The sequence below is a fragment of the Trichomycterus rosablanca genome, chromosome 15 (genome assembly GCF_030014385.1).
Source record: "Trichomycterus rosablanca isolate fTriRos1 chromosome 15, fTriRos1.hap1, whole genome shotgun sequence".
Lineage (NCBI taxonomy): Eukaryota > Metazoa > Chordata > Actinopteri > Siluriformes > Trichomycteridae > Trichomycterus > Trichomycterus rosablanca.
Window position 1 is genome coordinate 14,304,794 of NC_086002.1, and position 144,179 is coordinate 14,448,972.

General features: G+C 40.3%; 5 protein-coding genes across 5 annotated transcripts; 1 reads left to right on the top strand and 4 right to left on the bottom strand.

The window, feature by feature from the left end:
• Positions 1 to 1,698: 1,698 nt before the first annotated feature.
• On the top strand, positions 1,699 to 40,712 carry LOC134329582 (FERM domain-containing protein 7). The gene is made up of 12 exons (XM_063010864.1): positions 1,699 to 1,827; positions 24,553 to 24,657; positions 26,051 to 26,093; positions 27,798 to 27,876; positions 29,413 to 29,510; positions 29,759 to 29,873; positions 33,452 to 33,599; positions 33,736 to 33,831; positions 38,376 to 38,539; positions 39,377 to 39,445; positions 39,535 to 39,610; positions 39,687 to 40,712. The coding sequence occupies exons 1-12, from the start codon at positions 1,699 to 1,701 to the stop codon at positions 40,710 to 40,712; spliced, it is 2,148 nt and encodes a 715-aa protein (XP_062866934.1).
• Positions 40,713 to 45,482: 4,770 nt separating this feature from the next.
• pip4p1b (phosphatidylinositol-4,5-bisphosphate 4-phosphatase 1b) lies at positions 45,483 to 62,527 on the bottom strand. Its single transcript, XM_063009829.1, has 7 exons — positions 62,377 to 62,527; positions 57,751 to 57,944; positions 56,057 to 56,163; positions 55,077 to 55,182; positions 51,195 to 51,247; positions 49,589 to 49,679; positions 45,483 to 47,213 (listed from the first exon to the last, which is right to left on the bottom strand). The coding sequence occupies exons 1-7, from the start codon at positions 62,480 to 62,482 to the stop codon at positions 47,073 to 47,075; spliced, it is 798 nt and encodes a 265-aa protein (XP_062865899.1). The 5' UTR covers positions 62,483 to 62,527; the 3' UTR covers positions 45,483 to 47,072.
• Positions 62,528 to 64,636: 2,109 nt separating this feature from the next.
• zgc:77880 (zf-DHHC domain-containing protein) lies at positions 64,637 to 81,754 on the bottom strand. Its single transcript, XM_063010670.1, has 10 exons — positions 81,630 to 81,754; positions 79,635 to 79,723; positions 78,843 to 78,916; positions 77,196 to 77,308; positions 76,993 to 77,054; positions 75,040 to 75,160; positions 69,942 to 70,014; positions 69,702 to 69,846; positions 68,084 to 68,215; positions 64,637 to 67,483 (listed from the first exon to the last, which is right to left on the bottom strand). The coding sequence occupies exons 1-9, from the start codon at positions 81,752 to 81,754 to the stop codon at positions 68,127 to 68,129; spliced, it is 891 nt and encodes a 296-aa protein (XP_062866740.1). The 3' UTR covers positions 64,637 to 67,483; positions 68,084 to 68,126.
• A 1,700-nt stretch (positions 81,755 to 83,454) lies between these two features.
• eif3f (eukaryotic translation initiation factor 3, subunit F) lies at positions 83,455 to 92,845 on the bottom strand. The gene is made up of 8 exons (XM_063010627.1): positions 92,715 to 92,845; positions 92,452 to 92,522; positions 86,161 to 86,240; positions 85,694 to 85,831; positions 85,505 to 85,596; positions 83,889 to 84,025; positions 83,647 to 83,760; positions 83,455 to 83,563 (listed from the first exon to the last, which is right to left on the bottom strand). Exons 1-8 carry the CDS (start codon positions 92,824 to 92,826, stop codon positions 83,486 to 83,488), a joined length of 822 nt encoding a protein of 273 aa, XP_062866697.1. The 5' UTR covers positions 92,827 to 92,845; the 3' UTR covers positions 83,455 to 83,485.
• Positions 92,846 to 105,144: 12,299 nt separating this feature from the next.
• On the bottom strand, positions 105,145 to 111,947 carry npy2rl (neuropeptide Y receptor Y2, like). The gene is made up of 3 exons (XM_063010542.1): positions 111,319 to 111,947; positions 110,297 to 110,453; positions 105,145 to 105,974 (listed from the first exon to the last, which is right to left on the bottom strand). The coding sequence occupies exons 1-3, from the start codon at positions 111,945 to 111,947 to the stop codon at positions 105,648 to 105,650; spliced, it is 1,113 nt and encodes a 370-aa protein (XP_062866612.1). The 3' UTR covers positions 105,145 to 105,647.
• Between the last annotated feature and the right edge of the window lie 32,232 nt (positions 111,948 to 144,179).

The following is a 144,179-nucleotide window of genomic DNA, read 5'->3' on the forward strand; positions in this document are numbered from 1 at the left end:
CAAGTTGCCACTGTTGGGCCCCTGAGCAAGGCCCTTAACCCTCAATTGCTCAAAATTGTGTTCAGTCATAATTGTAAGCCACTTTGGATAAAAGCGTCTGCTAAATGCCGAAAATGTAAATGTAAATGTGCTATGGTCAGAATACACCTAAATAGGGTTTTTCTGAAAGCCACCTCATCATAACTGTGAATCAGTTTCCAGTTCAACCCAAAACACCGCCAGTTTGCCACTGTTGTATTTGGTCGCAATTATAAGTTGCTTTAATAAATACAGTGTCTACTAAATACCATAAATGTAGTGAATCTGTGATGTTGACTGCCATCCCAGTGTCCTGACCTAAACCCAACAAAAAAACCTAAGTGTGGCCACAGAAAGCTGAAGTCTGTGGAGAGATGCTGTAAAGAGAATTAATCTCTGATCCATTGGTATGAGGGTCATTCTATAATTTGGGGTACATTTCACATCACCAAAAAAGTACAAAAACAATGTTCTCTCTCAATAGAACAATCAGTGATTCAAGTTAATATATTCCTTTAGTGTAACATCTACTATTTGCAAAGCTTAAACATTAATTTTTTATTTTTTATTTTAAAGGGACAGTAGATGTAGACTACTAGGTAACTTAGTTGACAGATAACATAGTTGACAATTTCCCTATTTTGACCCATAACTTCAGTGGTAGACCTTGCCTGGCTGACCACATGTCATTTCTTGAACAGAATAATGTCTAATTTGAACATACATTTGAATTAAAATTATAAAAAAATTGTAACCATGACAATGTATGTAACATAGTTTACAGTCAGTTAATATACTCATTGACAATGTTCTATTATAGATAAAATATTTTAAAAAATAAGAGGACATTCACCACAGTTTGTTCAATATACCCTCCACAGAGAAAAATTATATCATGTAATGCTGGTCACATAGTTTTAGAACAAACTATTTTTGAGTTGCTGAGTGGAGTTCTGTTAGTAACATAGTTGACAGAACTTTTGCGGACATTAATAAATAAAGATATTTAAATTATTTAAAATTTAAAAAATATTATTTTTCTTTAGTATTTAAACTTTTGAAATAAATAAAAAAAATAGATGTTGTTGCCCTTAATGATTTTATTCATTATTTTGAAACCAAGGCATCCTCAACTTAAAAACGGACACAGCAAAAACTGTTCATTTAGGAACATCATGACAAATTTCAAGCTAAAGGAAGCATAGGATGCACATAATAATTATATTTATTTTAACTATTTTCTTTAAAAATGTCATATTTTACCTATTAATGGAAAACATGTTGTAATATTACAAAAACATTATCATTGGACATGGAATGTACCCCAAATTATAGAATGACTCATGTGTTCTCCAGGTTTGTTGAGCATTACAGGAGAAGACTCTGAGCTGTCATCAGTGCAAGTACGAAAGTGAGAAGTGCTAACAAAACGCACAGATCTTTAAACTGAACTATTGCGATTTCAGAAGTAAAACGTGCAGTCAGATTGCGCAGCTGACAGTGTGACGTAATAACCAGTGGATTCGTCTTATCCAAGTGGATGCGACCGGGCACGACTTCTGTGCTGGACATTCACGACACGATTCCGTCATTAGCTGGATAAAAACGGGGTGTTTATTTAACAAATAGTAAGAAATGTTAAAGAAAGACAGATCGGAGTTGTTTAGCGGGCAGTAAGAGATGGCATTCAGGTCGGAGTCGCTTAACGCACCAGGGAAAAACAGCGCGCAACGCATCAAAACCAAAGATGCCAAACTGCACCTGCGGGTCATCTTCCTAGACGACAGCGAGCGAGTTTTCGAGGTTGAGGTAAATGCACTGATATTATTTCCTGGCATTTATATGTATCAAGTGGTTCCCAAACTTTGTCTTTACATTGCACAGTATGTACAGTTGAACAATTGCGTCTTTATAAGAAACACATAACCTGTTAGTGACTACAGCTATTTTGTTTTACACGGTGTGAACACTTTCGGATCACATGATACTGTTGGCTTTATACACTGCCTGGCCAAAAAAAAGGTCACCACCTGGTTTTAACTAAGCAAATAGGCAAGAGCCTCCCATTGGATAATTACTGCATGGGTGATTATGTTTCAGCTGGCAACAAGTTATTTAACCCTAACTGATGCAGTGAGAAGCTTCTCATTTGTTAAACAACCATGTGGAAAGACACATCCTGTGGTCGTGGAAAAGATGTTAATCTGTTTCAGAAGGGTCAAATTATTTGCATGCATCAAGCAGAGAAAACATCTAAGGAGAAGCTGAAACTACTAAAATTGGGTTAAGAACTGTCCAACGCATTATTAAAAAGTGGAAGGACAGTGGGGAAACATCATCTTCGAGGAAGGAATGTGGTCAGAAAAAAATCTTGAATGATCGTGATCGGCGATCACTTAAACATTTGGTGAAATCAAATCATAGAAAAACTACAGTAGAACTCAGGGATATGTTTAATAGTGAAAGTAAGAACATTTCCACACGCACAATGCGAAGGGAACTCAAGGGATTGGGACTAAACAGCTGTGTAGCCTTAAGAAAACCACTTCTCAGTGAGGCTAACTGGCAAAAACGGCTTCAATTTGCTAGGGAGCATAAAGATTGGACTCTGGAGGAATGGAAGAAGGTCATTTGGTCTGATGAGTCCAGATTTACCCTGTTCCAGAGTGACGGGCGCATCAGGGTAAGAAGAGAGGCGGCTGAAGTGATGCACCCATCATGCCTAGTGCCTACCGTACAAGCCTGTGTGGGCAGTGCTATGATCTGGGGTTGCTGCAGTTGGTCAGGTCTAGGTTCAGCAATGTTATGTGCCCAAAGAATGAGGTCAGCTGACTACCTGAATATACTGAACGACCAGGTTATTCCATCAATGGATTTTTTCTTCCCTGATGGCACGGGCATATTCCAGAGTCCAGACCTGAACCCCATTGAGAATCTTTGGGATGTGCTGGAGAAGACTTTGTGCAGTGGTTCAAATCTCCCATCATCAATACAAGATCTTGGGGAAAAATTAATGCAACTCTGGACAGAAATAAATGTTGTGACATTGCAGAAGCTTGTGGAAATGATGCCACAGCGAATGTGTGCCGTAATCAAAGCTAAAGGCGGTCCAACCAAATATTAGAGTGGGTGAACTTTTTTTTGGCCAGGCAGTGTATATTTGGTTGGAGCTCTGTTCTGATGCTGAGAACTCTGAGATGTTTAAAATCCCAACAACACTGCTGCACCTAATGCGCTCATACCAGTACAACACACACCACCAGGTCATTTCCATGTTAGTGTCATTGCAGTGCTGAGAATGGTCCACCACCAAAACATCATCTGGTCAGTTGGAGTCCTGTAGGGGTTTTGTTTAACTAATATACAGTATGTGGTACAAGCGGGTAGCAAAGTATGCAAAGCAACAGATGGGCTACAAATGGTAATTGTTTACCCTCGCAAGGTAATCTTCGTTAGGTATAGGTGCAGAGCCTTCGCTCCCCACGTGCGTCAATGAGCTTCAGCCGCCCATGACCCTGTCGCCAGTTTACCACTGTTCCTTCCTTGGACCACTTTTGATAGATACTGACCACTGCAGACCGGGAACACCCCACATGAGCTGCAGTTTTGGAGATGCTCTGACCCAGTCGTCTAGCCATCACAATTTGGTCCTTGTCAAACTCGCTCAAATCCTTACGCTTGCCCATTTTTCCTGCTTCTAACACATCAACTTTGAGGATAAAATGTTCACTTGCTGCCTAATATATCCCACCTACTAACAGTTGACGTGATGAAGACATAATCAGTGTTATTCACTTCACCTGTCGGTGCTCATAATGTTATGCCTGGTCGGTGTATTTTTTTTATTAATACTGTTAAAGTAAAACAAGCATTCTTTTAGAAAGGCTTTCAACAGGAGTGTGTGGAAATCTGAGCCCATTCATTCAATTAATTGATTTGTGAGGTCAGGCATTGATGTAGGCTGATGAAAGGACTGGCTCACAATTAGCATTCCAATTCATCCCAAAATTTTCATTGGATTATAGTCAGGAGGCATATCATGTATTGTATAGAACTGACTTTATACAACTGTTATCAATAATTGTGGCTGAAACATCTAAAAATATGAATATGCAGGGGAGTTAATTTACTTTAGCCAGATGCCAAATGTGGCAACTAATCCCATGGTGTGCATGTTTTGTTTTTGTTTTTTAGAACTAACTAATGACTTTTTAAAGTGTCTTTTTGCATGGGTAGCTAATGTAATTTAAGATGAATAAAAAGAATCAAACAGCATCTAACATCTTTATGGTTAGCAAATGATTGCTACACTAAAACAGCATAGTGTATCAATTAGGAAATTTGTTTTACTTTAACTGATTGTCTAAACAAGCTTGTGGAGTATATATCTGGAGAATGGGAAGATATGAAACACTTTCCTATTAAGCTTCTTCAAAGTTCTTAACAGCAAATCAGAATACTTTTTACTTGTGGTCTCAGACTTTTGGCCACAAAATCCTGTTATGAAAATACTGCTAACCCACGACCCCTGAGATCTCCTGCTTTTGAATTTGAATCCCTGTTGTGCCATCAACCTGGTTAGGCATCCAATTGACACATATGACTGTGCCTGAGGGAGGTATGTTCAAATGGGTTTCTCATTGTTGATGTAATTGTGGTCTCTGCTGGCTGGTAAAGGGCTTGTACAAGGGCTGGATGATTCCAGACAGCAGTGCACGTCTCTATGTACTGTGGCTCTTATTGTTTAGAAAATTAAAATCAGGCAACTGGACAGGACTAGATTTGGAGAAAAAATGAGGGAAAACAAATGTATTATGCATAACAATGGAAACAAGCAATGCCTGAGCTTCTACAATAATCATGAGTCTGTGCTATTAGACATGACCAGTGCTTCTTTTGTTAAGATCAAGTCAAGTACATTCTGAGAAAGATGACGTTATTGGCAATATTAATTCATTCCTTTCTTTCTGTAAACATTTGGCAGCATTTTAATGCAATAGCTTAAGATATATGTAGTTTTAATGCACATTTTTAAAAATGTAATTTATATCTTAAGCTATTACATTACAATTTTGGAATTATAGATAATACATACGAATCAGGGGCTGCATTGTCAGTTAATACTGTATCTAATATACCAGTCAAAAATGAGCTGATTCTCCTTTCTTCAGTGTTTCTTTGTGTGTGTGTGTGTGTGTGTGTGTGTGTGTGTGTACGTGCAAAAACAATTTGAGTGCTGAAATTAGGTTAGTATTACTGTTGACTCACTGTATTATTACTACCGTAATATACAAGTCAGTAGAAGTAGACCATCAAAAATAGAAAGGGTGCATAAGGGGTGTATAAGATGCCTTGGGTTATATGAACATCTGCACAAAGCGGGGAGAGAGGGGCATTTCAGAAATCTCTTTCTATGGAGGCGAGTAGTGACACGAGACTAAAAGAAGAAGACAGAGACAGGGAGAAACTAGCCATCGGGCATGTACATGAACAGTAGTAAATATTCAGACATGCACTGGACACACATGGTCTGGCCCAGTTTGAGATTCTATGCCAGACCCTCTAACCCTCCTTGGGCAAAAGAAGCAATTAACAACTGAGTAGGGAACAACATTGAAAATAAGGATATAGGACACATGACATATGTAGACTAAAACATGTTGCCTTATTTTTTTTAAGGAATGTAAAAGCTGTCTGTCTTTCATTTTCTTAATAGGCATTTTTACACAGAGCCAAATAATGGAAAATAAAGGAAAGAAGCTTCTTGCAGATTCTGTTTCACTTTCTTGACAAAAGTGGTCAAGAAGGTAAAACAAGTTTTGTTTTAAATCTCCCGATACTATATTAAATCCATTAATAAAATGTTTTGTCTTCGGAGAAACAACATGTATAAGTGTCATTTTTTCCTATTTTTGACTCATCTAACCATAGAAATATACTTCATGTTCCAATAGTGCTTATTTTTGTGGTTGGATAAAAAACATTTAGCCATGCCGCTCAGGTGGTGCAGCGGTAAAAACACACGCTGGAACCAGAGCTGGGATCTTGAATACATCGTATCGAATCTCAGCTCTGCCTGCCGGCTAAGGCCGAGCATCCACATGAACAACGATTGGCCTGTTGTTCAGATATGGGCGGGCCTAAGCCGGATGGGGTCTCTCTCCCATGACTGGTGCAATTACGACCTCTGCTGGCTGATTGATGGCGCCAGTACAGAGATGAGAAAAGAGTGCTCTCAGGGTGTGTCTCTCCTTACACATCGCTGAGCTGCACTGCACTGCACTCGTCAAAGTGTAGGTGATAAGATGCATACGGCATGATGCCCACGTGTCGGAGGGGGTGTGGGTTAGCTTTGTTCTCTTCAATTAGAGCAGGGATCGGCACCGGTGGAGAGGAAGCATTTCGCAATTGGACACACTAAAAAAAGGGAAGAAAAAATGCATAAACAAAGTAAAAAAAAAAATAAATAAAAAACCCATTTGGCCATGTCTGTACTCCAGGGTTTTTTGGACACACCTTTGAATTAGTTATGTTATTAGACACAGTTGAACACATGTTATTTTACACTGCTCACAAAAAATGTAATGGAACACTTAAAATCACACATCAGATCTCAATGAATGAAAGATTCAAGTTGAAAATCTTTACTGATATAAATTGTGTAATTAAGTAAGAACAAAAAGACATAACAGTCAATGGAAACCAAAATCATCAACCCTTGGAGGGCTGGATTTAAATTCATACCGAAAATCAAAGTATGGAAATCATAGGCTCATCCAATTTCTGTGAATTTCATCACAGCAACTCATAATGTTACTCAGTAGTGTGTATGGCCCCCATGTGCCTGTATGCACTCCCAGCAACTTTTGGGCATGCTCCTAATGAGACGGCGGATGGTGTCATGGGGGATGTCCTCCCAGAATTGGATCGGGGCAACAGTAAGCTCTGGACAGATTGTGGCACGGCTTGGCGGTGACAAATACGCTGATAGATAAAGTCACAAAGGTTCAAAGGACCATGAGGGCCAGTCAGTGGCATCAATTCCGTCATCGTCCAGGAACTGCCTACACACTCTGGCCACATGAACCCACGGCCCACTGCACCAGCAGTCTGACAGTGACTAAGGATTTCATCTCGGTACCTAACAGCATTCAGGGTACTGTTGGCCATCAGGTGGAGGTTTGTGCGACCCTCCAACGATATGCCTCCCCAGACCATCACTGACTCACCACCAAAGCGTTCATGCTGGATGATGTTGCAGGCCACCAGTAGTGACAAGGACACTAGCAAAACACAAAACTAGAGAAGAATTAGTCAGGAAGGATGAGGAGAGAGTTTTTGTGTGTGGCCACCACCTGCAAAACCATTCCCTTTTTGGGGGTTGTCTTGCTGTTGCCTGTCCGGTGCCTTTGTTGTCACTTTTATTTGCACCAAAGCAGGTGAACTTGATTCACAATCGCTTATGCTTCCTAACTGGGCAGATTGATATCCCTGAAGTTTAACTGACTTTGTGTTATACTGTGATGATTAAGTGTCTCCTTAATTTTTTGAGCAGTGTACTTGCCTGATTGGGGAATAATGAATGAGCCAAAGACCCAAACACAAAATAGGATATTTTGGAGAAACGCTATCCATATGGTCACCAGGAGTCAGAATTCATGACATAACACACTTAATAATAATAATTACAATCTGAACTTCATTATTAAAAGGGATGTCCACATACTTTTGATCATGTAATGTTGTATTCCTTTCTTAGCTGACCTTCCTCTGAATGTGTGTGGCTCTGACAACATAATGACAATGCCCTATACCATACTGTCAGAGTAAATACAGAGTTCAGGATTTTTTCCTCACACACACACACACACACACACACACACACACACACACACACACACACACACACACACACACACACACACACACACACACACACACACACACACACACACACACACACACACACACACACACACACACACACACACACGCACACACGCACATGTGAAAAATGGGGACGTAAGAGAAACCGCAGTCATATCAGGACCTGGAAACAAAATAAGACTATTTTTTGGATTTATTTAGCTCACATATCATCTCTGTCTGTTGTTTTTTTTATTTTTTTACTTTTTTAAAAATTTTCTATTTTTCAGGTTCATGTTAAATTTTAGGACTTAATTTCTGGTTTATGTTCATTTTTAGGACATAAAAGCACACACACTTTAAAGTCAGTTACTACTAACATATTTGGGACATAAAGAAAACTCAGGACTACATCGACAACAATTAATAGAGTATGATTAAGACACAGCTTGTTCTTATTATAAAAAACAAAACAACTAAACACTTATGATTTAAAACAGAGTTTTTAATATAGTGCCTTTTATAAACATGTAAAAGACATCACCATTCAGCATGACGAGAGTAACAGACATATTGACTGCTTTTAACAAAGCTGCTTATCATTTAGACTATCAACATTGTAGTATGCATAGATTTATAAAACAGAATTATCTAAACACGATATAAAAGTGCAAACAAAATGTCAACAGATGTGCTAATATATAGTGAAGAAAATAATTATTTGATACACTGCCGATTTTGCAACTTTTCCCACCTACAAAGAATGGAGAGGCTGTAATTTTTATCGTAGGGACACTTCAACTGTGAGAGACAGAATCTAAAAAAAAATCCAGATAATCACATTGTATGATTTTTAAATAATTAATTTGCATTTTATTGTATGAAATAAGTATTTGATCACCTACCAACCAGCAAGAATTCTGGCTCTCACAGACCTGTTAGTTTTTCTTTAAGAAGCTCCTCCTATTCTGCATTCATTACCTGTATTTATTGCACCTGTTTGAACTTGTTACCTGTATAAAAGACACCTGTCCACACACTCAATCAATCACACTCCAACCTCCTTACTATGGCCAAGACCAAAGAGCTGTCTAAAGACACCAGGGACAAAATTGTAGACCTGCACAAGGCTGGGATGGGCTACAGGACAATAGCAAGCAGCTTGGTGAGAAGGCAACAACTGTTGGCGCAATTATTAGAAAATGGAAGAAACACAAGATGACTGTCAATCTTCCTCGGTCTGCTGCTCCATGCAAGATCTCACCTCGTGGGGTAAGGATGATCCTGAGAAAGGTCAGGAATCAGCCCAGAACCACACGGTAGGACCTGGTCAATGACCTGGAGAGAGCTGGGACCACAGTCTCAAAGATTACCGTTAGTAACACACTACGCCACCATGGATTAAAATCCTGCAGGGCACGCAAGGTCCCCCTGCTCACGCCAGCACATGTCCAGGCCCGTTTAAAGCTCGCCAATGACCATCTGGATGATCCAGAGGAGGCATGGGAGAAGGTCATGTGGTCAGATGAGACCAAAATAGAGCTTTTTGGTATCAACTCCACTCTCTGTGTTTGGAGGAAGAAGGAGGATGAGTACAACCCGTCCCAACCGTGAAGCATGGGGGTGGAAACATCATACTTTGGGGGTACTTTTCTGCAAAGGGGACACAACAACTGCACCGTATTGAAGGGATGATGGATGGGGTCATGTATAGCGAGATTTTGGCCAACAACCTCCTTCCTTCAGTAAGAGCATTGAAGATGGGTCGTGGCTGGGTCTTCCAGCATGACAATGACCCGCAACTAAGGAGTGGCACCGTTAGAAGCATTTCAAGGTCCTTGAGTGGCCTAGCCAGTCTCCAGACCTGAACCCAATAGAAAATCTTTGGAGGCAGCTTAAACTTAATGTTGCCCAGTGACAGCCCCGAAACCTGAAAGATCTGGAGAAGATCTATATGGAGGAGTGGGCCAAAATCCCTGCTGCAGTGTGTGCAAACTTGGTCAAGAACTACAGGAAATGTCTGACCTCTGTAAAGGTTTCTGTACCAAATATTAACTTCTGTTTTTCCATTGTATCAAATACTTATTTCATGCAATAAAATGAAAATTAATTATTTAAAAATCATACAATGTGATTTTCTGGATTTTTTTTTTTTAGATTCTGTCTCTTACAGTTGAAGTATCTCTACGATAAAAATTACAGGCCTCTCCATTCTTTGTAGGTGGGAAAAGTTGCAAAATCAGCAGTGTATCAAATAATTATTTTCCTCACTGTATAAAACAGAAACATATCTGAACACGACATAAAAGTGCAAATAAAACATCAACAGATGTGCTGTACTGTGCCAAAGTCTTGGGCATTTTATGTTTTTCATTTAATATTCTGTTTTTTTATTTGTTTTATTGGTCACTGCCCTTTGTAGTTCCACTATTACAGACTGTAACTTTCAGGACCACTACAGAGCAGGTGTTATTTAGGTGGTGGATGATTCTCAGCACTGCAGTGACACTGAACATGGTGGTGGTGTGTTAGTGTGTGTAGTGCTGGTATGATGGGATCAGACACAGAAGCGCTGCTGGAGTTTTTAAACACCTCAGTGTCACTGCTGGACTGAAAATAGTTCACCAACTAAAATGCTGTAGGCCGCGTAAAAAAACTCCAGCAGCTCTGCTGTGTCTGATCCACTCGTAGCAACACTACACACACTAACACACCACCACCATGTCAGTGACACTGCAGTGCTAAGAATGATCCACCACCTAAATAATACCTGCTCTGTCCTCGTAATTGTAATAGGAAATTGTAAAGCTGCTTTGAGACAATGCTTCATTGTAAATAAATTTTACTTTGGTCTTGTGGTGGTCCTGACCATTAGAAAACAGAGTAAAAGGGACTAACATGGAAACAGATGGACTACAGCCTGTAATTGTGGTACTACAATTACTGCAGTGACCACTAAAATGTAATTAAAGTATTTTACACAGTACTTTAGAAACAGTGCTTTCTTTTAAGAGTGGTAATTCTGTTTTTGACATAGTATTTAACAGCTGTCCAGTCTCGATTTCTGAGTGCATGTGGTTCAGCAATGATGCATGAGACACAGTCTCTCTTTATAGGGACCCGACAACTTGGAATAAATGTCAGAAGATGTTTCTCAACAGCATTTACTTCTTCATTGCTCCACTTTTTCCTGTCCTTCAGGATACCTGATAAAGTAAATGTGTGCTTTGTTAATATCATATTAATATGGACTTCATTTGCAGTGCCTATAAAAAACATTATACCCTATTCAAATTATTTTCTTTTCTCACATCATACCATGACAATAAAAATGTCTTACTTTTTTAACTGTATTTACACATTATAACACAAACTATTAACCTTGCATGAATAAGTAATCAGTCCATTAGAGTAACCATTTTTAAGTTGCTCAGGTACAACCAATCACCTTTCAGATCTTATCCTTCACTGACCTGGTCCTGACCTAAATCTAATGAGGAATAAAAAAATCGGTTGATGGATTTGAAGAGAGCAGTTTATTGTAGGTCCCCACAAAATTTGACTAACTAACAATTTTGCAAAGTTTGTTTGTTTATTATGATTTAAATGTCATGCTCAGTGATAGCTTGGTGGTTAAGGTACTGGACTAGTAAACAGAAGGTTGCCGGTTCAAGCCCCACCACCACCAAGTTGCCACTGTTGGGTCCCTGAGCAAGGCCCTTAACCCTCAATTGCTCATCGTGTTCAGCTCATTGTGTAAGTCGCTTTGGATAAAATTATAAAAAGGAGGGCGACCATGAAAAGGCAAAGATACTTCAAAAACAACTGAAGTTGGAGATTAAGGAGGGGAAACAGAGAGTAGAACAACAGTTACAACAGGAAGGAGTGCGTCAGGTCTGGAATGGCATGAGAAAGATCACTGGTTTGAAACAGAAGGAAGGAGGGCTGCTTGATGGTGACCAGGACACAGCTGAGGACCTGAATTTGTTCTTCAACAGATTTGAACAATCTACCTCACAATGCCTTCTACCTGTTGCACACAATGCCACCTTGTCATCAGTAACCACACCCTTAACATTTAAACCATATCAAGTGAAAAGGGAACTGGATCGACTTAAGCAGGGAAAAGCAGCTGGACCTGACGGAATCTGCCCCAGGCTGTTGAGGATTTGTTCCAGTCAGCTTTGTGGCATTTTCACACACCTTTTCAACCTGAGCTTGCGTCTACAGAGGATCCCCACTCTGTGGAAAACTTCCTGCTTGGTTCCCGTTCCCAAAAAGAGACACCCAACAAATCCCAACGACTACAGGCCTGTCGCCCTTACTTCACATGTTATGAAGTCGCTAGAGAGACTAGTCCTTGCTCACATCAGACCCAGAGTGAAGGAACACATGGATCCTCTACAGTTCGCCTACCAACAAAACATCGGCGTGGATGATGCTCTCATCTATACGTTACAGAGGGCTCATGCTCATCTGGACAGTGTGGACACTACTGTGAGGATGATGTTTTTCGATTTTTCATGTGCCTTCAATACTATACGTACAACCTGCACGGCTAGGTGAAAAGATGCTGAAGATGAATGTGGAACCAGCTCTAGTCTCCTGGGTTTTGGACTATCTATCTTCTAGACCACAGTTTGTGCGACTTAAAAACTGTGTCTCTGTAAAAACCTTAAGCAGTATGGGGGCCCCACAAGGAACAGTCCTGTCGCCTTTCCTGTTTACGCTGTATACATCGGACTTTCAATATTACTCCGACAACTGTTTTCTTCAGAAGTTTTCAGATGATTCAGCAGTCGTGGGTTGTATTAGAGCAGGATGTGAGCAGGAATACAGGGGCACGGTTAAGGACTTTGTGGACTGGTGTAGCAACAACCACCTACAACTAAACATCACAAAAACCAAAGAGATGGTGGTGGACTTTAGAAGGAGGAGGAGGGATCCTGAGCCAGTTACTATCCTAGGAACTGAGGTGGAACTTGTACCCAGCTACAGGTACCTTGGAGTTCAGCTGGACAACAAGCTGGACTGGTCTACACACATGGAGATGGTGTACAAAAAGGGGCAGAGCAGACTGTACTTCTTAAGAAGGCTGAAATCTTTTAACATCAGTAGGCCCCCTTTGTGCACCTTTTATCAGTCTGTGGTGGCCAGTGCTCTTTTCTTTGGAGTGGTTTGCTGGGGTGAGAGTGCTAGAACAATGGACACAAACCGAATAAACAACCAGATCAAAAAGGCCAGCTCCATAGTGGGGTCTGAACAGGACTCAGTTCAGCAGGTAGCAGAGTTAAGAATGCTCACAAAGCTTAACTCAATTATCAAAAACCATTCACACCCACTTCACTCCCTGGAGGTGTTTCGACAGAGCACCTTCAGTCACAGACTGATTCCTCCTAAATGCCCAAGAAGGATGGGCCCTGCTGAGTCTGGTTCCTCTCAAGGTTTCTTCCTGTAATTTTCAGGACGTTTTTCCTTGCCACAGTCGCCCTCGGCTCGCTCAACAGGGGTTTTTGTATCTGTTGGTCATGGATTTTGTAAAGTTGCTTTGAGACAATGTCTATTGTAAAAAGCGCTATATAAATAAAGTTGACTTAACTTGACTGACTTGACTAAATGCAGGACTGAACGCTACAGAAAATCCTCTTATAACTGCTATCAGACTGTTTAACAATTCACAATAATCCAAATAAACCATTTATAAGAAATACCTACTTCTGTATGCTATGCATGCACCATTAAACCAATGGTTACATACCTCAATAAATACTAATTTTGTATGCTATGCATACACCATAAAAAAGTTTACATGTACAGTGTATCACAAAAGTGAGTACACCCCTCACATTTCTGCAGATATTTAAGTATATCTTTTCATGGGACAACACTGACAAAATGACACTTTGACACAATGAAAAGTAGTCTGTGTGCAGCTTATATAACAGTGTACATTTATTCTTCCCTCAAAATAACTCAATATACAGCCATTAATGTCTAAACCACCGGCAACAAAAGTGAGTACACCCCTAAGAGACTACACCCCTAAATGTCCAAATTGAGCACTGCTTGTCATTTTCCCTCAAAAATGTCATGTGACTCGTTAGTGTTACTAGGTCTCAGGTGTGCATAGGGAGCAGGTGTGTTCAATTTAGTAGTACAGCTCTCACACTCTCTCATACTGGTCACTGAAAGTTCCAACATGGCACCTCATGGCAAAGAACTCTCTGAGGATCTTAAAAGACGAATTGTCGCGCTACATGAAGATGGCCAAGGCTACAAGAAGATTGCCAACACCCTGAAACTGAGCTGCAGCACAGTGGCCAAGATCATCCAGCGTTTTAAAAGAGCAGGGTCCACTCAGAACAGACCTCGCGTTGGTCGTCCAAAGAAGCTGAGTGCACGTGCTCAGCGTCACATCCAACTGCTGTCTTTGAAAGATAGGCGCAGGAGTGCTGTCAGCATTGCTGCAGAGATTGAAAAGGTGGGGGGTCAGCCTGTCAGTGCTCAGACCATACGCCGCACACTACATCAAATTGGTCTGCATGGCTGTCACCCCAGAAGGAAGCCTCTTCTGAAGTCTCTACACAAGAAAGCCCGCAAACAGTTTGCTGAAGACATGTCAACAAAGGACATGGATTAGTGGAACCATGTCCTATGGTCTGATGAGACTAATATTAATTTGTTTGGTTCAGATGGTCTCAAGCATGTGTGGCGGCAATCAGGTGAGGAGTACAAAGATAAGTGTGTCATGCCTACAGTCAAGCATGGTGGTGGGAATGCCATGGTCTGGGGCTGCATGAGTGCAGCAGGTGTTGGGGAGTTACATTTCATTGAGGGACACATGAACTCCAATATGTACTGTGAAATACTGAAGCAGAGCATGATCCCCTCCCTCCGGAAACTGGGTCGCAGGGCAGTGTTCCAGCATGATAATGACCCCAAACACACCTCTAAGACGACCACTGCTTTATTGAAGAGGCTGAGGGTAAAGGTGATGGACTGGCCAAGCATGTCTCCAGACCTAAACCAAATAGAACATCTTTGGGGCATCCTCAAGCGGAAGGTGGAGGAGCGCAAAGTCTCGAATATCCGCCAGCTCCGTGATGTCGTCATGGAGGAGTGGAAAAGCATTCCAGTGGAAACCTGTGAAGCTCTGGTAAACTCCATGCCCAGGAGAGTTAAGGCAGTTCTGGGAAATAATGGTGGCCACACAAAATATTGACACTTCAGGAACTTTCACTAAGGGGTGTACTCACTTTTGTTGCCGGTGGTTTAGACATTAATGGCTGTATATTGAGTTATTTTGAGGGAAGAATAAATTTACACTTATATAAGCTGCACACAGACTACTTTTCATTGTGTCAAAGTGTCATTTTGTCAGTGTTGTCCCATGAAAAGATATACTTAAATATCTGCAGAAATGTGAGGGGTGTACTCACTTTTGTGATACACTGTATATAGTACCATACTGTACATTTTTATCTTATTGCTTGTTTTACACTGTAAGTTAATGTTGTATGTATACAAGAGGTTGTTGTTGTCTGAGCTGCTATAACAAAGAAATTTCCTGCAAAGGATCAATAAAGACTCTCTCTCTCTCTCTCTCTCTCTCTCTCTCTCTCTATCTCTCTATCTCGCTATCTATCTATCTATCTATCTATAAGCGTCTGCTAAATGCCTAAAATGTAAATGTCATGTTTTATACTTTGTTTACATTCATGACAAAAACGGTAGTTACTCAGTACACAAGGTTCATCAGTTCACAAGGTTATATTACACACACTCATGGACAATTTAGTGTCTCCAATTCACCTCACATGCACGTCTTTGGACTGTGGGAGGAAACCCGGAGCACCTGGAGGAAACCCACGCAGACACAGAGAGAACATGAAAACTCCACACAGAAGGGACCCGGACCGCCCCACCTGGGGTTCAAACCCAGGACCTTCTTGCTGTGAGGCGACAGTGCCACCCACTTAGCCACCATGCCGCCCTACCTCCAAAGTAACAGCTTTTAGGGAAGAAATAAATTCTTTCTTGTTCTGTTAAATTTAGGTGCAGCATTGGACACTATAGATCATAACATTCCAGTAGGAATGTCAGTGTTAGGTTCCATGCGACAGCTGGTTAAGTTTGGACATGGCACTAAAGATGTACAGTGGGGCCAAAAAGTATTTAGTCAGCCACTGATTGTGCAAGTTCTCCTACTTAGAAAGATGAGAGAGGTCTGTAATTTTCATCATAGCTACACTTCAACTATGAGAGACAAAATGAGGGAAAAAAATCCAGGAAATCACATTGTAGGATTTTTAAAGAATTTATTTGTAAATGATGGTGGAAAATAAGTATTTGGTCAATAACAAAAGTTCAACTCAATACTTGTAACATGACCTTTGTTGGCAATGACAGAGGTGAAACGTTTCCTGTAAGTCTTCACCAGGTTTGCACACACTGTAGCTGCTATTTTGGCCCATTCCTCCATGCAGATCTCCTCTAGAGCAGTGATGTTTTGGAGCTGTCGCTGGGCAACACGGACTCCACAAATTTTCTATGGGGTTGAGGTCTGGAGACTCCATGGACCTTGAAGTGCTTTTTACGGAGCCACTCCTTCGTTGCCCGAGCGGTGTGTTTGGGATCATCGTCATGCTGGAAGACCCAGCCACGTTCCATCTTCAATGCTCTCACTGATGGAAGGAGGTTTTGGCTTAAAATCTCACGATACATGGCCCCGTTCATTCTTCCCTTAACACGGATCAGTCGTCCTGTCCCCTTTGCAGAAAAACAGCCCCAAAGCATGATGTTTCCACCCCCATGCTTCACAGTAGGTATGGTGTTCTTGGGTTCTTCTTCTTCCTCCAAACACGACGAGTTGAGTTTTTACCAGAAAGTTCCATTTTGGTTTCATCTGACCACATGATATTCTCCCAATCCTCTTCTGGATCATCCATATGCTCTCTGGCAAACTTCAGACGGGCCTGGACATGTACTGGCTTAAGCAGGGGGACACGCCTGGCACTGCAGGATTTGAGTCCCTCTCGGCGTAGTGTGTTACTGATGGTAGCCTTTGTTACTTTGGTCCCAGCTCTCTGCAGGTCATTCATCAGGTCCCTCCGTGTAGTTCTGGGATTTTTGCTCACCGTTCTCATGATCATTTTGACCCCACGGGATGAGATCTTGCGTGGGGCCCCAGATCGAAGGAGATTATCAATGGTCTTGTATGTCTTCCATTTTCTTACAATTGTTCCCACAGTTGATTTATTCACACCAACCTGCTTGCCTATTGTAGATTCACTCTTCCCAGCCTGGTGCAGGTCTACAGTTTTCTTCCTGGTGTCCTTCGACAGCTCTTTGGTCTTGGCCATGGTTGAGTTTGGAGTCTGACTGTTTGAGGCTGTGGACAGGTGTCTTTTATACAGATAACGAGGTCAAACAGGTGCCATTAATACAGGTAACGAGTGGAGGACAGAAGAGCTTCTTAAAGAAGAAGTTACAGGTCTGTGAGAGCCAGAAATCTTGCTTGTTTGTTATTGACCAAATACTTATTTTCCACCATAATTTACAAATAAATTCTTTAAAAATCCTACAATGTGATTTCCTGGATTTTTTTTTTCTCATTTTGTCTCTCATAGTTGAAGTGTAGCTATGATGAAAATTACAGACCTCTCTCATCTTTCTAAGTAGGAGAACCTGCACAATCAGTGGCTGACTAAATACTTTTTGGCCCCACTGTAGCTAAGTAGCTCTGTAAGCAGCTTCTAAAAGTTCTGTTATCACCCATGTCCTTTGATGTGTGCGAGGGTTTTTTTTTTACCTTTTTTAATTTTTTTTTATTTATGTATTTATATAGGGCAGTTGTAGCCTAGTGGTTAAGGTACTGGACTAGTAACCAGAAGGTTGCCGGTTCAAGCCCCACCACTGCCAGGTTGGCACTGTTGGGCCCTTGAGCAAGGCCCTTAACCCTCAATTGCTTAGACTGTATACTGTTACAGTACTGTAAGGGGTCCAAGGGGGCGTGGTCCGGGGGTACCTCCTGGAAATGAGTTTTTGCAACTTGGGATGTCTGGTATTACCACTAGGTAGAAACAACAATTTTACCTCTGCTTTAGTCAGGTCTTCCCTCTCATCAGTATCCAAAAAAGAATCGTGATCAAATATGTCACTGCTCTTTACGGTCTGAAGATCATCATTTACATTCTAATAGAAGAAAGATATTTAAACTGAACATCAAATTACAAAATATAAAACTTATTATGAACAAAATATGATTTTTTAAATTGGATTTTAATTATGCTAAGCTACAATATCAGGACTCGACACACACACACTTTCTGGTAATGACATTATCAGGACCTTGTACACTTGAAGTAGAAAATCAGCCTTCACCCCAAAAAGTGTCTAAGAAAGTCATTTTCAGGACCTCCGTTTACTGACTGTTTAACTGGTTTAAAGTGTTTATTAAGGTGGAATTATTTACATTTTATGTGTTTACACTGTGTTTAAATAATGCATGTTTACCTTCACCGCTCTGATTTCTCCTCTCTGCCCATCAGAACAGTCAGGTTCAGCAGGTGACTTGCTGGTTTTTGTCTTTTCCTATAAAGTTAGAATGAAATAAGACATGAATACATTACAGTAGCATTAATAACACCAATCTATTGTCACAAAACACAATTTATAACTAAAACATGGCTTAATTTTAATACAATTTATTTAATATACGCTAAGCTACAATATCAGGACTCGACACACACACACTTTCTGGTAATGACATTATCAGGACCTTGTACACTTGAAGTAGAAAATCAGCCTTCATCCCAAAAAGTGTCTAAGAAAGTCATTTTCAGGACCTCCGTTTACTGACTGTTTAACTGGTTTAAAGTGTTTATTAAGGTAAAATTATTAACATTTTGTGTGTTTAAATAATGCATGTTTACCTTCACTGCTCTGATTTCTCCTCTCTGCCCATCAGAACAGTCAGGTTCAGCAGGTGACATGCTGGTTTTTGTCTTTTCCTATAAAGTTAGAATGAAATAAGACATGAATACATTACAGTAGCATTAATAACACCAATCTATTGTCATAATACACAATTTATAACCAAAATATGGTTTAATTTTAATGCAATTTATTTCATATACGCTAAGCTACAATATCAGGACTCGACACACACACACTTTCTGGTAATGACATTATCAGGACCTTGTACACTTGAAGTAGAAAATCAGCCTTCATCCCAAAAAGTGTCTAAGAAAGTCATTTTCAGGACCTCCGTTTACTGACTGTTTAACTGGTTTAAAGTGTTTATTAAGGTGGAATTATTTACATTTTATGTGTTTAAACTGTGTTTAAATAATGCATGTTTACCTTCACCGCTCTGATTTCTCCTCTCTGCCCATCAGAACAGTCAGGTTCAGCAGGTGACATGCTGGTTTTTGTCTTTTCCTATAAAGTTAGAATGAAATAAGACATGAATACATTACAGTAGCATTAATAACACCAATCTATTGTCACAAAACACAATTTATAACTAAAATATGGTTTAATATTAATACAATGTATTTAATATACGCTAAGCTACAATATCAGGACTCGACACACACACACTTTCTGGTAATGACATTATCAGGACCTTGTAGACTTGAAGTAGAAAATCAGCCTTCATCCCAAAAAGTGTCTAAGAAAGTCATTTTCAGGACCTCCGTTTACTGACTGTTTAAAAAAGACTATTTTGTTTTTCTGAGTATCTTCTTTGTCTTTCAAAGGACTCCTGTTGCGAAATAAGGTCCCCCCCGATATTCGAGGACAAAGCTTCCTTTTTCAATAAGCACAAGGGCAAATACTCCCCTGCCTAGCATAAAAAACAAACATTATTTACTCTAAGAAAAAAACTGTTTAAATATCATTTAGTCGATTAAACAGTACTTAAAAGAAAGAGACTAAAATAATACTGCAAAACTACTGTAGAAAAATTAGACCTACCTTTATACTCGTTAATAAATCTCTCTTCAAACCATGGTTTATCTGTGCCTGAAAGAATGTGTTCAACAGCATCTTTTGTGGGGCTTCGCCTAGTTTTTCTTGACATCGTACATCCATACAGAATCCAACTTGAAGCTATGAATTAAAAGAAATGCATTAAAAATATAATTTGTAACATACTCATTCATGACCAAATAAATCTAACCACTTAGTGTACTGTACAATTATGAAATAAATATGCCTCCCTTTATCCTTATTGATGATGTGAGTACAGAAGTACACTCTGAACCCCAGTAAACATGCATTACATTTACTGAACAAACAGTGAACACAAATTACAGTATTACAGACCTGACAGGGCATAAAGATTAAGCATCAAATTTGCAAGGTTTAGGCCCTGTTCTTGCACATGCTTATAATATTTATTATAACCTGCCTTATTTCCTATTACCCTCAAATAGTGTTTCAATTTAAAATAAAAATAGATATCCTTAAATTAAAAAACTTTTACTGTGTGCTTTATTTAGGCCTTTAATCCACTACCCTCTCTGTACATGTTCCACTTACATGTTTAAAGTTTAAATACATGTTTAAAGTTCCTTCTCTTACTGTGTGCTTTACTCAGGCCTTTTAATCCACATGTTCCTCTCCTACATCACTGACTGATATTCTCCTTCTCACTTTCTATATACCATTTTGTCTTCATTCCTTTACAACATTTTTGTCTCCTCCATTTTTAACACAGTTTGTATAACTTTATTTTACATTGAGCGTTTTCTCTCCTTTCTTTCTATAACGCTAAGTGAGCACACAGTATGCTGTTTCCACTCTTTTAAACAGTCCTAACACCTTATATTTCTTTGTAATTAATAAAACAAAACGAAACACTAATGTAAATTATGCCGTTTTAAAACATTTAAAACACAAACTCGTTTGTACTCACCAGAGAACACAGTACACTGTCCCAAAATCACAAACGATGACGTCATTTTCCCGGGAAAATTCACCTTCATCCAAAACGATTCAGTTTTTAGGATTCGACTCCAACTCTCGACTCTGCCGCTTGAATCAATCGAGTTGACTCTTCCAGTGACTTCCATTCACCAGCATGTATCAGTTTGCAGGAGTCGATTCCGACTCCTGCCTTTGGAATCACTAAAGTTGACTCCTCAACCTAAATTAATTTTAAACCACACCGCACTAAGGTAAAAGATAAAGAGCGATCTATATCCATATGTGCGCGCGCGTGTGTGTGTGTGTGTGTGTGTGTAAAATGCAAAATGTCAGTGTGTTGGCTACACAAAATGATATACACAAGTGATATACTGTACATGTGTTTTAATGTATGAATTTATTTGATGTTTCCATAAAAGTAAAGTGCTGGTGTTAGTGTCGCTTCTTTGCTTTGATTAATAGTCTATTGGTTCACATTTAAAGACAAGAATATGTCTGTGCTATGTTTATATTTTCCTTAATTCGCGCTAAAGCATAGCCTGATATGCTAATGCGGGGTAGCCTGCTAACACTGTGTATTGCAAGCGTTACTTCGTGACGTCAGGAAGAGCCGCCATCTTGAAGTGGGGTAAAACTTCTTCGAGTGTCCACTAGTTGGCGTGCACACTCGTGAGCCAAAAGTGCTACACCCACACCCCAGTCTGTTTCAGGCCTGAGAGAAATTTTAGGACATCAAAAAAACTCAGAGCAGATACGTTTTAGAGCATGCTGAACACGATAGCGTGGTCAGAAAAATCAGGACCTCATTTTAGGTCCTAACATGCGCCGAGGTCCTGATAGTGTGGGTGTGTTTTCTGATTCAAGTCCTGACTTTTCACAAAAACACACGCACACACACACACACACACACACACACACACACACACACACACACACACACACACAGCTTATTAGATAGCAACCCTATATTTTATTGGTGCCTAAATGAGGGTTTCAGTGCCACACTTGCACCCTTGATTGTGTGTGGGTGGTAACTGCCAACTTGGTTATATAACATAGGCCACAAACAATAGGTTTACTCAAGCTTAATCAAAATGTTTTAACAAATATTTATCCAAAAGACGTGTGTAAACTGAAGGAGAAAAAAATATTTTATTTTTATGAGGCCGTTTAATGTTAGTAGGTACAGGAGTAATAGCTCTCCAATGGATTGGTACATTGTACAGGGTATTCCTGCCTTGCGCCCAGTGTTTCTTTGTAAAACGCGATTCAGTGTGGCCCTGTGGCAGTGAAAGAAAATAAAATAAAAAACAAGCATAATGTAATTTAAGGAATGTAAAAAAAAATCAGTCAAAAAATTTGGGACAGTAACTAAAATCTGGTCTAGGACCTTTCAAATTTGAGGCTCAGTTAGGCTATTGACCAGACAAGGTTTGTTTTTAACAGAAACTATTGGTTGAGTTAGGCACCCACGTGTGGGGTGGGGAAATCATGGGGCAGCGTAGCATGTCTCTACATATGCAATTCGACTCTTTGTGAGACTCGGGATCAATTGTAAAAAATCGAATACAAATAGAAAGCGGTAAAAACGCATGCTGTTCACCAGAGCTGAGATCTCGAATACATCTTATCGAATCTCGGCTCTGCCTGCCGGCTGAGGATGAGCGGTCACATGAACAACGATTGGCCTGTTGTTCAGATAGGGGCGGGATTAAGCCGGATGGGGACTCTCTCTCAGACTAGTGCGATTACGACCTCTGCTGGCTGGTTGGTGGCGCCTGCACGGAGATGGGAAAGGAGTGCGGTAGAGGGTGTGGCTCTCCGTACACAGCGCTGTACTGCACTGCACCTGTCAAGTGTAGGTGATAAGATGTTCGATTGCTGTGCACGTGTCGGAGGGGGCGTGGAGCAGCCTCGTCCTCTCCAATCAGGAGCAGGGACCAGCATTAGTGAGAGGATGACTGACAGGTAAAAATTGGATAAATAGAAAATACATAATACAATAAAATAAAGCAAATATAAACAATTACAACACATTAATTCATTTTCTTATCCGCTTATTCAAGTCGCCGGGGGGGGGGCTGTAGCCTATTCCAGCTTTTTAATGGGCACAAGGCAGTAACACCCTGGATGGGACGCCAGTCAATCGCAGGGCAGACACGCAGACACACATACACACACAAACACCAATTCACTTATAGGGCAATTCAGTGTCTCCAGTTAACTTGACTGCATGTTTTTGGACTGTGGGAGGAAACCGGAGCTCCCGGAGGAAACCCACGCAGACATGGGGAGAACACACAAACTATGCACAGAAAGGACCCGGACTGCTTGCTGTGAGGCGACAGTGCTACCCACTAAGCCACCGTGCCACATTTACAACACAGAACAGAATAAAATAGAAACATTTAGTACAAGTGGAAGCAGTAAAAGGAAGAAAAACAATAATGCTATAATAAACCGAAACAGGTGGGTCTTATCCCTCCTCTCAAATATGCCAAGATCAGCCAGAGCCCTCAGGTCATCATGAGGGGAGTTTTAAACATTAGGGCTGTAATAGGACAAGGCTGCTTTTCCACTTTTCTGCTTATTAGCTGGTCCAGCCAGCATGTTCCTGTGTGCTGAACTGAGGGCTATTGAGGGAACATATCTAATAAGCAGGTACTGTGTAGAGGGACCATGAAGGCATTTAAAAATGTGTAAAATAATATTAAAATTAATTTTAAATCTATGGTACTTACTCAAATGGTACATATGGTACAGCCCATATGATTGTTTTGCAAAATAATAGATGTTGTGCTCCCAATTGTTACTAGTGGTAGGGTGGTGTCTGTAAAGGCACTCTTAATGCTGAGTACATTGGAGTAACATATTGTAACATTTAGCTTTTGAATTTTTTAGACAATGCTAAGTCACATTCTTACGACGGCATGTTAGGGCCACTGAAAAAAAAATTTAAGTTTTGATTTCGAGAATAAAGTTGAAATTACTTCGAGAATAAAGTCGAAATATTTTGGCCAAAGAGTGTGCAGCCGTTGTAGGTTTGTCAGTTCAGAGAAGCACGGGTCTCAGTACCTGGATCGGCACGCAAGCGCCGAGGGCAGCTTATAATGAGTGTTAGTGTGGTTATCCAATAACCCGCGATTATTTTTGGGTCGTTGTTTGTATTGTACACTTCCATCCACATGACATGATGACTAAACCTGTCAATGCAACCATTTATAGCGATGCCATATGGCTTTAGTTTATCGTACGAGTCCATAAGGCTCGGTTTAAGTACTGGCAACTACCAGTGGCACACGTTCTTCTAAATAAACACAGTTTATTACAAAGCAGTTTCATCATCCTTACACTAATAACAAACTGGTGCTGATGTGGCAGGAGACTGAAGATTTCTTTATTTGTGAAACCGATATGAAAGTATAACAAATCATGAACATTCTCATTTTAACACAAGGAGGTTGCTATGGTGATAATATTTGGACTTTAATCTCGTAATCATTTTGACTTTAATCTTTAAATTGATACTTGAAAATTTTTTTCTCTTTAAAGGGGCCCTAATACGCCGTCGTACATTCTGCACATTACAACAGTATGGCTTTACAGTATATGAGTGCAGGTGCTGACCTGACCTGACTGACCTGTCTGCAGTGTTGTTTTCCACTTTAAACAAACAACCTACAGGCAAGTATTTAATAATGTGTTTTGTTTTGTTTTCTTTCCACAACTTAATAGCAAAAGATACTTGGCTGTGACTTCTTCAATAAAGTGTGTGGTCACCTAAAGCTCCTGGAGAAAGAGTACTTCGGCCTGGAATTTCGCCACCGTAATGGCAACTATGTGAGTAATGCATTTGCCTTTTTGGAATTAGTTCAGTCTACTAACTAGTTATTTATAAGTCTCAGAAATCTAAGTATTGGGACACACCTTCTAATTATTGAATTAATGTGTTTTCGCCACAACAATTACTAACAGTTAATAAATTATATTATTATATAAAGAAACAAACATCAGTTGAGGCTTACTTGACCAACATAAACCATACAAACATGCCCAGCCATACAAATGCTTTTTTGACTGAATAGGCACAAATTCCCACATACTTTCTTCAAAGTCTTGTGAGAAGGCTTTTCAGAGATGTGGCTTCTGATATAGCTGAAAATATCACATAGAGTTGCAAGTAACTAGGTAAAAATGATATGGCTTTTATATACTGATACGATAACATGCTTTTTATTGATTTACTCCATTGCAACATAATCAGTAATAATCATATTGATGATAAACGTTATTTAACACATCATCATCTAAGCTGTTTTTTTTCCTTAGTAAGCATAATACTCATAGACAGTAGTCCAAGAACACAAATAAGACCCTGGTAGAGATACACTGAGGAGCCAAAATATTAGGACCACTTGCCTAATATGTCGTCAATCCATCTCTGATCTCCTCAATTACATCTGGTCCTGTGGTATCTGCTATCAGGACACTACAGATTCTTAAACATCTGTACTTTTCGAAGTGGATCATTCTACAGTGCATTTTGGTGACATCTCTTTTTTCATTGCTTTGATGTCAAGTTCCTGTGCCTTAGTGCAAATTGTAGATGCTTTTGACAGTTGACTTGAGTTAACATGGGCACTTTGACAAGCCTACAACTTATGCAGCCTCTTACCCAGAAGGGTTTGATGCACACGTGTTGTGACACATTCTCCTCAGCACCTGTATTAAAATGATCTGCAATTTGAGCCACAGTAAGTCTTGACAGCTGAACAACCCTAAGGGGTCTTTATTTGTCTTTTTAAAATGGCAAAAGACTTAAAGATACAGGGGAGGTTCATTCCACCAGCTGGATGCTAGTAGAGTGAAGAGCCTTAATGTCTGTCTTCCTTTAGTCCTAAGAGGTAATCTAGGTGATTAAGATGAGCCAGACCCATGGCTCAAATGGTAAGAGACACAGAACAGAGGTTTAATAAGTGTTTTGAGGTAAGTCAGGGTTGCTTCATTTTTGCCTTTGTAGACATGCATCTTTGTTTTAAATTGGATGCATTGCTACAGGAAGTCAGTGAGCACAATATAAAAACACACAGCCTGCTGTTAAAGAGTACGGTAACAAAAAAACATGAACGTAATTGTGGAAAACTGTTCTATTAAGTGTTTTTGTAATTATTAACTCAAATATATACAGTATATGGTTACCAAAATATACAAATGATGAATATTTATCTTTTAGGTGTGGCTTGAACTTTTGAAACCACTGGCAAAACAGATCAAGAGTAAGTATATGGTATGAATATAAGTTGATTTGAGACTGAATATTTAGCAAATAATATGTATTTAAGTACAGATGTGGACAAAAATATTGGTTCACTAATCTCTTAATTATATTATATTCATAACACTTAATTTTACATTGAACAGGACAGAAACGTAACTTTATTTATGAATAAACATTATTAAAATAAAATCTAAACTTTGTTATGGGATGGGGGGCAGGGGGTGAACCCAAGAGCAGAGCTCCTGGTTTACTTACTTTAGTGTAAACAGTGAATGTGAACTATTATACCAAAGAAAACAATGTATGAGGTGTGGAGATGAACAGTGTTTGTGTGCTTTCACAGTTGAGTACTTTATGCCAGATTCGAATTGGCAACCCCCACTGAACCAAGGAGCAGGGCTTTACCACTGCTCTACAGGGGGAGTGGAAAAACAGGTGGGGGAAAAAGCACTCCAAAAAGTGGCAGTAAAAAAAAAAAATAATAATAATAATAATAAAAAAAAAAAAAAAAAAAAAAAAAAAAAAAACAACACGGGAACGGCAAACAAAGGAGACGCTGAAAATGGTGTACTTAAAGTGAGACAATAGTAAGCAGATAAAGTCCAACACAAAACTTTCCTCAGCCTTGAGACTGAAAACAATCCTTTAACTAAAATGTTTCTGTTCTCAGAAACTAAAGACAAAGACAGTGAGCTGAACCCTTTAAGTTCAGCTCACGCCTTTCACCCAGATTTTCCTTTTATATATTTTTTTCCTCTGTTTCAGCTTTCTGTTCTTTTCTCTCTTTTCTTTTACTTGTTTGTTGTAGTTTTTTTCTTTCCACCTTTTCTGCTTGTTACCATACCGTCTGCCCCTCTACAAAGGTGCAGCACTGAGCCATGGTTTGGGTGAGCTTTTTATGCAGACCCCAGCAGGTGTGTCTGATCAGCAATAATTAGCAGTAATCAGTGCCGGGGCTTCTGGGAAATGGAGTTCTGAGAGCTGCTCCCAGCTGCTTTCTTACTGCGCCGCCCAGGCCCCCTGCTGGTGACCGGCAGCATGGACCGACCCCTTACACTATCTTTCCACTTATTGAAGTTTGAGAGGTGCTGACGTCCAACTGGAGGTTGGCTCTTTCCACAGATGTTTAATAGGATTCAGATTGCAGATTGCAGGCCACTTTCTTCTCTTCCATTCTGATGTGTGTTCCGAATCATTATCCTGAGCACAGTGTGTTCTGCTTTAAAACACCTTGGCACCACGGTGCACTGCACAGATTAAAGGCTCCCAGTGCTTGAGACAGCAAAGCAATGTTTCACACTAGACATGGTGTTCTGTGGATTAAAAGCTTCATTTTTTTTCTGTCAACACAAAGTTGGTGTAATCTACCTCTAATTTTAATTGATCCGTCAAAAGAACACACTTCCAAAAGGATTGTGTTGTCAACATGCATTTTTGCAATGTTCATTCTGGCCTTTTTGTGTATGGCGTGGAGCACAGTGGTCATTTTGTGCAATCTATGTCAGAATGTCTTTATGGAATAGTCAAAAATTTAAGTTTTTTCATTTCATTTTGGATTTGTTCCAATACAAAGCAAAGATACACCTACATATTTTTCTCAAACAACTTACCTGGGTAATTAGTAATTGATACCTGGGTCATATGTAATTTTTATCATCATCATCATCATCATCAATAACTATTATTTACTCTTTTGTGTTAGACACCAGTGATCTGGCATTCCGATATATTGTCAAGTTTTTCCCACCAGACCCAGGCCAGCTGCAGAGAGGCTTGACCAGGTAAGCACCAAGATTGCTTTAATTTCTTAGAAAAGCAGCAGTCTAAGAATCTTTACCTATGCACATGTATGAGGGTTCTTCAAAAAGTTTCAGCACTTTTTTTTTTTTTAACTCAAAACAAATTGCATCACTTTTCTACAGTGTCACCTTCTGATGCATTTTTCCCAGCATCATACCAACTTTTTAATGCCATCAGCAAAAAAACGTTTTTGGTAGAGCGCATAGCCACTGATGCACCGCTGCTTTTACATCACCACGTAAAAATCTTCTTCCCCTTAAAGCTTTTTTGATGGTGCTAAATCCAGACTATAAACTCTGTCTCTCAGTCATGACGAATTACTCCTCCACCCACCCTCATCATTTCCAACCAAAATGTAAAAGTGAGGAAACTTTTTGAAGATCCCTCGTACATTGCTGTGTAAGAGTACCCCCCCCCCCCCCCCCCCCCCCCCCCCCCCATTAAGCCTGTTATTACATATTTCTCACATTAAATTATTTTAAACTGAACACGTTCTTTATTTTAATATTAGTCTTTTAACACAGTGAAGGACTTTTAGGTAACATTTTTTGCAGAACTGCTTAGAGTTGTTAGACACGATGTTAGGTTTTCTGGCATGAACTGCTTAATTCAGGTCCTGCCATAGCATCCCCTATTGGGTTCGAGTTAGGATGAAGCCTCATTAGAACTTGAATTCTCCTTAGTTTCAGCCATTCAGACTTGCTTTTCTCTTTTAGATGTCATGCTGCAATGCTCCATTAATCCTTGGATTTAGCTCAATATAGACAGATTACCTTTTATTCCTTAAGAATTATTTTGATAGGAATCGTTTCTTCACTATCATCATAAAAAAAACTTTGGTTGAAATTTCACTCTCATGTCTATAGAATATTTTCACGTACAGTTTGGGGATCAACAGATGATTTTAGATGCAAATTGTTTTTCTTGGTTAGCACTGCATGCCTTTGTGATACCATCTAACGAATTCAATTTTGCCTAGTCTCTCTTTTATATTGTGTAGCCATAAACACTGGCATTAGCCGAGGCTAGAGATGTCTGCAGCTATTTAGATGTTAGTCTGGTATATTCTGTGACTCTCCAGAATGAGCTGATGATGTACTGTTTAAGAAATTTAAACAGGCTAATATATCCATTTAGATAGATTAGCACTCACTGAGGTTTAAAGAGGACCTATAGCCTCAGAAATGACTGTATTAATTTGCAGACAAAAAAGTCTCAGCTGGATTTCCCTTGGATAGTGTTGAGTTAATTTGGCCTTGAACTTTGGCCTGTTTTAATGCGGTGCAAATTAGAATCAAGTACCAGTAACAAGCTAATGTGTTTTGTAAATCTGTCTTTTTGTAAATTGTTCCTGAATCAACCTAATTACTAAAACTAAATTGAATTTGAGAGCAAAATCAAGAGTGTTTAGTGTTTCGAAACAGCAGCAACTAATGCACAGTATTATAAATAAGTATTACTCTGTAGAGCTTTTGGGAATGCAGTTTAATGCTAACTTTTGGTATAATTGTCTCTAGGTATCTGTTTGCCCTGCAGATAAAGCAGGATTTGTGCAACGGCAGTCTCACCTGTAATGACAACAGTGCTGCGCTACTGGTCTCTCATATATTGCAGGGTAAGCACTGGCATTTTTTTCTGGCTTGTTTTTTTCTTTCTGTGGTTTTTGGCTAAAAGCCACTGCTTTATGTTTTCATTTGTGTGCCATTTTCATCAGTGACTTTGGCTAGGGTTGGGAATCACAGTACAATGAAACTGGATCAGTTGGTTTTATTAGTCTAATAAGTCCCAAGGCGGATAAAACCGAAATATAGTATAAAGTTTATAAGCCGCTTTCTATCCTCCTCTGTTTTTCTTTCTCTGTAGCGGAACTTGGGGATTATGATGACGAGATGGATGCTCATCACCTGGAGAGTAAGCAATACGTGCCTAATCAGGAGTACCTGGACCACAAAATAATTCGCTTTCATAAGAAACACAGGTACAGCACACCCAAAGTCATTTATACACATGCTGTGTATACTGATTACTGATGTTGCCCAAGGTTTTTGGATGACTTGATAGCTTTTATTTTATTCAGTTTACATATTATTAAAATTATAAAATTAGTTATAATAATTGAAAAAAAAAAAAGAATTCAAAGCCTTAAGTAATTAAAAAAGGGTACATTTGAATATTATGATTATGTAACCAAATATACTGTGAAAAAGTCATCATGACCAATAAATTAATCTCAAATAAATACAATATACATTTTCATTCTACCAAATCAGTACTTGAGATTTTCAGTTGTATTCATTCTCATTCCTGCATTTGTCCATAAAAACTTTATACTTCTGCTGTTTATTAGGATTTTAACGTCATGTTTTACACTTTGGTCACATGACAGGAACGGTAGTTACTCATTACACAAGGTTTATCAGTTCACAAGTTTATATCAAACACAGTCCTGGACAATTTAGCATCTCCAATTTACCACACTTGTGAACTGGACTGTGGGAGGAAACCCACACAGACACTGGGGAAATGAAGGAAAATGTATTATAGATACATTTTATAAAAAAAGAAGGAAAATTTATTATAGCGTATGGTACAGCACACGTACTGTACTGAAATGTGATGTGTTTTATGTACAGTACTACTGTGTATTGTTTATTATTGTTTATTACAGTAACGTCTATTCTATCACTTAAGATTTAGGGGGAAATATACTTGTATTTATAACGAAAAAGACCATTACCAAGGTTAGGTAAGGGGGTGGCACGAATTAATTCTCCTTACATGATTTCTTATGGGAAAAATAGGTTTAACTAATGAACATTTTGAATTAAGAACAGCCCTTCGGAACCAATTAAATTCGTAAGTCAAGGGTCTACTGTACTTTTAAAGCGACCCATATGTCCATTATTTTTACGCAACCCAGGCAACACAAAAAAAAAATACAGCTTATTCCCTCCACAAGGGGGCGTTCGCATACAAGTTTCAGTGTATGTGCCTGTTGAAATCGTTTGTTTAAATACATTATTATTTTTCTCTTCGACTAAGCAGGATTCAAACTCGGGACTAAATCCACTACCCACTAAGATACAGTTGGCAGTAAAGTTCTACTACTTAAATAACGAGCTCTCCCAAACAAAATCCCGACCACGCTGCTACACTGAAGTAAATGCAGTGAAATCTCGCCTAGATGAACGTGAACAGCCCCCGAATCACCTCGGCAACACTGCTCACGTTCGATAATAAGTTCTAACTTCTCCTTTCTTTTCCCTTTACTTTTCTTAAAACGTCCAGCGCTTCCTATCTCTTTTCTTATAATTATCTAAATAAATATATATAAATATACCTCTCGGGAAAACCCGACACCATACCGGCTCAATCAATGAATATCAAAGACTCAGCACCAGGTTGTTGGGAACGCGCATTAATATAGCACTAAGCTCAGGTGTCGCACATATTCAGTAATGAGCGCGGTGGCTTGTGGGAAATGTAGTCATTTTAAGCTACGGCGCGCTAGTGGCACCGATACTTATAAAAGCAGCTGATCTACTTTCAAGTAGGGGAGAGCAGTGTGTTATGGTTTATACAGTAAATGTATCATCAATATGCTATAACCACTAATGATTTAGTAATTATTGCTTTCTACTGTTAATTAGTTAATTATGTGCATGTTAAAGCCCAGGACAAGTTTTTAGGCAAATACAAAGAACTATAATAAACTTAGTCTGAAGTTTCTGTTCAGAGACAATTATATAATAACAAAACATAATTTCTCACTTTTTGCACTTTTTCTGACTTTTTGTCAAATAAAGTACACAGAATTATACAACCCCAAATCAGAAAAAAGTTGGGACAGTATGGAAAAATTGTTCCTTACATTTACCTTAACTTTTATTTGATTGCAGACAGTTTGAACCTGAGATATTTCATGTTTTGTCTGCTTAACTTCATTTCATTTATTAATAAACATCCATTCCTGCATTTCAGGCCTGGAACACTTTCCAAAAAAAGTTGGGATGGGGGCAATTTAGGGCTAGTAATGAGATGAAAAAAAACTAAATAATGATGTGTCAACAGATGATTGTAATCATGGTTTGGTACAAAAGCAGCATCCTGGAAAGAGGATCTCCAGTTTGTCAACAAATGTGTGAGAAAATGATTGAAATGTTTAAAAACAATGAATCTCAAAGAAAGATTGGAAGGGATTTGCATATTTCTCCCTCTACAGTACATAATATCATTAAACCATTCAAGGAATCGGGAGGAATTTCAGTGCGTAAAGGACAAGGGTGCAAGCTTATGCTGAATGCTCGTGATCTTTGATCCCTCAGACAGCACTGCATCAAGAACCGCCACTCAACAATAGCTGATATAACCACATGGGTGAGGGATTATTTTGGCAAACCTTTGTCAAGCACTACAATACAGAGTTACATGCACAAATGCCACTTAAAAAAGAAGCTTTATGTTAACCATGTCCAGAAGTGGCGTCGACTTCTCTGGGCTCTGAGGCATCTAGGATGGATCAACACACAGTAGAAACGTGTATTGTGGTCAGATGAATCAGTCCTTAATTTCCTTCGGGATTAAAAAAATATCTATCTATCCATCCATCCATCTATCCATCCATCCATTCATCCATCGGTTCTGGGAGTTAACTTTAAAAGGCGTTGAGTTTAAGGTTTTTTTCCATAAGGATGTATGGGAAAACCTGTAAATGCGTTCCATTGTCCTGTGGAACATTTTTGGCTAATGTAAAATAATGGTGTTGTTTGACACTTACACACTGAAAATAACACAAGTATAATATAAAAACACTGAAATACAATTGAAAAAAAATTGAATTGAACAAAAATTACTCCTTTACTTCTTATTGTTTAATTTTTGCTTCTTAATCGTGGAGATGCTTGATCTTGGAATACCGTATTCCATTCAGTAAAGGCACATTCACATGATAGCAACAAAGTCACTTTTACGCTGGCTGTGCTGTTATTTCCTATGGAGTGTGGCGGTGCACAAAACTTAACGTGATTTATTGTACTAAAACAATAAATGAGGAATTTCATTAGTGGAGAGAACTTATGATCAGCAATAATTAAGAGAAGATTAGTGTTCCTGTGCCTTTCTTGTAATACATTAAGTCACGTTAAGCTTTTTTTAACGATAAGCATTTTAGACTCTTGGAAAAGCTGATTCTTACATTTTTTCAGCACCCCGAGCTATAACACAAGTTTAAAGTAAAACAGTGAGGAAAATCCAGCTATACACAGATACATGTGAAGCCTTCAGAGTGAAATTGATGGTTGTTCCACACAAATGCAGATTAGTCTCATATTTGCACTTTGATGACATTTTACTGCACAAGTCGAGTGCTGAACAAAGTGGCAGTTGCACACACGTCGAGTTTAAAGAAAACACTGAGTTTAAGGGTACAAATTTCTCGACAAAGGCCATCAAGATTTTGAGTTTAGGGGACGTCAAGTTACAAGGTACCACTGTATTAAGAATTATACTATTACAATTTATTTGAAAAAAAAACCCCTTAATTTTACTTGTATACAGAGGTCACACTCCAGCCCAGTCAGATGTTCATTTGCTGGAGGTAGCCCGGAAACTGGACATGTATGGCATTCGACCACATCCTGCCAATGATGGAGAAGGCATGAGAATCAACTTGGCTGTTACTCACATGGGTGTACTGGTATTCCAGGTAACATACATAATACATACATCTGCATCACAGATCTTTTTTTTGTAATGCATTTTCTCCCCTTTTTCTCCCCCTTTAGCGCGCAATTGCATCATGCTTCCTCTCCGTAGTTAATTGAATTCTTCCTTGTTTTAAGGGAAACACAAAGATCAACACCTTCAGCTGGGCAAAGATCCGCAAGCTGAGTTTTAAGAGAAGGCACTTCCTCATCAAGCTCCACACAGAGGCTGGGGTGAGTATCGAAACATAGATTTAGATTGTTTTTATTACTGTATAGGGTAGTATGTGTTAAAAAAAAGTCCTGAGAAGTAGGAAACATGAGAGACGGCACATGTAAACAGACAAGTGGAATAAGTGGAGTAAGTAAATATGAAGTTATGTAATGAACTAGACACAAAGGATGTATAGTAATGGTAATAACAATCATGTTGACAGTAGCACATGGCAGAACAGAATTTCACTTCAGTGTGGATAGATGTGTTGTGTACAATGGTAGAAGAGAGAAGATGTATAAACCACATCAAGAACCTGAACCTGAACCTGAACCTGGCCGCTCAGGTGGCGCAGCGGTAAAAACACACGCTGGAACCAGAGCTGAGATCTCGAATACATCGTATCGAATCTCAGCTCTGCCTACCGGCTAAGGCTGAGCGGCCACATGAACAACGATTGGCCTGTTGTTCAGATATGGGCGGGACTAAGCCGGATGGGGTCTCTCTCCCATGACTGGTGCAATTACGACCTCTGCTGGCTGATTGATGGCACCTGCACAGAGATGAGAAAAGAGTGCTCTCAGGGTGTGTCTCTCCGTACACAACGCTGAGCTGCACTGCACTTGTCAAAGTGCAGGTGATAAAATGCATATGGCATGCTGCCCAAATGTCGGAGGGGGCATGGGTCAGCTTTGTTCTCCCCAATCAGAGCGGGGATCGGCATTGGTGGAGAGGAAGCATGACGCAATCGGGTAATTGGACACGCTAAAAGGGTGAAAAAAGGGAGAAAATGCATAAATGAACAAAAAAAAAAGAACCTGAAGCTGAACAGGACTGCTGGCAGCTGGGCAACTCAAATGTGTAACTGTTGGTACTGGAAAAGCAGTGGAAGACACCATGTCACCAAGTGTGTACAAAGGCAAACCAGAATAGAACAGAAAAGTCTCTCTTAACTGGCTAGCACTCAGTGGGCTACTGTGATAAACAACACATGTTCTAACAAAGCAACCCAAATTGGGCCAATTTGTTGCTATTGTTAGTGTGTTTCATGTTCAAAGAGGCCCAAAGGCTGGCATGAAGATTTGCAGCTGGGTCCACTCAGAATTTCCTCCCTACAATGTGTTGCCACTTTTGCCATGGGCTTGCTAATTATGGATTCTAGACCTGGATCTCTTAAAAGCTAATTTATGACAAAATATAAAAGGTTAATCTTTATAATTTATATAAAAAAAATATGGCACAATATACATAGGACAGCAAAGTGTGAATTTCATAGAACTATCACAAGCTCTTAGTTAACCAGACCAGCTTATATTTTAGACTTAATAGAAACCATTAAGACCAATATATATTTTTTAATATGGCCTTAATAGTAATATTTCCTCAGATGTCTTTTCAAATTCCACTTTTTCTCCCAATCAAGTTCCATCCAGTTTTCTTAGTTAGATCATATTTGCAATTTTTTCTGCCCCTGCACCCTGTGCTTGGCTGGAAAGAGAAGCAAATCTGTACATGCCACCTCCAACACGTGTGCAGTCACCAACCATTTCTCTTCACCTACCAGCAGCTGTTTCACACAAAAACAGATGGGTCATTCCTGGGATTGGGTGCCTTTTGGACCTTAAAGCTATTTTAAAATGAAACACTGTTTTAATTTGTTTTTCATGTTTTATTATAAAAAGGACATGTTATACTTTGCCAAACGAATATTGGTCAAGCTAAATTACACATGAACCTCATATACACAGTGACGTCCATCCTTTTATGTATTAGGCTGTAACAGGGTGGACCATACAGGGTGGACATTCTGACATAAAATTAGCCATTAGCTAGCAAGTGAGCAAAACCATGCTAGCGTAAAAGTGAATTCAGACAAAGAATTCTCTGCTTTTTAGTGTGATATTTTTAAAAATGATCAAATTGTATTTTTTTCTCATATATCCCGTAACAGGGTGGACATGTTCTGGTTGACCATATAAGACTTTTAGGATAAAATGTGGAAAAAACAACATTAAAAAGAGGAGTTAGCCACTCATCTTCCACAGTTCTTTTCCCTCTAAAAAGATCATGTGAACGCCAGGATATGATGTCAGTATGCAAAACAGCTCTTCATTTTAAGAGACAGTAGTAAGAAATAACAGGGTGAACAGCAACTTGAGGGATGTGTGAAAAACCCTTATAATCAGCAATAAAATGAAACTCATAAAGAAAAAAAATCCAAGGTTTAGTTTTTAAACAGTATTGAAAGACTGAGATATTTTCATGATTAAACCTCATATATCCATCACTAAATCAGAATGTACAGCACTGGGGACATGGGAAAACCTCTGGTATCTAAGAGGTAAGAACAGTATGTATACAGTCATTTTATTTTGGGGGGGTAGAAAACATTGTGTTTAGTATTTGAAAAGTGTTAATTACTTCAGTAAGATGTTTAGAAAATTGTATTGTTTAAAATTTACTTAATAAATACAATGATCAGTACTGGGGACACAAAAGGCACCGAATTGTAGGAATGACCCATATAATGTGTGGAGAGTCAAACTATGCCCCATATGAATCACCCACCAGCCCCAGGGATCTATAGATTTAAACTTAAACACAAGAACTACAGTGTATCACAAAAGTGAGTACACCCCTCACATTTCTGCAGATATTTAAGTATATCTTTTCATTTGACAACACTAACAAAATGACACTTTGACACAATGAAAAGTAGTCTGTGTGCAGCTTATATAACAGTGTAAATTTATTCTTCCCTCAAAATAACTCAATATACAGCCATTAATGTCTAAACCACCGGCAACAAAAGTGAGTACACCCCTTAGTGAAAGTTCCTGAAGTGTCAATATTTTGTGTGGCCACCATTATTTCCCAGAACTGCCTTAACTCTCCTGGGCATGGAGTTTACCAGAGCTTCACAGGTTGCCACTGGAATGCTTTTTCACTCCTCCATGACGACATCACGGAGCTGGCGGATATTCGAGACTTTGCGCTCCTCCACCTTCCGCTTGAGGATGCCCCAAAGATGTTCTATTGGGTTTAGGTCTGGAGACATGCTTGGCCAGTCCATCACCTTTACCCTCAGCCTCTTCAATAAAGCAGTGGTCGTCTTAGAGGTGTGTTTGGAGTCATTATCATGCTGGAACACTGCCCTGCGACCCAGTTTCTGGAGGGAGGGGATCATGCTCTGCTCAGTATTTCACAGTACATATTGGAGTTCATGTGTCCCTCAATGAAATGTAACTCCCCAACACTTGCTGCACTCATGCATCCCCAGACCATGGCATTCCCACCACCATGCTTGACTGTAGGCATGACACACTTATCTTTGTACTCCTCACCTGATTGCCGCCACACATGCTTGAGACCATCTGAACCAAACAAATTAATATTGGTCTCATCAGACCATAGTACATGGTTCCAGTAATCCATGTCCTTTGTTGACATGTCTTCAGCAAACTGTTTGCGGGCTTTCTTGTGTAGAGACTTCAGAAGAGGCTTCCTTCTGGGGTGACAGCCATGCAGACCAATTTGATGTAGTGTGCGGCGTATGGTCTGAGCACTGACAGGCTGACCCCCCACCTTTTCAATCTCTGCAGCAATGCTGACAGCACTCCTGCACCTATCTTTCAAAGACAGCAGTTGGATGTGACGCTGAGCACGTGCACTCAGCTTCTTTGGACGACCAACGCGAGGTCTGTTCTGAGTGGACCCTGCTCTTTTAAAATGCTGGATGATCTTGGCCACTGTGCTGCAGCTCAGTTTCAGGGTGTTGGCAATCTTCTTGTAGCCTTGGCCATCTTCATGTAGCGCAACAATTCGTCTTTTAAGATCCTCAGAGAGTTCTTTGCCATGAGGTGCCATGTTGGAACTTTCAGTGACCAGTATGAGAGAGTGTGAGAGCTGTACTACTAAATTGAACACACCTGCTCCCTATGCACACCTGAGACCTAGTAACACTAACAAATCACATGACATTTTGGAGGGAAAATGACAAGCAGTGCTCAATTTGGACATTTAGGGGTGTAGTCTCTTAGGGGTGTACTCACTTTTGTTGCCGGTGGTTTAGACATTAATGGCTGTATATTGAGTTATTTTGAGGGAAGAATAAATTTACACTGTTATATAAGCTGCACACAGACTACTTTTCATTGTCTCAAAGTGTCATTTTGTCAGTGTTGTCCCATGAAAAGATATACTTAAATATCTGCAGAAATGTGAGGGGTGTACTCACTTTTGTGATACACTGTATATGGGACTATAGTTAAGTTCTCACCCTGCTTGTTGTAGATGCAGTAATTCTTTTTGTTGGAAGAACAATGCAATGCATTTTCTGATATAAAAATAACCCAATATGACTTACATTTACATTTTCGGCATTTAGCAGACACCTTTATCCAAAGCGACTTATAGTATGGCAGTGTGACAGTATACAGTCTGAGCAATTGAGGGTTAAGGGCCATGCTCAAGGGCCTAACAGCAGCAACCTGGCAGTGGTTACAAGTATTTGGAGCAGTTGAATGCTGTCAATTTAGTGTATGAATTTTTGTTTTTGTAATAGCCTTCATATAGGGACATGGTTGAGTTTACCATGGCAAGCAGAGATGTCTGCAAAACATTTTGGAAGATGTGTGTGGAGTACCACGCTTTCTTTCGTCTAGCTGAAGAGCCCAAGCCACATGAGAAGTCCTTGTTTTCCAGTAAGGGTTCCAGCTTCAGATACAGGTACATCTAACAACTCAGGGAAAATGCAATTGAGAACGAACACTGATCAGCCATAACATTAAAACCACCTCCTTGTTTCTACACTCACTGTCCATTTTATCATCTCCACTTACCATATAGAAGCACTTTGTAGTTCTACAATTACTGACTGTAGTCCATCTGTTTCTCTGCATGCAATGGTCAGGACCCCCAGAGGACCCCCACAGAGCAGGTATTATTTGGGTGGTGGATGCTGATGGAGTTTTTAAACACCTCACTGTCACTGCTGGACTGAGAATAGTCCACCAACCAAAAATAACCAGCCAACAGCGCCCCGTGGGCAGGGTCCTGTGACCACTGATGAAGAAGATGACCAGCTCAAACAGCAGCAATAGATGAGCGATCGTCTCTGACTTTATATCTACAAGGTGGACCAACTAGGTAGGAGTGTCTAATAAATTGGATACGGTATTTAAAAACTCCAGCAGCGCTGCTGTGTCTAATCCACTCATACCAGCACAACACACACTAACACACCACCACCATGTCAGTGTCAATGCAGTGCTGAGAATGATCCACCACCCAAATAATATCTACTCTGTAGTGGTCCTGTGGTGGTCCTGACCATTGAAGAACAGGGTAAACAGGCTAAAAAGGTATGTAGAGAAATAAATTGACTACAGTCAGTATCTGTAGAACTACAAAGTGCTTCTATATGGTAAGTGGAGCTAATAAAATGGACAGTGAGTGTAGAAACAAGGAGGTGGTTTTAATGTTATGCCTGATCGTTGAATGTCATATATTATATATACCTTTAGATGAGTAATGAACAAGTAAAATTTGCTTTATTTGCTTTAGCGGCAGGACACAAAAGCAGCTCCTAGAGTGTGTTGGCAGTGGTGAGCACAAACATGTACCATTTGAGAGGTAAGAAGTTAAAGCATGTTTGAATTGTCTGCATTGACCCAAGTCTTTGTTTTGTTTATTCTGTATACATTGTGTTTCTGTTTTTTTAGGTCACACAGCAGACCTGCTTATGAATCTCGGCAATGTAAATCATCCCCTGATTTACTCACTGATGTATCCAAACAGGTACAAAATTAAACGATGAATAAACGCTCTTTTAAAGTGTTTCCAATTGTCTAAAAACCTGTATGCATTTCTGCAGCTCTACGAGAAGGGCCATCTATTTTCTCATCTTGCTGTTTCTAACCAGTACACAGATGTTTTTGCACGTGACCTTGGGCAATCCTGCTCCCTGTCACAACACGCTGCCTTCTCAAACAGGGCTACATCCTCAAAACCGCGTTCCATGTCCACATCTGTGGCAGAGCGTCGAGGCAGAGCGTCTCAAAGGCCCGGGGCGAGAAGACGTCAGTCCCCTAGCAGTCAACACCTGGTCTTGCTCTATCCCAACAGCCCGCACTTGCAGTTTCACCCGGTACTGCCTACTTTCCCTCTATCAACGTATCCTATCTTGGTACAAGATGACACTTCGACTTCTCTGGACCGCCTGCCACAAGCTCGTCAGAGTTCGACCCCTATAAAGTGTTTGCCCAGACAAGCAGACCGCTCCTCTTCACCTGCTTCTTCTCTGTCACCACCACGGAGACAACAGCATCTGGAGAGGTTACGTCTCTCGGGGATAGGACTAGCAGGATCAAGACTGCATCCCCTATCAGACGGAAGACTAGGTGTGGGGTTAAACAGAAGGCTCAACATGGGAAGGATGGAAGCAGGGCACTACAGTGATGACTCCACCTTTCAAAGTGGCTTACCTCGCCGAGCATCAAGCCAACCAAACGTGAAATTTCAAAAACCCACCCTTGCTTCTGCGTCTCCTGCATACGCTTCAGAGTACCGACCATTAGGATACTATCCGCATTTATCAAGACATCAGCTCCCCTCTAGACCCACCTACCTTCCTCTAAGTCCTGTCCCTTTTCCAGAAAGACCCACATCTTTATGTGTGCTTGGCACCAGCAGTTACAGTGACTCAGACTCTGACCTCTTTTATCCTTATTACTGCCCTGCTCTGGGCAAAGTAGTACATTCAGGTCCTGTTGCACGTATGCGCATCTCTTCTGGGAGTCTCCAGCTAGATGAGGAAGAAGGAGAGGAGGATGAAGAGGTTTGCAATCAGAGTGATGGGGAGAATACCACTCTTACATCTGTCAAAGTAATGAAGCTGTAGCTCTGGGATACATAATGGGCTGCATGATGTGGGCTGCATGATGGCTTAGTAAGTATTGTTTGTGTTGGCCCAACTCTGGTTGCTGTCTGGATGAAGTTAGGCATGTTCTTTTCATGACTCTTTTTGCCTGACACCTTCAAAAACATGCTAGCAGACTTTTAGTAGACGCTAGTAGCAATGTTGTCCAGAAAGACTGGAAAAGATCAAAGCAATCACAGTTTAAGAAGTCGGGTGCCAAGGATATTCCACTAGCACACCAGCACTGGGATTTTGAACTCCCCGAGTTTGAAACCCAGCTCTTCTAGTGGGCACAATTGGCAGTGCCTACAGCAGAAAAAAATTGGCCACTGGAAAGGGTGCGAGTGTTCGACCCTGTGTAAGGAGAGTACAGTCACAGACGCTGTACAGAAGTGGAGTAAAGCAGAGATCAGTGTGTGACTCTATGCATTAAACTAACCTCATGTGCAAATCCACCTAAGTATAGGCGAATAAGAAGGGGTCGGTGGACTGCGTATGCGTCAAAGGCAGTGTGTGTCAGGCAAATATACCCTCATCCATTAACGAAAGACAAACTGGCTATGCTTAATTGGGAGAACAGGGGAAGACGTGTAAGATTTTCTTGAGGTTGGATTATGGACCTCAAGAACAGCAGTGATATAAAATCTGGAACCAAGACAGAACCCAATACAAACATACCACTTGCCAATAGATTGATAACTTCCAGGCACAAAGGTGCATGAACATGTACTTTACAGGGCAAAAAGACAGGTACAAATTAATTGATGACTTTTTCATAAGTGTTGTATATGAAAAGTACGACAGCGTATTAGGACCAATTTAAAGAAAATTCTTTTTAAGTTTAGATTTTGAGAATAAAGTCGAAATGATTTCGAGATTTAAGTCGAAATATTATGGCCATAGCAACCTCCTCAGTTTAAAATGAGGGATGTTCAGCCACTCAGGTGACTCGTAACTAATGATAAACTAAAGTCGTATGGCATCGCAATAAATGGTTGTCTTGACAGGTTTAGTCGTCATGTCATGTGGATGGAAGTGTACAATACAAACAACGACCCAAAAGTAATCGGGGGTTATTGGATAACCACAGTAACGCACATTGGAGGCTGCTCTTAGCGCTTGCGTGCTGATCTAGGTACTGAGACCCGTGCTTCTCTGAAGCAACAAGCCTGTGACGGCTGCACACTCTTTGACCATAATATTTCGACTTAATTCTTATAATCAGTTCGCTTAATCTCGAAATAATTTCAACTTTATTCTCATAAAGCATTTTGATTTTATTCTCGAAATCAAAACTTAAAAATATTTTTTACTTCGGCCCTAATATGCCATTGTAAAACGTATGATAAATAGCAGTTTAATAAAAACTGTGAAAAACTTCTTTTTTTTTTTTTTTTTTCAAAACATATGACCGCAACCCTCAAGGTGCAGGCAATTTAAAGTGTGTTGTAGACAACTTCCAACTTCTAAATGTTTTTACATTTACAAAATACAATTAAGTTGGTTAGTGAAAACGATGAAAATGTTTTCTTTTTACTTTTATCAGTTAAATAAATCATGCTGGCAAATGCAGATACTTAAACCAGACAGTAAAGGCCGCAATTGTGCTGTAGCAATAAAACTGAGATTTGCTCCGAGAAACTCCTCGGTTCGAAACTCAGTGTTGCCTTCAGTCGGCTGGGCGCCATCTAGCGGGCATAATTGGCAGTGCCTGCAGCAGATACTAATTGGCCACCGTATCTGCAGGTTGGTATGACGCTGGAAAAAATGCCCCAAAAGGTAACTATGTAGAAAAGTGATGTCATTTGTTTTTAAAATTCTTAATAGTTTTTAAAAGTGCGGGAACCCTCGTAATTTGGAAATGTGTTGGCACCATGTACCTCACATTCATACCAGGATATGCCTGTCTTGCGTCCAGTGTTTATTGGTGGAACCGAATACACTGTGATCTTGGAACAGGATAAAGCAGTTAATACAAATAATGTCTGTATTACTACCGCATTATCCTATTCAAGGTCATGGTGGGTGCGATTCACTGGGGCGAAAAGGCAGGAACCACCCTGGACAGGTCGCCAGTCCACCAAAGGACAAACACACACACCTAGTGCAATTTTGTATTTCCAATTAACCTGACTGTATGTCTTTGGACTGTGGAAAGAAACATGCACAGACACAGGGAGAACATGCAAACTCCACACAGAAAGGACCCGGAACGTTTCACCTGGGAATCAAAACAAAGTACAGTGGTATCTTGAAACTCAGCGTCAATTGGTTCTGGGAGTGACGTTGAGTTTAAAATGCATTGAGTTTCAAGATATTTTTTCCCATAAGGATGTATGGGAAACCTATTAATGCGTTCCATGGTCCCCTGCAACTGCATATACAGGTCCTTCTCAAAAAATTAGCATATTGTGATAAAGTTCATTATTTTCCATAATGTAATGATAAAAATTAAACTTTCATATATTTTAGATTCATTGCACACCAACTGAAATATTTCAGGTCTTTTATTGTTTTAATACTGATGATTTTGGCATACAGCTCATGAAAACCCAAAATTCCTATCTCAAAAAATTAGCATATCATGAAAAGGTTCTCTAAACGAGCTATTAACCTAATCATCTGAATCAACGAATTAACTCTAAACACCTGCAAAAGATTCCTGAGGCTTTTAAAAACTCCCAGCCTGGTTCATTACTCAAAACTGCAATCATGGGTAAGACTGCCGACCTGACTGCTGTCCAGAAGGCCATCATTGACACCCTCAAGCAAGAGGGTAAGACACAGAAAGAAATTTCTGAACGAATAGGCTGTTCCCAGAGTGCTGTATCAAGGCACCTCAGTGGGAAGTCTGTGGGAAGGAAAAAGTGTGGCAGAAAACGCTGCACAACGAGAAGAGGTGACCGGACCCTGAGGAAGATTGTGGAGAAGGGCCGATTCCAGACCTTGGGGGACCTGCGGAAGCAGTGGACTGAGTCTGGTGTAGAAACATCCAGAGCCACCGTGCACAGGCGTGTGCAGGAAATGGGCTACAGGTGCCGCATTCCCCAGGTCAAGCCACTTTTGAACCAGAAACAGCGGCAGAAGCGCCTGACCTGGGCTACAGAGAAGCAGCACTGGACTGTTGCTCAGTGGTCCAAAGTACTGTTTTCGGAAATCTAGGTGCCAGAGTCTGGAGGAAGACTGGGGAGAAGGAAATGCCAAAATGCCTGAAGTCCAGTGTCAAGTACCCACAGTCAGTGATGGTCTGGGGTGCCATGTCAGCTGCTGGTGTTGGTCCACTGTGTTTTATCAAGGGCAGGGTCAATGCAGCTAGCTATCAGGAGATTTTGGAGCACTTCATGCTTCCATCTGCTGAAAAGCTTTATGGAGATGAAGATTTCATTTTTCAGCACGACCTGGCACCTGCTCACAGTGCCAAAACCACTGGTGAATGGTTTACTGACCATGGTATTACTGTGCTCAATTGGCCTGCCAACTCTCCTGACCTGAACCCCATAGAGAAAGTTGAGAGACACAAGACCCAACACTCTGGATGAGCTTAAGGCCGCTATCGAAGCATCCTGGGCCTCCATAACACCTCAGCAGTGCCACAGGCTGATTGCCTCCATGCCACGCCGCATTGAAGCAGTCATTTCTGCAAAAGGATTCCCGACCAAGTATTGAGTGCATAACTGAACATAATTATTTGAAGGTTGACTTTTTTTGTATTAAAAACACTTTTCTTTTATTGGTCGGATGAAATATGCTAATTTTTTGAGATTTTCATGAGCTGTATGCCAAAATCATCAGTATTAAAACAATAAAAGACCTGAAATATTTCAGTTGGTGTGCAATGAATCTAAAATATATGAAAGTTTAATTTTTATCATTACATTATGGAAAATAATGAACTTTATCACAATATGCTAATTTTTTGAGAAGGACCTGTACAGTATTTTAGGCTAATGTAAAATAATGGGGTTGTTTCTGACACTTATACACTAAAAATAATAACACAAATATAATATAAAAACACTGAAATACAATTGAAAACAGTTGAAAATAAATAACTGTTGCACAAAGCTTAACGTGACTTATTGTACTGAAACGAGCGAGGATATTCATTAGTAGAGAGATCTTATGAGCAGTAATAATTAAGAGAGGTTTAGTGTTTCTATGTCATAATTTTAATACATTAAGTCAAGTTAAGCTTCTTTTTTTTTTAATGATAAGCATTTAAAAAAAAGCTGATTCTTACAATTTCTCTAAACTTCGAGCTATAACACAAGTTTAAAAGTAAAACAGGAGACAAATCCAGCTAAACACAGATACATGTGGACGCTTTCAGAGTGGATTTGACTGTTATTTCACATCAATGCAGATTTGACTCATATGCACTCTTTGATAACGTCTTACTGCACTACTCAAGCAAAGTGATGAACAAAGTGGCTGTTCATTGTTAATTTGAAATTAATTAAATCTTTTTTTTTTTTTATGTGAACACATTGAGTTTAAGAGAAATGTTGAGTTTAGGGGACACATTTCTCAACGAAGGGCATCGAGTTTCAAAGATTTTTTGTTTAGGCATTGAGACATTGAGTTACAAGGTACCACTGTAAAATAAAATAAAATAATAATGTCCTCATTAGTCCTGATTCTACACAAGAAGGGTGAAAGCAGTTACAAAGGCAGAATGTGGAACACAGGCTGTTAGAGAATATTCTCATCATATCAGAAATGAAACTGGAAATGTTCACACTATAATTTTATAACATCATTCAAGATTAAGTCTTCAGATGCTTACAGAACATAATACATTTCAACTGGTTTGTTAATAGTTTTTAAACCATTTTTATTAAACATATAACCTGGTAACATTTAGTTTTTTACAAAGCTATTCATTCATTACCATACATAATCACTGATCATCATCAGATTGTTAGTGCTGGAGTACTCATAAGCATCACTCTTAAAACAACATTGACAATAATTAGAAAAACTATTAACTTGGATTCAAGTGATAAACAAAACATCATTAAAATAATTGGGTCATTTAAAAATAAAAAACGTAAGAATACTCAGATGTTGACATGAAAATAATATCTAAATGGAATGAACAATGTAAACAAAGCATAAAAGAAAACAGCATCAAAAATTACTTGTTTACAAACCACCTGCTAATCACATTTAAAATCTACCCTGAGCAGCTTTTACTTCCCTAACTTTAGTGCTCACAAACAAAAACAGGGAAGACTCTTTTGCTAAATGGCTAGCATCTAAAAATACCATGGTTGTGCGAAGGCAGTATGATCTGCTTTTTATAGGCTAGCATTCACCTGGCCTGGTGTCCAACAGACAATGAATCGAGCATGGGGATTCTCCTCACTGTTGCTGTGATTTGCGAACTTTGGGCTTGATTGAGGCACCCACACTAGTGGTGGGGGGATTCTCTCCACACACCATACATCTATGTGTTGGAATTGGCCACTGGTTGGTGAAAAGAAGTGGCAGGTGACTGCATGGTACAAGTTTGCATTTCTCCCCAGCCAGAATGAGGGTGGTGCAAGCAGCAACAAGTTAGAATAGTGAAATGGAAACTACTCGACTGGGAGAAAAATGGGGAAAATGTACAAATAAATAAACAAAATAAGATCCCACACATTTATGTACGTATCAGCTTCGGTGCTTGCAAATTTGGATCTTTTTTATTTGGAGTTTTGTATTTTAAGGTTTTGTATCAAGTTAAAGTTAGCATAACATATACAGTCTTTAACGTTGCATTTACTTAACTAAATTCAGAAATAAGTGCTTGGGTGGCTATTATGCCTATGCAGTGTTCATACAGTCTAAAGGGAGGATGGTCAAAGACCTGCAATGGATTGGCGCCCTGTCCAGGTATTTCAGAGTGAACTGGACCCACCACTACCCTGACCAGGATAAAACAGTTTATGAAAAGGAAAAATTTAATGAAACTCCAAAATCTAAATGTGCAAAAAAGGCAAAGTAAAAATTATTGTTTGCTTAACCCTGATTTCTTAATTGTAAAACTAAAATGTATTATTAAAATTAATTTTAATATAGATTTTGCTTTTCCGTACTATTTTTAAAAAACAACAACAGAGATTAATTAATCTGAACTGTTTAGTATTGCTTTGGAAGTCATTTCCTTGTAAACATCAGGTATATAAACATATGGCAGTCTGTAGTGTAGCTATTATTATTATTTTTTGCTATTTTTAACTTTTGCTCATTCAAATCAGAGGTCTGAATACGAATAAACTTTTTCATACAATTATGTAAAAGATTAATTTTACATTACATGTTCTGCCATGATTCTTGTGCTTTATGTTCTGTCTCCATTTATGTGTTGTGTAGTGGCTCGCTGATCTTCACGCAGGTCCAGTGTAAAGCCCTGGCCAGACTGATCAAAACTAGAAGAATGCAAAATACCCAGCAGGTGTAGATCATCGGATAATGCGGTGCTTTCAACCATGTACCAGCCTGAATGAAGTCAAAAGGGGAATAAAATAGAAAATAGAAAAAAGAAAGACACATAGTTAGACAAACAGAGAAAAGATCATTTGAGATCCATCAGCATTTCAACAATCAGCCAATAGTAGCCATAGTGGACACCTGACCATAAGCATGGCCATTTAAAAACCACAGGCATTAATTAGGAGTTGTGTGGAGTGTAAGGATGTAATGATACACTCTACCCATGATGCAATGTGATTTACGATACTGGGTTCACAATACTATTTGTTCCTGAATTTTTTTAAAGATTTTTTTTTGTTGAAATTTCTAAATAATGAATGCCCTTTTATTTTTTAGGTAGGTACAAACTATGCAAAACAATGCTGCACATTTCCCTTTTTGTGTAAATAAAACTGAAATAAAATAAATCCCACATTAAATAAATAAATGAATAATACAAATGAAGAAAGTGTCATCACATAAATACATTTGGCTGGAAAATTCTAAACCTGGCAACCCTGTAGTGACATCAACCAGGCGAGGTAAATAGCGATTCATTATACTGTACATGTAAACCGATTTGAATCGTTACACATGCGAATCGACTTTTAACTGTCTTGCGGTGCATTGTTACGTCCCTATTACCACAGTAGCACTGTAATGCTAAAACAGGCCTTTCTGGATCATTTATTGATCATTTATTTATATAATTGATTTGTACACCTCCTAGGAAGTGTGTGTGACTCAGTTTCAATGTCAGCAAAATTTCAGCAGTTCGCATACCAATACCACTGCTGAGATTGTAACCCTGGATCTCAGAGGTGGTGAGCTAGTGTATTTTACCACTGCACCACCTGAGCACCCTAAAGCACAGGCTTTAATGTCATCTATAAATAATATATGAAAGAGCTTAATTAATGAATTTCTTTTTAATCTTGAAAGAGATTTATTTCTGGTGAAATTAATAAAACAAACCAATATTTTATGAAAGACCACAAACACTTTTCTCTATATAAGGGCACTGGAACAGGACAGCATTTTAATCATACAGTGTATGGCCAGAAATATGTGAATATTAGACTGGGAGCTTGTTGGATATCCCATTCCTAATCAATTAACATAAATATAGAGTTGCCCCTACCACGTTCTCCATTCTCTGCAGCTATAAGAGCATACACCACTTATCAACTCCACTTACCATATAGAAGTACTTTGTAGTTCTACAATTTCTGACTGTAGTCCATCTGTTTCTCTGTATGCTTTGTTAGCCCCCTTTTATGCTGTTCTTCAATGGTCAGGACCCCCACAGCACCACCACAGAGCAGGTATTATTTAGGTGGTGGATCATTCTCAGCACTGCAGTGACACTGACATGATGGTGGTGTGTTAGTGTGTATTGTGCTGGTATGAGTGGATCAGACACAGCAGCGCTGCTGGAGTTTTTAAATACTGTGTCCACTCACTGTCCACTCTATTAGACACGTCTACCTAGTTGGTCCACCTTTTAGATTTAAAGTCAGAGATGATCGCACATCTATTGCTGCTGTTTGAGTTGGTCATCTTCTAGACCTTCATCAGTGGTCACAGGACGCTGCCCACGGGGCGCTGTTGGCTGGATATATTTTTGGTTGGTGGACTATTCTCAGTCCAGCAAAGACAGTGGGGTGTTTAAAAACTCCAGCAGCACTGCTGTGTCTGATCCACTCATACCAGCACAACAGACACTAACACACCACCACCATGTCATTGTTACTGCAGTGCTGAAAATGATCCACCACCTAAATAATACCGGCTATGTAGTGGTCATGTGGGGGTCCTCACCATTATAGAACAGCATGAAAGGGGGCTAACAAAGTATGCAGAGAAACAGATGGACTACAGTCAGTAATTGTAGAACTACAACATGCTTCTACATGGTAAATGAAAAGGTTCCCACAAAAATTTGTAGATCATCTGTGGGAATTTGTGCCTATTTAGACAAAAGAGCATCTGTAAGGTCATTTGTAATTGAGTAATTTGCTTTGATGATGGAGGAAAAGACATGACAATTTATCCAATTTATCTTAATGATGGTCTATTCATGTTTAGTGGAGTTCCAGTGGCTTTGTGCAGGCCATTGTAGGTTCTTTACTCTGAACATGTTCTCTGAAATGTGTTTATGAAGGTCATTCTGTAATAAAAAAGGCACTTCCCCAAACTGCTGTCACAAAGAATTGTCATCTATTTTACATGATTGACTTTATACACATTTCAGCTATGGCTGAAAAACCTGATGTCCACATACTTTTGGCTATATAGTGCATTAAAGAAGAGTGTGTGTGTGTGTGTGTGTGTGTGTGTGTGTGTGTGTGTGTGTGTGTGTGTGTGTGTGTGTGTATTTGTGTGCATCCCAAAGCACTTACAATCAGTCCTATTGTTGCAGCATTGAAGAGTAAACACAAGATAAACCATATCAAGCTCCGCCTCCTCGGATAGCCCTGACCAATCGATGAGCTAGGAAAGGAAGTTTGATGGCAGTTATGAGAATAGATCACACGACATCGTCTAATGTGTTCATTTATGTTATTTCCTATCTAGCCAAAATAATGGGGGCACCTAACAATGACCTTATTGGACATCCAATTCCAAAACCCTGGGAATTAATATAGAGTTGAAGTCCACTCTGATGCTATAACAGCCTCCACTCTTCTAGGAAGGCTTCCTAGGGTGTTTGTGGGAATTTGTCTGATGTCGGATGAGAACGCCTACTATGCAATACATTTTTTTTTTAATTTTTTCCCTTGATCAGGACTAGTCGCCCCGGTCCCGCTGCTGAAAGACATCTCCACATCATGATGCTGCCACCGCCACGCTTCACTGTAGGGATGGCATTAGCCAGGTGATGAGCGGTGCCTGGTTTCCTCCAGACGTGACGCTTGGTATTCAGGCCAAAAAGTTCAATTTTGGTTTCATCAGACCAGAGAATCTTGTTTTTCAAGGTTTGAGAGTCCTCTAGGTGCCTTTTGGCAAACTCCAAGCGGGCTGTCATGTGCCTTTTACTAAGGAGTGGCTTCCGTCTGGCCACTCAACCATAAAGGTGTGATTTGTGGAGTGCTGCCTGGATGGTTGATCTTCTGGTTCTCCCATCTCCACAAGGATACACTGGAGCTCTGTCAGAGTGATTATTGGGTTCCTGCTCACCTTCCTGGCCAAGGCCCGTCTTCCACGATTGCTGAGTTTGGCCGGGCAGCCAGGTCTAGAAAGATTTTTGGTGGTTCCAGACTTCTTCCATTTATGAATGATGGTGGCTACTGTTTTTTGTGACCTGTAAAGCTGCAGCAATGTTTCTGTACCCTTCTCCAGATCTATACCTTGACACAATCCTGTTTCTGAGGTCTGCAGATAATTCCTTTGACCCCATGGACTGGAGTTTGCTCTGATATGCACTGTCAACTGTGGGACCTTATATAGGCAGGTGTTGGCAATCTCCAATCATGTCCAATCAATTGAATTTACCACAGGTGGACTCCAATTAAATTGTAGAAACATCTCAAGCAGTATCAGTGAAAACAAAATGCACCTCTGCTCACTTTTGGGTGTCATATCAAAGGGTATTCTATTTATATTATAAATCTATTATAGAATGAGTCTGTAATGTAATAAAACGTGGAGAAGGTGAAAAGGGTGTGCAGACTTTCCGGCTTGACTGTATATGCAGTGGACGTTGCTAAAAAACCTGAACACAATAATTAAGAAGGTGTCCGCATAGATGTGGCTAGTGCATGTCAATTTACCATTTAATGCTTGTTTTGGGTGCAGCAAACTGTAAGCAGGTTTGCAGTACTGTACAAAGTGTCCCTATCCATAGAACAAACGGGAAGTGACGATATAGGAATTACGTTGCTGTAAAATAAATGCACTGTCAGCACTAAATATTGTTACTATTACCAAGCATACTATCACATAGCATAATATAAAGAGCGCCCCCAAGAGAAAGAGCTAAAGGACAGAGAGACTTTATGTACTTACATTTTTCTGCAGTGAGGACAGCGGGCCAAGGTTCGGTTTGTAAAGTCTGTCCACTAGAACAAAAAAAAACACATTTTTAATATTAAACAGAGATTGAGCTGTTTCTGATATATAAAAGTGACCACAGTAAAGCGCTTGTTAAATATTATGGAAAATAACTGGTGGACAGCTTTTGCCTATTTGAATTAATTATTAACAGCAAAGGATCCAGCATTTGGCAGAGGAATTAAATAACAAACATCAGAACTGTCCAGACTTTGGTTTTCTCTGTGGTTCTTTATAAAAAATAAAATCTGGACAATAAAAAGCATAACAAGAAGAATATAGATGCTTTTGATCTGTGGTGCTGGGAAAGACTTGAAACCTTGGACAGCAAAGAAGACAAACAAATGAATCCTTGCCTGAATGAAACCTAAGCCCTCATTTCGAAGCCCAGATAACCAAACTCTCAAGTGAAGATTTCTTATTTTGGACACATTATGAGAGGAACCAATTCACTGGAAAAGTCAATTAGCTTTAGAAGAATTTGAAGGTTAATTAGAAAGAGGACGGCCAGCAAAAAGATGGATTGACACAATTAGAGGAAAAATGAATGAGCCATTAAGAAGTCTACACACCCAAACAGTAGAGAGAATATTGTAGAGCAGGGGTCTTCAACTTGTGGGGCTTGCCTGAGGGGGCGTGAGCGGCTGTTCGGGGGATGGGGGGGCGTGGCACTACGACATTATTATTATGAACCGATGGCACACGAGTCTGGCGGGGCACGCATCCGCGACTGAGCCGTGGTCCACAAAGGGGAGGGGTGTGTGACGAATGCCGTGCTTGGCATCCGTGCGTCATCCAGGGGAGGGGGGCGTGGTGGTACACGCGACCGAGTGCTGTTCCACCAAGGGGAGGGGGGCGTGGTGTGAGGGGGCGCGCAAGTCGTGCTCGGCACACGAAGGGGGTGGGGGGGGCGTGCCTAAAAAGGTTGAAAACCCCTGTTCTAGAGAAACACTATTCATATGGTTGCATGGAGTCAAGAATCAAACTGATGGCATTTAATAATATCAACTACTTGCAATTTTCTCTATTACATTAGAAATAATCATTAAAAAAGAATATACAACCCCAAATCAGAAAAAGCTGGGACAGTATGGAAAATGCAAATAAAATAAAAACACAGTTTCTTACATTTACTTTGACTTTTAATTGATTGCAGTCAGTTTAAACCCAAAATATTTCATGTTTTATCTGCTCAACTTCATTTCGTTTATTAATAAACATCCATTCCTGCATTTCAAGCCTGCAACACATTCCAAAAAAAGTTGGGACAGTAAAGCATTTACCACTTTGTAATGTTGCCATTCCTTTTCAGCACACTTGAAAGACCTTTTGGCACCGAGAATACCAAGTGATTTAGTGTTTCAGCTTTTATTTTGTCTCATTCTTCCTGCAAACACGTCTTAAGATGTGCAACAGTACGGGGTCGTCATTGTCACATTTTTCATTTCAAAATTCTCCACACATTCTCTGCTGGGAACAGGTCAGGACTGCAGGCAGGCCAATCCAGTACCCGTACCCTCTTCTTCTGCAGCCATGACTTTGTAATGTGTGCAGCATGTGGTTTTGCATTGTCTTGTTGAAAAATACTGGACGTCTCTGGAAAAGATGATGTCTTGAAGGCAGCACATGTTGCTCTAAGATCTCAATGTACTTTTCTGCATTAATGATGCCATCACAGAAGTGTAAATGACCTTTGCCAAGGGCACTGACACAGCCCCATACCATGACAGACCCTGGATTTTGGACTTAATAACAGTCTGGATGGTCCTTTTCGTCTTTCGTCCGAAGCACACAGCATCCATTTTTTCCAAAAAAGACCCGGAATGCCGATTAATCTAACCACAATACATGTTTCCACTGTGTGATGGTCCATCCTAGATGCCTCTGAGCCCGGAGAAGTTGATGCCGCTTCTTGACATGGTTAACATAAGGCTTCTTTTTTGCACAGTAAAGTTTTAAGTGGCATTTGTGCATGTAACTCTGTATTGTAGTGCTTGACAAAGGTTTGCCAAAGTAATCCCTCACCTTTGTGGTTATACCAGCTATTGTTCTTGATGCAGTGCCGTCTTAGGGATTGAAGATTACAGGCGTTCGACTTTGGCCTTTACGCACTGAAATTCCTCCCAATTCCTTGAATGGTTTAATGATATTATGCACTGCAGAGGGAGAAATATGCAAATCCCTTCCAATATTTCTTTGAGGTTCATTGTTTCAATCATTCAATCATTTCAATCATCATTTCAATCATTTTCTCACACATTTGTTGATAAACTGGAGATCCTCTGATCATCTTTGCTCATTAAAGACTCAGCCTTCCCTGGATGCTGCTTTTGTATCAAACCATGATTACAATCACCTATTGACATCACCTGTTTAGAATCACATCATTATTAAGTTTTTTCACCTCATTACTAGCCCTAAATTGCCCCCGTCCCAACTTCTTTTTGAATGTGTTGCAGGCCTGAAATGCAGGAATGGATGTTCATTAACAAATGAAATTAAGTTGAGCAGACAAAACATGAAATATTTCAGGTTCAAACTGTTTGCAACTAAATAAAAGTCAAAGTAAATGTAAGGAACCATGCATTTTTACATTTACATTTTACATTTTCAGCATTTAGCAGACGCTTTTATCCAAAGCGACTTACACAATGAGCGGACTTGGGTCTTGCTCAGGGACCCAACAGTGGCAACTTTTTCTGATTTGGGATTGTATTTTTAATGTGACAAATAATTTGTACAATTCAATTGAATAACAAATTTAAATCTTTTCAAAGAGAACAATAAAAGTAAAAAAGAAAAGAAATCAGCATCAGCATGTCAGATTGTGGGGGCATCTTCTGTGCACAGCCCTTGGTTTGATTTTTGATTTATTTATTTTTTTCCCTTTTTCCCCCCTTTAGCGCATCCAATTGTTCAATTTGCATCGTGCTTCCTCTCTGTCTATGCCGAACCCTGCCCTGACAGAGGAGATCGAAGCTAACCAACATCCCCCCCGAAACACTGGCAGCAGCCGGATGCATCTTTGCCACCCACACATTGATGAGTTTGGTGCCACCTAGCGTTGCATGCGGAGAGACACACCCTAAGGGCACCCTCCCTCATCTCTTGTGTAGGCGCCTCCTAATCAGCTGGCAGAGATCGTAATCGCATTCTGACAGAGAGAGAGACCCACCCCCTCTGGTCTCCAATCCCACCCCCCCACCTGAACAACAGGCCAATCGTTGTTCATATAGCCGCCCAGCCTTCGACCGGCTGAAGGCAGAGCTGGATTCGAAACAACGCACTTTCGAAATCCAGCTCTGGTTGCAGCGCGTGTTTTTACCGCTGCGCCACCTGAGCGGCCCTTGGTCTGATTTTTTACATCATAAAAACCTGGCATTGTAACAAGGGTGTGTAAAATTTTATATCCACTTCATAGATCACCACTCTGATGTTAGACATAAATATGAACTGAAGATTTTGAGTTGTATCTGTAGGATTTTATGCACTGCACTGCCACCGCATTAACAACTGACTGGATAATTACATAAATTGACAGAAATTGGCAGGTTGATTCTATAACCTGACCAGAAAATGTGGATCCATGTGTGTGTAAATGGGGTTTGGTCCCACATAACTCAGATGTTGTAGCTGTTTTGTTGTTTGTTTTGATGATGGTTGCCAAAATTAGCATGTATGAACTAGTATTTAAAAAGCATTACGCCAATTTTATAGACAATTAAACAGGAGTAAAAATAATGGGAACTGAAAATAATTTGAATACAACAATATATAACAACGTGAGCAATTATAAGTAGTAAAGTTTCCAGAAGAGCAGTTTATTGTACAACTTACCACAAAGGTGTTTCCACAGTGGCCACAGGACACTCTGGCACCACTAAGTTGAGGGGTTGGACTGCTTACCCCTGGACGTATGGGACCTAAATTAATAATGCGTTTACTGACACACACACACACACACACACACACACACACACAAATATTTGTAAGTGAAAAAAATGTATACTCATAATTTTCTTTTTCTTTTAAATCAAAGTGACCCCCCCCCCCCACACACACACACATGGCCAATCATGTCTGTGTGCCAGGAACTGTGATGTAATAACATTTTACCCATTTTTTATAATTCTTGTGTATTTCCATAGCGATGGCGTTCTACAATACTGACTATATGACCAAAAGTGCATTTTTTTTGTTTTAGCTTAATCCATTGCTAATAAATTTATGGCAAAAGTACAGGGAAGGCCCTCTTATTTTAGCATTACTGTTTTCCTTTATGGTATTGTTTGACAAGATGGGTGTAAAGGAACTACAGTGGCCAGCAAAGAGCCCCAACCTCAACCAAATGAAACCCCTTTGGTTTGAAATGGAACAGAATGCTAACAAATGCTCTTTTTGGCTAAATGGCCAAAGACTCCAACAGACACTCCAAAATTTAGTCATACCGTAAGGACAGGGCAACTACATTAATGCAGGAACTAATGACTTCTTTTGGCATGATTCCATACGTGGTCACCACAGATGCCCTTCCTGATGCAACCCTCCTATTTATCTGGGCCTGGGACCAGCACTAAGTGTGATATGTTGATATGTGTCCCCACCAATGTATAGGTTCCCGTAACTGCATGGACCTTCTTAATTTGTTAATGCATATGATTTCGAAATGTTATATACAAGCTCAAAATAGGGTGTCCACATACTTTGGCCATATACTGTATTTACAACCAAAACTTTTACAAATGTCTGGTGGACAATGAGATGCCATGCCATGTTTTCTTATTTGAGTTCAGTCTTCGTTGCTCTTTTCAACTCACCAGTAAGGCCGAGGGCAGGCGATCCTCTGTGAACTGACTTTGCAGATCAGAAGGCAGTTGCAAGGACATCGTACATATTTCTTCCCAGCAGGAGCGTTTTTAATAGGCTGATAGGAGAAAAGCACACAGTTTAATATGTTGTACACAATACAGCCAAAGGTATGTGGACAAATGACAATAAGCATTTAGCCATTCCCTTCCAAAACCACTGCTGTACTGGAAAGGCATTCCACACGGCCACTTGCATAACAATTCCTACCACACACAGACCTTTAGAGTCTTTATACTCCTCACTTTGTCCACAGGGGCAGAGTCATTCTAGAACAGGAACGTGAATTCCCCTAACTATTGCCACAAGAGTTGGAAGGATATCATTATTTATTAAAATCATATTTTCATATTTATATAACACTCTGAACTCAATAATTAGTTGAGGCAATACACACTTTTAGCCAGATAGTATAATGCTTCCAACTTTGTTGCAATAATCTGGGAAAACCCTTTCCTGTTCAAGCATCACTGTGCCAACAGACATGGCATGACAAGTTTGGTGTTAAGGTATTCCAGTGGCTTCCACGCCCTGATCTCAATCCCACTGAATAGCCATTTTGTCTGCATGGGCACAAATTCCCCATGACACACGATATACAAATATACAAGAAAACAGTTGTGAGGTGTCCACATACTTTTGGCCATATAGTGTATATACACTGATCAGCCATAACATTAAAACCACATTGTTTCTACACTCACTGTCCATTTTATCAGCTCCACTTACCATATAGGAGCACTTTGTAGTTCTACAATTACTGAATGTAGTCCATCTATTTCTCTACATACTTTTTTAACCTGCTTTAATCCTGTTCTTCAATAGTCAGAACCCCCACAGGACCATGACAGAGTAGGTATTATTTGGGTGGTGGATCATTCTCAGCACTGCAGTGACACTGACATGGTGGTGGTGTGTTAGTGTGTGTTGTGCTGATATGAGTGGATCAGACACAGAAGCTCTGCTGGAGTTTTTAAATACAGTGTCCACTCACTGTCCACTCTATTAGACACTCCTACCTAGTTGGTTGTAGATGTAAAGTCAGAGACGATCGTTCATCAATTGCTGCTGTTTGAGTTGGTCATCTTCTAGACCCTCAGTGGTCACAGGATGCTGCCCACTGGATGCTGTTGGCTGGATATATTTGGTTGGTGGACTATTCTCAGTCCAGCAGTGACAGTGAGGTGTTTAAAAACTCCATCCACATTTCTGTGTCTTATCTACTCATACCAGCACAACACAAACTAACACACCACCACCATGTCAGTGTCACTGCAGTGCTGAAAATGATCCACCACCCAAATAATACCTGCTCTGTAGTGGTCCTGTGGGGGTCCTGATCATTGAAAAACAGCATAAAAAGGGGGCTAACAAAGCATGCAGAGAAACAGGTGGACTACAGTCAGTAATTGTAGAACTACAAAGTGCTTCTTTATGGTAAGTGGAGCTGATAAAATGGACAGTGAGTGTAGGAACAAGGAGTTTAATGCTTATTATGCTTATATTGTTAAGCAATAATGTATTTTATAAACCAATCTTTTGTGACATTATCATTATCAGTAGCACTTTTAAAATGTTAGCATTTATTCAAATGTTTTTTTGTATTGGTATTGATGCATGTGTGCGTCTGTGCAATGTTACCCACAGTAGCCTCTCTGCAGACGGCACATTTGACTACATGTTGACGCATCTTGCCCTCTATGCCGATGAGAGACTGGCATACTCTGCAAGTGATGAAAAGACTATTGCTGCCATCAGGAGATCCCAGCGGGGAGTACGGTGGTGGTGCCTCGCCCAGCAACCCATACGTCTGTTGAGGATTGGGAGTGACTGGAAAACCTTAGAGATGAAAGAGAATGGAATGGAGGGTGGGTTAAATCTCCAGTTCTGTTCACAATAATAAAACAGACACCAAGAGAAACAACACTTGAATAGTTTAAGAGTTACACCGTGGTAGTAGGGCTGGGTGAAATATCGCAAATATCAATATATTTGATATTTAATTATACGATATTGAAGATGACCATATTCATTCTATTGAGTATGCCTAGGATACACAGGTTACCATTTGAGAATGTATAAAACTGCACAAAAGCACAGTGCAGCACGCTTTCTTTCGTGCATGAGCGGTGGGCGCGTGCACACACACACTTGCGCACACACCAACATGGTCCACCATTATCAGTGTATGCCGCTATACTAATTTCCCCCACATTCATTTACCTCATTAATTACTAATAAGTCCGGCAACAATGCAGAAAAATAAACTAAGTGGTTAAGATTTAATACAAAAAAAGATGTTGCATGGTTCAGTTGTCTGGAAATGGTTCGTCTTCCAAAGGGATGATGTGCAACAGAGTAAAGTTTTGTGCAAGATATGCAATAAACATTCTGAAAATATTCTGGACAAAAGTGGATTTTATCCCTGATGGAACAACACACAGGTATAGGTTTGGTCTCACTTTGAAGAAGAGAGGCTCAGGTAAGCAGCGGTTATGATTTTATGCTGCTGTGTGGTTGATCTGGGTCGCGGTGCTGCTGTTTACCATGTGCTTTCATTTTGCAATGATAGCAAAGCATTATCAAACATTGAACTTTTTCAGGATTTTTTGATGCTCATTTATTTGCAGTAAAATGGACAGCAGAAATGTGATTGTGAGATTCTGCAGGTTTGTTGATAAAAACGTTGTCAATATGAATACTAATACAGCCTCGTAATAATACAAAATTGAAACACTGTAATTAGTCATAATTTATCAGAACTACAATGTTTTGTGTTTTTTACATAACTTATAAACAAAATAAGCTAAAAATGTGTTAAGTTTACATTACATCGTATCGCATATTGCCCCATCTCAAAAGCATATCGAGATATGAAACTTAACGTTTCCCTTAAACTCAATGTGTGTGCGACTGCTGCTTTGCTCAGCGCTCGGCTTGAGCGGTGCAGTAAAACGTCACACGAACATGAGACGAATCTGCGTTTGTGTGGTATAACCATCAAATTTACTCCTAAAGCTCCACATGTATCTGTGTTTCACTTTTAAACTTGTGTTACAGTCGGGGTTCTGAGAAATTGTAAGAATCAGCTTTTCTGAGAGTCTAAAACGCTTATCATTAAAAAAAAGAAGAATGTAACTTAATGTATTAAAAGAACGACATAGAAACACTAAACCTCTTAATTATTACTGCTTATTTGTTCTCTCCACTAATTAAGAAGCATAAGAAAGCAATAAAGATGTTAAGGTAAAGTGCAGGTTTTATTGTATTTTTGATTGATTTTTAACTGTTTTTCAAATGTATTTTAGTGTTGTTATTAGGGATGTCCCGATCACGTTTTTTTGTTCCCGATCCCGATCCCGATCTTTAATTTTGATCCTGATCCGATACCGATTCTCAAACCGATACTTGTATTTTCTAGATATTGTCTAGATAAGAACTAAATAATACTGTTCACACAGTGCACACTTCAAGTACATTACAGTTATTCAAATTAATCCAATGTACATGTTTAACAACTGAATAGCTCTGCAGTGCTGTAGGAAAAAAATTGCCTGCATCCAAGCTATTGCTTAATGTTCTTTTACAAAATGAAAGTAAACAAACCTAGTGCAGCATTGTAGTAAAAATGAAGTGAGATAATTACAGTTTCACTTTGAACTTTATATTCAAAGAACATAATTCTGTTTAATGCAGTGATACACTAAAAATGAACAAAAATCTCCACTCACAAGTGGTGTAGCAGCTTAACTTGAATATAAAAAAACAAATAAGTTACTTAACAGCATTACAGTAAAACCTGAATACCAAAATAAAATGGAAAGTCACTCTTTTGTTATGAAGGAAAGCCAGTTCTTAAAGTGCTTGTATTGTGACAATGGTTTGATGGAGTGAGTGTGTTTTGACCCTTTGGGGCTTCCATAGTGCATGGGATAGCGTGCTCGGCTCTAGCTGTCCGCGACTCAGTACAGTAACAGTAAGTTAATAAAGTGTTTTTCTCCCGACAATTTGTGAATATAGCGTGTATTTTATTTCTTTATTAAGCGAGTGCATCACTACGACGCTCGGTTACATAACTAAGCCAATCAGAGTGCTTGATACTGAGATGTCGTTCAGTCTTGTAACACGTAAACTCGTAAAAGCTGTATGTTATGGTCCTGAAGTTTTCATACTCGGATTAAAAGTTATTGTTTTGTAAACCGGAGTGATCCTCGACTCACACACCATATAAACAGTAAAATTCTACAGTAATGAACGCAGCTCTGCTCCTACCGCCTCGTGAAACGCTCGCATTACAGACATTACACTTCACTGTTGGACTTGTTTCACTTTCCAATTTAAAGTATTTCCACACAGCGGACATGGTGACGTAAAACAAAAGATCGGGTTATGATCGGCATTAGTAAAGCCGATTTCCGATCAGTTAAAAATGCCTTGATCGGCCCCGATTCCGATCTTTGAGATCGGATCGGGACATCCCTAGCTGTTATATTATATTTGTGTTATTTTCAGTGTATACGTGTCAAAACCACATTACATTAGCCTAAAATATATAAATCCACGGGACCATGGAACGCATTAACAGGCTTCCCATACATCCTTATGGGAAAAACTATCTTAAAATTCAATGCCTTTTAAACTCAACGCCAGTCCCAGAACCAATTGACGTTGAGTTTCAAGGTACCACTGTAAATAAATAAATACACTATATTAACAAAAGTATTCGCTCATCTGCCTTCACACACATATGAACTTGAGTATCATCCCATTCTTAATCAATAGGGTTTAATATGATGTCGGCCCACCCTTTGCAGCTATAACAGCTTCAACTCTTCTGGGAAGGCTTTCCACAAGGTTTAGGAGTGTGTTTATGGAAATTTTTGACCATTCTTCCAGAAGCACATTTGTGAAATCAGACACTGATGTTGGACGAGAAGGCCTAGCTCGCAATCTCCGCTCTAATTCATCCCAAAGGTGTTCCATCGGGTTGAGGTCAGGTCCACCCCAAACTCGCTCATCCATGTCTTTATGGACCTTGCTTTGTGTACTGGTGTGCAGTCATGTTGGAACAGGAAGGGCCATCCCCAAACTGCTCCCACAAAATTGTCCAAAATCTCTTGGTAAGCCAAAGCATTAAGAGTTCCTTTTACTGGAACTAAGGGGCCGAGCCAAACTCCTGAAAAACAACCCCACACCATAATGCCCCCTCCACCAATCTTTACACTTGGCACAATGCGGTCAGACAAGTACCGTTCTCCTGGCAACTGCCAAACCCAGACTTGTCTATCAGATTGCCACACGAAGAAGCGTGATTCGTCACTCCTAAGAACACGTCTTCAGTGCTCTAGAGTCCAGTTGCAGCGTGCTTTACACCACTGCATCCGACGCTTTGCATTGCGCTTGGTGATGTAAGGCTTGGACGCAGCTGCTCAGCCATTCCATGAAGCTCTCTACGCACTGTTCTGGAGCTGATCTGAAGGCCACATGAAGTTTGGAGGTCTGTAGCGATTTACTCTGTAGAAAGTTGGCGACCTCTGCGCACTATGCGCCTCAGCATCCACTGACCCCCGCGTCATTTTACGTGGTAACACTTCATGGCTGAGTTGCTGTCCTTCCCAATCGCTTCCACTTTGTTGTAATACCACTGACAGTTGACTGTGGAATATTTAGTAGTGAGGAAATTTCATGACTGGACTTGTTGCACAGGTGGCATCCTATCACGGTACCACGCTGGAATTCACTGAGCTCCTGAGAGCGACCCAATAGGTGCTTGGTTTTATACTGTGGCCATGGAAGTGATTGGAACACCTGAATTCAATGATTTGGATGGGTGAGTGAATACTTTTGGTAATATAGTGTATATAAATATCGCCCAGGCCTACTAGGTAGGTGTAGCTCCTAAACTGGCCAGGTTTTGTACGTACAAAGCAACCGTACCTAATAAAGCAGTCGTGTACTGTGTGTTCTTTACTTTTTTGGCTGTTTTGTAGACTAATGTAATGAACTTAAACGTACTGGAATAAATACATCGCATTTTATTGAGCTATAAACAAAGAAGAATTAGCTCAACCAGAGTTCCTCTCAGCATTCATGTCTGATAAACTCGTAAAGCACGAGCTGTGCTGACAAAAGATCCGGTTCATTTAGGCGTAATGCTACAGGTGGGCTGACTTTTAACATTTATTATGGGACTATAGCTGGATCATCAAAGCTAAATAGATTTAGTTATGGATTAATGTATGAAGGTATGAATAAATCTATATAGTCTTACTGTAGGGATGAATCATCTGCGCGCTGTCAGTCTCACCTCCAACCGACAGTCTGGTCGTTCCATTAATACGATCCGAAAGAAGCGGAGATTTTTCTTCCTCCGCCATGGAAAGTCGTGATTTGGTGTATATCTAACCGACGACGACTACGTGATGCCCCAAACCCTGAAACACGCCAAAACCTGTCACGAGATGACGTGGGTCTCATGAGTAGGAAGTGCAAAAGAAAATAATAACATGTGACACGCGCACGCGCTTCTGAAATGGCTTCGATCATAATGCTACCGAACCCAATGCGCCCTAGAACCCTTTATTATGTTCTTTATATAGTTAAAGTTAAATCATTACTTTACCCGAGTGTTTACAAGTATGTTTTCACTCACTGAACACTTGATGAGGTACAGCTACACTAATCAGCTATAACATTAAAACCACCTCCTTGTTTCTACACTCACTGTCCATTTTATCAGCTCCACTTACCATATAGAAGCACTTTGTAGTTCTACAATTACTGACTGTAATCCATCTGTTTCTCTACATAATTTTTAAGCTCCTTTAACTCTGTTCTTTAATGGTCAGGACCCCCACAGTGTATGTATTATTTAGGTGGTGGATCATTCTCAGCACTGCAGTTACAATGACATGGTGGTGGTGTGTTAGTGTGTGTTGTGCTGGTATAAGTGAGACACAGCAGCGCTGCTGGAGTCTTTAAACAGTGTCCACTCACTGTCCACTCTATTAGACACTCCTACCTAGTTGGTCCACCTTGTAGATGTAAAGTCAGGGACGATCGCTCATCTGTTGCTGCTGATTGAGTTGCTCATCTTCTAGACCATCAGTGGTCACAGGATGCTGCCCACGGGGCGCTGTTGGCCGGATATTTTAGGTTGGTGGACTATTCTCAGTCCAGCAGTGACAGTGAGGGATTGTCTGTTCTGCAAAGAGAGTTGGAAGTCAAAAAAATTGCAACGCTGATATGATGGCGTAGACGATAAGTCAGAAATAATGGTAAGCTTGTGTGTGTGTGCCGATGTATTCTGATAGAAACTATATCATGCCCCTGTTCCACATACCCCAGGTTTCTCCTCTGTATCTTGCGTTCATAACAATTACAACCTGATCACAACACCTTTCAGACAACATGATTTTGAGTCGACGACAGGTCCAGATATTTAACATGCTACATATTTTTCTTAAATCGGATCTAGTTGTTGAACAGTTCACACATTGTGATCGAGAACCAATTTTCAAGCCCACAGGGGATTGAGATGGGCATAGCAAAAGCTTGATTTTTTGTTCAGTAAACAGTTGTGTGTTCACTGTTCACATGTTTTGGCACATATTTTGATGTATTTATGTAGTCCATGAAGCCATGTTTGTTTGTTTGTTTATTAGGATTTTAACGTCATGTCTTACACTTTGGTTACATTCATGACAGGAGCGGTAGTTACTCATTTCACAAGGTTATATCGAACATAGGCTTGGACAATTTAGTGTCTCCAATTCACCTCACTTGCATGTCTTTGGACTGTGGGAGGAAACCGGAGCACCCGGAGGAAACCCACGCGGACACGGGGAGAACATGCAAACTCCACACAGAAAGGACCCGGACCGCCCCACCTGGGGATCGAACCCAGGACCTTCTTGCTGTGAGGCAACAGTGCTACCCATTTAGCCACCGTGCCACCCCCATGAAGCCATGTACCCTGAGGTTCCTTAACTTACTTAACAGTGGAAATCCGATTTTTTTCAGTGTAGTACATCCTTCTAATTATGTCAAACCTACCTGAAGTGTTTTGCGAAAAAGTTTCATTTCATCTGACCATAGAACATGGTTTCAGTCATCATTTAAAAAACCCCAGGAGCTTAGGTTAGTAGTTAGATGTCAGATCTATTGAATCTGTTGGCAAAAGGTTGTGTCTGTTGTTTCTGTGGAGACTTGGTAACCACAACATGCTGTTGGTATTTTTGGATTTTTGCCTCTCGTACCATCCTCAATTCCAAAGCAAACTTTGGTCCTCATCCAGACAAGTTTGTCACAGTTCCAGTTGATCGGAACTGTTTTAATTATTGCCCTAACTGTAGATATGAGCATTGTCAGGCCATTTCAGCATAGATATAGGCGTTATGTATTGTGTAATCACCATTCACTGTTTTTTTTTTTACCTTAGAAACATAAAATTTTTATTATAATTGAGTGAATTTTGTTCGTTCTGATCACAAATAATTCAAATGAATACAAATTTGTTAAAAGATGTTCTTTACTCCACAAGTAAGAGCAGCATTTAGACAGTTTGACAGATAAAATACAATAAATGTCATTGTAAACATTGTACACCATTAGCCATGTACACACATCCTTCAAGCTAGTAACAAACAGCAGTTTTAAGTATTACAAATGCCAGAAGTAACCACCAGAATTGTAACATTCTGAATTCAGTACCCTGAAAATTGCACAACATTTCTCATTTAAAAATGCATCAAAATAGTTTGTGTAGAGTTCAATAATACAAAGTCAGACCACAAAAAAATAAATACATTAATAAATACAAGTTTAGTGCAAGTACGATGATGCACCAGTAATTGTCTCTTCATTGGTTTCGATTACATTTTTGCAAAGCTTCGTTATTTGCTTTTGGTAAATACTTCAGTTCTGTATTATACTGCTGGACCAGGTCTAGGTTCATAAACATAGAGTGCAAAGTGTAGACAGTTGGTGATGCTGCAGATCGATTGACTTAAATATATAATCACAGCTCCTTTGGAGAAATATCATGAAGACTCCTTACAATCTCTGAAACAAACATTAGGACTGCCGTCCAAAAAGGCAATTCCTGTTTGCAAAAAGACCTGAGTGATTTTGATGAGGGCCAAATCGTTTTGACCAGACGACTGGATTAAATAATCTTTAAAATAGCAACAAGTACAGAGAAAAGACAAGCCACAAATAGAGACAAGCCACAAATTGAGACAGATTTTTGGGCAGCCAAGACTCATTTATGCCAGAGGACATGATGCTGGTAGAAGATCTACTGTGGTTTCAACTGCAGATCACTGTAATACTGGTGATTAGATGAATGTATCACAACACACAGTGCATGTTCGGGGTTGCACAGTCACAGGCAAGTCAGAGTTCCCATGCTAAAGCTTCACAATAGATACGCAGGTATCAGAACTAGACAGTAACTGGACACGCAAGAAGGTCAACTGTTCTGACAAATCCTGCTTTTTCCAAGATCATGTGGATGGCACGTGCATCATTTACCTAAGGGAAGAAATGCACCACAATGCACTGTACAGACACCTCACAATGTACACAAGTTCAAAGGACCTGCCAGTAATGGTACCAAGCTGGTACCAGATACCACAGGACACCATCAGTAGTCAGTAAAGTTGTTCTGACAGCATATTAGGCAGGTGGTCTGAATATTACGCCTGATCGGTGCATTTTAGCAAATTAAAACAAAAATACAATAGTGGGTTTCGATTTTTGTGTTTTAGTTCTTGTAAATGTTAAGGGACAAAATCAGTCTGTGTAAACAAACAAACTAATCACTTAAGCTGTCAATAATTTTTGAGTGCAAAAATTCATGTGTTGGGGGTGTAGTATGATACAGGGTTTTTCAAACCCTGGGTCGCCTGAAAGAAATGGGTCGCAGAGAAAAATAATAATAATTAAATAAACTTGGATGTGAACGCCCCCTTGTGGAGGCTTTATGTTACATCTTGTGTGGTCCCCAACCTTTTTTGCACCACGGACCAGTTTCATATAAGATGTAATTTAACTGACCGGCGGGGGCGGGGGGATTTAAAATAGAATAACTATATAATGGAAAATCGGTGTGAATCCTGAGCTTCCTTCGCTGCAATGAGACACTGCTCCCACCTAGTGGTGATTGGGGACAATAACACCCAAATAGTATTGGAAATTTAAATGCTCTTGTAGCGATCCCTAATTATTATTACCGGCCCGGTAATAAATGACCCATGGACCGGTACCGGTCTGCGGCCTGGTGGTTGGGATCCACTGTTGTACAGAGTGACTAAGATGCATTGTGTTGCCTGGGTCGTGTAAAAAAATCATGGGCAAAATGTGGGTTGCTTGAAAAAAAGTTTAAAAAACCTTGATAATACAAAGAACATGTAGACAATAAAAAATCCCATTAATAATAAATATTACTTTGGTCCAGTTATAAAGATCAAAGCATTTTGACTGAGATTAATGTGTAATTAAAAGATTAAGTATACAATTAATGATTGTAGATCATCTGTACACTGCTCTGTACAAGTAGTCACCCCCTCTACCCCAATCTTCAATACAAAGGTACTTCCATAGGAGTACACATCATAGAAGCTTAAGCAGTCTAATATAACATGTCAGCGCACCACTGCAGAGTGTCGAAACTGCAAATTCAAATCTCAGCAGGGCTACAGACATGACCAGTTGTCCACACAGACGGTCATGTCTGAGGGAAGGCTCTATGTACGTAATACACTGGCAGGTGATAAGAAGCGGCAGCAGACTGGAAGCATCTCGAAGGGGACACGTACTGATCTGGCTCTCTTTGATCAGATCAGGGTTGTACAAGCGGTAGCGGAAAATGAGTGGATTGGGAACTCAAGGGGTAGGGAATCCAGAAAAAATTAGTAACTATTGTTATTTAAATGAGCATTCTCAGGACTGGAATGCTACTAACATACTGGCATCATTGTACTGGAATTAGGTATTGGGTGCAGCAGTGTTGTTGTGAACTCGAAAGTGATCAGAAAATGTCTAGCTGCACTCACACTTGCACCACGCACACTAATATTTTATTTATTTATTTATTTATTGCATTTTTCCCAATTTTCCTCCCAATCTAGTCATCTACTGATGCTGATCTCTGCTTCTGATTGAGAGCAAGATTGACACACGCCCCCTCCGACACGTGTGCAGTACCAACTGCATCTTTTCACCTGCATGAGGCGAGTTCATTTGCAGATCAGCTTTGTGTACGGAGAGCCACACCCTGATCAACGCATTATTCCTCGACTCCGTGCAGGTGCCATCAACCAGCCAGCAGAGGTCATAATTGCATCAGTTATGAGGTCCTTGCGCCGGCTCCCAACCTGTATGAACAACAAGCCAATCATTGTTCATGTAGCCACCCAGACCAGCCGGATGGCAGAGCCGACGAGTTCGAAATGTCAGCTCTGGTGTAATATTTTATTACCGTTACTGTTACTACAGTGCTGAGAATGGTCCACCACCCAAATTATATCAACTCAGTAGGGGGTCCAATAGGGGTCCCTTGTGTACAGAGCAACAGATGAGCTACAGTAAGTCACTGAATACCCAAAACGTGTATTAGCTTATTAAACTGCCAATGAATGTACATACAATGTAGGTGATTTTGTTTTTAAGTCATCTGAGTGTCCGGTGACACAGATGCCAAGCATTCTAGTGGTACTCATACTCATATGTCATATGATTTCCCAGCACAGATTATCACATGATTTGATAAGCTAATTAGTTAGGGTTTTAATGTGTGAGATTTCTTAAAAACAAGCAAAAAAGAAAGAAAGAAAGAAGGAAAGATGGAACCACGTCTAATAAGTCCTGCTTAATAGCTCCAGCATTGCTGTGTGTTAATAAAATCTGTACACAGGTGGTAGTGGTAAGAGCTATTATGAGGTCTCACACAGTGCTTGACTTTTAAATACACCCACCGGTCATCCACACTGCAATGTAACGCTGATGTGACAGTCCTCTCTACACATCATAATCGGGAACAGGAGAGTAATTGAATCCTCCAGCTGATGAAGAAGACTGTAAGGGTAACAGCCAGCAAAATACAGAGTCTGCAAATACATGAGAAGAGGAGACAGAGAGGCAAAAGTAGATGTTGAAATTGTTCCCAACAATTCAGATGAGCCAAAACATAATGACCACCGCACTAACAACTGCAAAAAGCTGCGACTATTTTGTAATAATGGGTCATGTGATGATCAGAGGTATGTATTACATTTTGGACTGACGGTAGTTACTCATATTACACGTGTTAAATACAGCACATTATCAGACATAAAGGCCAGATTTCACACAGATAATGGCTTGTGTTTATGGTGACTGCAAGTCTAGCTTGTCACCCAGTGGACCGAATAAAAATGTTGAACTTCTTGTCTTTTAATAATTCTATGGGTTTAAATGGAATGGCGTTGGATTCGAAAGCCATGGTTCTCAATACACAGGGTGGTCACATAGGCAAAATGCATATTTTCAATACATTTTAATAAATTTTATTTAATAACATTTTATTTCATAACACCTTCAATGTGTTTTCCACTATTTGTGATGCAATATGTATGTGTGTGTATTTTAGTAAACATAGTTAGTTATAGTGATATTTTCTATATGTCCAGACTTTAGAGACACCCTGTATCACTTTGCATCTATATACATATTTATGAAACATAACATATACAGTATGTTACTATTGTTATTACTACTATAAGTACCAACAAATAATAATTATTATCATTATTATAAAAAAAATGCTACCTCGAGTATCCAGGGTTCAAAAAGCCAGCATTGCTATCAGCTGATCCACATAAAGACATGATTGGCTATGTCTGAGTGGGGATTGTCAAAGCGTGCAATAACTGTACATACAATGTGTGATTATAATTAAGTGTCCAGTGACACCTATGCCAAGCATTCCAGTGGTACTCATGGCATTTGATTTCACAGCACACATTATTGCATGACTTGATATGCTAATTAGTTAGAATAAAGACACTTTTGGGTTTTATAATGTGTGTGAATTCTTAAAAACAAGCAAAAAAGGAAGGTGTGCAATGAACTGGCAAATGGTTTTGGGGTGCTTGGGTAGTGCAATGATCTAATGCTCTAGGTCACCAGCGCTAAGTTTTGCTATCAACCTGACCGGCTGTGTCTGACAGAGGGAGGTCTTTAGTCATTAGTCTTCACTGGCTGGTTAAGTCACCTCCAAGAGTGATGGGGAAATCATAGAGCAGCATGGCTTGCTTTAGCAGAGACTCTGTCTCTGGTAGGTGACAAGAAGCGGCCGGCGATTGTAGTCATGTCAGAGAAATGTGTGATGGTGATGGGGGGGTAGATAAGAGTAAATACTACTGGTATTGATATAGTTAGTGTAGGTAATGCTGAGTCTAAACACTGGACATTCCAAACAGTCCAAAAAGGAATCAAATAATGGGTTTGGGTGTAATCCTAACCAGTACCATAAGATATGTAAAGATCTACACACTCCACTGTTCATAAAATAATAAGACAAAAAAATCCCTTCAAAAAGGTATAAGCACTTACCACGCCCAAACACTTCCCGCAACAATGCGATTTTGGGTTTTCGTGTGTGTGATGTGTGAATTGACTGGCCGTTGTTGGTTCTATCCTTCATCAGCCTGTTCTTCATCTGCTCAATGGGTGTTTCGTCTGTTATAATGGAAACAAGCTGGGGGAAAGACAAAAAAGCAGCGGTTGTGCCAGAATCTCATTTCCTTCCTTAATAAACTGCTTCATTTTTGACTGTGAGTGCAAATTACAAACCTGGTCATAAAAAATCACCATGACGAAAACTCCAAACAGAATGGACTCCACTAACAAAATGATGTAGTGTGCCCTGGCAAAGAGAAGAAAAAACCCCAGAGTGTTCTCAGAAGAGAAGATTTTGGTTTTTCAATTAGACAAAACTAGATAATTATACAAACCCAAAGCTGGGACAGTAGGTAAAATGCAAAAGACATACAGTGATTTGTCTTTTTTCAAGTATGTAACTGAAAACAGCACACAGAGGAGATAATAAATGCTTTACCTCGTCATCTTTTTATTAATAGGCCTATACACTTAATCCTAAATCGATGCTGTTATAACTGGGTATACAATAAGTACTGTGAAAGACTCAGTTGTTTACAAGCAAGGATCGATGTTCACGACTTAAAAAAAAAAAAACGCGTAAGCAAACAGTCCAACAGATAAAAAATGGCATTTCTGATTGGCGCTCAGGTGGCGCAGCGGTAACACGCTAGCACACCAGAGCTGACATTTCGAACTTATCGGTTTGAAACTCAGCTCTGCCATCCGGCAGTGCTAGACCCCTATGTGAACAAGGGTGGGAAGCCAGATATGGACTCTCTCATGGCTGATGCAATTACGACCTCTGTTGGCTAATTGATGGCGCCTGCACAGAGACGGGGAAAAAGTGATTTGATCAGGGTGTGGCTGTCCTTACACAAAGCTGATCCACAAATGAACTTGCCTAGTGCAAGCAAAAAGATGCAGTCGGCTACTGCATATATGTCAAAGTTTTAGACATATACAGTATGTTTTCTAAAAAGTGTTAGTTTTGTTCTCCTCAATCGGAGCGGGAATTGACATCAGTGGAGAAAAAGCATAATGCAATCAGGCAAATCGGGCACGCTATATATACAGTGTATCACAAAAGTGAGTACACCCCTCACATTTCTGCAGATATTTAAGTATATCTTTTCATGGGACAACACTGACAAAATGACACTTTGACACAATGAAAAGTAGTCTGTGTGCAGCTTATATAACAGTGTAAATTTATTCTTCCCTCAAAATAACTCAATATACAGCCATTAATGTCTAAACCACCGGCAACAAAAGTGAGTACACCCCTTAGTGAAAGTTCCTGAAGTGTCAATATTTTGTGTGGCCACCATTATTTCCCAGAACTGCCTTAACTCTCCTGGGCATGGAGTTTACCAGAGCTTCACAGGTTGCCACTGGAATGCTTTTCCACTCCTCCATGACGACATCACGGAGCTGGCGGATATTCGAGACTTTGCGCTCCTCCACCTTCCGCTTGAGGATGCCCCAAAGATGTTCTATTGGGTTTAGGTCTGGAGACATGCTTGGCCAGTCCATCACCTTTACCCTCAGCCTCTTCAATAAAGCAGTGGTCGTCTTAGAGGTGTGTTTGGGGTCATTATCATGCTGGAACACTGCCCTGCGACCCAGTTTCCGGATGGAGGGGATCATGCTCTGCTTCAGTATTTCACAGTACATATTGGAGTTCATGTGTCCCTCAATGAAATGTAACTCCCCAACACCTGCTGCACTCATGCAGCCCCAGAGCATGGCATTCCCACCACCATGCTTGACTGTAGGCATGACACACTTATCTTTGTACTCCTCACCTGATTGCCGCCACACATGCTTGAGACCATCTGAACCAAACAAATTAATCTTGGTCTCATCAGACCATAGGACATGGTTCCAGTAATCCATGTCCTTTGTTGACATGTCTTCAGCAAACTGTTTGCGGGCTTTCTTGTGTAGAGACTTCAGAAGAAGCTTCCTTCTGGGGTGACAGCCATGCAGACCAATTTGATGTAGTGTGCGGCGTATGGTCTGAGCACTGACGGGCTGACCCCCGACCTTTTCAATCTCTGCAGCAATGCTGACAGCACTCCTGCGCCTATCTTTCAAAGACAGCAGTTGGATGTGACGCCGAGCACGTGCACTCAGCTTCTTTGGATGACCAACGCGAGGTCTGTTCTGAGTGGACCCTGCTCTTTTAAAACGCTGGATGATCTTGGCCACTGTGCTGCAGCTCAGTTTCAGGGTGTTGGCAATCTTCTTGTAGCCTTGGCCATCTTCATGTAGCGCAACAATTCGTCTTTTAAGATCCTCTGAGAGTTCTTTGCCATGAGGTGCCATGTTGGAACTTTCAGTGACCAGTATGAGAGAGTGTGAGAGCTGTACTACTAAATTGAACACACCTGCTCCCTATGCACACCTGAGACCTAGTAACACTAACAAATCACATGACATTTTGGAGGGAAAATGACAAGCAGTGCTCAATTTGGACATTTAGGGGTGTAGTCTCTTAGGGGTGTACTCACTTTTGTTGCCGGTGGTTTAGACATTAATGGCTGTATATTGAGTTATTTTGAGGGAAGAATAAATTTACACTGTTATATAAGCTGCACACAGACTACTTTTCATTGTGTCAAAGTGTCATTTTGTCAGTGTTGTCCCATGAAAAGATATACTTAAATATCTGCAGAAATGTGAGGGGTGTACTCACTTTTGTGATACACTGTATATATAAGAATATATACTTATACTGTATATATATAAGAAAGGCATTTCTGTTTACACAACTGCAGAAAAATCAGGCATTTATACCATATACAGTCTATAACATTATTAAAAGATTAAGAAAAATCTCTCTACGTAAAAAAACAAAAACCAATACAGCTTGCCTGTGAACCTCTAAACCTCAGAGAGCACTGCACTGTAAATGACAAGTTTCTGTAATAAATATAACTACCTGGCCTTATCGTTTCAAGTAGAAACATGTGCTGTCATCTGACAAGTCCACCTTTTCAATTGTTTTTGGAAATAATGGACATTGTGTACTCTGGGCCAGAAAAGAACATCCCAACTGTTACCAACGCAAAGTTCAAAAGTAAGCATCGTTCTTGCCTGATTTTAGCAAGACAATGACAAGGCACATTTAAGATGCAGTTCCAACTGTGTGGGTTTATAATAAGAGAGTGCAGGTGCTAGACTGGCCTGTCTGTAGATGTATGTGTTGAGCGTTAAAAATGTGAGGTGCATTTTGTTATTGTTCTTATATGTCTTTTCCTTTTTCTCACAATCTGGTCATGTCCAAATACCCAGTTGTATCTCCTCTACTGCTGCAGACCCCTACTCTGACCAAGAAGGGCCATACTTAACACAAACACTCTCCGACGTGTGTAGTAACAAACCGATTCTTTTGACATGTATGAGGTGGATTCACACAGGGATCAATATCACGTACAAAGTCATGCACTGTTATCCATTATTCCCTGTCTCTGTGCAGGCACCTTCAACCAGCCAGGAAAAGCCGCAACTGCAGCAGCAATGAGGAATCCCTTTGGCCCACTCTCCCTCTGAGTGACATAGTCAGTCATGTCTGTGCAGGCACCTGACCGGCCAAACCACAAAGCAGCACAGAGCAGCAGTGGTGGGACAGCATGTTTTACCGCTGCGCTACCCGAGCATGTGTGGTGTATTATAAAGAGAAATACACAATTAAAATCACCAGAATGAGTAGAAGAAGTGTTATCAAACCAGGATAAAAAAAAAAAAAAACAATTCCACAACTACAACAATTTGTGTCTTCTACATAGTGATGCAACACAGTGGTAAACATGTGCCTGTCCCAACTTTTGGAATGTCTTACAGCTGCCACAGTTTCAACGTGTATACACTGTATATGAAAAAAGTGTTCAAACATGAAATATTTTGTTTTTGTTCTGTTTAAATTTAATACAGGTCAAACATAATTTGCAAATCACTGCTGTTTAGTATTTTTTTTTTTTTTTTAACTTTTTTTTTCTACTTTGCCAACATTTTCTTTCTACTTTCCAAACTTTTTTGAAACTCTGGTGGTACATTTAACAATATGTACAGTACATGTTTGTATATACACCGACAAGGCATAACCTTATGACCACTGACAGGTGAAGTGAAAAACACTGATTATCTCTTCATCACGGCACCTGTTAGTGGGTGGGAAATATTACGCAGCAAGTAAACATTTTATCCTCAAACTTGATATGTTGGACAAGTGTAAGGATTTACAAAGGCCAAATTGTGATGGCTAGACGACTGGGTCAGAGCATCTCCAAAACTGCAGCTCTTATGGGGTGTTTCCGGTCTGCAGTTGTCAGTATCTATGAAAAGTGGTCCAAGAAAGAAACAGTGGTAAACCGGCGACAGGGTCATGGGCGGCCAAGGCTCATTGATGCCATGGGGAGCGAAGGCTGGCCCGTGTGGTATAGACGAGCTACTGTAGCTCAGATTGCTGAAGAAGTTAATGCTGGTTCTGATAGAAAGGTGGCAGAATACACAGCGCATCGCAGTTTGTTGCGTATGGGGATGCATAGCCGCAGACCAGTCAAGGTGCCCATGCTGACCCCTGTCCACCGCCGAAAGCGCCAACAATAGGCATATTCTTTTACATCATGTGGATGGCCGAGTGCGTGTGCGTCACTTACCTGGGGAACACACGGCACCAAGATGCACTATGGGAAGAAGGCAAGCCGGAGGAGGCAGTGTGATGCTTTGGGCAATGTTCTGCTGGGAAACATTGGGTCCTACCATCCATGTGAATGTTACTTTGACACGTACCACCTACCTAAGCATTGTTGCAGACCATGTACATGCTTTCATGGAAACAATATTCTCTGATGGCTGTGGCCTCTTTCAGCAGGATGATGCTCCCTGCCACAAGGCACAAATGGTTCAGGAATGGTTTGATGAGCACAACAATGAGTTTAAGGTGTTGACTTGGCCTCCAAATTCCCCAGATTTCAATCCAATCGAGCATCTGTGGGATGTGCTGGACAAACAAGTCTGATCCATGGAGGCTCCACCTCGCAACTTACAGGAGTTAAAGGATCTGCTGCTAACATCTTGGTGCCAGATACCACAGCACACCTTCAGGGGTCTAGTGGAGTCCATGCCTTGACGGGTCAGGGCTGTTTTGGCAGCAATAGGGGGACCAACACAATATTAGGAAGGTGGTCAAAATGTTATGCCAGATCGTTCTCTCCGAAGATCAAAGTATGAAACAATTTTTTACATAAAAAATGCTAACGTTTAATAGTTTGGTTACTTTTCTTACAATATTAGGTGCTTGCTGGGAGCTTCCTCTCCTTCGTTTTCTTCATTCCCATCTATTTCACTCCATATCCTCCATATCCATGCAGACACCACCAGAGCCAAAGAGTACAGGCTGGCCATGCCTTGAGAAACAAAAGGGGGGAACAGAATTTACAACAAAACAGTTATAGGTGTGAACAGTTCCCACTAAAGAATCCTAATCCAGGCACCAAGAGTAGCTCAAGCGCAGTTCTGAGACCTGTAACCTTCTGGTCTGATTAATGTTATATAGTTGTTGTAAACGGTGCACTGTATCTAATTGAACCCAAGTGCAGAAGACAAAACAAAACAAAGGAAATAATAGCTAAAGACATAAAACAATACAATTATTAAAAAAAACTTGAAAAGGCAAAAAAGTGGGCAGTACATACTAATCTTTACAAAACGTAATTACCAGAAAACTTAGAAAACAATGAGACAGGCTCCAGAAGAAAAACATTTAGCAATTAGCAAAACCAGTGTCACGAATCCAGCCTCTTTGTGCTCCCCTGATTGATCAATGACGCTAATGATCCACAGCTGCTTCTCGTTACAACCAGCTACTCAGTTTAACTGCCAATTACAACCCAAAAGCTTACTAGGTCAAAAAAAGGATGATAGGTGCTCAGGTGGTGCAGTGAGATATTCAGCTAGCACATTAGCGCTGAGATTCTGAACACCCTGGTTCGAATCTCAGCACTGCTACCGGTCGGCTGGGCGCCATATGGCGGGCAAAATTGGCAGTGCCTGAAGCAGACAAAATTGGCCATCAAGTCTGCTGGGTGGGAAAAGACCGGACTAAGTGGGTGGGTCTTCATATGCTGTGCAAGGACCCTGGTTAGCAGACAGAGGTGCCTGTGCAGAAGTGCGAATCCACTGAGGCACAGATGAAAAAGAAGGGGTCGAGGGACTGTGCACATGTCGGCGGGGGCGTGGAGCAGGCAAATACACCCTTCTCGAACACAATCGGGATCCCCAGCAGCGGAAAACTAATTGGCTATGCTAAATCAGGGAAAAATGGAGAAAATGCATAAATAAATAGAAAAATATGGATGATAAAAATAGTAATAATAATAGTAGTAGTAATAAATTGCAGCAATGATGTCCGTAGATTGAGGGCCAATATCTGCCCTCAACCGTGCCCAAACCGCATCTTATCTGGGACAGATAAAAGAGGACCTGTTAGGGCAGGGCAATAACAGTGCAGGAGTTCAGCTAAATATGCTGGTCCTAGATTTGTATGTTAGCAGGAGCAGTTTAAACTGGAAACAGGTCATTTAGAAGAGAACTCGAGACAGAAGATGCCCTGCCAACTGAGTCTCTGGAAACAAAAGCTGGAGACTAAGGACTCAGTCATGAGCTTAAGGGATGTCATAAGTAGGGATGTAATGATATACTCTACCCACGATGTGATACGATTCATAATACTGGGTTCCCGATACAATTTTTTCCTGATTTTTTAAACAAAAGTTTCCTTTTATTATTTCTCTTTTAAAAAAAATAAAATACTGTATTTGTGCTAAATTTTATTTATCTAAATAATGAATGCCCTTTTATTTTTGAGGTAGGTACAAACTATGCAAAACAATGCTGCACATTTCCCTTTTTGTGTAAAAAAAAAAACTGAAATGAAATAAATCCCACATTAAATGAGTAATACAAATAAAGGAAATATCCTCACATAAATAAATTTGGCTGGAAAATTCTGAACCTGGCAACCCTGTAGTGCCGTCAACCAGGCGAGATGAATAGTGCCAGTACCCTCTGCTGTTTAAAGTGAATATCAATTCATTATACATGTAAACCGATTTGAATCGTTACACATGTGAATCGATTTTTAACTGTCTTATGGTGCATCGTTACATCCCTAGTCATAAGTATTTTATTCTCTCATCAAACTAAAAGACACTCATTGTACCAGGGTCTTCACACTCACCAGTATAAAACAGAAACTGGATGAAGTACTTCTGGTTGAGCTCCCCAACACAATTGTTGATCCTGAAAATCAGCATTATTTTTACACAAACAGACGACAAACAGGCAGAAGAAGAAAAGAAAAAATGCAACATATTACCTAGATTGGAATGAAACTGAAAGATGGTTTGTGAATAAAAAAGACAGAAAGAAGGACAGACTGACCACGGGCAGTGGTGATCCATACGTCTGATGCATCGCTGACACACTTTGCAGTGATGTGCACGGGGTGGCCGATATGTTTCACATCGGCTACAGACTGTCCAGCCCTCACAACCCTGGAAGCATAATTTCAAAGTCAACAAATAAATACTAAAGAACAATGCCAAAAAGACCATGCTATTGGAAAGGGAAGTTCAACAAGCTCATGGTTAGGTGTCCTCATACTTTTGCTATATAGTGTATTTACATTTGTTAAATTTGTTATGGTGGTGTAGAAAGTTATATAATGTCAATTTAGCTTAATGTTTTACACACTTAGGTTATATTGACAGAACAGGTAGTTTACAAGATTCATCAGTTTACAAGTTTAATGTCAAACACAGTCATGGACAATTTTGTATCTCCAATTCACCTTACTTGCATGTCTTTGGACTGTGGGAGGAAACCGAAGTTCCCGAAGGAAACCCACACAGACACGGGGAGAACATGCAAACTCCACACAGAAAAGACTTAGACCGCTCCACCTGGAGATTGAACCCAGAACTTTCTTGCTGTGACCTTCTTGCCGCCTGACTATTTTATAAGCTACACCTACCAAACAGATAACTTTTGTGGGTATACCAGTACTGACTGTAGTCCACTTGTTGCTCTCTACACCAGGGTTTTACAAACTTACTTTCAAGCGACGCACATTCTGTCCATGATTTTTACCGCAACCCAGGCTACACTAACAATGCATTAAAATGAAACATAAAACGAAATATGCTTAATTAACAAAGATGTAGTGTCTCCACACGGGAGGGTTCGTGTACAAATTTATTTTGTGTTTATACCTGTTAAAATATGTTGATTTAATTATTATTATTGTTTCTCGCAAACCACCCAAGGTTTGGACCCTAAATGACCCCTACTGACTAGATGATGTTTGGGTGGTGGACAGTGGTAGCCTAGTGGGTAGAGCTTTGGGATATCAAAGATAGCGGATAGCGGAAGATTGGTGGTTCAAATCCAGGCTCTGCTATGCAGCCACTGTTGGGTCCTTGAGCAAGGCCCTTAACCCTATCTGCTCCAGGGGCGCCGTACGATGGCTGACCCTGCGCTCTGACCCCAGCTTCTAAACTAGCTGGGATATAAGAAGAAAGAATTTCATTGTACTGTACAACTGTATATGTATATATGACAAATAATGTATATCTTTTATCTATCATTCTCAGAACTGCAATGACACGTGTGTTTTTCTGGTATGAATGTAGCAGGTGCAGCAATGTTGTTGGGATAAATACTGCTTTGTCTTACGGGCCTCTCCATTAGGAGCACATACCCTGTTAGCACTGGTCATACAGCTAGAGACTAGCTGTTTTCTTCATCATGCACAGTGTGTTAATCTTCCTCTAGAGTCTAGACACTTATCAGTGAACACCTTCTGATCCCATAATGCTGTTTGTAATTGTATACCCGCAAAGTTCCTCTGTCTGGCAGGTGTAGCTTTTAAAATAATCCATGAATGTACTTACCAATTATGTGTACCTAATAAAGTGCTCAGTGATGATTAGTCAGAATCCAAAAACCACCAAAAAGAAATATGTTGTGTGAATAAGGAGATGCTGGATCACAGGTATGTTGTTACTGCATCACTAAGTGTAACGTTACCCTGTCATTCATACGACTGGACTGTGATCTCAAGTCTGAGAAATCAATAGCCATCTCAGGTAGAGGCACCACACCTGCAAAGAACATACACAGATGAGCCAAAACATTAGGATAATTTCCCCAGAAATGTGCATGGCAATGCCTATTTTGTAACAACTGTGCATGTCACGGTCAGGTTGATAAGGTCACCTTGGACCGTGACATGTTGATAAAGATCTCATTGTTACAGACATACATATTTAATAGTTTATATCGCCATTGCACTTTTTTTTTTTACTTGAGGTTTGACAGTGTATTCTCTATTTATGTCTTAATTCTATGTCTATATATAGCATATCTGAAATATGTTGACACCTGCACTAAGAATAATTCATTGTACACCTAGCACTGGGCAAATAAATAAAGATTCTGATCCATAAAACAAAGCCCATTTGAATGTAATACTTTTTTATTTATTTAATTCTCCTGTTTTACCATCTTGGTCACGGTTGCAGTGAGTTTGGTTTCACTGGAATTACTGGGCACAATGCAGTAACACTCTGGACTCGGCTAATGTAATTGACTGCTGCACCACCAGACCCCTTTAAACCTAATATTGAAGGGTACATCCCTAGAAACATTAAAAATGTAATTTTAAATGAAGTAAACTAAAACACACCCCAAGATGTATTCTCGACCCTTTTACAGATGATGTAAACATGTACGCAGAGTAAACAAAGTTACTAAGCACTGTACAAAACAATCTGATGTTGCATAGCATGCACAGTGCCAGTCCACTCAAGGAAAACTCACCTGGGTCAGAAAACACTGCTTTTGTATGACAAGCCAGGAGCATCAGCAATATAACATTAAAGACAGACCCATGAAGAGTGCCCCAAACACTGTAAGACAGAAAAGATGTCAAACACAGCGACCGAATTATAATATTTCTGCAAAGAAAAGTGCAAAGAAAATTCCTCTACAGCAATGTAATAGACTCATGGCAAGTTATTGTAAACATTTACATTTTACATTTACATTTTCGGCATTAAGCAGACGCCTTTATCCAAAGCGACTTACATTACAGTTACAGTATACAGTCTGAGCAACTGAGAGTTAAGGGCCTTGCTGAAGGGCCCAACAGCAGCAACCTAGCAGTGGTGGGGCTTGAACCAGCCACCTTTGGATTACTAGTCCTGTGCCTTAACCACTAGGCTACAGCTTGCCCTAAACATCTAACTAAAGCTGTTACAAGTGTGGTGTGATGTGTCCCACCAGTTAATTTTACTTTTTCACATGGCCGATATAGGCTTTGAATTAATCTTTATTTTCAGTAAATGGAATAATAATTTCAAAGCTGCATTTTGTGTTTACTCATGTTGTCTTTCTTAAAATAGACGGTTAATCTCAAGGCTTTAAATGTGACAAATTAGCAAAAACGGCAAAAATAATAATTATAATAATAATAAAAACTAAAAATTTACAAATGCAGTCATTTTGATTGCTTCTTCAATACTATATGAAATAATAGGAAAAAGAAATGATAATAATACACTGCCTGACCAAAAATAAGGTCACCACCTGGATTTAACTAAGCAAATAGGTAAGAGCCTCCCATTGGATAATTACTGCATGGGTGACTATGTTTCAGCTGGCAACAAGTTATTTAACCCTAACTGATGCAGTGGGTAGCTTCTCATTTGTTAAACAACCATGTCGAAAGTGGAAAAGATGTTCATCTGTTTCAGAAGGGTTAAATTATTTGCATGCATCAAGCAGAGAAAACATCTAAGGAGATTGCTGAAACTACTAAAATCGGGTTAGGAACTGTCCAACGCATTATTAAAAAGTGGAAGGACAGTGGGGAAACATCATCTTCGAGGAAGGAATGTGGTCGGAAAAAAATCTTGAATGATCGTGATCGGCGATCACTTATAAACATTTGGTGAAATCACATCGTAGAAAAACTACAGTAGAACTCAGGGATATGTTTAATAGTGAAAGTAAGAGCATTTTCACACGCACAATGTGAAGGGAACTCAAGGGATTGGGACTAAACAGCTGTGTAGCCTTAAGAAAACCACTTCTCAGTGAGGCTAACCGGCAAAAACGGCATAAAGATTGGATTCTGGAGCAATGGAAGAAGGTCATGTGGTCTGATGAATCCATATTTACCCTGTTCCAGAGTGATGGGCGCATCAGGGTAAGGATTGCCAGGATTTATCGGGCTCAAATTGTGAAAGAGTGGTTCCCACCCTATTGAGAATCTTTGGGATGTGCTGGAGAAGACGCAGTGGTCCAAATCTCCCATCATCAATACAAGATCTTGGGGAAAAATTAATGCAACTCTGGACAGAAATAAATGTTGTGACATTGCAGAAGCTTGTGGAAACGATGCCACAGCGAAAGCGTGCCGTAATCAAAGCTAAAGGCGGTCTAACCAAATATTAGTGTGTGAATTTTATTTGGCCAGGCAGTGTATATTAATGGTCACTTCTTGGGTAATACTTGGGTATGACTTGCCTGTGACACAAAACTTGGCCAACCAACCCAGCTCTTGCCTACGTATCATAACAGGGTTGATGTTTTGACGTCAGATAAATGCACATTTCCTCCTGTGGATGTGCTACACTTATATATTTGCTAAAAGGTGTTTGTGTATCACTACTTGGATTGTTTGTTACCTATAGTATTGATAATTACATGTGAAATGAAGCCTGGCATTTAACTGCGGGCACTGCCACTGACGGGTATCAGCATTTTAAACCCAGTTGATTTTCATTACGATATACCGACAGTGTGTCTTACCTTTCAGAGTAAGCTGGAACCAGCACATACAGGATAACCACGTAATCAGCGTAAAATACGCTTAAATAAGTTAAAATGAGACAGATAAACCCGCACAGATCTCTCCGACAGCAAAACGAAGCCATCTTCGGATCCCCAGGCTTCCGGATGACGTCACTGTACGGCCTCTAAGTACATAATTTTGTGTTGACCAATCGTGTTTGTGTTGGAAGGTGACGTCAAAAGAGAGGGTTTATTTCTACACTTCTACACTTTGGTTTCATTCAAGATGATTAAGATCAGCCGTTTAACGTCAAACACCGTTAGAGAGAATTTTGTCTCCAATTCACCTAACCTACATGTCTTTGGACTGTTGGAGAAAACCCACACAGACACAGGGAGAACATGCAACCTTAACATAAAAAAAGCCTCGAACCACCCCCACTTTGGAACTGAACCTAAAGAAAGATTGGATCCCTCTACAGTGCATAATATCATTAAATGAACGCCCGTGATCTTCGATCCCTCAGACGGCACTGCACCAAGAACCGCCACTCAACAATAGCTGATATAACCACATGGGTGAGGGATTACTCAAGTACTTTGTCAAGCACTACAATACAGAGTTACATGCACAAATGCCACTTAAAACTTTACTGTGCAAAAAAGAAGCCTTATGTTAACCATGTCCAGAAGCGGCGTCAACTTCTCTGGGCTCAGAGGCATCTAGGATGGATCATTACACAGTGGAAACGTGCATTGTGGTCAGAGGAATCAGCATTCCAGTACTTTTTTGGAAAAAATGGACATTGTGTGCAAGAAAGCCAGGGTTTGTCATGGTATGGGGCTGTCAGTGTGTCAGTGCCACACTTCTGTGATGGCAGCACTAATGCAGAAAAGTACATTGAGATCTTAGAGCAACATGTGCTGCCTTCAAGACGTCATCTTTTCCAGGGACGTCCATGCATTTTTCAACAAGACAATGCAAAACCACATGCTGCACACATTACAAAGGCATGGCTGTGGAAGAGGGTACGGGTACTGGACTGGCCTGCCTGCAGTCCTGACCTGTCCCCAATACAGAATGTGTGGAGAATGTTGAGACGAAAAATGTGACAATGACGACACTAAATCACTTGGTATCCTCAGTGCCAAAACGTCTCTTAAGTGTGGTGAAAAGGAATGGCAACATTACAAAGTGGTAAATGCTTTACTGTCCCAACTTTTTCAGAATGTGTTGCAGGCCTGAAATGCAGGAATGAATGTTTATTAATAAATGAAATGAAGTTGAGCAGATAAAACATGAAATATCTCAGGTTCATCCTGTCTGCAATCAAATAAAAGTCAAAGTAAATGTAAGAAACTGTGTTTTTTATTATTTGCATTTTCCATGCTGTCCCAACTGTTTCTGATTTGGGGTTGTACATACATACACACAATATTGATAAGAACAATTTTTAAAAATAATTTCACCCATATGTACTTTTTTTTTAAACTAGTATTATAATAACTATTTTCTAGGATTTTTACTTTTACATAACATTTATTACTTTCCATTTTTTATTTTTCATGTATTTGGCATGGCAGTCAGAAATCCTGTTTGCAAAAGGTCCTGTTCCACCAAGAAACAAAACAGGAATACCTTGGATGGGGCACCAGCCCAAAAGTGAAAGGGGAAAATACTTGGTTAGACTGGTTCCAAAATAAACAACTACTTAATAACACCAATTTGCAATTTGGGCATAAATTCCCAGACACACTTTCTCCTTAAAAGAAAGGACGCTGATAGCCAGACGGGGGATGTTCAACAAGCTACACAATGTACGCAAGAAACTTGACACGTAACCACCCTGCAGGAATGATGTCTTTATTTCAAATTACAGAAGAACTAGTTTCTCATTAAGAGAAATTTGAGCTTGAGTGAGATTCGCCAAGTATGTCACCATCAGTAGATCCTACAAGAGACAAAAACATCGTAAGCAACACGAACATGTCATGATTAACTAAATATTAGGCAATATCCATAAGCACAACTTACATTAATGTTGGAGTTGAGCATTCTCTCAAAGTCCTCTGCAGAGATCTTGGGCACTTTGTTTACCAGATCCATTAGGAACCGGCCGACGCTGTTATCTGCCGTCACCTTACCAGACTAGGGATGCCAGACAGCAACAGTACATTTGATAATTAGAAGTAGGACTAAAATTCAATGAATTCAATACAAGGACAACATTTAAAAATGCTAAATGTAATAAAATATGTAATACTGGACACACTCACCAGCACATCCTCAATGTACGACAGTACTATGGCTAGCATGTCCTGGACGCGTCCAGCTGCACTGCCCACCTGAGCCAGATCAGATGTCAGGCCATTGGTGCGACTGGGGGAAGCACGACTTCTCTGTAGGAGATCAACTACAAAGCAACACAGATAACAAATTATTTTCAGAATATTAAACACTAAAACAAATTAGCAGGCATTCTGTATCTCTGCGTCAGAACAGAACATCTGTTCATCGGCTTGTATCTGTTCATGCCTGCTGCATTAAACACTAAAAACCATAAGTAACTACCATCAGTCCAACATTTAATAAATCCCTGACCGTGACATGAACCATTGATATTAAATAGGAATTTCCATGTTTGGGGGGGGGGCTCTCCAGTGAACACCCCTAACACATCAAGATATTGCAGTAAACAGCAATGACGGCTCATGTGATATACTTCATGCCATTCAACTGTGACTTAGAAAAGTCAGGGATAAAGACAAGGGATGTTCTGATCCCTCAGTCCTGATCCAAATAATTTAGTATCAGGTAACTACTACTGGTACAGAATAATAGTTACATTTTTTTAAATAATATATATAATAATATTGACAATAATTACAAAAGGCAAGGATTAAAAACAGCCCTGGGTGCTCAGGTGGTGCAGTGACCCAACGTGCTGGCACACCACTACCGAGACTTGAGTATGTGTCTCAGCTGTTCCACAGACCTGTGGCAATGTCTTGGCAGTGTTTAAAGGAGGGAGGTTGGATGAAGGATTTCCCCATCGCTGTGTAAAGGGTGTGGGGCATCACCTCTGGTCAGCAAGCTTGTGCTGTGCACATGTCAGAGAGGGTGTGTAATAGTACCTGGCCCTGCTGACTACCAAACTTGATTTTTAGCAGCTCAGTTCAAATAGCCGTCTAGTATTACTACATTACAATTCTCTCAATTCACATATCAATTGTAAACTCAGTGCTAACACAAATTATTTCAAATCTACACAGTCGAGTCACATTATTATGACCACCAGCTAATAACCAGAATAATCGCCGTGTGCAGCACAGACAGCAGCTTGACAAGCTGGGAGTGACTCAGTAAGGTCCAGGTAGGTTGTCACAGGTATCTGGAGCCATGCTGACTGCAGTTCATCCCACAGCTGCTGGAGGGTGCATGGGGGAGGATCCATAGAGCGAACACGACAATCGAGGTGATCCCACAGATGCTCAATTGAGTTCAAATCTGGGAAATAAGGGGGCCAAGAGTAGTACTTGAAGAGTACAGTCTTCATCATGCTCTTTCAACCAATGTCAGACATTTCTAGCTGTGTGACGCGTCACATTGACTTGCTGGAAGATCCCATCCGCCCCAGGGGGGACAATTTTACCCATGACAGTAACGAGGGATATACGTGCAGACAACCTATTGCACACCCTATATACCTACCAAGTCAGCTCACGAAACAGGACTTCCTTCATGAGCTAGTCGAAAGTAGGAAATGGTCATAATAACGTGACTCGACTGTGTATATTCTGCAGCCTTTACATATCTAAAATTGTTCAACAATAAAAAAGCACATCCGGACATCAAGACTCAAAAACGTATTCAAAAAGCAGCAATGACTCACTTCCAATACGCTCTGTGTCATAGTAAATGTACTTCACTGTCAGTGGTGTGAACATGACGCCAACAGTTTTGCCTGGAACGCCCATCTGTGCACTGAGGGGTCAAGCAACCAATCAGTTAAAGAATTAAAAAGGATGAATGAAAAGACTAAAAATGAAAATACTGCCACTTATTACAGCAACTTGCTTACCTGACGTAAGCACGGATGTTCATTTTATTGCTCTGCAGTGCTGTGTCCACAGTGAGGTGGATGGGGTTCTGGGCTTCCCGGCTGTAGTACTCGTGAATTAGAACTGAATGTTCTGTGATGTCATATCCTGTGGCATACCTGGACACAAAGCATGCCAAGTTAGAACCTTATCTGAAATAGTCTGGCTGAAAGTTTTCATTCCAGCCAACAAGAAGGGTCACCTGAAACCACTAGACTAATTTTGTTTGGCTTAAAGTATTCAAATTATTGATGAGGGGGACTGGGTGAAGCCCCTGCTTGGTTAGAATGAAAACATGCAGACACTCCGGCTCTTTGTGGAGGAAGTTCTTACACTGAACAATCCAAAAAAAGGCAAGTAAACAATTAGGTGCCGGCAACAAGATGAATGGACACAACAAGAGGAGCCAAACAATAGACAGGATATCATGGATATTCTAGCCACCTACCAGCCAACAATGACCTCGCTGGGTGAAACCTTTTTATGAAGCTCATACATGTTCTTTGCAAACTCCATGTCCACAGCCACCTGAAATATATAAGTCAGCACAACCATTATTTATAGCATAGTACTGTTGCTTGCTTCTAGCCTTTAAAGATTGAAATACTTAGGTTTACTATTGCATTACTAGCATTGGGGAGTGCTTCACATTAAATGTTGTAAGTATTTTACACATGCTTTGTTATTGTCCATTAAGTACACTTACCCATCTGCTTCAATCTATTTAATCAGTACACCCATTATCAGAGGCACTTTGGAGGTGAAAAAATTACACAGTATGTCAGCTATCCACCAAACAACTAGATGGAACCATTATCATCAATATTGTCTCACTGCTGTGCTAGTGTCCCTGTGGGGCTATTTGGGTGGAAATGCATCAGACAGTGTTGGAGTTTTCAAACATAGTACAGTAAAATAAAAATTTTTAATAAATTAACTATAATTTTAAAATCATTATTTATACACAATTTGTATTTACCCTGCTCACTGTGAGTAGCCAGTTGTTAAACCACAAGACCACTGTCTGCTAAAATTGCAAGGTCTTAACTGTCAACACTGAAATTACATCCTCTTTATTAATGGACAGCTTGAAAATTCAGGGCTCTAGAGTGCGACCAATTTGGTCGCACATGCGACCTAATTTCTCAATGGTGCGACTAAAAAAAATCTCAGGTCGCACCGGTGCGACCAGGCGTCCGAGGGAAAAAAACAACAGACACACATTAGGCCAATATCATGGTCTAAACCAATCAGAGATAGCGAAGGGCGGGACAATATTGTAGCGGTGATATGTGAGCGACATTCAGCTCAGCCAATCAGAATGCAGCACCGGGTGCGTTCGGACGTTCTGCCGTAAGTTTAGTTTTGGAGACTCGCCGGATGTCCCCAGAATGGAAGTTCGGGTTCTGGAGCTCGGCGGTGTAAAGTGCTGTAACGCTCACTTAAGTCCTGACTAAACAGTTAAAGTGACTCGACCCTGCCGTGTGCCTTTATTCCCACACCTCCACCACCGCACAGCAAAAGACCCGCAGCATCCCCACCGGACAGCGGCTAGGTGAGCCGACCCTCTACAGTAGCAAGGGGCTAATGCTAGCGGTAAAGTGCCGCGATAGTGAAAGTAAAAACACGACAATATTTTCGTTAAGTAAAATATAAAAATAACTAAAAGACCAAAATATATTACAATACATGTAGTCAAAATACACAGTGAGTGCACCGCAAGCGATTTTGGGAATCTGTGTAAAAGATCCAGTAAAGCCGATAATATAATGCACTGCATTTAAGATTACACTCTAACACTCTAGAGCCCCATACACACACACACACACACACACACACACACACACACACACACACACACACACACACACACACACACACACACACAAACATATACATATCATTTTAAATATACACACACACATAAATAGATACACACATACAGTGTATCACAAAAGTGAGTACACCCCTCACATTTCTGCAGATATTTAAGTATATCTTTTCATGGGACAACACTGACAAAATGACACTTTGACACAATGAAAAGTAGTCTGTGTGCAGCTTATATAACAGTGTAAATTTATTCTTCCCTCAAAATAACTCAATATACAGCCATTAATGTCTAAACCACCGGCAACAAAAGTGAGTACACCCCTTAGTGAAAGTTCCTGAAGTGTCAATATTTTGTGTGGCCACCATTATTTCCCAGAACTGCCTTAACTCTCCTGGGCATGGAGTTTACCAGAGCTTCACAGGTTGCCACTGGAATGCTTTTCCACTCCTCCATGACGACATCACGGAGCTGGCGGATATTCGAGACTTTGCGCTCCTCCACCTTCCGCTTGAGGATGCCCCAAAGATGTTCTATTGGGTTTAGGTCTGGAGACATGCTTGGCCAGTCCATCACCTTTACCCTCAGCCTCTTCAATAAAGCAGTGGTCGTCTTAGAGGTGTGTTTGGGGTCATTATCATGCTGGAACACTGCCCTGCGACCCAGTTTCCGGAGGGAGGGGATCATGCTCTGCTTCAGTATTTCACAGTACATATTGGAGTTCATGTGTCCCTCAATGAAATGTAACTCCCCAACACCTGCTGCACTCATGCAGCCCCAGACCATGGCATTCCCACCACCATGCTTGACTGTAGGCATGACACACTTATCTTTGTACTCCTCACCTGATTGCCGCCACACATGCTTGAGACCATCTGAACCAAATAAATTAATCTTGGTCTCATCAGACCATAGGACATGGTTCCAGTAATCCATGTCCTTTGTTGACATGTCTTCAGCAAACTGTTTGCGGGCTTTTTTGTGTAGAGACTTCAGAAGAGGCTTCCTTCTGGGGTGACAGCCATGCAGACCAATTTGATGTAGTGTGCGGCGTATGGTCTGAGCACTGACAGGCTGACCCCCCACCTTTTCAATCTCTGCAGCAATGCTGACAGCACTCCTGCGCCTATCTTTCAAAGACAGCAGTTGGATGTGACGCTGAGCACGTGCCCTCAGCTTCTTTGGACAACCAACGCGAGGTCTGTTTTGAGTGGACCCTGCTCTTTTAAAACGCTGGATGATCTTGGCCACTGTGCTGCAGCTCAGTTTCAGGGTGTTGGCAATCTTCTTGTAGCCTTGGCCATCTTCATGTAGCACAACAATTCGTCTCTTAAGATCCTCAGAGAGTTTTTTGCCATGAGGTGCCATGTTGGAACTTTCAGTGACCAGTATGAGAGAGTTTGAGAGCTGTACTACTAAATTGAACACACCTGCTCCCTATGCACACCTGAGACCTAGTAACACTAACAAATCACATGACATTTTGGAGGGAAAATGACAAACAGTGCTCAATTTGGACATTTAGGGGTGTAGTCTCTTAGGGGTGTACTCACTTTTGTTGCCGGCTGTTTAGACATTAATGGCTGTATATTGAGTTATTTTGAGGGAAGAATAAATTTACACTGTTATATAAGCTGCACACAGACTACTTTTCATTGTGTCAAAGTGTCATTTTGTCAGTGTTGTCCCATGAAAAGATATACTTAAATATCTGCAGAAATGTGAGGGGTGTACTCACTTTTGTGATACACTGTACATACACATTTACTCTATTATTATTTTTATAAATTTTATAAGTGTGCTATAATTAGTCTACAATACTATAATTAACTGTAAAGAGCATGGGAAGACAGTGGCCGGCAATAGTATATTTGTGACTGGTTCTAATACATTTCGAATTGAAAGGCTGAAAAAGCCCAATGCATCTATAAAACACATTACATGCCTCGATAAATGCACTGCCCAAGTGTCCCCTCTCCCCGCTGCCTTTCAGTGGCAGGCAGCAGCAAACAGATCATCAGACGAGGCCATGTTGACCAGATTGTTAGTTATTTACAAGTCAATATTGCCTGTATGGACAGTGATTAAAAAAAAAAAAAAAAAAAAAAAAGTGAACCTGTAAAACTGCAGTGTTAAATGTGATGCGGTCGAAAATTTGGGTGCACCTAACTTTTGTGCTGGTGCACCTAAGAAAAAAAAGTTAGGCGCACCAGTGCAACCAGTGCAAAACGTTAGTCTAGAGCCCTGAAATTGCTTACAAGAACATACAGGCTATACTAAATAACTTTACCTTCCTTTCTATAGATGTAGCTGGTGGGAAGGACGAAGGGTGAATATAAGGAATAAGGACATACTAACCAGCCATTCATGTACTTTCAACACTATAAATAAACTTAGTTTATCTGTTCAGCTCTAATTCAATTTCGGAAGCATTCGATAGAAAATAAATGACAAGATAATACGAATAACTGGATTTAATAATCATTCTAAATGAGGTATACTGTGTAAACCCAGATTTAAAAAAACCCTGTTCTGTAAAAAAATACCAACCATTGTGTAGACTTTCCTCAAAAAAAAAAAAAAAAAAAAAGTAAGTAATAAAGTAAATAGTGGGCAAACAAACCACTAGCTGTGATTTATATAATTATACTGTATAGAATTAGATAAAATAAGGAATTTAGGCATTTACTGCGGTTGGTCATTCTGCTTTTATTTATTTACATTATTAGGCATCATGATACACATTTTATTCATTCTACCTATTTTAAGAAATCTAAAATTTTTTAACAAAAGTACAGCTGTAGCAATCAAGCAAAATCATTTACAAACATTAATTCTAGCACAGAGAAACTAGGCAAATTAAGGCCTTGTTTAACAAATACTTTACAGTAGGGATGTAACGAAACACACTGATGCGATGCAATTCACAACAGTGGGTTCACGATACGTTTTTTTTCCCGGTTTTTTTTTTACTGAAATTGAAGACAAATTATGACTAAGTTTCCTTTTATTATTTCTATTAAAAAATAAAATAAAATACTGTATTTGTGATTATCTTTTATTCATCTAAATGATGAATACCCTTTTATTAATGAGGTAGGTACAAACTATGCAAAACAATTTTGAATTAAGCCCAATTTGGCTGAAAAAACCCGAATTTGGCAACCAGGCGTATAGCGCCAGTGACGTCAACAAGGCGAGGTGAATAGCACCAGTGCCCTCTGCTGTTTAAAGAGAATATCGATTTATTTTACATGTCATTTTTGAATCGGTTATTAACTGTATTGTGGTGAATAGCTTGACGATCATGTAGAATGGATCAGATGGATGTGTACAGGAAGTACTACACTGGGTTGTAATCAGTAATGGCAAATCTGGTGATATATGGACAGTCAGCGAGTAATATTACTGCTTTGGATAAATGGCATGAATGCAAATTAAACGTACTGGATTACAAATCAGTAGGTTGCTGGTTTGTTTCTGTATGTTTATTAGGATTTTAATGTCATGTTTTTAAACTCTTTGGTTACATTCATGACAGAAACGGTAGTTACTCATTACACAAGATTCATCAGTTCACAAGGTTATATCGAACACAGTTTTGGACAATTTAGTATCTCCAATTCACCTCACTTGCATGTCTTAGGACTGTGGGAGGAAACCGGAGCACCCGCAGAAAACCCACGCAGACACGGGGAGAACATGCAAACTCCACAGAAAGGACCCGGACCGCCCCACCTGGGGATCGAACCCAGGACCTTCTTGCAGGTTGCTGGTTAAAGCCCCACCACTAAGTTGACACTGCTGAGCCATTAAGCTGGCCCTTAACCCTCCATTACTCAAATTTTTTTTATCACACTTGTAAGTCTTTTTGAATAAACGTGTCTGCTAAATTATGTAAATGTAAAATGTACTTTAATATAGGTCAGTGGTTCAATCTCAACCACCACCAAGTAGCCACTGTTGGACCCCTGAGCAAAGACCCTTAACCCTCATTTGCTTGCATGAAAGCTGGGTGTTCACCTCAATAACAAACTGGACTGGTCTAGCAACTCGGATGCCTTATATAGAAAGGGTCAAAGTCGCCTCCACCTACTGAGGAGACTGAGGTCCTTTGGAGTGTGCCGATGGAGTGGTGCAATCTCGGAGAGAAACAGAAAAAGACTGAACAAGCTGATCAAGAAAGCGAGCTCTGTCTTGAACTGTCCTCTCGAACCTGTAGAGGAGGTGGGAGAAAGGAGGATGATAGCCAAGCTGTCATCCATCCTGGACATCACCACACATCCACTACACCCCATGTGTAAGAAGGAGCGCTACCGCAGGTCCTTCATTCCAGCAGCCATCAGGGCTTACAACAGTAGTAATACTGTATGTAATAATGTCACTCATACCTATTCTTACATGTTCATGGCGAAATAAGAGGTGCAATATGTAACTTATTTGCAATAAGTGCAATACGTAATATATTTTTGCATATCTGAATGTATATATTATTTTTTTGATATTTTTAGAGTAAATAACTACACAATGTGTGCAATATTTTCACTTAGTTGTATTTCTTTCTGTTTTTTCCTGTCTTCATACTGCTGTAACAAGTTAATTTCCCTAAGGGGATCAATAAAGTCTTATCTGCTAAATCATAACAGATTTAAAGGTACTACACTTAATTATTACTGTAGTGTTAATCCTGGGTCGAGTCTGACACAGGCACAGTGACAGTGACGTCACAGGCCCGTTTCTCTTTCTCTCGCTTTCCATTTTTTGATTAATAAAACTGTTTTAAGGGTAATAATGATGCAATATATTCTGAAAATGATGACATAACACTGTAGTCTGTTGACAACTAGCAAACATTAATGGGCCCACATAAAAAGCTATTCCAGTGTATGTTAGTAGCCATTTCCTTACCTCGTCTTCGGACTCATTGTGTGGGACAGAGAAACAGTTGGTGACCTCGACAGAGTGTTTATCTATAGTTCCTAAATTGAAAAACAAACAAAAAAAATCTACTGTTAAAGCTACATGATGTCATACTGTTATTAGGCTACACATGTTAGCATCAAATGCTACACACTCGTGCCGCTAGCATTAGCCTCGGAAGAATGCTAAACGTGAACAAAGACAACTAACGTTAATAATTAAAACCACGATGGCGAATTTAAACACCTTACCTAATAAAGAACCGATCACCCGACTCGCTCCCTCGTTCCTTCGCTCGTAAGAGTCGGCTATAGAGGCTAGAACCACCGGGTGGATTTTCACGAAAGGACCGTGGACCGCCATGTTTAGTAGAGGAAGTGAGGTTGTAAGAACGGATCATAGAAGGACTGGGGGGAGCGTCCGCTTCTGCTCCATAGTGGTCATGAACTGTATTAGCAGCGACTGAGAAGATTTATTTCTTTATTTATTATTAGTTTATTACGATTTTAACGTCATGTTTTACACACTTTGGTTACATTCATGACAGAAACGGTAGTTACTCATTACACGAGATGTAATGTCGAACACAGTCATGGACATTTTATAGCTCCAATTCACCTCACTTGCATGTCTTTGAACTGTGGAAGGAAACTGGAGGGTTGCCAACCGTCCCGTAAAATACGGAATTGTTCCGTATTTGGAAACTAAACGCGGTGTTCCGTATTGAACTGATACGGGACGCGCTTTGTTCCGTATTTTTATCAATGGGAAAGAAATGCCGCGGATTAGACTGTTCAATACTACTAGATCTGGGCGGTTCCTGAATCACCCGGGTTAATGATTCGAATCTTTGTACTGAATCAGGAATCACGAGTCCGAAATCTCAAATTAACCCGGATCCTACGAGTCCTCTGACTGGCTGCTGCTCAGTACACAAGGCGAGTGAGCCGACTCACTTGAAACACCTCTGACCCAGATGATTTGGCTGAACCGACTTCACTCCAGTCTGTGAATCTAAGTAATAAGTTAAATATTCCAATAAACAAGCGGTTAAACACACTGTATTATCAGTAGTAGTGGTATAGATTAGTAATGCAGCATATTTTCTTGTAAGCAAAAGAACAAAATATAGTTATAGTATTATTAAAATGCAAATGCTTACAGGCTACTTTAGTACTGTACCACTTAAGGAGTATCATAGCCCCCATGGTAGTTTTAAACTCTTGACCCATTAATATACCCATCTGATTGGTAGGTGATTCATCCCCCCTCCCACATGGTCAAGATTTCACTTAAAAAAAGTGTCAACTTGTTACTGACAGGAGAAGTGTGAGGTGCCAAGAGAATTAAGAGAGGATTTATTTACAGAACGAGAGTGCATGGAAGACGTGATATTTGGATGCATTGTAATGCGATAAATCAGTTGCAATCAGAATGTCAGTACAAGTGACTCAACTGACCCAAGTGAACCGGATCACATTACTGAGTGACTCAGATTAACTCGAGTCCATAAAATGAACCGAATTTACCACCACTATAAATACTCCGCTGTTTGTTTGAGTAGTGCAGTGGGCGCATCACGCACGCTCTTCTGCCTTAGGTTCCTATCCGGCTTAGGACGAAACTAAAGTAACACAAGCAGGGCCGGTGCAACCCCCCCCCCGCTCAGGTAAACACCTGGCATATCACCCCCCCCCACCCTATGCCTTCCGCCAACCCGCCAGCCCAGGGTGTTCCTTATTTCCAGTTTTGAAAGTTGGCAACCCTACTTCCCAGACATCCCAAGTTGCAAAAACTAATTTCAGGGAGGTACCCCCGGACCTCGACCCCGACCTCCCAAGCCCCCAAAAAAAAAAAAAGCTAAAAAAATTCTCGCACAAACCAAAAGATATGGGTGATAACAGAACTTTTAGGAGCTGCTAACTGAGCTACTAAGCTAACTGTTCACGTCACAAACACATTAATGTGTACTACATAGTGTAAAAGATAATAGATTTATGTTCCCTACATAGTGCACTAGATTGTATATAAGAAAAGAATTTATGTTCCTTACTTAGTGCACTAGATACTTATGTTTCTTACATAATGCTTTAGGTAGCGTATTAGTTAACGGATTTAGGTTCCCTACATAGTGCACTAAATTGTATATCAGATAACGGATTTATGTTCCCTGCGTAGTGCACTAGATAGTATTTTAGATATGAATTTGTGTTCCCAACGTAGTGCACTAGATAGTGAATTAGACAATTGGTTTATGTTCCCTACACAGTGCACTATATTGTATATCAGATCACGGATTTATGTTCCCTACATAGTGCACTAGATAGTGTATTAGATAATGCATTCATGTTCACTACATAGTGCACTAGAAAGTATAACTAGATAATGGTTTGTGTTCCTTACATAATGCACTAGATAGTGTATTACATAATTAATTATGTTCCCTACATAGTGCACTAAATTGTATATCAGATAACGGATTTATGTTCCCTACATAGTGCACTAGACAGTATATTAGACAATTGATTTATGTTTCCTACACAGTGCGCTAGATAATGGATTTAATACGTGATCGGGAAAAAAGTCTGTCGCCTGCGTGCGCGCGCGTGTGTGCGCTCTTGGCCGCTCGTTCTAGATTCTGGGAGATTTTATCTGACTTGCGGGCATCAGGGAGCCGCTATGTATATGCGGGTGACTCCCAGAACTTCCGGGAGACTTGGGATGTCTGGCTTCCGGAGTAAACCCACACAGACACGGGGAGAACATGCAAACTCCACACAGAAAGGACATGAACCACTACACTTGGAAATCACACCTATGAGCTTCTTGCTGTGAGGCGACAGTCCTACCCACTTAGCCATGCATTTTGTCACCTACACTTTGACGAGTGCGATGCGGATCAGCCCTGTGTACGGAGAGACACACCCTGACAGCACTCTTTTCCCGTCTCTGTGCAGGTGTTCTGTAATAGTTCGGGAACTACAGACATCAATTGTTGTAGTTGTAAAACTAATGTTTAACTTATTTGTGCTTGATATAACCCTGCTTAGGGTAACATCGGTGGCTCGGTGGGTAGCACTGTTGCCTCACAGCATGAAGGTCCTAGTTTGATTACCAGGTGGAACAGTCCGGGTCCTTTCTGTGTGGAGTTTGCATGTTCTGCCTGTGTCTGGGTGCTCCGGTTTCTTCCCACAGTCCAAAGACATGCAGTCAGCTTAATTGGATATTTTGAAAGTCTCCCTATAGTTTTATTAGAATGTATGCACATTGTAGAAATATGTAGAAATAATGCACATTTAATAGGTTTAGGATACAATTTAGTACTTGTTTTATGTTAAAATATACAAGCTAAAAGTACCACCTATGTAACAAGAGAAGATGCCTTGCAGTACTTCAATTTCTGAATATGCAAAGCCACTAGCATATGTTTTTAGAGCTTAATACAGCATAGTTAAGTTTCACTCTGTGGTGTCTAACAAGAATATTTTCCTGTGTGAACGGCATGACAATAAACATATATCAAGCTGTTATTAAAGGTCTCAGACTGTAAAATAGGAATTACATCAATATTATGATGTCAAACTGAAATGATTTGCAGCAGCTATCTGTGAAAATCTGGTGAATGGTTTGCAGTTTTGATTAAACCATAAATGAGTTGGTCTTTTAGTTACGGTTTTATAGGCGGCTCAGCAACAACCCTCTAAATCCTTGGAGGATTCCTGCTGGGTATGGAAAGGACCAGAGTGCCACAGCTATTTACTGGCTCAGAGAACTATAAACTTGCAAATTGATTCTGGAAAACCAATGGCTAACAGCACATGCATTAGAATGGACCCAAATGGAAGTGCACAAGTTTAAACCCCATTTCCTGGTCATTTTGTAAAATGTAATATAAACAATATAACTGCATAACTGCATATGTTTTGTAATTTCTCTTGAACCTTTTTTCACTGACCAAATTAATTGTATTATGTAAACATAATAAGAAACACCCTAGACAGGGTGCCAGTTTCTTGCAGGGCTTCGTTCATCCCCATCCCCCTTAGACATCTCCACTTATGCCTGTGTAGATGTCCTGCCGGCCAGTCGATAGCACAGCTGAGATTTAAACCCAGCTCTCAGGGTAGTGGGCTAGTTTATTAAAGACCTCTGCAATAATGCCAGCCCTGGATTCCCTTCACTGGCTCCCAGTGAAATTTAGGATTGTAAGGTATTATTGCTGGTTTTTAAGGCCTTAAATGGGATGGCACCATCATACATTGCAGAACTTTTGCAAGTTTGGATTCCGCTAAAAGCCACAAGGTCTGGTAACCTAATGCTTTTGGAAACATCAAGGTCAAAGCTCAAGAGCGGAGGTGATCGAGCCTTTGCGGTAGCTGCTCCAACATTATGGAAGAACTTGCTTTCCCAAATTAGGACTGCACAATCACTTGGTGTTTTAAGTCAAGGTTGAATGTTTTTACTTCATACAAAAATTCCTTTTTGTTCTTCCAAGAAAGTTTGCCACTGAGCAACCTCTGCAGGAAAGATCATATTTAACCAGGCCCACCTGCCTTAGAGATGGGGGCAAAGGTTCCAAAATACTTCCCACCTACCATCTCATTATGTTCAGCAGGGGACATGAAGCTGCAGATAACTGACAGTAATGGTTCCTTTATATAGGCAGCATTTCCATTAATGAGGCAGCCAGTGTGGCAGCAACTCTTGGCGTGGATGGCTCCTTTATGAGCAAGCCCCACAGATGGATCCACAATGGACATACATTAAAATGAGTTATTATTAAATTAGTTCTATTAAATATGCTAGCCCAACACTTCAGAGACCTTAAGCTCTTCAATTCAAATCTCGACCTGGCCAGGAATCTGATAATTGCTCATGCTTAAGAGAGAGTGCAGCTGGAAGGGTTGTAGAAATTTGACCTCTGCTGTCAGGTCGAACTACCTGCACAAGTGACAGATAATTCACAGAGGGCATAGTGTGATAATGAGGGGGGACTCAATAGACACAACAGGCTGTGTCTAGTTGGATGGTTTAACCTCATTACCACTGCAACTTCTGCTGTCTGGCTGAGGTGTCAGCATGAGTAAGGGTGGAACACATTGAGCAGGGGTGTCCAAACTTTTCTTGATGGGGGCCAGATGAAGTAAAAAAAAAAACTATGCAAACACAGGCCACAGACTCCTATAAATAAAACCCTGATTACTAACAATTACACATTTATTTTTGAGTGAATATTATCTATCATTGACAGTGTTGTGTAAACTAAGATTTTGCCAATTTCACTCACCAGTTTATAATCCTAAATTGGAAGATTATTATACTTCTTTAAATTAATGCCAAGTTCACACTAGACGACTTTCGGAGCAGTCAGGTCGCTGTACAGTTCACACTACACCACTGGATCTATTGCAATCGGGAGTCTTTTAAGTCATTGTGTATTTCACACTACATGACTGATCGGCGATAGGGGGTCACACACTACATGATCTACCATCAGGAAGAATCTCAGACGAGTCTATCTGGTCTCCCAAACTACGTTTTGTCACGACAACACATGCGAGAAGTGACAAGGGGTTCAGTGATACCATGTCCAAAAATACACGTCAACAAGAAGCGTGCGATCAAAGTTGTTTGTGCGTCTGTTCTGTAGTGAGTTGGAGGTAAATAAATATTTTTGCAATGCAGCGGTTGTACGATGGTTTGGCATGGACGATAAGGTCACAAATAGTGTAAAGCTTGTATGTGCCGATGTACTGTATTTTGATATAAACTATATTATGCCGCTGTCCCATGTTTTTACACTCCTCCCCCTGGGTTTCCCTTCACCCCATATCTTCTCAGCTTTTTCATAGTGTTCTCATTGGCTGTAGTTCGACATAGCACTCGCTGCCACTCGCAACCTGCTCGCAACGCCTTTCACACTACAGGATTTTGAGCTGCCGACAAATCCAAATATTTAACATGCTAGATGTTTTTCTTGAGTCTGCGAGTGCTTGGATCAAGTCGTTGAACAGTTCACACATACCGATGGAGAGGCAAATTTCGATCCCCGAGCGAATGCCGAGTTGCTTCCGAGCCGGTACATCTGGTACATCCTGGTGGGCTGAGCACTTACAAGGACAATGATTGGCTCGTCTGTTGAGTTTGATGCCAGAGGGGATTCCTCATAACTGATGCAATTACGACCTCTGCTGGCTGATTGATGGGGGATAATGGGGATTGGTGCGTGACTCTCCATGCATGGGACTAAGCCCCATATGAACTCACCTTGTGCAGGTGAAAAGATGCAGTCAGCTACTGCACACGTGTCGGAGGTGGCGTGTGTCCGTCACAGCTCTCCTCGGTCAGGAGTGGAAGTAAGCAGCAGTAAAGAGGAAGCGAAATGAATCGGGTTTATTTGTTTCTTAGGATTTTAACATCATGTTTTTACACACTTTGGTTGCATTCATGACAGAAACGGTAGTTACTCATTACACAAGATTCATCAGTTCACAAGGTTATATCAAACACGGTCATGGACAATTTTGTATCTCCAATTCACCTTGCTTGCATGTCTTTGGACTGTGGGAGGAAACCGGAGCTCCTGGGGGAAACCCACGCAGACTTTGGCAGATTTAGGTTAAAATCTGTTCTCCATCGCCAACACAGTGTCAGGAAACTTGTCCATATGCTGCATTGAATTTGACACTGTTCTTATTTAAGGTCCACGAAATAAACCATGTGCCAGGCCATATATTTGACAATACTGGGACAGCTGTGGGTAGTAGTGATGTATTTTTTCATTTTAATAGAGTGAAAAATTGAACTCCTATGTAGTAATAAATGCAGAAAACTGACAAGTAAGCTGTGAGGCAGATATTATAGAACGTATGCCCACTCATCCAAAAACTTGCAGGCTAACACAGATCATTGCTCATGACACGCATTACAACCTGCTGACTCTCTGAAAATGGAACTCATTTCCAGTTCCTATGATGAAATCGATGATGTTCCCATTAGCATTTGCAGAAGTACCGGTCATGGAAAAGACAAGCTCATTTATCTTTGTAGAATTTTCTAAAAAAAAAAAAAATGTTGCTTGCAAGCTGTGCTTTTAAAGATTACTAGCACCATGTATTTTCATTTTATACCACAGTCCATTTTTTTTCCAGTGGACCAACATAATTGTTGAAGACACTTGACCTGAGTGATGTAGGCTTGTAAATTAGATGTCTACAAGGCTGGACGATTTCCTATATTTGTTTAGGACTATTCTTGTCAATTCATAGTGGACTCTTTCAGGAACTGAAACTGGCCTACTTGCAGTCCTGACCTGTCCCCAGTAGAGAATGTGCGGACAATTTTAAAACAAAAAATGTGACAATGATTCATAGTATCCTCGGTGCCAAAACATCTTTTAATTGTGGTGAAAAGGAATGGCAACATTACAAAGTGGAAAATGCTTTACTGTCCCAACTTTTTTTGGAATGTGTTGCAGGCCTGAAATGCAGGAATGAATGTTTATTAATAAATGAAATGAAGTTGACCAGACAAAACATGAAATATCTCAGGTTCATCCTGTCTGCAATCAAATAAAAGTCAAAGTAAGGAACTTTGTGTTTTTTTTATTATTTGCCTTTTTCACGCTGCCCCAACTTTTTCTAATTTGAGGTTGCAGTTAAATAAAGAGAATAAACAAATCACAGATTCCTGTTTTTATCGCCTCTTACAAAACATCCGAAATGGGGTTTGTAGATATTTTTTATTTACCAAGTGAGGGTTGCAAATACAGATAAAAAGAGACACCTCTGTCCCTAGAAACACTCTGTTCATGACCACTGGGAGACTTGAACAAAGCTCTTACATTCAACTCAAAGCATGCTTTGTTCTGTCTAATCCATAAATTCACACAGCAATCTAACAGTGAGTGAAAAAAGAAAAGGACAAAAATAAAGATTGTGGATGGTCTAAAGCAAAAATAATGAATTTACTGTTGCATTGATGCAATTCACTTATTTTATAAGGGTTTGGTTCTGTTTGAAGAAAATCACAAGCAGACAAGCATCAAACCTGTGTCAGTGGTTGTCCAAATACATTAGACCTGACATAGCCTGAGCAGACAACAAAGGATTAAAGAAAATGGATTAAAAAGTGGCATCTGGACACAGCAAACAAATATAAGAAGGATCAATAGAATATTAAATACAAGGCTACTGAATGACTCTTTACAGAGAAATTTTATTTAATTTATTTTTAAATAACATCTGTACATCTCAGAGCATTCTGCATCATATTCTGTACATATTTTTTCTCTGTATACTTGTTTGACAACATTTAAAAATTTTTAATACATAAACATATTGGTTTTTTTTCTTTTAGAAGAAGGCATTAAAATAAAATCAGCCAGAAAATACCCACTGTTACCCTTAAAGCTCTTCCAGTAGAAGCCTTTTCTATCATAATCAATTATATACACCGATCAGCCATAACATTAAAACCACCTCCTTTTTTCTACACTCACTGTCCATTTTTTTCAGCTCCACTTACCATATAAAAGCACTTTGAAGTTCTACAATTACTAGCCTGATTTCACCCTGTTCTTCAATGGTCAGAACCCCCACAGGTCCACTACAGAGCAGGTATTATTTGGGTGGTGGGTCATTCTCACTGCAGTGACACTGACATGGTGGTGGTGTGTTAGTGTGTGTTGTGCTGGTATGAGTGGATAAGACACAGCAGTGCTGATGGAGTTTTTAAACACCTCACTGTCACTGCTGGACTGAGAATAGTCCACCAACCAAAAATATCCAGCCAACAGCTCTCCGTGGGCAGCGTCCTGTGACCACTGATGAAGGTCTAGAAGATGACCAACTCAAACAGCAGCAATAGATGAGTGATCGTCTCTGACTTTACATCTACAAGGTGGACCAACTAGGTAGGAGTGACTAGTAGAGTGGACATTGAGTGGACACGGTATTTAAAAACTCCAGCAGCGCTGCTGTGTGTGATCCACTCATACCAGCACAACACACACTAACACACCACCACCATGTCATTGTCCCTGCAGTGCAGTGCTGAGAATTATCCACCACCTAAATAATACCTCCTCTGTAGTGGTCCTGACCATTGAAGAACAGGGTGAAAGCAGGTTAAAAAGGTATGTAGAGAAACATATGGACTACAGTCAGTAATTGTAGAACTACAAAGTGCTCCTATATGGTAAGTGGAGCTGATAAAATGGACAGTGAGTGTAGAAAGCAGGAGGTGGTTTTAATGTTATGGCTGATCGTGTAAAATCATTTTGTCACCTGTATCAACAGGGGAAACCAATGAGCGTTTAAAACAAAAGAAATACATATTTGCTGCCATTTATTTGTAATTTGCAATAAATACGACTGAGCACAAGATATTAAAAAGTCACATACATCAAGAACAGGAACTGTCATAATTAACAATAACAAGGACACAACAGTTGTCTGGATGGATGACACAAGCAAATCACGTCTTAGCGGAGTGTACAAAAATTTAATTAAACACTGTCCCCAGACTAAACTGAAATTAATCTTTGTGGCCAGGCACCTGTTTTGGTATTCAGGAAGAAGCACCTGATGTGTACTGTAAAATACTGGGCATGTGTCCAAGCCTGAGGAAGGAGCAAATCAGAGGACGATGCATACATGTCTATCTATATATTTTACAACCTTGTTAGACATTAAATTATGCAGTGTTCCAACTCACTGCAGGTGGAATGTATTGTATATATTTATTTGTAATGAATTTGTTTGTGTTCTTTCTTATGAGATACACCAATAACTGTAAAGTAGATTGTAGTAATAGATTGATATGCAGAAATAAATTGGCATAAATAATCAAGAGGACAAGCTTCTTTATAATGAGCTAAATGCATAATTTTAGCTCAATAAAATTAAACAGGTGTTGTGTATCTAACACATACATATACAAAGACATATTCACAGATAAGCAGCATGTCTTGGTTGTATGGCTATATTCAAATGGCTCTGTGAAATACAGGACTAAGTTAAACGTGATCATGTAATATGTGGTTGTCGCCCGTGAGCTGGTTCACATTAGTCTTAGTTTGGGCGATAGTTGGGGCATGGAGGCGCAGTAGCCTGTTTACCTGTCAACCCTTTCTCAGTTGACAATCATCTGTGCCTTGTATCCCTCTGTGCTTCCTAGTTTGGCTGACAAATGGGGCACGGAGGCGCAGTTGCGAGTGCCTTATAATCGTTAAGAACTACACATCTCTGTAGAACCACACATCTTTGAAGTATGAGAATATACAACTTTAAATGTCATAATAATGCAGACTTTGCTCTACAAAATCAAATGCAATTTAGATGCAAGTTAGCAACCTTGTTTGTGTCTATATTTAATGTTACATGAGAACAAAAAATAGACACCATGGCTACTCTTTTATTATGGTTAGGTTAACCACTCTTTAAAAATGTATTACTGCAGCACGGATGATGCAAAAGTGACCCCTCTTTGCATCAATGTTTTGGGTTCTTTGAGATGGTTTAGCGAAACAACCCGCCTCATGGTGTCACATGCTATGCTAGGACAAGATGCCACTAAAATGTAATAATATTAAAGGCAGCTTATGCTGGTGAGCTTATGCTGGTGAGTCAGTACTGATTTCTATATGTTTTCTTTACCACCACCTAAATAATACCTACTCTGTAGTGGTCCTGTGGGGGCCATGACCATTGAAGAACAGGGTGAAAGCAGGCTAAAAAAGTATGTAGAGAAACAGATAGACTACAATCAGTAATTGTAGAACTACAAAGTGCTTCTATATGGTAAGTGGAGCTAAAAAAAAAAGGGACAATGATTGAAGAAACAAGAAAGTGGTTTTAATGTGATGGCTGATCAGTGTATATCATTAATAAAATTACTTAAAATAATCAAATGTATATGTAAGAGCCCATTGTTTATATCACTACAATGCCAGTTTATGTTTTAATTGTGGTTACTGGGTGATCAGGTGATGCAGCAGTAAGTTACGCTAGCCCACTACTGATGGAATCCATGGTTTGGATCTCTAGCTGGTTGGGGGTCTACATACAGAGGCCCTGCAATGGATTGACACCCTGTTTGAGATGTGTAAAGCACTGAGCCCAGTGATCTTGAGGAAACCAGAGCCAATAATGATCTGCGACCCTGACCAGGATAAAGTGGTGGTAAAACATGAAAATAAATGAATGAATCATTATTACTGTTGTAGTTTATGTTAGGATTTAACTAAATTAAATAAAGATGAAATTTAATACTGATAGTGCCTATAATTGCCTCCAGTGTAGTTCAGAAACATATTTTGTTCATATTTTAACCATCTAAGGGTTATACCAGCGGGATATTTTGCTAGCACACCAGCGCAAAGATTCTGAACTCCTCGGTTCGAAACTCGCCGTTGCCACCGGTTGGTTGGGCATAATTGGCAGTGCTTGCAGCATATACTAATTGGCCACTGTATCTGCAGGGGCGGGTGGACTGTGTGTGGGTGGGCGGGTCTTCATATGCTGTGTAAGGTCCCTGATTGGTGGAAGAGATGCCATCTAACACTAGACAGTTCTTTTCTACCAGTCCAATAAGTATCAACTGTTAAATTGGCCCCAACTTTGACATACTCCTTTCTGTTAGTTAACATGTAACATTAAAGGACACTAATAAAGTATTATAAAAATGTTTAACCAAAAACTGATGGGTGATGTCAGGTGTACAGAGTAACAGCTTTTAATGTAATAGCAAGATCGAAGAGACCTGTTTGAATAGGTGGTACAATGGTTTAACGATTTATCTCTTTACTGCTGAGATCTCGAGCTCTCAAATTCAAAACTGAGCTGTGCTTTGGACTAGTGTTTGAGGGAGGAAGATGGATGGGGTTCCTCGATGCTTCTGCAATTGCAACGTCTGCTGGCGGGTTAAAGGCACCTGTATGAAAGGGGGATGGTTTACAGAACAGCATAGTGTGTCTCTGTGTATATGCTTCAGCTCTGTGAGAAAGAAGCAACAAATTACAATTGGGGAATTGGAAATGACTGTAGTGGAAGGACAAAAATGCAAAAATAGAATGAAAAAAACACTATACACACGCAAAAGTGCATTTTTACTTCATTACATTTTACTATGGAACATGTAGGTAGGATTTATTTAATTTTCAGGCAGTGGGTGCAATACAGTCCTTCATGCAGTTGTGTTGTAGATGCTAGATTATGGTGAGTCATCAAGGCAGTACAAACCATAGTTACCCTTAGATTTACAGTAGACCCTTGACTTACGAATTTAATTGGGTCCGAAGGGCTGTTCTTAAGTCAAAATATTTGTTAGTTAAACCTATTTTTCCCATAAAAAATCATGTAAATAGAATTCATCCGTGCCAGACCTCCCAAACCCCCCCCCCCCCCTCCTCACCTAACCTTTCTAATATCTTAAATGGTCTTTTTGCTATAAATACAAGTATATTTTCCCCCTAAATCTTAAATTATAGAATAGACATTACTGTAATAAACAATAATAAACAACAATACACAGTAGTACTGTACTGAACATAAAACACATCACATTTCAGTACAGTACGTGTTCAGTACCATACACCATAATACATTTCCTTCTTTTTATATAAAATGTATCTACCAGAAACAACAATAACTCTCATATTTATCTATTATTTCCTTCTTTATTTCAATAGTGTTCTATTTTGTAGGTGCAAAAAAAATACTTTACTCAGCGACTTCTTCTTCTACTCCTTCTTCTCTCTCACTCACTGTCCCCTCTGTCTGATACACAGTGACAGCTACTGGCAGGAGTAATTATACAACACAACTACGCTTTCTCTGCAGCTTCTTTTTGGACAATTTAATATAGAATTTTACGAAATATAAAGAAAACACCAAAAAACACTGTCCGCTGTCCAAATGTTCGCTCACTGTTTATATATAGAGAGACGGTTGGAGTCACCTTGTTCGTGACGTCACGTGTTTCGAGAATTTTGGTTTGTAATCCGAAATTTGTTTGTACGTTAAGTTGAAAAAGATCGCTCCTAACCCGAAATGTTTGTATGGTAAAATGTTCGTAACTCAAGGGTCTACTTGTGCCATTTGACCATCATCAATATTAAGTAAAAAAAGATCGTTGATAGCCCGGCATCCAATATATTTGTCCACAAATACTTTTTGGTTTACTCAAACATCTGTGGCATTGACACGTGTTGCTAGCACATCCTGGGCTTTCAGGGCCTTTTTGGTCTTGGGAACCACAATGGCATCTTGACGCTGGGGGTTCACTGAGTCAAGTCGCTTCCTACAGTGAAAGGCAGCCATGAAGGCATTTCGATAATTTAGATTCATCCAACCATAGAGAAGTGGATTGGCAAAGGTGGAGCACATGGCGACGATGTGAAACACAGTATACAGCAGCCTGAAATCCTGCATGACCAGCACACTGCTGTCGATGTCTATGGCCAGCTGGAAGGCGTGGAAAGGCAGCCAGCTCACAGCAAACACCACTACCTGCAAGAGGACCAGTTATCAACAAGTGCACTTGCATTCTCAAAAATAAAAATACTAAAATATACACTTAGCCTCAGAGGTACATAGACTATATGGACAAAAGTATGTGAGCATCTTTTACTCACTCACTTTCTTAACCACTTATCCAGTTAGGATGGGGGGTGGGGCCTATCCCAGCTTTTAAATGGGCGCAAGGCACACAGTAACACCCTGGACGGGACGCCAGTCCATCGCAGGGCAGACACACATACACACACATACACGCACCCATTCACCTATAGGGCCATTCAGCGTCTCCAATTAACCTGAGTGCATGTTTTTGGACTGTGGGAGGAAACCGGAGCAAGAACATGCAAACTCTGCACATATTATATACTGTATATTATACATTTTTAGCTTTGTGGGAACAGTTTGAAAAATGGTCTTTTCTGTTCCAGCATGTCTGTGCTGTGTACACAAACCAAGGTCCATAAAGATATGGTTTAATGAGTTTGGTGTTGAGGAACACAGAGGACTGACCTCAACTCCATCAAAAACCTTTGGAATTAATTGAAAAGTTGATTGTGAGCCAGGCCTGACTGTCCAACCATCAGTGCCTGACCTCACATATACACTTTTGAACAGGCGCAAATAGACAGAGACCTTAAATTCTAGTATTTTAATTGCTTTTACTTACACTGATCAGCCATAACATTAAAACCACCTCCTTGTTTCTATACACATTGTCCAGTTTATCCGCTCCACTTACCATTTATAAGCACTTTGTAGTTCTACAATTACTGACTGTAGTCCATTTGTTTCTCTGCATGCCTTGTTAGCCCCCTTTTATGCTGTTTCTCAATAGTCAGGACTCTCCCAGAACCACTACAGATCAGTTATTATTTGGGTGGTGGATCATTCTCAGCACTGCAGTGACACTGACATGGTGCTGTTATGAGTGGATAAGACAAAGCAGCACTGATGGAGTTTTTTAAACACCTCACTGTCACTGCTGGACTGAGAATAGTCCACTAACTAAAAATATCCAGCCAACAGTGCCCGGTGGGCAACGTCCTGTGACTACTGATGAAGGTCTAGAAGATGACCAACTCAAACAGCAGCAATAGATGAGCGATCGTCTCTGACTTTACATCTACAAGGTGGACCAACTAGGTAGGAGTGTCTAATAGAGTGGACAGTGAGTGGACACGGTATTTAAAAACTCCAGCAGCACTGCTGTGCCTGATCCACTCATACCAGCACAACACACACTAACACACCACCACCATGTCAGTGTCACTGCAGTGCTGAGAATGATCCACCACCTAAATAATACCTGCTCTGTGGTGGTCCTGACTATTGAATGGTAAAAGCAGGCTAAAAAAGTATGTAGAAAATAGTGCTTCTATATGGAAAGTGGAGCTGATAAAATGGATAGTGAGTGTAGAAACAAGGAGGTGGTTTTAATGTTATGGCTGATCAGGGTATATTGTTCATTCACACACAGTTTGGACTCACTGTGCAGGAAAGTAAAACTACGAGTGAGAACTGTGTAACTGGGACTCGGACTGGGCGGAGGAATGTGCGCGCTCTGCCCACTGCGCTACACAGACAACAGACAACAATGCGTGGGAATGATTGTCGTGCATGTATGTCTGCGTACACACGGTGTTACTAAAACAAGTTTGGCGTCTACCCTACCTAAAATAATACCCAAACTCTCACGAACATAGTAAAAGATCAGCGTGGGTGCGGAGGCATATTTTCTGCACGGAACTAATGAGAGAGAAACGTGAACAGCCCCCGAATCACCTTGGCAACACTGTTCACGTTTCGCATTTTACGTCATCCTGTGCGCGCTCCCGATTAGGAGGCTGTTCCAAATCCTAGATGCCTTAATATCCTCACTTCTTAACGTTTCAACGTTATTTTTACTCAAAAACGAGTGAGCATCCGACGCTTCCTTAGTGATCAAGACAATCCCAGAATTCATTGCGGGTCAGGTGCTCCTCTCTCACAGAAAAATAAACATGGCTGAAGGTACGGACAAGCGAATGGAGTTCTTTTCAAACGTAAATAAAATATTACTGATTTTTAACTTGTATAAACTTGTACCGAGTGTTTTTATTCGCAAGTTCGGGCTTGTCAGGAAATGTAACCGTTATCGTTACATGAAGAGAGATGTTATATTGACGTTAGCATGCTGTGCTACCTCAATCCATTGGTTTTAATGACAAGATGCTAAATGCTAAAGCCGATGGAATCGGGTTATAAAAATAACCATATAAACACATGTTTTTACTTGCGGATTTTCACCTTTCGCGGAGGGTTCTGGAACGCAACCCCCGTGATTGAGGAGGGATTACTGTACTTCTTTTCTTTTTTCTATTCTTTTCCCTTTTCTTTGTACGATTGTTTCTTTCTACAACTATATTCTGAATATTTACACATAAATATATACAGGCTCAGTCAATGAGTATCAAAGACTCAGCACCACGTTGTTGGGAACGCGCATTAATATAGCACTAAGCTCAGGTGTTGAACATATTCATTGATGAGCGCGGTGGCCTATGGGAAATGCAGTTACTTTCGACTACGGTTTACTTTCCCACGTTACAAGTATAAAGCCTTCCTTAAAGAGGGGCTGTTACAGTTGCAAGAGGGAGGGACAACTCTTATTCATGCTCCTGTCATGGTCAGGTGACTGTACACCATTTAATTTTACACAATTTAGTGTGATATTTTTAACACAGGAGAGAGACAGAAAAAGACTGAACAAGCTGATCAAGAAAGCGAGCTCTGTCTTGAACTGTCCTCTCGAATCTGTAGAGGAGGTGGGAGAAAGGAGGATGATAGCCAAGCTGTCATCCATCCTGGACATCACCACACATCCACTACATGAGTCTGTAGGGGACCTAACAAGCTCCTTCAGTACCAGACTCCTCCACCCCATGTGTAAGAAGGAGCGCTACCGCAGGTCCTTCATTCCAGCAGCCATCATTTACATTTACATTAACATTTTCGGCATTTAGCAGGCGCTTTTATCCAAAGCGACTTACAGTTACAGTATACAGTCTGAGCAATTAAGGGCCTTGCTCAAGGGCCCAACAGTAGCAACCTGGTAGTGGTGTGGCTTGAACCAGCGACCTTCTGATTACTAGTCCAGTACCTTAACCACTAGGCTACGGCTTGCCATCAGGGCTTACAACAGTAATAATATGTAATAATGTCACTCATACCTAATCTTACATGTTCATGGTAGAATAAGAGGTGCAATATGTAACTTATTTACAATAAGTGCAATACGTAATATATTTTGCATATCTGAATGTAAATATTATTTTTTAGATATTTTTTTAGAGTAAATTACTACACACTATGTGTGCAATATTTTCACTTAGTTGTATTTCTTTCTGTTTTTTCCTGTCTTCATACTGCTATAAATGTTAATTTCCCTAAGGGGATCAATAAAGTCTTATCTTATCTTATATCTTAAATAAAAATAATTTATGGCACAATGATTTATTATGTAACTTAAATGACTTTTAGGTTCTTCTGTATTTAAATTTACAAATTGATAGTATGATATGTACTTTTATTCCTAATATTGTAATTCTACAATACTGTACTGCATGGGCGGCTCGTTCCTTAGGGCGATCGGGCGACGCACCACCAAAGGGCGGAAGGGAAGAAATTTTTATCACTTTTAACCAGTGTTAAACTAGCTGTGACTGTTCTGGACAGTCTGTCTTGCCTCTGAATATCGTAGTCCAATCAGCGTCGAGTTGTGTTCCGTACAGTACTGCCCTGTTTGGGCGATTTCAGTCTGATTGAAAATCGTCCGGATTGCTCTGATAGACTCTCATATGAAGGCACTTTTTTTTTCGAACTGTAGGCACTGCAATACAATCTGTATGGGTTCCGGGAGGGCTCGCACTTACTGTACGTGCGTGCTTCACACGTGACCTGGTGTAGCGATAACTAGAGCAGCTAGCGATCTCGTCAACATGACTACCATTACCTCAGGATCTGCTGCACCTAAAATAAAATGCTATCTGATGAAGACTGAATTAAATTGTTAGGGTGAAGGCTTTACTTAATTTTATGATTAATGGTAAAGCTGGTCTTTCTTCATGTTCAAAGTTATTTGTGAGGGCAAACTGACAGATGACTTAAGATGTTAATTATTTAAGTTTTAATTTACCCATTAAACGGGTCAACTTGGCCATCATCGCAACAATTGCCCCCCCCCCCCCTGAGAGATGTGGCAGGAGCCGCCTCTGCTGTACTGTACTTATAATACTATTTAATCAAAGGGAACACTGACAAACGGCATTACTTACCATGGTGACCAACATTTTAGTGGTCTTGCGGCGGCGCCGGTGGCAGTCATTGCGACCAGCTGGGCTGATGTGATTACGAAGTTTACTCCAGATCCGGATGTATGCAAAAGAAATGACAGCTAGTGGGAGCACATACTGTAGCAGCAGCATGGAGATTCTGTAAGGAAAACATATAGAAATCAGTATCGACTCACGAGCATAAGCTGCCTTTAATATTGTTCTTCAATGGTCAGGACCCCCACAGGACCACCACAGAGTAGGTATTATTTGGATGGTGGATCATTCTCAGCACTGCAGTGACACTGACATGGTGGTGGTGTGTTAGTGTGTGTTGTGCTGGTATGAGTGGATAAGACACAGCAGCGCTGCTGGAGTTTTTAAACACCTCACTTTCACTGCTGGACTGAGAATAGTCCACCAACCAAAAATATCCAGCCAACAGCGCCCAATAGGCAGCGTCCAGTGACCACTGATGAAGGTCTAGAAGATGACCAACTCAAACAGCAGCAATAGATGAGCGATCATCTCTGACTTTACATCTACAAGGTGGACCAACTAGGTGGGAGTGTCTAATAGAGTGGACAGTGAATGGACACAGTATTTAAAAACTCCAGCAGCATTGCTGTTTCTTATCCACTCATACCAGCACAACACACACTAACACACCACCACCATGTCAGTGTCACTGCAGTGCTGAGAATGATCCACCACCTAAATAATACCTCCTCTGTGGTGGTCCTGGGAGAGTCCAGACCATTGAAGAACAGCATGAAAGGGGGCTAACAAAGCATGCAGAAAAACAGATGGACAACAGTCAGTAATTGTCGAACTACAAAGTGCTTCTATATGGTAAGTGAAGCCGATAAAATGGACAATGTGTGTAGAAACAAGTAGGTGGTTTTAATGTTATGGCTGATTGGTATATACATCAATTTATTCCCTCCTAATTATTGACTTCTGATGTTTAAGTCACACCCACAACCATAAATCAGTCATATATAATAAATGACATGCTTACTTACGAGTAAAGAGTACCGTCTCTACTGCTACCTGGCCACTTCTCTCCACACACTTCAATAGATTTACCTGGAGAAAGATCCACAACACCATATTCCCTGAAGATAGCAAGTGGGCTTGCCAAAACAGCACTAATAACCCAGGTGAGAGCAATAACCAAAAAGCAGGTGTCCTTCGAAAGCTGTGTCTCCAGGTGATAAATGATACATCTATGTCGATCTAGGGCAATTACATTAAGGGTTACAGTAGATACATGGACAGCTAGTCCCTGCGCATATGGTAAAGTAAAACAAAGCACTTGTCCAAACTTCCATTGGCCGAGCAGGGTGTAGGCCAAAGTGAAGGGAAGGCACAACGTGTTGACGAGCAAGTCTGCTACTGCCAAGTTAGCAATAAAGAAGTTGGTGACAGTACGAAGTGTCTTGAACTTGCAAACCACATAGATGACCAAGGAGTTTCCTACCACACCCAGGAGAATAATGGTGCTGTAGGCCAGGATCAGAATCACTTGAACTCCCAGATGCTTGGTGCTATCCCCTAGTTCTAGCAAGGGATGGATCAGTGCACCATCAGGTGAATTTACATCTTCAGGCTCTGCCCTTGAGGAGCCATTGACTAAAGTGATGTCATCCATTGGTCACATTTTTATACTGACCTGTAGAGAAAGAGGGATTTATTTAAAAAATATGACAAGAAGTCTACACATGCTTTATACACAAGTTTACCCCTTTTGTGATATTACATAAAATTCTCCTCACATTACATGTGATAAGTGGAAATACTATGTGGCTGCCCCAGGCTCTGTAAGCAAGAGTGATAAACTATTTGAGATGCAGGCGAAATGGAACCAGTCAGAACAATGAGGCCGTATATGTCTTATCAATCATGCTTAGATGCATAAATGTACATTTGGAAGAAGCATTGAGGGAAGGTGCAGGATTTGTTTCCAAATGGATAACATCTATAAACGATGCAGACAAAAGTATCTAAAGCATCTCCTCATTATTGCATTTAGGTGTTTCAGCTATACCCATTGCTAGCAGGGGTATAAAGAAACAAACCTTAACCCTACACACATTTAGAATGAATTGTATTGTTGATTGCAAGCCTGAATAGAAAAAACAACAACACATATACTCTACACTTGGGCAGAAAGAGTGGCTGCCAAGGCTGGGGTGGCAATTTTAATTAATGTTCTTAGTTTTTAATAGACAACAAGCTAACTGTCACCTGTCAACACACATTTGGTGTAAATCATCTGGGCCAGATACTAGTTTTACAGTTTTATACAGAAAGACAACAAATATTTACAACCCCAAATCAGAAAAAGTTGGGACAGCATGGAAAATGCAAATAATAAAAAAAGTTATAATAATAATAAGTTTCTAACATTTACAGCATTTATCAGACACTTTTATCCAAAGTGACTTACAGTTATAACTAGGGATGCATCAATACCATTTTTTCCCAACCGAGTACGAGTACAAGTACATGTATTTTTGTACTCGCCGATACCGATACCTATTTAGAATGATGCAATCTGGAGCATTATGGGATAGTGTAGTTTTTAGAGTAAAATAGTGCAGTGGAACAGTTGCTTCGGTTGCCATCACTTGCTAAAAAAAAAACACCGCACAGACATAATTGAGAAAGCTTCTGACAAGCTAACGTAAACGTTCATTAATAAACGCACGTAATTAACGTTGTGCACATCATACATGCGATGCGATTCTGCTGATTGAAATATTTACTTTAAAAGGATAATACAGTCCGATCCCATCTGAGCCGATTCTATCAGCACGTACAGTACATTCGTGGTTCACCTCGGTAAATCGTAAACGACTCTGAGTCGGCTCCCGCTCTGTGGTAATAACCAGTATAATTAAGCCTGAGCTTTATAAGGTAAGCGAGTCACACAAAATGTTCTGTAGTAGTTGGTGTTTATTTACAACCGCATCGTTCATTATAACAGTAAACACTGATAATTGACTGAGAAAAGAAACTTACGCTGCGCTTAAAACGAGTCGACTCATGAATCACTTGTATCGACACTGTAAACAGAGTATTGAACACACACACGTCCTGTAACAGCGGTCGCTGCTTTTGTAACCGGTTATCTTCACTGTTAGCTCTATTTTAAAGTTTTTTTTTTTTTCTCAAACGGAACTAAATAACATTAAACGTGCGTGTGAGCGTGGTCAGTGAGAATAATTCAATCTGTCTCCTGTGGGTGAAAATGAATTGCTTTAGTTTTAGAAGTGAAAAAATCTCGTAATGTCACGCCCCCCGGTTAACGCAGCAACGTGCACTAGGTACACGGTATCGGATGTTAGTATCGGAGCCTCGTTTGCGAGTACGAGTACGAGTTAATGAGCGCGGTATCGGGCCGATACCCGATACTAGTATCGGGCCGATACCCGATACTAGTATCGGTACTCATCCATCTCTAGTTATAACTGAACAGGATTTTGAGCAATTGAGGGTTAAGAGCCTTGCTCAGTGGCAACTTGGCGGTGGTGGGGTTTGAACCGGCAACCTTCTGATTGCTGGCCCAGTAGCTTAACCACTGAGCTATCACTGCCCTACTTTGACTTTTATTTCACTGCAGACAGGAAGAACCTGAGATATTTCATGTTTTATCCGCTCAACTTCATTTCATTTATTAATAAACACCCAGGCCTGCAACACATTCCAAAAAAAGTTGGGACAGTAAAGCATTTACCACTTTGTAATGTTACCATTCCTTTTCAGCACACTTAAAAAACGATAAGCATCAGTACGAGGTCATTGTTGTCACATTTTTTGTTTCAAAATTCTCCACACATTCTCTATTGGGGACAGGTCAGGACTGCAGGCAGGCCAGTCCAGTACCCGTACCCTCTTCTTCTGCAGCCATGCCTTTTGTAATGTGTGCAGCATGTGGTTTTGCATGGTCTTGTTGAAAAATGCATGGACGTCCCTGGAAAAGATGAGGTCTTGAAGGCAGCATATGTTGCTCTAAGATCTCAATGTACTTTTCTGCATTAATGCTGCCATCACAGAAGTGTAAAAGTGTAAGTGTATGGGGCACTGACACAGCCCCATACCATGACAGACCCTGGCTTTTGGACTTGTTGCTGATAACAGTCTGGATGGTCCGTTTCATCTTTGGTCCAGAGCACATTGCATCCATTTTTTCCAAAAAAGATATGGAATGCTGATTCATCTGACCACAATACACGTTTCCACTGTGTGATGGTCCATCCTAGATGCCTCCAAGCCCAGAGTAGTCGACGCTGCTTCTGGACATGGTTAACATAAGGCTTCTTTTTTTTCTTTTTTTTTTTCTCCCCCTTTAGCGCATCCAATTGTTCAATTTTGCATCGTGCTTCCTCTCTGTTTATGCCAAACCCTGCCCTGACTGAGGAGATCGAAGCTAACCCATATCCCCTCCGAAACATGAGGAGCAGGCAGATGCATTTTTGCCACCCACACATTGATGAGTTTGGTGCCACCTAGCGTTGCATGCGGAGAGACACACCCTAAGGGCGCTCTTCCTCATCTCTTGTGCAGGCGCCTCGAATCAGCCGGCAGAGGTCATAATCGCATTCTGACAGAGGGAGACCCACATCCGGTTCTTTGTCCCACCCCCCAACTGAGCAACCGGCCAATCGTTGCCCATCCACTCAGCTTCGAACCGGTGAAGAGCTGGATTCGATACTACGTACTCAGAATCCAGCCCTGGTTGCAGCGTATCTTTTTACCGCTGCGCCACCTGAGCGGCTGTGCACAGTAAAGTTTTAAGTGGCATGTGTGCATATAACTCTGTATTGTAGTGCTTGATAAAGGTTTGCCAAAGTAATCCCTTGCTCATGTGGTTATATCAGCTATTGTTGAGTGGCGGTTCTTGATGCAGTGCAGGGTTGTAGTTAAAATTGATACAGCAATATGGATACATACAGTGTATTAAAAACTTTTGTGAACAATTGTTTTATTGTTTTCAAAACGTACCTGTACATATTGACATACATACAATTAAGAACACCCCCCCCCCCCCCCCCCCCCCCCATAAAAAAATGAAAATGAGTATAGAAAAAAAATAAAAAAAAAATAAAAAATAAAATGTAGACAGCACATAACAGGGCATATAAATATAAACACTAGCTCCATAAAACAAGGTAAGCATATTACAAACAATTATGGCATAGAAAAAGAAAAACAGCTCTAACGGGATCCTAGTAAGCACTCCATTGATTGGAGCGCCTTTTTCCAAGCATTAATAGTTCTTGACTGAGCTCCATGCATACGGGCCACCGAAAGTTCCAACGAAATAATGTCTAGTGTAGACAAGATCCATTGCCGTCTTGAAACAACATGAGGAGACTTCCATCTGTTGGCTAATAATAGTTTTTTTGCAGATGTTAAAGTACAGAGCACCATTCGCTTCTGCTGGACTGAGAGATTGAGAGATGAAAAATCATTTAGAAGAAAAATAGATACAGAGCATGGAACATAATGGTCTAGTAAGGCTGAGAGATCAGTGGCAACTTGGCACCAGAAACTGAGGACCTTAGGACAGAACCAAAAGTAATGAAGAAATGTACCTAGCTCCCCTGAAGAACATAGATCACAAATCGGTGATTGAGTAAGACACATATGAAATCTTCTCACTGGTGTAAAATAAAATCTATGCAGGAATATCCAGTGTATTATTTGGTGATCTGGGTTTCTTGAAGATAAGTAGATGGTTTCCCATGCACTATCTGCAAAAAACTCCGGATCCTCCATTGTTATATCTTTAGACCAGGCCAGGCTCACCCCCAACGGGGAGCACGAGGTCTTAAGTAGGAAGGTGTAAGTGTTAGAAACTAAACATTACTTCTTATTAGGGTTCACTGCTTCAAGCATTGGGTGTAACCGCAGCTTAGAGCTTAAGGGTGCTCCATAGGCCCGAAGGGCTGATTTAAGTTGCAAGTACCTATAGAAAGAGTTATTAGGCAAGTCAAATTGTTCTTTAATATCCTGAAAGGATCTTAATCCATTTTCATCAAAGATATCACCCAAAATGTGGACTCCTCTGCTTTCCCAACTGATACAGCTGAACGGAGAACTCTCTATTAGCAGATTGTGATTATGAAAGAGTGGAGAGTGATAGTGCCACTTTACCTTCAAATCTGATTGTTTGGTGATTACTCGCCCTGTTGATATGAGATGTGATATTATAGGTCCAAAGTACAGTTTGCAGTATCGAATAGGAACATCACAGAATACAAGATATTGTAACCTATAAGGAGCTATGAGCGATTCTTCCATTGAACGCCAACAGGTTGATACAGTGTATCACAAAAGTGAGTACACCCCTCACATTTCTGCAGATATTTAAGTATATCTTTTCATGGGACAACACTGACAAAATGACACTTTGACACAATGAAAAGTAGTCTGTGTGCAGCTTATATAACAGTGTAAATTTATTCTTCCCTCAAAATAACTCAATATACAGCCATTAATGTCTAAACCACCGGCAACAAAAGTGAGTACACCCCTTAGTGAAAGTTCCTGAAGTGTCAATATTTTGTGTGGCCACCATTATTTCCCAGAACTGCCTTAACTCTCCTGGGCATGGAGTTTACCAGAGCTTCACAGGTTGCCACTGGAATGCTTTTCCACTCCTCCATGACGACATCACGGAGCTGGCGGATATTCGAGACTTTGCGCTCCTCCACCTTCCGCTTGAGGATGCCCCAAAGATGTTCTATTGGGTTTAGGTCTGGAGACATGCTTGGCCAGTCCATCACCTTTACCCTCAGCCTCTTCAGTAAAGCAGTGGTCGTCTTAGAGGTGTGTTTGGGGTCATTATCATGCTGGAACACTGCCCTGCGACCCAGTTTCCGGAGGGAGGGGATCATGCTCTGCTTCAGTATTTCACAGTACATATTGGAGTTCATGTGTCCCTCAATGAAATGTAACTCCACAACACCTGCTGCACTCATGCAGCCCCAGACCATGGCATTCCCACCACCATGCTTGACTGTAGGCATGACGCACTTATCTTTGTACTCCTCACCTGATTGCCGCCACACATGCTTGAGACCATCTGAACCAAACAAATTAATCTTGGTCTCATCAGACCATAGGACATGGTTCCAGTAATCCATGTCCTTTGTTGACATGTCTTCAGCAAACTGTTTGCAGGCTTTCTTGTGTAGAGACTTCAGAAGAGGCTTCCTTCTGGGGTGACAGCCATGCAGACCAATTTGATGTAGTGTGCGGCGTATGGTCTGAGCACTGACAGGCTGACCCCCCACCTTTTCAATCTCTGCAGCAATGCTGACAGCACTCCTGCACCTATCTTTCAAAGACAGCAGTTGGATGTGACGCTGAGCACGTGCACTCAGCTTCTTTGGACGACCAACGCGAGGTCTGTTCTGAGTGGACCCTGCTCTTTTAAAACGCTGGATGATCTTGGCCACTGTGCTGCAGCTCAGTTTCAGGGTGTTGGCAATCTTCTTGTAGCCTTGGCCATCTTCATGTAGCGCAACAATTCGTCTTTTAAGATCCTCAGAGAGTTCTTTGCCATGAGGTGCCATGTTGGAACTTTCAGTGACCAGTATGAGAGAGTGTGAGAGCTGTACTACTAAATTGAACACACCTGCTCCCTATGCACACCTGAGACCTAGTAACACTAACAAATCACATGACATTTTGGAGGGAAAATGACAAGCAGTGCTCAATTTGGACATTTAGGGGTGTAGTCTCTTAGGGGTGTACTCACTTTTGTTGCCGGTGGTTTAGACATTAATGGCTGTATATTGAGTTATTTTGAGGGAAGAGTAAATTTACACTGTTATATAAGCTGCACACAGACTACTTTTCATTGTGTCAAAGTGTCATTTTGTCAGTGTTGTCCCATGAAAAGATATACTTAAATATCTGCAGAAATGTGAGGGGTGTACTCACTTTTGTGATACACTGTATATTCTGATTTAACCAGACTAAAAGGGGTCGTAGAATGAGAGCTTGAGCATATATCTTAAAATTCGTGAATGCGAGACCGCCATCAAACTTACATCTTTGCAAGGTAGATAATTTTATCTGGGGGCGTTTGCCATTCCAAATATATGATGATAGAGTTTGAGAAAGTGTAGCCCAAAATTGAACTGGGGGAGGTAAAGGAATCATGTAACTAAAAAAATTAATTTGAGGTAAAATATTCATTTTCACCACTGCAATCCTGGCTTGTAAAGAGGTAGGTACAGTAGTTGTGACCAGTTATGAGTATTACACTTAATTTGCGTCAGTATAGTATTAAAGTTTTTGTTGATTATATTGCTTAATGACGGATATATCTCTACCCCCAGGTACTTCAAATGACCAACCACCGGGACAGGTATTGGGAGAGAACTAGAGTCTAATTGAAAATGTAATGGGAGGAACGCAGATTTATCCCAATTTATCTTATAACCGGAAAATTGACCAAACTTATCGAACAGACTAAGCAGGTGAGGGACCGAAATTACTGGGCTGTCTAAAAACAGCAGAATATCGTCTGCGTATAGAGAAATATGATGTTGGGACTCCTTTACTCTAATAGGTAGGCTTGGAGTCAATTTGCGAACAGCTTGGGCGAGGGGCTCTAGCGATGAAGCAAACAGGAGGGCTGATAGGGGACAGCCTTGGCGCGTACCACGACCCAACGGAAAAGGCTCTGAACATTTATTACCTGAAAGGACCATTGCAGATGGATTGGCGTAAAGCATTTTTATCATATTTATAAATCTATCACTGAAACCAAATTGTTCTAAGGTCAGAGTCAGAGTCAGAGAGGTTTTTATTGTCATTTCAGCTACATACAAGTACATATTGAAACGAAACAGCGTTCCTCTAGGATCACGGTGTAACACGGTACAAAAAGTGCAAGACAATACAAAACACTGTAAATACAACAATAAATACAAAAAATCCTATAATAAATAACTACAAAAGATATTCCTAATTATCCCTAATATAAACAAGTAATTAGAAGACAGGACTAAAGACAAGTGTTAGTACATGATGGTGAATAGATGGTACAATGGTTCATGAGGTAGTGACATGTTGTACATTAGCAGCGTAAAATTGGCAATGCTGATAAGGTGCCTAAAAAGTAAATAAGGTGCAAAAATACAAGTAAGGTGCAGAAATTACTTGTGCAGTTCCAGGAGGTGTGCAAAAAATGCAAGTAACATAGTCAATACAGTTCAGTGTGTGGCAGCAGAAAATTTCCGGAGGAAATTGTTACAGTACTGAGTTGAGGAGTCTGATTGCTTGTGGGATAAAACTGTTACACAGTCTGGTTGTGTTAGTCCGGATGCTGCGGTATCGTCTCCCAGACGGGAGCAGAGTAAAAAGTCCATGTGATGGATGAGTTGGATCGTCCACAATGCTGAGAGCTTTGCGGATGCAGCGGGTGTTAAAAATGTCCGTGAGAGATGGAAGAGCGACCCCGATGATCTTTTCAGCTGTCCTCACTACTCGCTGGAGAGTCCTGCGGTCCGACGCAGTACAATTTCCGAACCAGACAGTGATGCAGCCGCTCAGGATGCTCTCGATTGTTCATCTGTAGAACGTGGTGAGAATGGGGGGTGGCAGATGAGCTTTCCTCAGTCTTCTCAAAAAGTAGAGACGCTGCTGGGCTTTCTTGGTGATAGAACTGGTGTTGAGGGTCCAGGTGAGATTCTCCTCCAGATGAACACTGAGAAATTTGGTGCTCTTGACGATCTCAACAGATGAGCCGTCGATGTGCAGTGGGGAGTGGTCCCTTAGTGTCTTTCTAAAGTCAATGACCATCTCTTTGGTTTTATCCACGTTCAGAGACAGGTTGTTGACTTGGCACCAGTCCGTTAGATGTTGTATCTCCTCTCTGTACGCTGACTCATCGTTGTTGCTGATGAGTCCCACCACAGTTGTGTCGTCTGCAAACTTAACGATGGAATTCGAGCTGTGCATTGCTGTACAGTCGTGCGTAAGCAGAGTAAACAGCAGTGGACTGAGCACACAGCCTTGGGGAGCGCCGGTGCTCAGTGTGGTGGTGCTGGAGGTGTTCTTACCGATCCGGACGGACTGAGGTCTCTCAGTCAAGAAATCCAGGATCCAGTTGCAGAGAGAGGTGTTCAGGCCCAGCGTGCTCAGCTTTCCAATTAGATGCTGAGGAATGATGGTGTTGAATGCTGAGCTAAAGTCTATGAACAGCATCCTGATGTAAGTGTTCTGACGTAAGGTGATCCATAGGTAATGCCACTCAAGTCGATCAAAGGCTTTCATGGCATCAAGCGACAGTATAGCCCAATGGGACTTAGAAGTGTCTGCTGAATGAATAATATGTAGAAGCCGTCTAATAGTGTATTAAAAACTAAATTATGAATGCTGTTTACACCACAGTCCTTGACCTTTTTAACAAATAATATGGCGTGTCTAAGCCTACTGAGATAAACATTGCATTGCATATTTGAAAACAGGTAAGAAATACTGCATTTCAGGTTTCATAATAAAAAAGAAATAAGATTGAGATATTATGTTTCATAACTGATGTCTTGATGACTTTATGACTTTATATTTGATGATTTTAATAAAACTGGGTGAATTAAAATTTAGAGATTTATTTCTGCCCCAATTGGTCGCTTCATGAACTAACTTTGAGCAGTTTTTTATTATTTATATTATTCATACTTATTAAACTATTGATGAGTGAAAGAAAATTTAATCCTGGCTCCGTCTCTTTAGTACAAGACAGTAGGGAACACAGAACATATATAAATGTTAGCAGACAACACAGATGTACCCACTTATTTATTCATTTTCATGTTGTACCACCACTTTATCCTGTTCAGGGTCACTGCTGTAACACACGCCAGACAGGATGCCAATCTTATGTGGGGCCTCAGCCAACCACCCCACTCCAAAATATAGCCAAAATATCTGTATGTACATGCCAACTGGCCCATAGCATAGAACCCTGTCTGTCAAAGCTGCATATGGAGAAAGCAACATACAATGATCAGCCATAACATTAAAACCACCTCCTTGTTTCTACACTTACTGTCCATTTTTTCAGCTCCACTTACCATATAGAAGCACTTTGTAGTTCTACAATTACTGACTGTAGTCCATCTGTTTCTCTACATACTTTTTTTAGCCTGCTTTCACCCTGTTAAACACCTCACTGTCACTGCTGGACTGAGAATAGTCCACCAAACAAAAATATCCAGCCAACAGCGCCCCGTGGGTAGCATCCTGTGACCACTGATGAAGGTCTAGACAATGACCAACTCAAACAGCAGCAATAGATGAGCGATCATTTCTGACTTTACATCTACAAGGTGGACCAACTAGGTAGGAGTGTCTAATAGAGTGGACAGTGAGTGGACACAGTATTTAAAAACTCCAGCAGCGCTGCTGTGTCTGTTCCACTCATACCAGCGCAATACACACTAACACACCACCACCATGTCAGTGTCACTGCAGTGCTGAGAATGATCCACCACCTAAATACTACCTGTGCTGTGGTGGTCTTGTGGGGGTCCTGACCATTGAAGAACAGGGTGAAAGCAGGCTAAAAAAGCATGCAGAGTAACAGATGGACTACAGTCAGTAATTGTAGAACTACAAAGTGCTTCTATATGGTAAGTGGAGCTAATAAAATGGACAGTGTATTTAGAAACAAGGAGGTGGTTTATTGTGATGGATGATCTGTGTTTTTAGTTTTTGCTTTATCCCAGTTAGCGTCATCACAATTCTTTCATTATCCAAAAACAAAGGATGCCAGACAGGAATAGACCATGAACAGGGTGCCAGTACTTTGAAGGGCATCATACACTTGCTCATTTACCCAGTCACTCACAAACTCACTCACACTCAAGGATAATATAGGGCAGTCACTCCACCTATTGGATGTTTTTTTAGGGTTGGGGAATATTAGGAACACCACAAGGACTTAAGGAATACATTTTTACTGACAGTGATCAGAGGTGAGATTTGAATCCAGTCTCCTGTAACTTGTATGTAGCCTACATATTTATGTGAGAACATACATATAGTGTACCCAAAACTCATGTAGGGTCCATAATACTTTTTATATGCCATTAAAAAAATTTTTATATTATATTTAGCTTTTACCAATGCTTTATTTAGGTCAGAGACAGGATGGGTCCCTAACCACCCCAATCCCCCAGATATAGCCAATTATGTCTGTATGTAGCACCACTGGGAATTCAAACCCGGGATCCCAGAGGTAGTGGGATAGCATAATTTACCACAGATCCACCCGAGCACCTTAACTTACAAAATTTGGGAACAAAAATGTATTGTTAATTTATAGCATTTTTTTAAGTAGCTTACTTTAGCTGAACACTCTGGTTGCCTTGTTGATTATTTAGTCAGGATAACAGAGCTGATGTCCATAAACTGGTGGCAGAATTGAAATATACACAGGATAGTGTATCATGCTATTCCAGGACATCAATCATGCTATTCCAGGACAACTCTAGTTGCCTTTTGGATTATTTATTCAGGATAACAGAGATGAAGCCCATAAACTGGTGGCAGGATTGAAATATACACAGGATAGTGTATCATGCTATTCCAGGGCATCAATCATTCTACTGAGTGTGAATGGGTGTGAATGTAAGTGTAATAAACAGTAAATGCATAAATAATAAAGAGCTTACATGTTAATTCAACATACACACATTTACATCGTGGAGCCATTTAGAGTACCAAGTCACATGCTGGCATGTTTTTGGGATGTATAAGGAAAGCAAAGTACCAATGAAAATGTGCAGACAAATAAGGTTTACTGGAACTGCGCAGCACCAACACTGCCTGCCTAATGCTTAACTATGCTTCTGAACTTGCCACCTCCCTCCCAAGCTGTTTTCAGGTAATGGGCGCACCACAGCCCTGATCAGGATCAAATAGGTAATTCAAATAGATGAATTAACATACATGAGAAAGAACATCTGGCTTAGTAAAACAGCACAAAACTGTAATACATATGCATTGTGTATGTGAGTCATACCAGCACAACACACACTTACACACCACCACCATGCCATTGTCACTGCAGTGCTGAGAATGATCCACCACCTAAATAATACCTACTCTGTGGTGGCCCTGTGGGGGGTCCTGACCATTGAAGAACAGGTTGAAAGCAGGTTAAAAAAAGCAGAGTAACAGATATACTGCAGTCAGTAATTGTAGAAAATAAATAGATGAATTAACATACATGAGAAAGAACATCTGGCTTAGTAAAACAGCACAAAACTGTGCTACATATGCATTGTGTGTGTGAGTCTTGGAGATCTGGGTTTCATCCATACCATGCCTCTGGTTACTGTCCATAAGGATTTTTTTATGTTTTCACATGTCTGTGAGAGAATGTTTAGGTTGCCTTGCAATGAATTTTCACCCGTCAAATTGTATTCATGCCTTGCTCCCAGTGAATATAAATTTAAATATAAATTAAACAATTTAATTAATTAATGTATGAATGAATTATTGACTTCTGTAGGATGTATGAAGAGCTGATTAAGTTTGATTCAATATGTAATAACAAAAATCCCACACATTAGATTAAGGCTCTTATATTCAGGTCTTCTGTGTTACATCAGATTTCGAATGCATGCCATTTCTCTACTGGATGAAGTGAATTAAAAATGTATAGCTTTATATTCTCAGGAGAGAATCTTGAGAAATCATTTTCCCTGGATATGAGGGGAAACAGACAGTCTGACTTTAAAAAGACATTTCCTGACATTTTCCTGAAACACATTTTGAACCTCCTCATCAATATTCAATTTTAATTTAATAAGCCATTATTAATAAGCACTGCTCACATATTATGACGTAATAAGACAACCAGCGCCTATACGAAAACTTCAGAGAAAACTTAAAATCGTAAAGGTGATGGAACAAGTACACTTATGACGACTTACCTGAGGTTGTCAGCATCAATTCACTTATCTCCACACACGCAAAAGAGGACACACCAGTTTCATCAGTCCAATTGAAGCATTTGTCAGTGTATTGATGTATTTATCTAAAGTACATGTCTTCTTTTTAGATGTACCTTGTAGTGGATGTTATTGGTGCAGATGAGTTCCATGCATCCGTCAGTGCTGAGTTTTATACTGGTACCCTGGTGCGCAGGAACAAGCGAATGGAGGGAGACTGAGAGAGAGAGAGGGAGAGAGGGAGGGAGAGAGAGAGAGAATATGACCCGTTCAATTTCAAACAACATTAAATAATTAAGTAAATACGATTAGTGTCTAATGCTCAATGATAAACATTCATAACAAAGCAACATACTACCATTTCATTACCTTATTAGTGTTACTGCAGTGATGACAGTTTTCCATGTATTTAATTATTTCATCTGAAACAATTTTCAAAGCTTCATCTCAGCAGGTTTTCCATGGTAACGACATCCACTGACGTGAACTGCAACTGGGATTGTGGATGTGACTGCAGTGCAGGTGAGGCTTCTGTCAATGCAACTCAATGCAGATGTAGCCGACGATGACAAACCTGCACCTGCTGGCTTTTTTTGTCAAACATTCACAATTATTCCTTCTAATTACATGTAAATAGCCAACAAAAAGATGACCTCATGCGCACTAATGATACTCATTGCCGGGGGGGGGGGGGGGGGGGGGTAGCACAGTGGTAGCACAGTCGCCTCACAGCAAGAAAGTCCTGGGTTCGTCCCCAGGTTCTCCCCGTGTCCGCGTGGGTTTCCTCCCACAGTCCAAAGACATGCAAGTGAGGTGAATTGAAGACACTAAATTGTCCAAGACTGTGTTCAATATACAGTGGGGCCAAAAAGTATTTAGTCGGCCACTGATTGTGCAAGTTCTCCTACTTAGAAAGATGAGAGAGGTCTGTAATTTTCATCATAGGTACACTTCAACTATGAGAGACAAAATGAGAAAAAAAAATCCAGAAAATCACATTGTAGGATTTTTAAAGAATTTATTTGTAAATTATGGTGGAAAATAAGTATTTGGTCACCCACAAACAAGATTTCTGGCTCTCACAGACCTGTAACTTCTTCTTTAAGAAGCTCTTCTGTCCTCCACTCGTTACCTGTAATAATGGCACCTGTTTGACCTCGTTATCTGTATAAAAGACACCTGTCCACAGCCTCAAACAGTCAAACTCCAAACTCAACCATGGCCAAGACCAAAGAGCTGTCGAAAGACACCAGGAAGAAAATGAATCTACAATAGGCAAGCACGTTGGTGTAAATAAATCAACTGTGGGAGCAATTGTAAGAAAATGGAAGACATACAAGACCATTGATAATCTCCCTCGATCTGGGGCCCCATGCAAGATCTCATCCCGTGGGGTCAAAATTATCATGAGAACGGTGAGCAAAAATCCCAGAACTACACGGAGGGACCTTATGAATGACCTGCAGAGAGCTGGGACCAAAGTAACAAAGGCTACCATCAGTAACACACTACGCCGAGAGGGAGTCAAATCCTGCAGTGCCAGGCGTGTCCCCCTGCTTAAGCCAGTACATGTCCAGGCCCGTCTGAAGTTTGCCAGAGAGCATATGGATGATCCAGAAGAGGATTGGGAGAATATCATGTGGTCAGATGAAACCAAAATGGAACTTTTTGGTAAAAACTCAACTCGTCGTGTTTAGAGGAAGAAGAATGCTAAGTTGCATCCCAAGAACACCATACCTACTGTGAAGCATGGGGGTGGAAACATCATGCTTTGGGGCTGTTTTTCTGCAAAGGGGACAGGACGACTGATCCGTGTTAAGGGAAGAATGAACGGGGCCATGTATGGTGAGATTTTAAGCCAAAACCTCCTTCCATCAGTGAGAGCATTGAAGATGGAACGTGGCTGGGTCTTCCAGCATGACAATGATCCCAAACACTTGCACAATCAGTGGCTGACTAAATACTTTTTGCCCCCACTTTATAACCTTGAGAACTGGTAAACCTTGTGTGATGAGTAACAACCGTTCCTGTCATGAATGTAACCAAAGTGTAAAACATGACGTTAAAATCCTAATAAACAAACAAACATTGCTGGGGTGAATAATGTAGGTTGAAAAATGTATTTAGACCCTGTTTTGTGGCACTCTAAATTGTGTGTTTGGTTTAAATATCCTTAAGATGTGTCTAGAACTCAAGTGGAGTTCACCTGTTGCAACTCAAACTGATTGGACATAGTTTGGAATTTCACACACCTGCAGAATTTACACCGCATTGTTATGACAAAAATAAAGCAAATTTGTTTATTTATTAGGATTTTAACGTCATGTTTTACACTTTGGTTACATTCATGACAGAACAGGTAGTTACTCATTACACAAGATTATCTCAGTTCACACAAGGTTATATTGAACACAGTCATGGACAATTTAGTATCTTCAATTCACCTCACCTGCATGTCTTTGGACTGTGGGAGGAAACCAGAGCACCCAGAGTAAACCCATATGGACATGGGGAGAACATGCATACTCCACACAGAAAGGACCCGGACCGCCCCACCTGGGCATCGAGCGCAGGACCTTCTTGCTGTATGGCGACAGTGTTACCCACTTGAGACACTCTAATGACCTCTCTGTGGATCTTTATGATCAAATTGTCAGAAGGCATAGATATATATACAATGATATAAAAATATCAAAGGCTTTTAATGTTCACATGACCATAGTGGCCTCCATCATTTGGAAATGGATTAAAACTTGCACAGCCTCAGAATGCATTCAGCTGGCGCAGTGGTAAAACACACTAGCAAACCAGAGTTCTAATCTCAGCTATGCGATTGGGTAACTGGATATGACTGGGGAGAATGCATAAAAAAGAACAAGGTCTCAGTGGCTTTGTGATTAGTGAACTAACCGCAAAACTCACCCACTATCCAGCTCCCTTTAGGGTTCGCCATTTTTGCAAACTTGAAGAGAACTACTTGATGTCAGAAACACAGCTTATTGGATAAACCTACACTCATGGTACTCACAGCCAACTTAATTTGAAATACTCTAAATTATAATATGAATTTTGAGTAACAGCAGGATACACATATAGCCAATAAAATCTACAAAATATCTGGCAGGCCATGTATAGTTTAGCGGGGGGTTGTTTACCGCCCACAGGTCTGAGAGTCCCCACTACTGCTTTGGAGAATTAGAAATCGTCCTTCTTTACGCATGTAAAAATGCCTTCAAAACTGCATTATCTGCAAAATGAAAAGATGTACTTGTTTCTGCGAAATTACCTACTAACCTACACCCTTCTAGATTAACAGGGGGAAGAGTTTTTTATTATAAATAATAATAATTATTATTATTATATACTGTATATTATTTAAATTATTATTTTAAGTTATTAATTATGATGTACTGCGGCTTTAATGTCTTGGTCATGACTATTAGACGTTGTCACTGCTGAAAACAAAAGTAGTGATTATATTTTCTTGACTCAAAGTATCATAATCACCAAATATAAGTACAGAGTTCTACTCGAGGGAAAGCACACAAACACCATACACCAATCAGCCATAACATTAAAACCACCTCCATGTTTCTACACTCACTGTCCATTTTATCAGCTCCACTTACCATATAGAAGCACTTTGTAGTTCTACAATTACTGTCTGTTTCTCTACCTTTTTAGCCTGCTTTCACCCTGTTCTTCAATGGTCAGGTTTGACCACCACAGAGCAGGTATTATTTAGGTGGTGGATCATTCTCAGCACTGCAGTGACACTGACATGGTGGTGGTGTGTTAGTGTGTGTTGTGCTGGTATGAGTGGATAAGACACAGCAGCACTGTTGGAGTTTTTAAATACCGTGTCCACTCACTGTCCACTCTATTAGACACTCCTACCTAGTCGGTCCACCTTGTAGATGTAAAGTCAGAGACGATCGCTCATCTATTGCTGCTGTTTGAGTTGGTCATCTTCTAGACTATAATCAGTGGTCACAGGACGCTGCACACGTGGCGCTGGAGTTTTTAAACACAGAGAGGTGTTTAAAAACTCCATCAGCATTGCTGTGTCTTACCCACTCATACCAGCACAACCCACACTAACAAACCACCACAATGTCAGTGTCACTGCAGTGCTGAGAATGATCCACCACCCAAATAATTTTGTGGCTTTACCTAGCTGGCCAGCTGGTAAGAAACTATACTGACTTAAATGACTCTATATACACTACAAGGCTAAAGTTTTTGCTACATGCATTGCTAACCAGATATATAAAATCTAATATATTACATAAATGATGTGCTTCAACTTTGTGAAAGCAGCTTATTTACAACTGATAGATAGATGGATGGATGGATGGATGGGTGTATGGATGGAAGGATACTTTATTAATCCCGAAGGAAATTTAGGCCTCACTAGCAAGTAACGTACATCAAAAGTATCAGTAAACACTACAGTATAAAGATTCACAGTATACAAACAAAAACCTGCATGATAACAACAACAGGGCCTGTGCATATGGAGATGTAATTTGGTATAAATTGTAAAGTATAAATTATAAAGTGCAAAGATAAATGTGTGGATGGATGTGCAAAGAGGTGCATGTGTGTCTGGTGCAATCGGCCCAGATTTATTATGGACTCCGTAGTTCTTACCCATGTAAAATGAATTAAGTACACAATTTTATCCCATTGCCTTTTTCAAAACCTTGCTTTGTGAAAAGTATTATGATTGTGTGCTAGATGTTTAATGCTTCAGCCTCAAAGCATCTGAAATACCTTTGAAGAAGTGGATTTTTTCACTAGCCAGAGGCAGATTTCTACAGAGAAATGTAACAGCTGTAACATAAGAACACACAGACAAAAGAACACTGTGACTTGTCTCGGTGCCTTAACCAGACAGTACAGTATATTGCTGTTCTGACCAAAATGACCATATATGATCCAAGCAATTGAGGGTTAAGAGACTTGCTCAAGGACCCAACAGTGGCATCTTAGGGTTGTAGATATTAGGGTTCAACCAGCAACCGTCTGATTACTAGTCCAGTACCGAACCACTGAGCTACTATTGCCCTACAGGGGTATTGTTACAGAGGCATTGTTACATTTTAACGGGGCAAAAGGTGACCCGTACAGCCTTTGCTCTCAGACAAATGTAATTGTGTCTCTGAAGAGCAGGCCGATTGCACAGCTGAGTCTTAAATTTGGTTCTCAGTAACGGCTGGCAAACTAGATTAGACTTCTGCTTTTATCTCTTGGATCTTCTAATATAATGTTCTGTAAACAGATGGGACAAAATCAATTCCTGAAAAACAATCATTTAAGCTAATATTTTCTCATTAATTGAATATTATTTATGCAGTGGGAAAGTATTTTGTATGCAAATGTGCTTCCCCAACAACAGCATATGTAAAACACAACAGCTTGTATGTTTTAATTATATCTTTCTTCTTAGACGCCGTGGTCTCTTGTATTTCATGAGCAGAAGTGCCATCGAACAGAGACAAGAACAGCAAGGAAGCCACTTAGACATATAATTGATAGTGAAGCACATTGGCTCATTTCTGGCTTAAATAAATCAATGCATAAACTATGCTCATCATAAATTCTCTTTGCCCTTTTCCAGCACAGGCATGAGGAGGACATGAAAATGAAGGAAAGAAGCAATCATTTTAGTTCCACTGGATCAAAACCCACCCTGAGTATTCATTTTTACATAGTGTGTCTGATCGTATTGCAGATGTTCAAAGTTAAAACTGTAAACTAATTGGAAAGATAATGCCTGACAAGACATTCAACATCTGTGCCTGACCTCAATAAAGTATCTAAAATTGTAATGTGCCTCATCTACTGAATTAATTGAGTCAGGTTAAGTCAGGCCGGCAAATGGGGCATGGAGGTGCAGATGGTTGCTCCAGGTGGAAGGTCTTCAATTTATTATGTATATACACTGATCAGCCATAACATTAAAACCACCTCCTTGTTTCTACGCACACTGTACATTTTTATCAGCTCCACTTACCATATAGAAGCACTTTGTAGTTCTACAATTACTGACTGTAGTCCATCTGTTTCTCTGCATGCTTTGTTAGCCCCCTTTCATGCTGTTCTTCAATGGTCAGGACCCCCACAGGTCCACTACAGAGTAGGTATTATTTGGGTGGTGGGTCATTCTCAGTGTCATGAGAACTGACATGGTGGTGGTGTGTTAGTGTGTGTTGTGCTGGTATGAGTGGATATGACACAGCAGCGCTAATGGAGTTTTTAAACACCTCACTGTCCCTACTGGACTGAGAATAGTCCACCAAGCAAAAATATATCCAGCCAACAGCGCCCCATGGGCAGCGTCCTGTGACCACAGATGAAGGTCTAGAAGATGACCAACTCAAACAACAGCAATAGATGTGCGATCGTCTCTGACTTTACATCTACAGGATGGACCAACCAGGTAGGAGTGTCTAATAGAGTGGTCACGGTATTTAAAAACTCCAGCAGTGCTGCTGTGTCTGATCCACTCATACCAGCACAACACACACCACCTGATCCAGCTCCTGAATGATCCACCATTTAAATAATACCTGCTCTGTGGTGGTCCTGTTGGGGTCCTGACCATTAAAGAACAGGGTGAAAGCAGGCTAAAAAAAAGTATGTAGAGAAACAGATGGACTACAGTCAGTAATTGTAGAACTACAAAGTGCTCCTATATGGGAAGTGGAGCTGATAAAATGGACAGTGAAACAAGGAGGTGTATGTGATATATACATTCATGAAATATTAAAACTAACTAAACTGAAACTAAGCAGTTGTCATAATATTTCAAGTGGTTGTAAGGGTGTTGCTAGAAATTTGCTGTAGTTTTTCTGATGGATGGTATGATATACCAGGTGGCTGCTTGTTTGTTGCTAACTAGTTGCTATGATGTTAAGGCCTTCACATCTAACATCAGAGCCTAATCTCACCAATGCTCATTTGTCTGAATGGGCACAAATTTCATAGGCACACTCTTAAATCTGGTCAAAACTGCTACATCCACCTCACTTTTAATAAATAGTTTTAAAATGTGGTGTCTAACAAGGTAATGGTTAGGTGTCCACACTTTTGTTCACATTGTGTATTTCTTTTACTTCAGACATTCCCTGAATAAGCGACAATAACCAGACCACTTTCATTAAACAGTAGTTTCATTCATGTAAAATGCTGGAACTCAACCCAGCTTTCAAAATGCTAAAGTTTTCGTACTTCTCGTTCCATTTATTTTCTGAAGTTTTTCAACACTTCTGTGTAATATCCTGCTGTGGAAACACATTTGCACCATTTTGCACTTAGAGAATCTGTGCAGTGTCATTTATTCTTCTGGTGTCCCTGTACTTGCTCAGTACAAGAGATTATGTCAGTAGAATGCAACAATGGGAGACGAAAATGAGGATAATGGCATCTTTAAGGAAGTTGCTCTGTCATTTCGGCTGAAGAGTGTGGATGGCAGGGGTCATTCTGTGCCAGCAGCAAAGAAAAATGACACTAGAGAAGAGTGACAATGACTAAAGTCTTTAGTCTGCTTTTTACTTTCCTTTTTTTTTCTTGTTGAGACAATTTAATACTATTACACTGAAAAGTGGCACAGATGAAAAAGGCAGGAGCTTACACTAAGTCTAAGGGTCCAATGAATCAACACTGGTAGTGAATTAGTTTTGAGAGATACACTATAAGGTCAAAAAAAGTGGACAGTATGACTAATTATTGAATTCAGCCACATCAGTTGCTAACAAATGTACAGCCTTAACATTAAACCACCTCCTTGTTTCTGCACTCACTGTCCATTTTATCAGCTCCACTTACCATATAGAAGCACTTTGAAGTTCTACAATTACTGACTGTAGTCCATCTGTTTCTTTGCATGCTTTGTTAGCCCCCTTTCATGCTGTTCTTCAATGGTGAGGACTCTTCCAGGACCACTACAGAATAGTAGAACACTGCCCAAAGCATCACACTGCCTCTGTCGGCTTGCCTTCTTCCCATAGTGAATCCTGGTGCCATGTTTTCCCCAGGTAGGCGACGCACACGCACCCGGCCATCCACGTGATGTAAAAGACAACGTGATTCATCAGACCAGGCCACCTTCTTCCATCGCTCCGTGGTCTAGTTCCGATGCTCACATGCCCATTGTTGGCGCTTTCGGCGGTGGACAGGAGTCAGAATGGGCACCCTGACTGGTCTGCAGCTATGCAGCCCCATACGCAACAAACTGCAATGCGCTGTGTATTCTGACACCTTTCTATCAGAACCAGCATTAAGTTCTTCAACAATTTGAGCTACAGTAGCTCATCTGTTGGATTGGACCACATGGGCCAGCCTTCGCTCCCCACGTGCATCAATGAGCCTCGGCCGCCCATGACCCTGTCGTCGGTTTACCACTGTTCCTTCCTTGGACCACTTTTAATAGATACTGACCACTGCAGACCAGGGACATCCCACAAGAGCTGCAGTTTTGGAGATGCTCTGACCCAGTCGTCTAGCCATCACAATCTGGCCCTGTTAAACTCGCTCAAATCCTCACGCTTGCCCATCAAGAATAAAATGTTCACTTGCTGCCTAATATATTCCACCCACTAACAGGTGCCGTGATGAAGACATAATCAGTGTTATTCACTTCACCTGTCAGTGGTAATAATGTTATACCGGGTCAGTATATATTAACATGACTGTACCCATGCACAAAACTAGCTTCAAATAGAGATAATTTGGTGGCCTATACAGAGCCCTGACCTTAACCAAATTGAACACCTTGGGATTAACTGCAACATAAACCTTTGGCAAATGCCTGGCGAATAGTAAGAAAATAAACCAACTGTTTAACTTGGCAGTGGTAGTGTGATGGTGTGGGGGTGTATTGCTGGATCAGGGCCTGGACAGCTTGCCATTATTTAAACAATGATGATAATGAATTCCGCTTTCTATCCAAACAATTTCACCTGGTCTGCTGGATCTCAATTTCATGCAAATGAGAGGGTCAGATTTTGGCGTAAACAGCATGTCCTTGTCTGACAAGAGTGGAATTCGATGTGGTCCTCTGCTATTGTAAACCATCTTGTAAACCAACCTTATTGTTTTAAGGTTTGATGCGTTGTGTGTTCTAAGATACTTGTCTGCTCACACAGTGATAAAAATGGATATTAGAATAACCGTGGTCCATCTGTCAGCTTGAATCAATCCAGCAATTCTCCTCTAACCTTTAATTACCAAGGCACTTCAGTCTGCAGAAGTAATGACCACTAAAAATGGTTTGGTTTTCATTGTGTGTGCAATTATCAGAAGATCAGCAGTTTCTAACATACTCAAATCAGCCCTACTGACACAAACAACTTTACCACAGTCACACTCACTAGAAACACAGTTTTCACTCTGATGTTACAGGGGAAACATAACTGAAGTGTTTGACTTTTGTCTTTATTTCTTTAGTTAATATTATATAGGCGCGTTTTGGCAGTAATTACAGCTGCAAGTGCTCTTGGACACACTACAAGCTTTGCACACCTGGATTTGGGCTGTTTATCTTTACAAGCTCCATCGAATTGGATGGCAAGTGTCTGTGAACTGCCATCTTCAGGACTCCCCACTGATGACAGTGTGAAAGGTGGGCACTGACATCCTGTGAAAGCCTTCATGACTGTGTTACCTACTCGCTCTCCCTTATTCTGTAATAATTAGGGATGCCAGAGTCTCTGCAAAACTTACATTTTACTCTTAATAAGTTTACATTTTAACTACATTTTCTGTTGTTTTACCACAAGGTGGTTCTGACGGAAAGCTGTTTACCCACCCGAGGTTGAAGCCTGCAAGACGAGTCTGCTGTGCCAACAATGCTGCTCCTGCTAGATATGATGGGAACCTGGCGTGTTTGCACCGAAAATGTCTAGAACTCTCTACAGATGTTATTACTGCCAGGTAGACTTAGACCAGTTAGTGTAGTCAAGTGCATGAAACGGAAAGCAAGGGTTGTAACTAGAAAGGCAAGAGAAACAAGAGACTGCTCAGAAATACACAGATCAGCCATAACATTAAAACCACCTCCTTGTTTCTACACTCACTGTCCATTTTTCCAGCTCCTCTTACCATATACAAGCACTTTGTAGTTCTACAATTACTGACAGTAGACCATCTGTTTCTCTGCATGCTTTGTTAGCCTCCTTTCATGCTGTTCTTCAATGGTCAGGACTCTCACAGGACCACTACAGTGTAGGTATTACTTGGGTGGTGGATTATTCTTAGCACTGCAGTGACACTGACATGGTGCTGGTATGAGTGGAATTTTTAAACACCTCACTGTCACTGCTGGACTGAGAATAGTCCACCAACCAAAAATATATCCAGCCAACAGAGTTCCTGTGACCACTGATGAAGGTCTAGAAGATGACCAACTCAAACAGCAGCAATAGATGTGCGATCGTCTCTGACTTTACATCTACAAGGTGGACCACCAGGACAGTGAGTGGACACAGTATTAAAAAACTCCAGCAGCGCTGCTGTGTCTGATCCACTCATATCAGCACAACACACACTAACACACCACCACCATGTCAATGTCACTGCAGTGCTGAGAATGATCCACCACCTAAATAATACCTGCTCTGTGGTGGCCCTGTGGGGGTCCTGACCATTAAAGAGCAGCATGAAAGGGGGCTCACAAGTAATTGTAGAACTACAAAGTATTTCTATATGGTAAGTGGAGCTGATAAAATGGACAGTGAGTGTAGAAACAAGGAGGTGGTTTTAATGTTATGGCTGATTAGTGTATATACAAATGAAATGAAGTAACAAATGAAACATGTAATTTGCATGTTCCATACTGTCCCAACCTTTTCTGATTTGAATATACATACAATTGAATGTGTGTCTTCTACATAACAGTTGACACTGATGCCATGTTTACGAATATTTTTTTTCCTAACGGCAGCATGTGAGGTGTAAATATAACACTTACCCCTGTGGAATGTCATATTTTCAAAGCGTTTATTATTCATTATTTAGTGTGTTGACTGAAAAACACACTGTAAAGGGAGAAATATGCAAATCCCTTCCAATCTTTCTTTGAGCTACATCGTTTTTAAACATTTCAATCATTTTCTCACACATTTATTGACAAACTGGAGATCCTCTGATCATCTTTGCTCATCAAAGACTCACCTCATTACTAGCCTTAAATTGCCCCCATCCCAACTGTTTTTGGAATGTGTTGCAGGCCTGAAACGCAGGAATGGATGTTTATTAACAAATGAAATGAAGTTGAGCAGATAAAACATGAAATATCTTGGGTTCAAACCGTCTGCAATCAAATAAAAGTCAAAGTAAATGTAAGGAACACTGCATTTTTATTTTATTTGCATTTTCCATACTGTCTTAACTTTTTCTGGTTTGGGGTTGTACAGCTATTACATTTCAGATGATTATATTGCTTTAGTAAACCAGTCCTAGTGTTTACTTTTTTTCTAAAGTGCAGTGATTAGCACAAAAGGTAACAAATCACTCTAAAATAAACACCAGACAACACATCACATCACTTTTTTATTTTATTGTGCATTAAAACACAATATTTGACAAATACTAAATTAATCAATTTGAAAGCAGTGCCAAAACCAAAGCAGAAAACATCTTCACGCTAGCACCATCCAAATGTGAAAAAGCACGTAAACAAACAGCATTCGAGGATCTTCATGACTGCTTATAAATATAAATAGCCTGCAATTTCCACAAGCATCCAAATGATTAAACACCAGAGGCTTTCAAAGATTAGCTTCTGAGCCGTCTGTATGAATGCTAATGCAATGCTAGTGGCTTTGAAGGAGGTTCATAAGGTTTCTAGTGATTTAAGTAGGCCTTCATGGTCCAGGTTAGAACATCAGAAGCACCATATGAAGCACCATATGAGTTGCCACCCTGATACAGGTTTAAAAGCTGTTTCTGAATTCGAAACACTGAACACATCATACAATTCCAGGGGGACATAAAGCTCCACAAAACCAACCACAGTTCATCGTTCTATATTTAAGCAGCGCATTTACACTACATGGCCAGTATATGGACACCTGGCCATGAGCTTGTTGGGCATCCTGTTCCAAAATCCTGGGATTAATATACAACCCCAAATCAGATAAGTTGGGACAGTATGGAAAATGCAAATAAAATAAAAACACAGTGTTTCTTACATTTACTTTGACTTTTATTTGATTGCAGACAGTTTGAACCTGAGATATTTCATGTTTTATCTGCTCAACTTCATTTCATTTGTTAATAAACATCCATTCCTGCATTTCAGGTCTGCAACACATTCCAAAAAAAGTTGGGACGGGGGAAATTTAGGGCTAGTAATGAGGTGAAAAAACTAAATAATGATGTGATTCCAAACAGGTGATTTCAACAGGTGATTGTAATCATGGTTTGGTACAAAAGCAGCATCCAGGAAAGGCTGAGTCTTTGATGAGCAAAGATTATCAGATGAACTCCAGTTGCAACAACAAATGTACACAAATGCCACGTAAAACTTTACTGTGCAAAAAAGAAGCCTTATGTTAACCATGTCCAGAAGTGGCTCTGGGCTCGGAGGCATCTAGGATGGACCATCACACAGTGAAAACGTGTATTGTGGTCAGATGAATCAGCGTTCCAGGTCTTTTTTGGAAAAAAATGGACGCTGTGTGATCTGGACCAAAGACGAAAAGGTTCATCCAGACTGTTATAAGCAACAAGTCCAAAAGCCAGGGTCTGTCATGGTATGGGGTTGTGTCAGTGCCCTCGGCAAAGGTCATTTACACTTCTGTGATGGCAGCATTAATGCAGTAAAGTACATTGAGATCTTAGAGCAACATGTGCTGCCTTCAAGACGTCATATTTTCCAGGGACGTCCATGCATTTTTCAACAAGACATAGGGCAGTTGTAGCCTAGCGGTTAAGATACTGGACTAGTAAGCAGAAGGTTGCTGGTTCAAACCTCACCACTGCCAGGCTGCCACCGTTGGGCCCTTGAGCAAGGCCCTTAACCCTCAATTGCTTAGACTGCATAAAGTAAGTCACTTTGGATAAAAGCATCTGCTAAATGCTGAAAATGTAAATGCAAGACAATGCAAAACCTGTCCACAATAGAGAATGTGTGGAGAGTTTTGAAACAAAAAATGTGACAACGACGACCCCGTACTGTTGCACATCTTAAGACGTGTTTGCAGGAAGAATGAGACAAAATAAAAGCTGAAACACTAAATCACTTGGTCTCCTCGGTGCCAAAACGTCTTCTAAGTGTGGTGAAAAGGAATGGCAACATTACAAAGTGGTAAATGCTTTACTGTCCCAACTTTTTTTTGGAATGTGTTGCAGGTCTGAAATGCAGGAATGGATGTTTATTAATAAATGCAATGAAGTTGACCAAACAAATATATAATATCCTGTCTGCATTGAAATAAAAGTCAAAGTAAATGTAAGAAACTGTTTTTTTTAATTTTATTTGCATTTTCCATGCCGTCCCAACTTTTTCTGATTTGGGGTTGTACATGTTAGTTCTCAGCTTAAGTGTTTAGTAAATACGTGGGTTTCGTTCCACTTTTCTAGAGAGAAATGGCCTTATCTTTTTGATGTTGTAGAGGAGGAACCGGCACGATCTTGTCATGTTGGCTACATGAGGAGAGAAGGACAGCTGGTTATCCAGGACAACACCAAGGTTTTGTGCCTTGGCAGATGGATTGATCTGAAAGTCATTAACAGAGATGACTAGGTCTTAGGTTGAAGATTGATCTCCAGGAATAAGTATCAACTCTATCTTGCTGGGATTAAGTTTTAGATGATGAGCTGACATCCATAGTGAGATATCTCGCAGACATGCTGAGATGTGAGCTGAGACTTGACAGAATGAGCTGAGTATCATCATATCATAGGAGTGGTAGGAGAAGCCATGGGAGGATATGACCTTACCAAGAGAGCGAGTGCAGATTGAGAATAGAAGAGGGAATTACCTTCTACCCTAAATACAGAATTACTTTGTGCCCCCCTGCTGTTCACGCATAACATTATGACCGCCTCCTTGTTTCTATACTCACTGTCCATTTTATCAGCTCCACTTACCATATAGAAGCACTTTGTAGTTCTACAATTACTGACTGTAGTCCATCTGTTTCTCTGCATACTTTTTAGCCTGCTTTTTTAGGACCACCGCAGAGCAGGTATTATTTTGGTGGTGGATCATTCTTAGCACTGCAGTGACACTGACATGGTGGTGGTGTGTTAAGGTGTGTTGTGCTGGTATGAGTGAATCAGACACAGCAGCGCTGATGGAGTTTTTAAACACCTCACTGTCACTGCTGGACTAAGAATAGTCCACCAACCAAAAATATCCAGCCAACAGCGCCTCGTGGGCAGCGTCCTGTAACCACTGATGAAGGTCTAGAAGGTGACCAACTCAAACAGCAGCAATAGATGAGTGATCGTCTCTGACTTTACATCTACAAGGTGGAGCAACTAGGTAGGAGTGTCTAATAGAGTGGACAGTGAGTGGACATGGTATTTAAAAACTCCAGCAGCGCTGCTGTGTCTGATCCACTCACACCAGCACAACACACACTAACACACCACCACCATGTCAGTGTCACTGCAGTGCTGAGAATCATCCACCTCCTAACTAATACTCTGTAGTGGTCCTGTGGGGGTCCTGACCATTGAAGAACAGGGTGAAAGCAGGTTAAAAAAGTATGTAGCGAAACAGATGAACTACAGTCAGTAATTGTAGAACTACAAAGTGCTTCTATATGGTAAGCGTAGCTGATGAAATGGACAATGAGTGTAGAAACAAGGAGGTGGTTTTAATGTTATGGCTGATCGGTGTAAAATATAATTGATTTTATATCCCAGGTGCTCGAGAAGCGCAGACTGACTGTTACCACTGACTGTTATCAATGGATGTTGCCAAATACCCAAACTTAATAATTAGGAGGAGTGTCCACAAACGTTTGGCCATGTATAGTGTGTACATATGTCCTTGTGTACCTTTGAATTTCTAACATCGTTGAGCAGCAGAGATCTGGGAATCTTAGAAAGAAAACATAAATAATGTTAGTTAAAAAAAAAAAAAAAAAATGGGTGTGGCTATAGTAGCTGAATCTGCTATTTTTAAACATTGTCTATTTAGTATTTGGTCAATTTTACAATAAACATTTAAACATTGGTCAAAAGTATGTTGACCCCCTTTCTAATTATTGAGTTTAGGTGTTTCAGCCACACCAGAGCCGTAGATAGAGAGCGCTGACTCCTTGATCTCGCCACCACGCGGTCACGTGGTTCATGTAACCCTCCAATAGTTCCAAACAAACCCGGCGCTGTAATGTTCTCATATGGGACCGGCAGCAGTGAATGAAATATTAAACCATAAATACTAAACATTTGTACAATTTCTGGGTATTTTCAACTGCCTTTACATTTACTGCATCTGCTTTAATGTCAATTTGGTATATGAAGTGGAAGATTGATGTTTATAATGACTTGTTAATAGGTCGTTCTTGTTAGCACACAGTACATTATATTACCATACATTACATAATGCCATATCATTAAGTAGTAGAGACAATATACAGTACAGAGATTAGACAGTTTTTATGTTTTGTTTTTTTGCATAAACTAATCTCCCTTCACTTTCCTGAGGATTCATAATAATAATAATCATTTTGGTTAAACACTAAGCCATGAGGCTGGATTCATAAGGTTTACCTGCACTGAATGAACAGATTCATAAACACACTACCGTACCAATACCTTTAACATTATAGTGCAGGTACATGAAATAGCATTCATTCATGTCTTATTTCATGAGTGATTAATCATTGATTCCTACATATAATACATTAACGAATTCATTATGAATATGCACTAGTTCATTTTATCTAATGTAAGTGGTGGACAAGGTACACAAACCATGTAGTTGAGTTAAAGTAGAGATATCCAAGGTAAAATATTACTCCAGTAAAAGTAGTAGTAAAAGTAAAAATACTCTTTACCTCCACTAAAGTACTAAACTAAATTTACCTTCAAATGTATCTAAGTATGAAAGTAAAAGTAGCATGATTTATTATGGCTCTAATGTTTTATGATAATTTCTGTAACAACACTCTTGATTAATCAACTCATTTTAGGTGAAAAGACTCTAGTGTCATAATTTAGCTTAACTGACTAAGCTAAATTGGGTAATACCTATTAATTAAGATAAACATGTAACATTTAGTGCTGAGCAAATGCTAAACAATAACAGTATTAAGTATATTAATGACATTAAATTCATTATTTTTTTAAAACAAAGCAACATACAGCTAAAAATGCTTGATAAGTAGTGGAAATGAATTGGGCTCTATGGGATGTTTGGAACTATTCAGAGCTCCACAACCCGGAAGCTGCGCAGAAAAATGTCCCGCCCCTGTTACAACGGATCCCTATGGGAGTGTCGCCACTCTGTTCTCTCCACCGCTCTGAGCCACACCAATTGCTAACAGGTGTAGATAAAAACAATATAGAGAAATTAATAATGTGTGTGCATCCTTGTGGCAACAGTCTGAGGAAGGCCCTTTCTAGTCTCTGCAAAGACACAGTCAATTTGACCTGCAGATAGTCTTCTCCAACATTAAAAATACTCTTCTTGACTCTTCTAAGCTGTAGCCTAGTGGTTAAGGTACTGGACTAGTAATCAGAAGGTCGCTGGTTCAAGCCACACCACCGCCAGGTTGCTGCTGTTGGGCCCTTGAGCAAGGCCCTTAACCTTCAATTGCTTAGACTGTAAACTGTCACTGTAATGTAAGTCGCTTTGGATAAAGGTGTCTGCTAAATGCCGAAATAAACACCAACTACTGAAAAAAGACCAACTTCAGATAAGTAGAGGCTGTTATAGCTGCAAAGAATGGAGGAAGTTTATGATTTTGGAATAAGATGATAAAATAAAGATGGGTGTCCATATATTAATGGACTTTTGTGAAAACATAAAACAACCTTGTCATGGTCCGTTCATTCCTTTATAGTGTTAATGATGTTAGTGTTAGGATAAATTCCCAAAGACCCACCTGTAAAAGGCCTTTACAGATAAGTATAGGCTGTTACAGCTGCAAAGAATGGAGGAAGTGTATGATTTTGGAATAAGATGATATTATAAACATGGGTGTCCAAATACTTTTGGACATGGGTGTAAACATAGAGCAATCTTGTGTCATGGTCCTTTCATTCCTTTATAGTGTTAATGATGTTAGTGTTCGAATAAATTCCCAAAGATTCACCTGTAAAAGGTCTTTCCAGAAGAGTAGAGGCTGTTATAGCAGCAAGGAAGGAAGATTGAAGAAAAGGGGGTATTATTTTGGAATAAGATGGCCCGATGTCCACATACATTTGACCATATGCTTTGTTTTTGTTCCTTCCTCAAATTCGTACCCCAAATGCAAAAGATGCAGCACATATTTTGCCGGATATACCAAACTCCCAATATGAACCTAGGTGGTCAGTATTTCATTTTCATGTGGTTATCTTTGGTTCTCTTGTTCTCTGTCCGTCTCATTTCTGTATTACCTCTTATCAGCCTAATTTGTAACCACTACACTACATTCGAAGATAATTATATCCACAGGAACAAAAAGAAAAATAGTAATCACTATCCCTATTTAAGTGGACTTCAACACAGAAATAGATAAGACAAGAATTTAATTAATTGAATTTCAAACATGCCAAGCTCCTGACCACCAGCGATGCTAAACTTCTCTTTATCACTTGTATTGAGACAGAGAAAGATGGAGGTAGTGAAGTGACAAATGGAAGGGGGACCATGATGCTCTAAAGGTCAGATTTCCAGAAAACACAATGAATACACCCCCTAAAAAAAAAAAAAAAAAAAACCTGGGAGAGCGCACAGGAAAGACGTGACAAAATAATAAATGTGAGAGACAAAAGGAAGAATCCTCACATGAGAAATTACAGAAAATAGATCAGAGGGAACAATAATGGAGTGTGAAATTAAAAGTTGTCAGAGGGGTCATGACAAAATGAATAATGCATTGGGTATGACAGAGCAAAAGACAGCAAGGCAGGCACAATTACACTTTTTCACAATTGGTTACACAATATTGTACACTGGCACACATTTCTCAAAATCATGTACACTTACATACACTTGTTAGGGTCAAAAGTACAAAACACCTGGACACCTGTGCATAAGCTGTTGAATAGCTCGTCTTCCATCACGACTATAACAATCTAAATAAACCCTTCTAATACAGCTGTTCACTGGAATTTAGTTTGTGCCTGTGGAAATACAGTGGGGAAAATAAGTATTTGATCCCCTGCTGATTTTGTAAGTTTACCCCCTTACAAAGACTTGAAGAGTCTATAATTTTTATGGAAGGTTTATTTTAACAGAGAGAGACAGAATATCAACAAAAAATCCAGAAAAAAACATTAAATAAAGATTATAAATTAATTTGTATTTAATTAAGGGAAATAAGTATTTGATCCCCTACCAACCAGCAAGAATTCTGACCCCCACAGACCGGTTATGTGCCCATGAGGCACACAAATTAGTCCTGTCCCTGTATAAAAGACTCCAGTCACAGAATCAGTTTCTTCCATTCAAATCTCTCGACCACCATGGGCAAGACCAAAGAGCTATCAAAGGACGTCAGGGACAAGATTGTAGACCTGCACAAGGCTGGAATGGGTTACAAGACCATCAGCAAGAAGCTTGGTGAGAAAGAGACCACTGTTGGTGCGATAATTCGAAAATGGAAGAAATACAAGATCACAGTTAATCACCCTCACTCTGGAGCTCCGTGCAAGATCTCACCTGGTGGGGTAAGAATGATTCTGAGAAAGGTGAGGTCAGCCCAGAATTACACGGGAGGAGCTTGCCAATGATCTCAAGGGAGCTGGGAGCAGAGAAATGCTGGATATGACCCCAAGAACACCATCCCCACTGGGCATTTCTCTGCCTCCAAACACGGCGAGTGGAGTTGATGCCAAAGAGCTCAATTTTGGTCTCATCTGACCATATCACATTCTCCCAAGCTTTCTCTGAATCATTCAGGTGTTCATTGGCAAACTTCAGACGGGCCTGTACATGAGCCTTCTTGAGCAGAGGGACTTTGTGGGCACTGCAGGATCTCAATCCATTACGGCGAAGTGTGTTACTAATGGTTTTCTTGGTGACTGTGCTCCCAGCTCCCTTGAGATCATTGACAAGCTCCTCCCGTGTAATTAACGTGGATCATTCTCAGCACTGCGGTGACACTGACATGGTGGTGGTGTGTTAGTGTGTGTTGTGCTGGTATGAGTGGATCAGACACAGCAGTGCTGCTGGAGTTTTTAAATACCATGTCCACTTACTGTCCACTCTATTAGACACTCCTACCTAGAGAGACGATCAGAGACGATCGCTCATCTATTGCTGCTGTTTGAGTTGGTAATCTTCTAGACCTTCATCAGTGGTCACAGGACGCTGCCCATGGGGCGCTGTTGGCTGGATATATTTTTGGTTGGTGGACTATTCTCAGTCCAGCAGTGACAGTAAGGTGTTTAAAAACTCCAGCAGCGATGCTGTCTTATCCACTCATACCAGGACAACACACACTAACACAACACCACCATGTCAGTGTCGATGCAGTGCTGAGAATGAGCCACCACCTAAATAATACCTGCTCTGTAGTGGTCCTGTGAGAGTCCTGACCATTAAAGAACAGCATGAAAGGGGGCTAACAAAGCATGCAGAGAAACAGATGGACTACAGTCAGTAAAGTGCCTTTCTTCATCTTGGCCCACTTAAATATGAATTTTCTTTGAAGTGGTTGTGTCAAAAAAGCACATTAAACCACTTTTAAATGTAATTTAACAGAAATGACTTTTAACAGGCA

Bases quoted from the DNA above. Each gene is read 5' to 3' on its own strand.
- pip4p1b (XM_063009829.1), bottom strand. From the start codon at position 62,482: ATGGCGGAGGAAGAAAAATCTCCGCTTCTTTCGGATCGTATTAATGGA. The intron at 57,945-62,376 runs GTAAGACTATAT...TTCATCTCTAAG, and splicing joins GCAGATGATTCATCCCTACA to GTTTTCCAGTCACTCCCAAT. The intron at 51,248-55,076 runs GTAAGTTGTACA...TTTTTGTTCTAG, and splicing joins ACTGTGGAAACACCTTTGTG to TGGACAGACTTTACAAACCG.
- eif3f (XM_063010627.1), bottom strand. From the start codon at position 92,826: ATGGCGGTCCACGGTCCTTTCGTGAAAATCCACCCGGTGGTTCTAGCC. The intron at 92,523-92,714 runs GTAAGGTGTTTA...TTTTCAATTTAG, and splicing joins GGTGATCGGTTCTTTATTAG to GAACTATAGATAAACACTCT. The intron at 86,241-92,451 runs GTAAGGAAATGG...TATATATTTCAG, and splicing joins ACAATGAGTCCGAAGACGAG to GTGGCTGTGGACATGGAGTT.
- LOC134329582 (XM_063010864.1), top strand. From the start codon at position 1,699: ATGGCATTCAGGTCGGAGTCGCTTAACGCACCAGGGAAAAACAGCGCG. The intron at 1,828-24,552 runs GTAAATGCACTG...ACAACTTAATAG, and splicing joins AGCGAGTTTTCGAGGTTGAG to CAAAAGATACTTGGCTGTGA. The intron at 38,540-39,376 runs GTACATCTAACA...TATTTGCTTTAG, and splicing joins GGTTCCAGCTTCAGATACAG to CGGCAGGACACAAAAGCAGC.
- zgc:77880 (XM_063010670.1), bottom strand. From the start codon at position 81,754: ATGGCTTCGTTTTGCTGTCGGAGAGATCTGTGCGGGTTTATCTGTCTC. The intron at 77,309-78,842 runs GTAACGTTACAC...TTATGCTTCCAG, and splicing joins CCAGTCGTATGAATGACAGG to GGTTGTGAGGGCTGGACAGT. The intron at 75,161-76,992 runs GTGAGTGTGAAG...TTGTTTCTCAAG, and splicing joins CCAGTTTCTGTTTTATACTG to GCATGGCCAGCCTGTACTCT.
- npy2rl (XM_063010542.1), bottom strand. From the start codon at position 111,947: ATGGATGACATCACTTTAGTCAATGGCTCCTCAAGGGCAGAGCCTGAA. The intron at 110,454-111,318 runs GTAAGTAAGCAT...TTTTCCTTACAG, and splicing joins AGAGACGGTACTCTTTACTC to AATCTCCATGCTGCTGCTAC. The intron at 105,975-110,296 runs GTAAGTAATGCC...GTCCTCTTGCAG, and splicing joins CTAAAATGTTGGTCACCATG to GTAGTGGTGTTTGCTGTGAG.